This window comes from Microtus oregoni, unplaced genomic scaffold, assembly GCF_018167655.1.
Source record: "Microtus oregoni isolate MIOR12 unplaced genomic scaffold, Mior012 000001F_ref0000356, whole genome shotgun sequence".
Classification (NCBI taxonomy): domain Eukaryota; kingdom Metazoa; phylum Chordata; class Mammalia; order Rodentia; family Cricetidae; genus Microtus; species Microtus oregoni.
In genome coordinates this window covers 42,241,918-42,386,096 of record NW_024543060.1, presented here as the reverse complement: position 1 = coordinate 42,386,096, position 144,179 = coordinate 42,241,918, and the positions used below count along the sequence as shown (strand labels likewise).

The window sequence follows — 144,179 nt, the reverse complement described above, 5'->3', positions numbered from 1 at the left end:
TCAAGCAAATGGACCTAAGAAACAAGCAGGGGTAGCCATACTAATCTCTAACAAAGTTGACTTCAAACTTAAATCAATCAGAAGAGATGGAGAGGGGCATTTTATACTCATAACAGGAACAGTTCAACAGGATGAAGTCTCAATTCTGAACATCTATGCCCCTAATTTAAAAGCACCCACGTACAGAAAAGAAACATTGCTAAAACTCAAGGCAGCCATCAAACCGCACACACTAATAGTAGGAGACTTCAACACTCCTCTCTCACCAATGGACAGGTCAATCAGACAGAAACCTAACAGAGAAATAAGAGAATTAATGGAGGTAATGAATCAAATGGACTTAACAGACATCTATAGAACATTCCACCCAAATAGGAAAGAATATACCTTCTTCTCTGCAGCTCATGGAACCTTCTCAAAAATCGACCACATAGTCGGTAACAAAGCAAACATCCACAGTTACAAAAAAATATTAGTAACCACCTGTGTCTTATCATATCACCATGGATTAAAGTTAGAATTCAACAACAATGCTACCCCCAAAAAGCCTACAAACTCATGGAAACTGAACAGTCAACTACTGAACCATACCTTGATTAAGGAAGAAATTAAGAAAGAAATTAAAGTCTTCCTGGAATCCAATGAAAATAAAGAAACAACATACTTAAACTTATGGGACACTATGAAAGCATTCCTAAGAGGAAAGTTCATAGCACTAAGTGCCCACTTAAAGAAAACAGAGAAAGCTCACATTGGAGACTTAACAGCCCAACTGAAAGCTCTAGAAAAAAAAGAAGCAGACTCACCTAGGAGGAGTAGAAGACTGGAAATAATCAAACTGAGGGCGGAAATCAACAAAATAGAAACACAGAAAACAATCCAAAGAATCAATGAAACAAAAAGCTGGTTTCTGGAGAAAATCAACAAGAATGACAAACCCCTATCCAAACTAATCAAACGGCAGAGAGAGAATTTGCAAATTAATAAGATCAGAAATGAAAAGGGGGACATAACCACAGACACAGAGGAAATTCAGAGAATCATTAGATCTTACTACAAAAGCCTATATGCCACAAAACTGGAAAATGTAAAGGAAATGGACACTTTTTTAGATAAATACCATATACCAAAGTTACACCAGGACCAGGTGAACAATCTAAACAGACATGTTAGTGGCGAAGAATTAGAAGAGGTTATCAAAAACCTCCCTACCAAAAAAAGCCCAGGACCAGATGGTTTCAATGCGGAATTCTACCAGAACTTCCAAGAAGACCTAATACATATACTCCTTAATGTATTTCACAATATAGAAACAGAAGAGTCATTGCCAAATTCCTTTTATGAATCTACAGTTACTCTGATACCAAAACTGCACAAAGACTCAACCAAGAAAGAAAATTATAGACCAATCTCACTCATGAACATCGATGCAAAAATCCTCAACAAAATACTGGCAAACCAAATCCAAGAACACATTAGGAAAATTATCCATTATGATCAAGTAGGCTTCATCCCAGGGATGCAGGGCTGGTTCAACATACGAAAAACTATCAATGTAATCCAGCATATAAATAAACTGAAAGAAAAAAACCATATGATCATTTCATTAGATGTTGAAAAAGCATTTGACAAAATTCAACACCCCTTTATGATAAAAGTATTGGAGAGATTAGAGATACAAGGGTCATACCTAAATATAATAAAAGCTATATACAGCAAGCCGACAGCTAACATTAAATTACATGGAGAGAAACTTAAAGCCATCCCACTAAACTCAGGAACACGACAAGGCTGTCCACTCTCGCCATACCTCTTCAATATAGTACTTGAAGTTCTAGCAATAGCAATAAGACAACATAAGGGGATCAAAGGGATTCGAATTGGAAAGGAAGAAGTTAAACTTTCGTTATTTGCAGATGATATGATAGTGTACATAAGTGACCCCAAAAACTCCACCAAAGAACTTTTACAGCTGATAAACACCTTTAGTAATGTGGCAGGATACAAGATAAACTCCAAAAAATCAGTCGCCCTCTTATACACAAAGGATATGGAAGCAGAAAGGGAAATCAGAGAAGCTTCACCTTTCACAATAGCCACAAGCAGCATAAAATATCTTTTGGTAACTCTAACCAAGGAAGTGAAAGATCTATTTGACAAGAACTTTAAGGCATTGAAGAAAGAAATTGAGGAGTATACCAGAAAATGGAAGGACCTTCCTTGCTCTTGGATTGGGAGGATCAACATAGTAAAAATGGCAATTCTACCAAAGGCAATTTATAGATTCAATGCAATCCCCATCAGGGTCCCATCAAAATTCTTCACAGATCTTGAGAGGACAATAATCAACTTTATATGGAAAAACAAAAAACCCAGGATAGCCAAAACAATCCTATACAATAAAGGATCTTCTGGAGGCGTTACCATCCCTGACTTCAAACTCTATTACAGAGCTACAGTGATGAAAACAGTGTGGTACTGGCATAAAAACAGAGAAGTTGACCAATGGAATCGTATAGAAGACCCGAATTTTAACCCACAAACCTATGAACACCTCATTTTTGATAAAGGAGCCAAAAGTATACAATGGAAGAAAGAAAGCATTTTTAACAAATGGTGCTGGCATAACTGGATGTCAACCTGTAGAAGAATGAAAATAGACCCATATCTATCCCCATGCACAAAACTCAAGTCCAAATGGATTAAAGACCTCACTATCAGTCAGAACACAGTGAACCTGATAGAAGAGAAAGTGGGAAGTACCCTACAGGAGATGGGCACAGGAGATCGCTTCCTATGTGTAACCCCAACAGCACAGACATTAAGGGCAACATTGAATAAATGGGACCTACTAAAACTGAGAAGCTTCTGTAAAGCAAAGGACACTGTCACCAAGACAAATAGGCAACCTACTGACTGGGAGAAGATCTTCACCAACCCCGCAACAGACAAAGGTCTGATCTCCAAAATATATAGAGAACTCAGGAAACTAGACTTTAAAATGCTAATTAACCCAATTAAAAAATGGGGCACTGAACTGAACAGAGAATTCTCAGCAGAGGAAGTTCAAATGGCCAAAAGACACTTAATGTCATGCTCAACCTCCTTAGCAATCAGGGAAATGCAAATCAAAACAACTTTGAGATATCATCTTACACCTGTCAGAATGGCTAAAATAAAAAACTCCAATGATAGCCTTTGCTGGAGAGGCTGTGGAGGAAGGGGAATACTCATCCATTGCTGGTGGGAATGCAATCTTGTGCAACCACTTTGGAAATCGGTGTTTCGGTTTCTCAGGAAATTCGGGATCAACTTACCCCTGGACCCAGCAATACCACTCCTGGGAATATACCCAAGAGATGCCCTATCACATGACAAGAGCATTTGTTCAACTATGTTCATAGCAGTATTATTTGTAATAGCCAGAACCTGGAAACAACCTAGATGCCCTTCAATGGAAGAATGGATGAAGAAAGTGTGGAATATCTACACATTAGAGTACTATGCTGTGTTAAAAAACAATGACTTCTCAAATTTTGCATGCAAATGGATGGAAATAGAAAACACTATCCTGAGTGAAGTATCCCAGACCCAAAAAGATGAACATGGGATGTACTCACTCATAATTGGTTTCTAGCCATAAACAAGGGTCACGGAGTCTACACTTGGTGATCCCAAAGAAGCTAAGTAAGAAGGTGAACCAAAGGAAAAGCATATAGTTGTCCTCTTGGCTATGGGAAGTAGACAAAATTGCCGGGGAGAAAATTGAGATCTTGGGGGCGGGGTGGGATGGGGGTAAGGGGAGCTGGGGAGAGGGGGGGGAAAGGGGGAGAATGTGGGGAGCTTGGGGAAGGGGGAGGATTGGGATGAAGGAAGGTTGGATGGGGGAGCACGGAAGCATGGTTCTTAGTTAAGGGAGCCACCTTAGGGTTGGCAAGAGACTTGAACCTAGAGTGGCTCCCTGATACCGAAGCCGAGGTTCCCAGTTAGTTCCTTGGGCAGCTGAGGACGGGGAACCTGAAATGACCCTATCCTAGAGCAATACTGACGAATATCTTGCATATCATCATAGAACCTTCATCTGGTGATGGATGGAGACAAGAGACAGAGACCCACACTGGAGCACTGGACTGAGCTCCCAAGGTCCCGATGGGGAGCAGAGGGAGGGAGAACATGAGCAAAGAAGTCGGGACCACGAGGGGAGCACCCACCCACTGAGACATTGGAGCTGATCTATTGGGAGCTCACCAAGGCCAGCTGAACTGTGACTGAAAAAGCATGGGATAAAACTGGACTCTCTGAGCATGGCGAACAATGAGGGCTGATGAGAAGCCAAGGACAATGGCATGGGGTTTTGAACCTACGTAATGTGCTGGCTTTGTGGGAGCCTAGCCAGTTTGGATGTTCACCTTCCTAGAAATGCACGGAGGGGGGAGGACCTAGGATTTACCAGAGGGCAGGAAAATCTGACTGCTGTTTGGGCTGGAGAGGGAGGGGGAGAGGAGTGGGGGGAGGGGGAGAAGGGTGGGAGGAGGGGGAGGGAAATGGGAGGCTGGGAGGAGGAGGAAATTTGTTTTTTTTTTCTTTTCTCAATAAAAAAAAGTTAAAAAAAATAATTAAAATAGAACTTTATATAAAAAAAAGCACCTCATGTTTTGCTTTAAGAATGAAAATTGAAGTTCTTTGTTCACGCTACTGTTAAGTCTGGAGTTCCCTGGTTTCTCTTGTAGATTTTTCCTTATCCTGCCTTCATCTTATTGTGAGGAACAATGAGGAAAGGGAAGGCCTGTGGGACTCTCTGACAGAATCTTTAAATCCCTGTACCCTGATGTCTCTCATTAGGGATCACAAGGGAGGGAGCCTGTAGACGCTGGTCCCTCTAAACTCCCCACACTAGGACCTTGATCAGTTCTTTCAGATAAATGCTGGTGCTCAATTTCCTTTCTCCTTGTTATGCAGCCATGGACTCCAATCCATGGAACGATGTCACCCACATTTACTGTGGCTCACAAGTAATCTAATCTACATATATCTCTCAGAAGCTAGCACTGGTCTCTTAGATGACTCCAGACCCTTTCAAATTGACAGTTTTAACAAGCGCAAGATTGATCTCAGCCAATAAATTAATTTTTAGAAGGACAGAGTCAGCATGCCAGCATTTTGCAACTCTGATAAATTAGTGGGTCCAAATATTTATTCCCAATTACTGTTCCTAGCGCAACAAATTTTGAACATCTGACAGAATAGTATCACCTTTAAACTACTTGTTCCATATATACCTGCTAGTTGGGATACTTAAAGGTCTTCAAAATCAGGAAACGACGCAGCGAAGGAACATACTTGCTCAAACCCATCATTCTTCTCAGGACAGTGCTCTGATGTAGTTGGCACTGTGGGTGCAAGCCCGTGGACCTCTGCACAGGGAACTTCCTCCTGGAAGCGGAAGTGCCTCTCTGTGTAGCCTCGAGGACACTGGGCAGCACTATCCACAGCATGACTTCTGACCTGCTCTAAGTGGCATCAGATGCTTAGAACGCCAGATTCCTGAAGAGGCCATGTCCTTGGGTTGCTGCCGCGATGGAGGTAACAGTGGTGTCACTCCAGCCCACGAGGAGTGGGAGGGCACAGCCACCATGCTGCCCTTGCTTGAGTGGCTTGGCCCCAGAGGCTGGGAACCAGGGACTGGGAGGAGCTCTTGTGATGATTTTGTTTGGAAGGATCCTGCTCAGTATGTAGTGTCTGCAGCACCCTCTGGGACTCACCTGGAAACCCAGGGTGAGGAGAGCAGTCTCCTGCCAGGTTCCCTGTAGTGTGGAAAGGTAATGAATTGGAAAACACGAGCATGGGAGGAGGATTTTTTTCTTTAAAAGGAGTATCCTTTCCTCAGGATTTCCACTATAACTTATAATCACCCACTGATTTTCTGTTCATTTTTTAAATTTCCTGATGTGCAGGTAGTTTACTTCACGCTCCTTGTTAGCACTAGCTGAGAGATCCTGCCACATTTGAGACATTTAGCCTGGTCTTGTCTGGTGAAGCTCTTTTCTCATTCTGTAGGCTGTTGTTTGTCCTATTGACATGTCCTTAGCCGTTAGCTAATCTTGATTCCGGATACATTTGTGAAAGTTTTTATCAACAATAAGAGTTCCCTGGTAACTATTTTAAGATAACTTATGTATACTATCATATCTTCTTCAAAGAACGATACTTAGATTCTTCCTTTCTACTTTGTGTACCCCTGACCTCCTTCAGTGTTCCTATTGCTCTAGCTAGACCTTCAAGTATTATTTTGAATGCATATGGAGGGAACGGATAACCCAGTCCTGTTCCCGATTTCAGTGGAATTGCTTTGGATTTCTCTCCATTTAATCTGATGTTGGAGACTTATATTTGATGTTGAAGTTTATAGACTTGCTGTAAATCACCATTATTATGTTTAGGTATATCCGTTGGATCCCTACTCTCTTCAATACTTTTATCATGAATGAATGGGTGTTGAATTTTCGCCAAAGGCCTTTACTGCATCTAATAAGATAATCCCGTGATTTTTTTCCCAGTGTTTTTTTGTTGTTGTTGTTGTTGTTGTTGTTGTTGATTACATATACTGCTTTTTGTCTATTGAACCATCCATGTATCTCTGGGATGCAGTCTGCTTTATCATGGTGGATGATGTTTTTGATGTGTTCTTGGATTCAGTTTACAAGTATTTTAATGACTATTTTGGCATCGATGGTCGTGAGAGAAATTGGTCTGTAAATCTCTCTCTTTTGTTGAGTCTTTATGTGGTTTGGGTATCAGAGAAACTGTGTCCTCATAAAATGAATCTGGAAGTGTCCCTTCTGTTTCTATTTTGTGGAATAATTTGAGGGATATTGGCGTTAACTCCTCTTTAAAAGTTTCATAGAATTCTATGCTAATACCATCTGACTCTGGGCTTTTTTTTGGTCAGAAGTTTTCTAGTGACTGCTTCTATATCACTAGGGGTTATAGGGCATTTAAATAATGTATCTGATCTTGATTTAACTTTGGTAAGTGATATCTATCAAGACAATTGTCCATTTCTTTTAGAGTTTCCAATTTGGTGGCAAAGCGACCCTGCCCTGGCTGGCCGTGTGCAGGTGCACTAAGACCACCACAGTTGCAGCTTTTGAGAGTCAGCACCCAGTCGGTGATGGGCTATGCAGTGACTCAGCTGCCTTCAAGGGGTCCCTGCTCCTGTAACCCTTCACCCGTGCTCTTGGAACTGATCTTGGTAAACTCATTGGATTATCAAGTTGGTCTATGGCGTGTCTTGGTTTGAATGGGCTTTTGAAACCCAGTGACTTGGTTTGAATGGGCTTACTCCCAGTGACACACTTTGTCCAACAAGACCACACATCTTAATCCTTCCCCAAAGAGTTCCAACAACTAGGAGCTACGAGCATTGAACATCTCTGTGACACACTGTACACACGCCAAGGCAGAAGGAGAGCAGCTGGCAGCCCTGGCCAGTTCTAGAGAAAGCCTGTGTGCAGGAGGCTCAGGCTGGAGGGGTCCAGGAAGTGACCTCACTTTCCTCACAATGGTCCAGATGTAACCTGGCATTGGGGTTGCCAGGTAACCAGAGACTGGTAGATGCCTCACAGTTGAGGCTGAGTCACTTGTCCTGAGACACTCAATGAGTGAGGATGTTTTCCTGCTCTAGGAAATCTCATGGCTTAGGCCGCAGAAAAGATGGTCACTTTGGCCACCTTTGGGGACGTTTGGTGTGTCTTCTCACACACGTCTGGTCATCTTCGACCAGGAAAAGCCCGGTAAGACAGGCCAGCCTGGAGCAGGAGTCCTTTCTGGTCCCCCTAATCCACTGCAATCCCTACCTGGGGTGTGATCTGTGAGAACACTGGGGAACATTCTTTATGCCCACTTTTCTCCTCAGTGTGTGGTGATGGGTTGTTGCTGCCTGTCAAAGTTTCCATATTTAGAACTCCTTTCTTGATCCTTCCTCAGGGTCAAGAGGACCTGGACCGCCTATTTAAACCGCTGAAATTTGACTATAAACATCCAGACTTTATAAAGAAAGTCGTGTCCTACCTCCCAAAAGCTCTGAAGAAGAGGAAGTATGATTTTATCAGTGCTTTCCTTGCTGTGTATCCCGTTTTCGCCTCCACCCGGGAGGTGCTAGAACTGATAACGGACGTAATTCTGTGAGTGACTACATCTGAGTTCTGACCCCCTCACCTCCTGGTTTGGTTTTAGGAGGACACTGCTCTTCTCCAGGGCTGTGTGCTCTCCAGGAAAAGTACAACTGTGTTCTGGTAGAGTTATTCCCCTGCCTGCCGCTTCTGACTAACATGGCATAGATTGAGAGCAAGGAGAGGAATCGAGTTTGTGATATTTACCCAAGTAGTGTCAAACACTACTCCTTCTTACGCCTTGAGCAAAGGCTTTTTGTCCCATTTGCAAAGAAGGCTCTAAGAGATAAGGTTATATGGGTAAAATGGAGCCAGAAAGGATCCCTGCAGGGGCCCAAGGAAACCCTATAAACCCAGGAACCCTGAAAAGGGGCAGCTTGGGTTCCAGCCGTTGAGTTCATGACCCTAAAGGTCTGTGACCAGAGGCTCATTCCCAGGCCCTCAGCATGGAAGTCAGAAGAGTACAAAGAGCCCCCTGCACTCCAACCCACTCCCTAGCTTCTATTCCTACACGGGATTTAAGAGCTCCCTCCAGATCTCTGGGTGGGTTGGGGACATATGACGTTAGCAGTGACACCCTCATAAAATGCCACAGGTATGAACCTTTCCAGGTTGTCTCTCTGAAGAATTATTACAGAAAGAGGTGAGTGGGCTTTGGGTGAAAAGGGAGGTAAGGGCCCAGCTGCAGAGTGGGAGGTCAGGGGTGGCTCGGCTTGGGGACTAAGCCATTAGTGGTCACCTTCCTCTCAGAATCCCCATAAAAAATGGTACCAGAGACTTCATGTGTAGGTGGAGAAACCGAGATCTCCAGTGATAGCCTTGGTTCTGAGGAGCAGAAGGAAGGACGGAGCTCAAGGGCCCGAGGGGAATCCATCCCCACCACAGTGCAGTCCAGTTAGCCCTTTTGTCCTCCCAGGCACAGCAAGTGTCTGGGGCCCTCTCCACAGAGTCCTCACTCCTAGAACCAGAAGCACGTGGGCTGAGGAGCCTTTTCCTCATCTGAGGGACCGCTCCTGTGCTGGTGAAGGGAGGCTAGCCGGGCTTCTGACTCTATTTCCTGCTAACCCGCTCTTTCCTACAGAGACATTCTACTCTTTCTGATCCATTAGATACACAAAATGCCACAGGATTTTCGAGTGGCTCCGGATCAGGAGACCCTGAAGATCCTTGTGGACTTCCTGTGTTGGAACTTGCCTCTTAAGTTCTACCAAGTAGAGATCCTGAAGCTCTTGTCACAGCTGGAGGCTCAGGAGTCCAAGCGAATGCTTGTGGACGATGAGGAGGCCAGAAGTAGGTACCTTGGAAGGTTGGAGGAAGTTTCAGTGCTGGGTTCCACCAGGGTATTCTGCAGAAGTCTTGACCTGGATGTAGAGTTGAACACTGTTGTGGAATATTAGTTTAAGATGTGTTACATTCGTTTATGCTGTAGAATTTGTTTAATGATGCCAAGATGTGGTTTTTATCTTTTATGTTGCATCTGTTTAACTCTATAAAGCCTTGTTACCTTGCCTGCCTAAAACACCTGATGGATCTAATAAGAAGCTCAATGGTAAGCAGAGAGAAATTGGTGGGGCTGGTGGGAAGAGAGAAGAGATTAGAGAAGAAAACTAGGGAGGAGAGCAAGAGCGAGAAAATGAAAAGGAGAAGGAGAGGAGGAGGCCAGGAGCCAACCACATAGCCACACAATCACACAACCACACAGCTACACAGTCACACAGCTACACAGTCACACAACAACACAGCTACACAGTCACACAACAACACAGCTACACAGTCACACAGTCACACAACCACACAGTCACACAGTCACACAGCCACACAGCTACACAGTCACACAACCACACAGTCACACAGCCACACAACCGCACAACCACACAGTCACACAGTCACACAACCACACAGTCACACAGTCACACAGCCACACAGTCACACAGTCACACAGCCACACAGCCACACAGCTACACAGCTACACAGCTACACAGTCACACAGCCACACAGTCACACAGTCACACAGCCACACAACCACACAGCTACACAACCACATAGTCACACAACCACACAGCTACACAATCACACAGCCATAGATCCATCCACGAAGTATTAAAAAAAGAAGGATATATTGAATAAATAAAGGTAAAATGCCCAGAGGGAAAACGTTTAGACAGGATAATTTAAGTTAGGAAAGCCGAATGGACACAAGCTACACTAAGGCCGTCCATTCATGAGAAGTACTACATCTCCGTGTATTTATTTGGGAGCTTAGTCGTGGGCTGCCAAAGAGTAAATAAAAACAAAGTCCAAAAGCATCTATCTACAGGACAGCAGTCAGATATACGGCTTCTTGTAGGGAGAGGGGATTGGGGATTCTCTGGCATGATCAGGCCTTGTGTGATCCGCAAGGCCACCTCTGGGAAGGTCACCCCATCCTGGAAGCTTCTAGGCCGACTCCACTAATGGTCCATCTCTTTCTGTCCTTAGATTGCAGGTTCTGCAGGGCAGAAAAATTATTAGCCCCGATGCCACATGCCACAGAGATCCAAGAGAAGCTGCGTCCTACACCACCTACACCACCTTCTGTGGCAGGGCCACGGGGAGACCTGACACCCAAAGAGGACACTGAGATCGCGGATTCGGCAGTAGGGGGACCAACTCTGCCCGAGGATGGACCAGAGCAGCTTAAACACACACGAGCTGATTCAGTAGATGTCATCATCCATATCGTAGCGGCAGGGCACACACCTGCAGCTGTGCCTGTTGTCCCACTGCCTGATGTTGATGTGTATTTAGAGAAGCAAATTACCTACGGAGTTCCACCTGCACACAGAAGCTCTGCTCCTCTATATAGGGAAAATGTCCACGACAATTTCGTTTAACTCTTTGTTAATTTTGGATAACTTTTCATTGTTATATTGTTGTTTAATGTTTATTATTATTAAAAATTTTCTTCCTCGTTTTAAAAAAAATAAAAAAATAAAATACCAAATAATAATAATGATAATAATAATAATAATAATAATAATAATGGACTTAATATTTTCATAAGTAAACAAAAAGAATTTGTAGTTATTTTGATATTTCTATAGAAAGAATGATAATGACTGGAGCTCATAAAGGTAAACAGATTTATTTTTGCTCTCCAAGGAATATATGTCCATACATACTCCATGTATTTATGGATTGGAGATTTTATATATTTGAAACTTTTTTTCCCATTGTTAAGAAAGAAAGTGGAGAAAATGGAGGGGATTTTAACTTGGGAGTGGTAACTAAGTTTAATCAGAGGGATGGGGGAAGAAGAGATAAATAATGTTAAAAATGTAAAAGTGAGATTGAAACATTATTCTATAACCTTATGAATGCACATACAGTGCACACACACACACAAGGACATGTACATATAGTCTAAATGCCACATAGAATGATAACGTTCCACCAAAGAGCAATCAATTAGTAAATAACAAAATCCCAATGCTAGATTTGGAGCTGTTTGTTAGAGTCCAAGAGTCTCCCATAATTATATGGATTATTGCTATTGCCCCTTGTTGCCTCCCAGAACATGAAGATTAGATTCTCAAGTTGAGTACATCACATACTTCAGACATGTGACTTGAAGGAGTCAAGCTGGGCGTGGCCTGGAAGCTCCATTTGTATCTATATCTGGAAGTCCCCAGTATCTGAAGCCTTTATGCAAGCTGCTAAGGGGCAGAAGCAAATGTTACAGTTACCAGTGCAAAGCCTAGAATGAACAAAACAGACTTTATCACAGCCATACAGTTGAGCTGTTATAAAGAAATATTTTCATCTAAAGTGTAACTCTAGTTATCTAATTGAACTTAAGACCTGCTCAGTAAGCAGAAACCCCTGTACTTGATACTAAAGAACTAGCCATCAACCCTTGGCTGGAGAAGTTACAGATCTCAGAAAAGAGATTACTGAAATTGTCTTAAACCAGTAAAAATTTTAATTGTATTTGCAGTACTTACACTTATACCCACTGATAAATTTAACACATAAAATTGCTTTTGATGCAGTTGTTAACAATTACAGAGATCCTCATCTGGAAAAATACAGAAAACAAGTGTCTGTGGGGTGCCTAGCCTTGATTAACACATCTGCAACAAAACACAACTTTTCTATATTCATCTCAGGGAACATCACAGAAGAGGAACCAAAAAGATTTTAAGAACCATGAACCAAGATTCTTGATACTAGTAACATTTTCTAGACTTGACAGGGAAACTTCAATGACATTTCAACAACAAAATTGTTCATATACAGTTTCATAATGATCCTAATCAGTAGATATGGCAAAATGGATAGAGGAAATTTCACAAGGTCTCAGCCCTAAATAAAGAGGTGAGATAAATATAGAGAGGTTACATTGTAGATGTGTTAATAATGGCTAGGCACCCCACAGACACTTATTCTCTATATTTTGTAAGATAAGGATCTCTATTATTGTTTACTAATGTATCAAAATAGATAGAGCTACAGGATGTGAAAAGCAAACAACTCATTTTTTTTTTCTACAGGGATGAGCCCCACAATACATTGTCTGATCCCAAGGGCTCAGCCTTACACACACGTGCATAATAACAATATATGGACTCATTTTATGGTGTGTAGTGTGCTCACGCGTGTGCGCGCGCGCGTGTGTGTGTGTGTGTGTGTGAACAATCCAAACTGAAAGAAGAATTTGAGAAGGAGTAGATGAAAGCATGGGAGGAGCTGTAGCAAGCAGAAGAATGAAATGATTCATTGTACTTGTGTAGAGCAGTATCATACAATTTTTATTTATTTAATATTTTTATTGAAAAAGTATTCTCTTATACCTTACATACTGCCAAAGTGAAGACTCCTTCCACATTCCCCCAACTCATGCACCTCCTCTCTACCACAGTTCTACTCCTCCTCTCTTTCCTCTCTAGAAAAGAAGAATTGACAGTGAAACAGGACAAAAAAAAAAGATACAAGAAGACAAGACAAAAGGGGTCAACCGAGCTTCACTGGAATCTTCTTACATTGGATTAAGGAATTAGACAAAGCTTCTAGGATAGCCTGTAATCTTCAGAGTACCTAAGTGTAAGTTAATCAACTCTTTATATAATTCTACTTATTGCATCTGACCTGAAATTCTTTAAACACACTCAGATGTCAATAAGTAAAAACAATTAAACTGAAATATCCTCTTCATGTCTTGAAATTTAACTAACACTGAACCATTGTCCTAAATGATGGCACCACATATAAACTTTTGGGAGAAATTATGTCTGCCTTAGTCCTGAACTCTTATAAAATTAACTTTCATTCGCACAATTAAAATCTCAAGGGATTTTCCTTCTAATGATCAAATATAAAGAATGGTATCCAATAAAATATTATTTGTCATGACTACTATGTTATTTCATTTGTTCTCTCCTAGTAAAAACATAATATCCACTTCTGTGGCCAAATATCATACATAACTCATACTTCAATTCTACCATTATATACAGATAAAAATAAGCAGGTTAAGTTACTGTGATAATCTTCCTTAGTTAATAAGATATTTGTACAAAAAATAATTCACAGCAAAATCAGAAGTATCTGCTACTCCATTGATAGGTTCATTCATTCACATATGTTTGCATGCATACATACTTTATTTTACAAGTAAATCATTCACTACATGCCAAGAACGTGATCCAAAAAATATTTAAATATTATGACTTGCATCAAAACTCTGAAACATTAACAATAATGTGCTGGATAGATTTTTAATTAATTTCCAGGCCTCTTAGATTATATTAATTTATAAACATTTCATTAATTTATATTAAGAATACAGAGTAATGAGCTTCATCTCCCTACATTCATATAATGTATTCTTGGTAATAATCATTCCCTACATTAACATAGAAGAAATATTTTGATTGATATAAATTTTATCAGGTAAGGAATGGAAGTGAAATGCAAAACTGTTGTTTCTACTTTGCTTATATATGTTTGTTTCTATTTTCATGAAACTGATTAGATAGTTATTGCAAATTGTTCAAATAAGTACATTTTCCTGATGATAAAAAATGTGACTTTCAAGACAGTGAACTCTTTAAGGGTTAGAGCCTGGTGGGAAGTACATATATCATCAAGGGTGCTGTCATGGAAGAAAAGGAATTGAAGCAATTTTATGGGATTCTTACTGTTTTAGAGAGCACATTGTTACAAAAGAACAAGTTGGACACTTCCCAAGCTGGCTCTGGCTGTCTGATGTTAGAGGATCTGGATCTGTGCCTTGTGTGTGTTCTCCACCAGGAGGTCCTAAACTTAGTTGAGAACTGTGTCCTTGAGCCTTCAGATATGTGTGCTAAATACAGCTCTTCCTTGTGAATAACTAACTATGTGTATATTTCATAAGAGTAGCAAAAAGTATGCACTACTATTTTTTTCTTCTGGCATTAAAAAAAGAATGTGGCTTTCATCATACACTAAGTATAACTCATAGATGTTATTGACTCAAATTGTGAAATTAGGTTGCACTGGTTCCAAATCTGAAGACTTATGTAATGACCCTTTGGGTCAGTTTTATAGCCATTTTGTCTCCTGCAAATTTTGTTTCAAGAATAAAGGAAGGAAGAAAGGAATGAAGGAAGAAAGGAAGGAAGGAAGGAAAAGAGAGAGGAAAGGGGAATTGAGAGAGAGAGGAAAAAAGAAAGGAAGAAGGGAGGAAAGAAAGAGAAAAAAGGAACAAAGAAGGATGGGAGGAAAGGCAGAAGCAAGACCAATTTTTCGATTGTTGATTCTATTTCCTGGGCAACTGCAAATCAGTTAACTGTAAAAAATATCAGAGTCTATATTTCAGTGTGTTCCCTACCTATTTCAAATTTTTTTTCAGATATAACATTGAGATTTTTAATACTTTTGGAATATATTTGTGTAAAGTTGAGAGAAAAGGATTAAATTCATTCTTCTAGAAATAGACAACGAGTTTCTCCAGAATCATCTCTTTAAGATGTTGTCTTTTCTCCTCTCTGTATTTTCTGCATCTAATCTAAAGCAGGTATCTGTAGATGCATGAACTTACATTTTGGTCTGCCATTTGCCAATATGCTGGTGGGTTTTTGTGTGCCAACAACATGTGTTTTTACTACTATGTCTCTGCTGTATAAATAAATGAACAATGGTAATGCTGTCAATGGAGTTTTCAAATGCTGAGAAAAGGTTATCCTGGATATTTCTTATACATATGAAATTTAAGATATTTTCAATTTCTGTAAAGTATTATTTTGAAACTTCTAATGTCACTTCTGATGCCAGGAAAAAGATATATACTGTTGATCAGCTCAGTTTCTCTTTTATCTATTTTGTTCATATTTAATCAGTTAGAAGATTGGTTTTCTTGCAAGCAGAATGAAACATACTCTAAATAACTATCTCCAGTAGAATATTTTTTAAAACAGCATGAATGATCTCTCTTGGGGAAAAAACAGGCTTGGATTCCAAAATGGATCATGAGATCAACAAGATTAACTGCCATAACTTCTTTTATTTTTTTTTTATTTACTCTTTTAATTCTTTTAGTTTTGTTATTTCAAGAAATTGCTTTACCTATTATAATAAAATGTTTTCAGCTCAAGTTAGATATTATAAAAAAATAATTTTTTGTACACAAAAATCATCTGTCAATTTTCTGTAAAGCATACTTTTCAGGATTGGCATCACTAATTGAAAAAAATTAAATTTGTTAAATTTACTCAAACATTTTCTATTATTTATTAATATTTTCTGTATTTTCAAATGAATATTGCATAGTATTTTTTAGTCTGTAGAGTTTGATACTTTGTTTTAATAACATAATTACCTATAACAATTTCTCACCAATTTTTATAGAAATATTGAAAATATTGTTTTGTTTATAGTCCACTTTTTTTAAATCTAGAGTGTTATAAATTTACTTCTTAGATCTTCATATATAACATTGTCAATTCCACTTACTTTAAATAATTTATTTGTGAAGCCACCTTTGGCTTTCAATAATTATTCATTTGCATACATTATTTTTCTTCTAACATGATTATTATTATCATCACTTTTTTCCCATAATGTTTGCATATTTTCCTATTTACCAAGAGGAAAAAGAAAAGTACGCGTCTTTAATTCTAGAACTTGGGAAACTAAGGCAGAAGGATGACTGAGATTAGTAAGGCCAGATTGGGCAAAATAGTGAGTTCTACCCTAGTGTGGACAACAGAGTGAAAGCATATCTTAAGGCCAAAGAAAAACAGAGAGAAAGAGAGGGGGGGCAAGGAAGGGAGAGAGAGAGAGAGGAGAAGGAGAGAGGAGAGAAACAGCATATGAATGATGGAGTCTGGATTCTCCTGTCCTATGGTCAAATAACATCACATCCACTAGAGAACTAAATGACTCCTCACAATTTCTGAAGAATTTCCAAATTTGTATGAACTTGAACCTTGGTGAAAGTTTTGCATGTGAGTTTGTTAAAATTGTAAAGTAAATGTAGAAGAGATATTCGTTCACAATTTCTCATTTTTTATAACAAGAAACTCTTTAGTTGCTTTATGATATTACATTCGCATTAAACACAGTAGTTTTAAATAAGTGCAGCTGAATATAAATTTTATTATTTTGAAATTACCCTAGCTGTACAAATATGAATATTTCACTTTATGAATTTTATAAAACTAATGTGAAATAAACAGCAGCATTCAATTTCACTTGTGTTTATACATGGCTTTAATTTTATACTTTTATTAATGCTTTATAAGCTTTATTTTATTAGCTCTTAAAAATATGTATAGGTCTCATGAGAGTTATACTCATTTAATTTGAAATTTTGGTTAACAATGAAAGTAATTTACCTAATGGTCTATATTCAATGCACAGTTGTTTTAGAAAGATAAGTAAACACTATTAATGAATTATGACATTATTATAATTTTGAAATACTAATAGTTTTACTTTTAAATATATATGGAATATTTGTGATTCTTAAGGCTGGATAATTTAGTATAGTAGATGAAGTAATATTAAAATCATTATAAAATTACAATATTGAAATATTACTATTTGTAATTTTTGGTTAATAAAATGTATAGATCCAGATTGATTTGCAGTTTTATTTCTTCCAAAAAGTCACATCATTTATGAGAAATTCTCTGTATACTACATTTAACAAGGGTTGATTATAAATGATTAACAGTCATAGTCAATCTCATTCTAAAGAAAAAGGGGGAATATGATATAGAAATGATGAAAAAATAAATTATTGCATCTAGTTTAATCCAAAAAAGAAACCCTGTTAATCTCAAACTACTCTATATTGGTATAAACTTTGGTCAATTTTGTCATACTACATCTTTATTGATATTGTTAAAGGCTTTATATTTATGTAGCTTATCTAAAATGTATTATATAGCTAAGACATACAAATTAAAATTTATCTATAATAATTGAACTCACTGTCTTTTTAGTTACATGTTATAGATATGCAGAAATATATTCCAGATGGATAGGTAATCTTCATACACATCAAGTGCCTACAGAATATGGCATTTAAAATATTTTAAGAATTTAGGCTTTTCTTGACAGTGAGAGACATCTGCTCCTGGAAGCACCGATTATTTCATGACAATGATAAGCAACTGAAGAAGCTCTTTATGGAGTTTACTTTCAACATGGCAAGGCGAACCATTTGGGCAAGAAACTGCTCTTGATTAGCCTGCTTGCCTGTATGCTGTATAAACTGGACATGCCCCCACAAAAGTGACTGCTGAACTTGTCAAAACAAGGTGGGACAGTACTTCAGGGTTCCTGCTTCATGGAAGACTCTGACAGATATTCTACAGGACACATGGGAAAATGACTGATAAACTTCCAAATAGGTGGGGCAGTTTCAAATTTCCTTCTTCACTATGAAACATGCATGGCACTCTAGATCTGAAGATGGATACCCAAAATTACAAAAGAACTTTGGGTTCAGGAAGCCAGATACCTCTATCAATTCTAGTGGTTTTGAAGTTTCTTACAATGCACATCCTGTATACTTAGGTAATAGTTAATTCTTCTGGAATCTTTGATGAAGTTTAAGATTAGATAGTTATAGTTTTCCTTAGTTATGATAAAAATAAATTAGATATAAAACTTTAGACACACAAACATAGGATGTATAATAGAGGATTTTCTAATTTTCCCAAATATAAATAGACTAAATATTATAGCTATAATTCTTGATTGATACTTGTTTTGTTATTTGTGATTTTGCTATGTTAAAGTTTAAAGTTTCCTTTTCAATTAGACAGAAAAGAAGAGTTGATATGCAAAGATCCTCTGTATATTGTGAATATATTTTATTACCATTGGTTAATAAAGAACCTGGTTTGGTCTATGGCAGGACAGACTATAGCTTGATATGAAATCCAAACAGAGGGCCAGGGAAAAATAAGGAAGAGTCATGGATATGCCATTAGTCAACAAAGAAGTAAGATGTGAGTTAACAAGCCACAGGCTTTATAATGAAGTATAAAATAATAGAAATGGGTCTGTTTTAGTTATAAGAGCTAGTTAATAATAAGCCTGAGTTAATAGATCAAACAGTTTGTAATTAAGATAAATTTCTGTGTGGTTACTTTGGACCATGCAGTAGGAATACAAAAGCACAGGCTTCAGTTACAGGTCCCAGAAATAACCAAGAAGGTATTTTCATTTGATAATTGCTGAGGTTGGTAAAATCAGTTTCTCCAAAGTAGGGATATTGGATTTATCAACTATACTTAGGTAGAGGTACCATGTTCAGGAGCAGTTGGCTAGCACAAAATTGATTCCTTTGTATTTTTAAGATTTTACTTTGTTTTAGTTAGATAATTTTTAACTTTTTGGTGTCTTTTTTTATTACTGAAGCACTTTTGCTTTTCTATAAATATACAATGGCATGTTACTGAGGCCTAATATTCCCAATGAAGAGTAAGAAGTAAAAGTCCATCATTTATTAAGGAATTGGATGCAAACACCTGACAAAAGAATAAATACATTTCCATATATCGATGAAAATGTTTTCCAATAAGAGTTAGTAACAACCCAGAATAGTCTGAAGGGAAAATAACAGAATAAAAGCTAGTTCCTATGGCTCAGATTTTCCTACCCTATTAGACTGCTAAAATCTTATAATGCTTTGTCAGCCTTATAAGATCCTGGAATAGCCAGAAGTCAGTGAAAAAGTAACTTTAGCAGATTGCTACATGATGATCACTGATATATCAGGTTGATGTTTACTCCTCCTCATCCTGTTCTGCCCAGCCACAAAGTGATCAAGCTACATGGACCAAAGACCAGATCGACATAAGTACAGGTTATTAAACATTTACCAAGAGAACAGTCAGCTCAAATAGAAGGTTAACAATCAACAAGTTCTACAATCGAGGGCTGGCATCAGGTACAACCTTAAAGGGCAAATACTTTTTTAAAAATTTTTTTAATTAATTAATTAATTTATTAAAACTTTCCACCTCCTCCCCTCCACCCATTTCCATCCCACTTCCCTCCCTCCCTCTTCCCCTCTTCTCCCTCCCTCTCACCCTCCCTCTCCAGTCCTAGGAGCAGTCAGGGTTTCCTGCCCTGTGAGAAGTTCAAGGTCCTCCCCCCTCCATCCAGGTCTAGGTAGGTGAGCATCCAAACAGACTAGTCTCCCAGAAGGCCAGTCCATGCAGTAGAATCAAAACTCAGTGCCATCCGGGCGGTGGTGGCGCACACCTTTAATCCCAGCACTCGGGAGGCAGAGACAAGTAGATCTCTGTGAGTTTGAGGCCAGCCTGGTCTATAAGAGCTGGTTCCAGGACAAAAACGAAAAGCTACGGAGAAACCCTGTCTCGAAAAATTCCCCCCCTCCAAAAAAAAAAAAAAAAAAAAAAAAAAAAAAAAAACCTCAGTGCCAATGTCCTTGGCTACTCAGTCAGCCCTCCTTGTCAGCCACCACGTTCAGAGAGTCCAATTCGGTCACATGCTCTGGGTATGTTATAAAACTCTTGGTTGTATAACGCAGAAAGAATATTGTATATATAATAAATAAATAAATAAATAAATAATTAAAAAACAAATAATTAAAAAACAAAACTCTTGGTTGTTTGCTTCTCTGCCTCACACCTTAGTTCCCTTCTCTTTAACTTAAGTAATTTTTTTTTTTACTGGTACAAAAGCCCTTCTTTAATAGAATAATAGCACCATGGAGGGTTAAATACCCAGCAGTCAATGGCCAACAGGTGAAAATCCCATCCTCTGATCCTCTAGGCAAGGCACAGCTTTTAGTAACTTCAATTAGAAGGCATTCGCAAGGAAGAGCAGCTGAAGGCCAGGACTCCAATTGGTCCCAACACTTAACTAGCAGAAAATATGTTTAAAGTATACTTTTGATAAAGAACTGTTTCTAAAATATACAGAAAGCTAATAGCCAGCATTCCAAATTAATATCACCTATGGAAATATTGGCAGGTATTTCAATAGAGAAATGATGCAGGATTACTAATCATGTGACAACTCATTCACTATCATTAAACATGATCACCTGTATAATTCACAAATAAACTGCTAAGTGATTATCATAAATCCTTAAGAAAGTTAACATTTTAAAATATATGTTAGTAGTAGTAGTATTTGGTAGCAATCACTAATAGGAACAAATTTCCTGTTGAATTTGAATTAGATGATAACCTGGATATTAATCATACAAGGAACTAATAACAAGAAGTCTAAAAGCTATTGGCATATGCAAAACTCAGGGATTTTGCATACATACCTACATGCATACACACACATGTAAGTATGTGTGTATGCATGTAGGCATGTATGTAAATTTTTTGAAAAAGTTTCTCTGAATAACTTTGGTGCCTGTCCTGAAACTAGCTTTTGTTGACTAGACTTACCTTAAACTTAAAGAGATCCAACTGACTCTGCCTCCCAAGTTCTGGGATCAAAGGCCTGCACCACCACCACCTGGCTATTCCTCTTAAGATAGTAAACAATGCTGGGTGTGGTACCACATGTGTTTAATCCTAGGGCTTGGGGGCCAAGGCAGACTGATCTTTATGAATTCTAGGCCAGCATGGTTCTAGAACAGAGTTAGTTCCAGGACAACCAGAAACCCTTGTCTCGAAAAAGCAAATAGAGAATAAACAGTGTCATAATAAATCAAAAAGTGATGTTTTGAATGAATAATTAAAAAGCTGAAGAGCCCATATAAGTTCAAATATTAGTAAACAAAATGAGTGTTACTGCTAAACTAAATTTACTCTCTTGGTCACAGTGAGTAAATACTAATATATCTATGATAAATGATTAGAAACTCAAGTCCAAATGGATTAAAGACCTCAATATAAATCTAACCACACTGAACCTGATAGAAGAAAAAGTGGGAAGTAGTCTGCAACACATGGGCACAGATGACCACTTCCTAAGTATAATCCCAGTAGCACAGACAATAGGAGCAACAATGAATAAATGGGACCTCCTGAAACTGAGAAGCTTCTGTAATGCAAAGGACACTGTCATTAAGACAAAAAGGCAACCTACTGAATGGAAGATCTTCACCAACCCCACATCAGACAAAGGTCTTATCTCCAAAATATATAAAGAACTCAAGAAACTAGACATTAAAACTCTAATTAACCCAATTAAAAAATGGGGTACTGAACTGAACAGAGAATTCTCAACAGAAGAAGTTCAAATGGCCAAAAGACACTTAAGGTCATGCTCAACCTCCTTATCGATCAGGGAAATGCAAATCAAAACAACTTTGAGATTCCATCTTACACCTGTCAGAATGGCTAAAATCAAAAACACCAATGATAGCCTATGCTGGAGAGGTTGTGGAGTAAGGGGAACTCTCACCCATTGTTGGTGGGAGTGCAAACTTGTGCAACCACTTTGGAAATCAGTGTGGCTGTTTCTCAGGAAACTGGGAGTCAACCTACCTCAGGATCCAGCAATTCCACTCTTGGGAATATACCCAAGACATGCCCAATCATACTACAAAAGCATATGTTCAACTATGTTCATAGCAGCACTATTTGTAATAGACAGATCCTGGAAACAACCTAGGTGCCCCTCAATAGAAAAATGTATAAAGAAGTGTGGCACATATGTACTTTAGAGTTCTACTCAGCAGTAAAAAACAATGATATCTTGAACTTTGCATGCAAATGGATGGAAATAGACAAATACTTTTTCAAAGAATATTCCAGTTTCATGAGGATGGCAAGAGGAGTGTACACTTGCCAAAGCAAACTGATACGTCATAATCAGCTTCTACAGCAGATGTCTGACACCTGCTACCCAATCCAATTGAAAGCATTTGCAGTGAATGACAGAGGGCCAGACTTTTAATCCTGTTGGTTGCTGACCCACAGCTGCTGGAAGGTAGGCAGTGAGTCTAGGGAGGAGTCACTAATCCAGATTCAGTACTTGTGCTTACAGGGAAGCAAAGATCTTAAACTTCATTGTGTTGGGTATTGGCGTAAATAAATCCAATGCAGATATTAAAGAATATTTACAACTTTAATGATAAACTTACAGAACCTAGGTTCCCGCGTAGCCCAGGAGGTAGGAAAGAAAAATGGAGGAGCCTCCCGCGCGCCCATTTATTGGTATGCATTCGCCCGAGGCAAACCCGCCTCCTCAAGGGGCTGGCTTAACCCTACATCTCCCCGTTTTGTCTAAATAAGACAGAACTAAACCAAATATAACTATAAACAATAATAACAAATGATAAATATAACAAACAATATTGAGAACAAAAGTTTTGCTAGACATTCTATCTCGAGGAGTCTAAATAATGTAGAGAGTAACTACAATTAAATAATCTTCAACTCCATCAAAGATCTGAGAAGGAAATAAATATTACTTAACAAATGAGAGATATCCAAAATGTGCAACAAATGACAGAGACAACTGACTACCTGGGCAATCACCCAAAGTCTCATTTGCAATGTTGAGTCAACCAACTTTGGCTAAGGCCTAACATAACTGACATAGCATTATCAAATGCAAGGAACTTTCTTAGAATTATCCTACCCTGTCTTCACAAGATAAGACAATCCTGTTTCATATCTTAGTCAGTAGTTGAGGTATGGGCTTTTCTTAACCCAGAGGCCAGTTCTGCCAAGAAGACAAGCTCCCAGTGGAGTGTCTTTGGTGCTCAATGTTCTCTCGGGAGTAGAGTGGTGTTGCCAGGAGTAATTGTGTCTCGTTAGTACAGAATTCTAGGTTAGATTAAAGGCCATTTTCTACATCTCTTCAAAGAGGCTGAAGATTATACTATCTATACTAAAAATAATCTCTATGTAACTAAAAGACCTGATTAACCTAAAAATAAATATGACAAACATATAATTCTCAATACCTATCTAATTTGAAAACTAAGAGAATAAACAATTGTGCAATATATGAAGACAATGATCTTCACCTGTAAACAATGTCATTACATATCAAAATGTAAACAATGTTATTACATAAATAGTACCAGAGGTAGAAATGTACATTGTGATATGATAGATGTATCCATACAATATAAGCATACTCTTATTCAAAAATAGAGGTAGAGGAAGTGAGCTCAGAGACTCGACAGCTCTGCTCTCTGGAGAGAGATTCCATGCCCTGCTCCCAGGCAGGCACATGTGATGAAGCTCCAACCCAGGATGGATGTAGGCTAGAATCTCCCTGGTAAGCACACCTAGTGGTGCTATGCAGATGATTAGAAATGGGCTAAATTAATATGTGAGAATTAGCCTAGAAGAGGCTAGATAGAAATGGGCCAAGCAGTGTTTAAATGAATACAGTCTGTGTGTTGTTATTTCAGGCATAAGCTAGCAGGCGTTGAAAACTGAATCCACAGAAAGCCTGAGAAAGCTTGGAAAAGAATAGAGTGAAGCATGTTTCTTGTGGCAATTTCTTGGGTCTACTCTGCTTGCTAGAGGCAAGTAAGCACTCTCATCTAAGAGAGGCTTTCCTGACTCAGCTTTAGCTGCAAAACCCTGCAGCTCATTAAGAGGTCCTGCCACGAAACACTTAAATGGTGTTGACGAAAAGCTGAACGCATGCTTTTCGGTTTTCAGCCGTAGCAGGAAAAAAGCTGCGCCGTTTAAAAATGCCAGCTTTCTGGACTGTCCTACCAGGACAAACTCTGACTCTTTTACGCAGGCGGTTCGTGTGGTTTGCAACCACAGGCTGCTGAAGCTTGCTTGCTGGCAGGGACCTTGAAATGCCGTAGAGTTGTGGCAGTAAACATGGCTACAGCCAGTACCTCAGCCATGAGGCTGGAAAGCTAAGGAATGGGCTACATCTAGTAGACAAAGCCACGGCTTTAGTCCTACTGATATTGCTTGGTACATTAAAGACTCATGTGGTCAGAAAAACAGAGATACAGTAAAGAGAGCGTCAAGGACAAAGAAATTTTAAATGATTTACAGTGTTAAAATATATGCAGACTAAAAGTTAAAATCCTTAAAGTAAAAAAAAAAAGAAAGAAGAAAGAGAGTAGTTGGGTGTGGGGGTACACACCTTTAATCCCAACACTTAGGAGGCAGAGGAGATTGACCTCTGTGACTTCAAGGCCTGGTAGCAAACACCTTTAATCCCGAATGCCTGGGAGGCAGAGACAGGTGGATCTCTGAGAGTTTAAAGACAGCCTGGTCTACAGAGTTATTCCAGGTCAAAGATACAGAGAACCTGTCCCAAAAAGCAAAAAGTTAAAAGTAAAAATAAACGAAATAGAGATTAAAATAAAGCACACAAAAATGGAAAATACACAGAGAATTTTGATACTGTATGCTATTATGCTCTCTTTGAATTATTTGAATGCTGAGGAAAGAGCAACAGCTGCTAAAAGATATTTATTTATAAATGCTGCTGAACTAATCCAACATAGATATTGTGAAAATGCCTTGACTTTGAAATTTGGATCTAAGGATATGATACTTTGGAAAAGAGATTATTATTTTGTTTTCACAGAGGATGAGACCCTGTTTATTTCTTCTATTCCAATTTGTTATAATGGACCACGCCCTCCTGAAGGGTTGATGTGAACACCTTCAGAAAATTGCTTCGCTCAACTGCCAACTGAGATGAAACTAACACACAGGTTATACCATGAAAGACCTAATTAACGACGCCCCCATTCAGCAGGAAGCAGTTTGGAGAGAAAAAACTGTGCCCATGTTCCCAAATATGGTTTATAAACGTCCTTTTACATTTAAAGGGGGATATGATATAGATATGAATAATTTGCATTAGTATAGATATTGCTTTATTGATAGAGATTTAAGGTCAATTTTGTTATATGTATATGCATATTTCTGCTATTGATTAAGATATTGTGATTGTGTAGTTCATTTAAAAATGTAATGTATAATTAGAAATATAGATTGTTAATAGATAATCATAATAGTCAAGTTTGTAGTCATATTAGTTAAGATTTTCTAGATGTACATAGATATATTTTAGATAGGCATTCTTCATATTTTTCAAAGATTATAGAATATGGCATTTTAAATGTTTTAATAATTTAGGACTTTTCATGACAATGAGACATCTGCTCCTGGCAGCACCAATCTACTTCAAGAGGAAGATGGGCATCGAAGAGGATCCTTATGGAGTTTGATAGCCATTTGGGCAAGAAACTGCTCTTGCCTGGACTGTTGCATAAACTGGACACAAAGAACCCGCAGAGAGAGGAATGCTGAACTTGCCTAAAGGTGAAATGGTCTTTCGGGGTTCCTGATTCATGAAAGAGTCTGCGAGACATTCTGCAGGACACAACAGATAGTGACTGAACTGACTTTGAATTTTCCTGCTTCATGGAAATGTCTGCTGGATACTATGGGCCTGAAGGCTGAAGATTGATGCCCCAACAGTACAGAGGAACTTTGGGTGACTGTACAGGGAGCAAGATGTCTCTGTCATTTCTAGAGTTTTGTAAGTTTCTTATTTCTTGTTTGCTTAGGTAATATTGTATCTTTCTGGAGTCTTTGATGGAGTTAAAGAATAGTTAGTTATAGTTATAGTTTTCGTTAGTTATGATAAAAGATAAAATAGATATAAATATTGTAACTGTAATTCTTGCTATATGTAATTTTGCTATGTTAAAGTTAAAGCCTTCCTTTTTTTTTGTTTAAACAGAAAAAAAGGGGAAGTGATGTGGGAGTGTCATATATCAATCTGTTGATTTCATTGGTTAAGCAATAAAGAAACTGCTTTGGTCCTAATAGGTTAAAACATAGGTGGGTGGAGTAAACAGGACAGAATGCTGAGAGAAAGAAGCTGAGTGAAGAAGTCGCCATGGTTCTCCCACTCCAGACAGATGCAGGTTAAGATCATTCCTGGTAAGCCAGCTCGTGGGCTACATACATTATTAGAAATGCGCTAATCCAGATGCGAGAGTTAGCTGAGAAGAGGCTAGATATAATGGGCCAAGCGGTGTTTAAAAGAATACAGTTTCCATGTAATTATTTCGGGGCATAAGCTAGAGTTAGCCTATGGGCAGCCAGGTGCCCAGGGATGCAGCCCCGCCGCTCTTATTTCAACAGTTGGGTGCTAGGGCTGTGATCTACTTCTGCATCCAGCCAGCAATGACCACTGCCAGCGAGCCAAAAACCAGTGTTGGCATATGGGTCTATGTGAATATACATATCACACATCTTAATGGAACTGAAAGGGTTCTCATAGATACCACTGGATTCTATGCTCTGAACAGAGGGTTGGAAGAGCCTCTCTGGACAATAAAGTCGTTCATTGTAAATGGTGATTACCTGACCATCAGGCATTTTTTTTCAAAGAGAAAAAGGATGTTTCATTGGATATTTCTTGCTAAAAATCTAGGGCACACAGCACAGCTTCTCTTAATGCCATGCACATTCTCCTCCTTAGCCATAGTTGTAAATTTGCAGCTATGTTCAGCATGAATATTTCTGAAGTAGTTTGGTAGCCAGGTACAGATTCAAGAATACATCATCAGAATCCATGAGAAAACCCTTTTTGAGCCCAGAGGCAGAAAAGGACTGCACTACCTGAATGGCCATGCAAGACTGAGATATTGAAGGTTTCCAACATCTGAATCTTCTTCTCTCTGCTAGCCTTATGATTCTGGGGACCTGTTCAGGAGCATCATGTGCTCCTCAGGGGTCTAGCTCATTGTAGAAGGTGTGGTTCCAGACAAATCTTCATGTCATTTCAGTTTACATCAATGTCATGCTTGATAGGGTATGGTATCCATCATGCTTTGGCCAAGTCATCCACATAGGAGACGTTCTGTTCCTTGCTTACAATGTCACCATGGTATTGGGGGCACACTACTATGGAAGAGAACAAGGCCCTGGGGAGCTTCATTTCCTGCAAAGCCACCTTTGCTCATGCAGGAGCCGTTGCCAATTACAAGTGCAGTGAGAGTGGCTTTGTTTGTTTCTTTGTAGAGAGGAAAAAGCATGAATTGGACGGGTAGAGAGGTGAGTATCTAAGGAGACTTTGGGAAGGGAACATATATGATATGACTGAATTATATGAAAAGCAATTAAAGTCTATTAAAAATGTAAAATATCTCTACCAATGACTTAAATGAGAGGAAGACACTTTGGGAAAAACCAGCAATGACAATAGAGGTGCATTTGACTGGTAGTTCCTAACATAGGCCTCATTCTTTTGAAGTTTAATAACAGTTTGTATTATTAAAAGCTGTAGTACTGATTGTAGATTAATCAAATATTAACATATTTGAGATCTTTGTTCTAGAAATGAATGATGGTCAGTTGTGACACACAGACATCATGGCACTCAAAGTTTGGAGACAGAAAAATCATGAAGACTATCCTGCGTTACATAGAAAGTTTAAAACTAGCCTAGGCTACACAGGTTCTTGTCTCTTCCTACCTCCAAACCAATGGGAACTGGTGAGATGAGTTACAGACAAAAGCACCTGTGCCAGAAACCAGAAGATCTGAGATTGATACCTGAGACCCACAAAAAGTCAAAGGTTAACACATCTAAAACCCAAGCATTCCTAAGGCAGATGAGAGACATGGAGAAGAAACCCACATGAAGTTTGCACATCACTATCTTGGAATGCAGAGGCCAGCAGAAACATGATTTACCCACTTTATAATAAGATAGAAGCATGGAAAGAGTAGGGGGCACAAACCCCATCCTTGATGAAGAAGATGTTGTCACTTGATGGCTGTTGAGAGACAGACGGGAAAGTCACTCTCCTGTGGGGCCTTGACTTGTTATCTTACCCTAATCCCAGTAAAGATCCCACATGTGTATGTAGAAAGGCAAAACTAATTAAATTTAGGAGTATATTATAAAAAAGAAGCATATGATGAGAGGGAGACACTTTGGGAAGAACACTGTATAGTTTTGATAAAAATTGGTAATGAAATGGTAAGATTGAAATACATTGTACAGGTTTATGTTATTATAAGAATATTTTTAAAAAAATATATAATTGCTGATGAATTGAAATACTTTGTAAGTAAACATTTTAAATGAGTGAAATATTTTTGTTCCTTTGACAACTTAGTCTGTAAATCAATAAATGTTTGATGTAACTTGAAATTCTCACAGTCTCAGAAAAATCTCTATTTCCACGGTATGCCATGTCTCTGGCTGATGTTGTCCAGCAGAGGGCAGCACATACAACGTTATAATATTGTCTTAAAAAAAGATGAAACTTTGATATTTCAAATTAGTGCAATTGTTATAAGACTAATAAGCAATTCAAACATATTTAACCCACTAACATGAAATACTTTATATGTTTGATATAAAAGTAATGTTGCCTTTTTGTGTTGCCATCCAAAGATCAAACCAATGATGGACATACAGAGTTTAGACAGTCAAATCTTGCTAAAAGTCTCTGGTTGGAAAATGGCATTTTAAAATACAGATATTAAGTTACTTAAATAGCATTATTTGTCCACAAATGTATATTATCTTGTCGTGTAATAATGAACAATCTTCTAAATCTATTTAAAATTATTTTAGGAAATGTTATATATTTTCACATTTATATATTTTGCCACAGGTATAAATATTTTCCTAAGATGTGTTCAGTTTCTTTTAACCTTATTTATAAGAGAAAACTTTAAAAATGAAACAGGTATAAAAAAGTAAGAAATATTAGACTGTGAAACATTCAAGCCAACATCTGGAGAAATGCACACTGATTTCTAAAGTGACCTGTGATGCCTAGAAAACAGGCTGTAGATTTTCCTCTCGTCTGTCTTCTGATCCTTGGTCTATGCTCTTTTAAGGATGTCAGTGTTTACTGATCTTGTGTTTTCCTTTTTGATGTCTATGATAGCTGGGCATTAGAGGATTTCTTAATTTTTTTAGAGATTGTAATATGTTTTTATTTAGCATGAGTTTTAATAGGTAGTAAAAATAAAATACACGAGTTGGATATAGGGAAAAATGCTGAGAGATCAGAGAAATGAAAAAGCCAAACCACTACTACCTTTCCTACCTAATTTCCTAGCCAAAAAGAGACCAAGTTTCTGTTTCCTCCCACCTTTTCACTTCCTCTCTTTGCCCAGCAATTATCACTTCCTGTCGGCCTGTACAGACCTCCAGGCATCCATGTGTAGCTAGTGGCTAGCTCCACCCTCTGATCTTTAGGCAAGCTTTATTTGTACAAACATGATATCCCCATATTCTTATTTCCATGTATCACATTTTAGCAATCAGGGAGACAAACAAGCAAAAAAGATTAAAGACATTATCCAAAATTTGGATAACTGAATTCTGTATGAAGTAGCTTCTTTTTTTTTTGAATGTCAGTATATGTCCAACTGTGCCATTCTTTTAAATTAACCTCTATCAGGTCCTGTCAGTTATCACACGATGTAATTTCTTTGAGAGATAATTAATATGATTTTAACATTTCCATAGTTATTAGTCCAAATTATGAGGATCTTGGGTCAGGAGAAAAATCTATGTAAATAATTAGGGTTACATCTGCTACTCGAGATGTATGCAGAATTTGTGATGCTGTGCAGGTCAAGTACTGATGACTCACACAATGTAGAAAACAACCTTGACAGGAAACTTCATCTTCTGTAGATTTCTAAACAACTGCACTATCTCCCGTCCTGTGGACTACATTGACTGTGCTGCAAAGGATGTCATTCATTTCTGCCTTATTGTCTTCATCATTAGCTCTCTATAACCGATGCAGACATATTCTAGTCCATGATGTATCTGTGTATTCAAAAGTTGTGTGACTCTTAAGTATAATATTAAAAATAGTTTGAATGACATTCTCTCTCTCTCTCTCTCTCTCTCTCTCTCTCTCTCTCTCACTTGTGTTGTGTTCATTAGTTTCTTTAAAAATAAGGCTTTTCATTGAGGCTCACTGGATAGGCTTGACTGGTTAACCAGAGAGAGTTTCAGAGAGCAGATTGTCTCCACCTCTCCATTACTGGGATTTAGAGCTTGCACCCCTCGTCTGGTATCTACAATATAACCTGCTCCTCACTCTGTAAATTCTTCTATTTATCTTAGGTGGAATTCCATAGCAATCATCACCAAAGAGGATGATCTTTTCTTAAAGTTTTTAACATTGCCTGTTGCTCGGTAAATCATTTACAATGAGACGATAAACTCTGCTTCATGTGTTTCTGGTATATCCAATTTAGTTTTTTACACAAATAATAGCACAACTAGTTATAACTGGAATTCTAGTAAGACAATGGAATTTTATGAACCCAAGAAAGCTAAATCATTTACAACATGGGGAAATCAGTCCTACAAAGAGTATATATTTCTCTATCACAAAAACACACAAAAGCCACAAAACTGATTAATCATGCATGTCTTATTTAGGGTCTTATTGCTGTAATGAGACATCATGACAATGACAACTCTTATAAAGAAATACATTTAATTGGGGCTGGCTGACAGTTTCAGAGGTTTAGCTCATTATCATCATTGTGGAAAACATAGAGGTATGTAAGCAGACAGTGTGCTGGAGAGGTAGCTGAGAGTTTGACATCTGGATCTGCATACAGCAGGAAAAAGGAGAGAGAGAGAGAGAGAGAGAGAGAGAGAGAGAGAGAGAGAGAGAGAGACTGGGTCTTTCTTGAGCTTCTGAAACATTAAAACCCACCCAACCCCCCAGTGATACACTTCCTTCAATAAGACCACACCCACTACCATCAGGCTACGAGTCCTATCCTTTACGATAATATGGAAAGATTAGCATGACTGACCCAGTCAAACTTCAAATGTTACTACTGGTAACTCTTAAGTAGATACCTTAATCTTATTTGTCAGTCTTATTATCAAAGCAACAAAGATCAAAGATGATGTTAAATTAAAAAAATCCCTTTGCTTGCCAAGAAAGAAATAACTTTTATACAGAGATGGCTTTAAATTTTGTTTTCTTTTGGACAAATTCATTAAAGTGAGGAAATGAGCCTCTAGGATAGCAATATTTGGAATTAACTATATTTCTCTATCAGAGAATTTTAGATGAAATTCCACTTTAAGCATAGTAACAGATGGATGTGTTTTATGTTTTGGGCAAAATGTCTTCCTTTTATAATCTAAATAAATTCCTCTGATTATGTGTTGGAAAGAGTATTAACTACCTCTTTCATCATTGCTGATTTTCCTAATGCTTTGTTTTCCTGCTATGTAGATGCCTCCTGAAGGCAGTATTAAGTCAACTGCTATTTACCTAATTATTGTAAAAGTTTAATATTCCTCTTAAAGATATATTTGAGGATACAGGAAAGACACTCAACAATCTAGAAGATGGAAATTGCACTCATAAAATAAAATACTACTTTATCACAATTATGATCACACATTACAACACAAAGTTAACCTCTAATGATAAAGCATTATAGTTTATATTGACTTTTAAATGTATAAAGGGTTTTACAAACCAATTTATGGCTGAGATTAGTTTCGTACGTGCCATTTTAAATTAAATGACAATGTAGAACTAAACTGAAAACATCACTAAAACTAGGAAGACAGTGGGAACTTAGTAAATTAAGTAGAAACCAGTCAAAGATTCTCTGTTTCTCTACAAATGCAGAATTAATTTAAGAAGAACTTAATGATATATAATATGAAATAATGTAGCATATAATTGAGCACAACATAATGATTTATAATGGATGGAATCCTTTTTTAATCTGCCAATATTAATCTTTAAAAAAGGATTCCATTCATTATAAATCATTATGTTGTGCTCATTTAAGCAGCTCTGATAACATACTTACAGAGCCTGGAGAAACGGATGGTGTTGTAGAAGAGCTTGCTGGTCACCAACATTTGCAACTCACTCACGAACACTCAACAACACTGACAGACTGACTGTCACCTACCCTCTTTCTGGACCCTGACAGACTGACTGGATGTAGGCAATAACCTTTGAATTCTCAAAATGTCCTGATAACCCAGTAAGCAGTTAAGTCTCTATGGTGTTTGCCAGTCTCACATCTGTAAGCAGGCTTGCATATGGGACTTTGGAGAATCCCCTATGGCATTGCAAGACCCTGGGAAATGTTCCTCTTCGACCCTGGCAGTTTCATGCTTTCTAAGTCACAGGAATTCTGCTTCTCAGCAGCTATCTCTATATGCCCACCTTTTATAATAATAAAAAAAATTAGGGAGGAATTGTTTCTGGTGGCAGCAACATGTCTTGTCATCACCTGACACAGGTGCCTTTACTGTGGACAGAACAATTCACCAATGAGAAGAAATTCTCTACCCTCTATTTCTTTTTTTCTCCCTTCAAGATTTGCTTGTTTCTGTCTGCTCTCCCTTCCGAAACTGAATAAATGTCTTGTGCATATTTTTATTTTATTGTGGGAGTCAGATATAAAGAGGGTCATATCCTTCCCTGCATTACCTGATGATCTAACACTCAGTAAGGTATGTATGGATCATTTGTCTGTGAGTAAACCTGATTCCACATTGTAGAGTCCAGCTTTTCAGCTGGCGCTTCCCTCTGCCCTGGTGTGTGTGCTTGTCTGGTTACCGCAGAATGCTGTGCCCTTGTGGATATTTCCTACAGCTCTCTCTTCTCTCAGGAACTACATTCCTACCTGTGGCAACCGCAGACCCATAGCCTAAGCTGTACTCTGTCCTCCATTGTGTGACCTTCACTTAGCCACGACTCTTACAACCTGCTCACCCACAGGAACCTGCTCTTCCCTCTTCTGCTGCTCCTTTGTAGTTTTCTGTCACCTGCAGGCAGCCTGAGCACCTGCCCACGTGTTCGCTTTTCTACCTTCTTTCTTTCTTCCTCCATGGGTTCAGATTGTATTATATTCAGTTGGCCTCAATATAAATCATTGGCCAAAACTGACTGACTTGATTTCAAAATCCTCACAAATCATTGACAGCTGTTACTCCTGCAAACAAATGGCCTGCAAATTTCTTATACCTAACCTTGCTTTGCTATGTTTCAAAAGTTTTTTATTTCTAAAGTTCTACTTCCCCACTCTTAAGATTCTTCCATCTTTATGACTTCTTTTTGCACTCTACTCCTTAAGATTGCGCTGTAAACTCTTATCTCAGGATTTGCAAGATGCTCTTCATGAATGGTTAAAGATCGATATAATCTGTAACAAAGTATGTTCTGGGAACATACTTTGAGAAATACGTGTCTGTCTGGGATATTAGAAAGTTTATCTGTGCATTCTTGTGTGTCTATAAATGCTGTTTAAATATGGCATGAGTGTAAATGGAAATTTTTGTCCTGCCCAGTCCTGCAAACACTCAGTGCCAAAGAAACACACAGAGGCTTATATTAATTACAGCTGTTGGTGTTGGCCTGTTAAGGCTTTTTTATTAACTAACCCTTATAACTTAAATAACTTAAATTAACATGTAATTCTTATCTATGAGTAGCCCTGTGGCTGGGTGTCTTTTCTCAATAAGGCATTGCTTCCTCTGTGTCTGAGTAGCAACTGACTCTGTGCCTTTCTTCTTCCCAGAATTCTCCTAGACTGAATGCCCCACCTATACTTTATGCCTGGCTACTGGACAATCAGTGCATTATTAAACTAATATGAGTGACCAGACATTATAGTGTACATGAGCATTATCCCACAGCAAATGTCGATACAAATGGTTCGGATATTTTTGTTGTCTCTACTGCAACCAGCCACCAGTCATCATGTGGCTGCATTCATAGCCAGACCTTTATTTTTTTCTCTTTGTAAAAACGCATTGAAATTGATATTATTTAATCTTCAAATTATAGCTTTTTTATAGTCACAAAAAGCAAATCATTGTAATAAATATTCTAAAATCAAGCAATTATATAATTATAAATATGTTCTATGATTACAAAATCCTATGATAATGCAAAAACAGTAATTATTTATAGTGTTCCTTGGAAGTCTGCACTATAGTCACATCTCAGAAGCAAGTGTTTGTGATGATACAAAGTTTTATTCTTTACATTTAGTGACTTTGCACTTCTTTTAACAACTATTATAATAGAGTTCTGTGGGGCATTGTATTTAGATATTTAAGTATACTCAAAGAGTTATTAAAGAATTAAGTGTTAAGACAGTTTGAATTGTTCTGGAAATACATAAAAAATAAATTTTCTCAAATTCAATTTTACATCAGGAAATGTTTACATGTGTATTCCAAATAACAGCCTATTAAAATATCTTATTTGGAACCAAATTAGTATTTTCATATTTGTATTTGAAAATTATTATATGAATAAATAGCTGACTCATAGGCAGAGATACAAGGAAAGTAAATGATTTATAAAAATTTCGAGCTTTGTGCTGAACACTTAATATTTTTATATTGCATTAGAAATTCTTTTTTAAAAAATCATGTGTTCACATTTTCAGAATTAAGGAAGAATATGAAAAGCATATAAACTATTTTAATGAATATATTCTACACACATAAAGTCACAAGCATACATGGCTTTCATTTATGCTTGCTAACAGCAGAGGGAGATATTGAACTAAAAATTAAGATTCTCCAATGTTTGCACAATGATTTAGATGGTAAAATGTTTGATTTTTAAGTTTGGCTCTTAAAAAATGTTTTATGAGCATTTTATGGACATATACTTCAACATGTTTAATTGCAATGATACTTTTAAAATTCTGCAATTAATGCAATATGATGTTTGGCATTTTATTTAATATCTTCCAAGTCTTTTTGCTTTTTCAATACTGGTTTTCTCTGTGTAGCCCCGACTGACCTGAAACTTATCTTTGTGGGCAATTCAGCCTTTATCTCAAATATCTGCCTGCCTCTACCTCCCAAGTGCTGGGACAAAAGGCTTGCAACATCACACCTGGCTAGTAACCCCCTTTCAAAAATCCTATGACTTGATGTGTGTTTCATTAGAATGCCTTTGTGCAGTAAAGCAAAGCTCATACTACAGCCACACCCAAATATGCTACTTGCCATTTGCTAAATGTGAAACTGTAATTAACTTTCCTATTGAATTTTCATTTTCTTGTCTATTGAATGAGTATAACCATTTCATAATGCTGTTGTGGAGTCTAGAAATAAGGATTTTATCTTCTGTTCAGCAACATAAACTGTAGTGATATCTTCTTTTTACAAATAAAGCTTGCCTGGAGATCAGAGGGTGGAACAAGCTGCTAGCTAACATAGAGGTCTGGAGGTTTGTATAGACAGATAGGAGGAAGTGATATGGCTGGGTGGAGAGAGGAAGTGATGAGATGGGAGGAGGCAGCAACTCCTCTGCTGGGAAGTTGAGAGATAGGATGGTTGTGTAATTTTCTCCTTTTTGTAGGAGGAGGCCCATTTGTTCATTCCAGGTCCCCAGAGCCAAAATAATCACACAGGAACTGTATTATTTAAATCACTGCTTGGCCCATTAGTTCTAGCTTCTTATTGGTTAACTCCTACATCTTAAATTAACCAATTTCTATTAATTTGTGCATCACCACGAGGTTGTGGCCTACCAGCAAATTTTCAGCATGTCTACCTCCAGCCATGAAACCATGTCATCTCCATGACTCCACACTTCTTTCTCCCAGCATTCAGTTCAGTCTTCCCCATCTACCTAAGTTCTGCCCAATCAACAGGCCAAGGCGGTTCTTTATTCATTAATGGCAATCACAGCACACAGTGAGGACTCCCACATCATCTTTTCTTCTCTAGTTTTTCAGCATTTTCCCCAATATCTGACTCCAGGCTTTTATTAGTAAGACCTATTGGAACTTGGGCTACAATCAACCCTTTTGGGATGGTCAGCACATGTGTATTATATTAGTATACCTAAAATTACGTTTTAAAAAGTTCTAAAAAGAGCATTAATAAAAAAAATCAAATATACAGTTAATTACTAGCCACACAAAAACTATAATTTTTTATATAGAAGACTGGTGCTTTCTTTAAATTCCAGTACTCAGGAGGCAGAAGCAAATATGAATGTCTGGAAATTGAGGTAAGACTGGCTGTGTCCTTTAAGAAGATGCAGGTTTGGTCCCAGTATTTATAAGATATCTCATACCTGTTTGTGCCCTTCTTTGTATGAACTCAGACACATTCTGGTTTTCTGGGCACTGCACACACTACACTTCCATACATACAGAAAAAGCACTTATACATTTGATATAAAAATATTAAACCTTAAAAATCTGCATTCACTAAAAAAGCTTGATATTATATATTTATACATCAGGATACCTTGTTTACTAAAAATTATATTTGTAAAAGTTACAATAATGTACATACACTTGGGAGAGCAGGCACTGTACCTCACCTGGGCAGCACAATAGAGTCAATACTGTTGATTCAGTTATGAAAGAGCCAGCCCCAATGTTTTTAGCATTGGAGAGGTGTCCCCATAACTCATATGTCATGTGACAGCATAAGTGGAGGGAGATGTTCAGGTGACAGATGATCTAAGTGTCCCTGTTCCTTATTATCTGCAGCATTCCAGACAGTAGTCCCTATGCCATTCGTGGTAACAGAGTTGAGCTGACCCTGATGTGGGCAATCTGACACTGAGGTATAAAACCTGGAGAACTGGCCCCACCACTTGCTGATTGCTGCAAGAGATGAACTCAGCAGAACAGTGCAGGAGAGCCTTCCTTGGTGGTTAGGACAAAGGAGAGCTGGTGCGCTGACTAACCCTGAAACTACCCAGGGCCTAGGCCCAGAGTTATGTGTTGGCCAAACCCAACATGAATCCCATCTGTGATCTGCTGGATTAAGTGAAAGGACTGATCCTGCAAACCCAAAGCTGTAAGAACTAACTCCCAATTAGCAACTCTCCTCAGCAAGTATACCACAAATCTGACATCTCCAACATCTGGCATCTGGGACTCTGATGTGGGAAGTTGTTCTGTATATGTGTAGCTTTTGTCAGTTAATGAATAAATAAACTGCCCTGTTCTGTGATATGGTAGAATAGAGCTAGGCAGGAAAACTAAACAAAATGCTGGGGGAAAGAAGGTGGACTCGTGAGATGCCATGTAGCTGCCACCAGGGACAGGTAAGCTGGAATTTTGCTGGTAAGCCACAGACATGTAGCAATACACAGATTAATAGAAATGGGTTAAATTAAGATGTAAGAACTAGCCAATAAGAAGATAGAACTAATAGGCTAAGAAGTGATTTAATTAATTCAGCTTCTGTGTGGTTATTTAGAGCCTGGGTAGCCAGGAACCAACAAGCAGTCTACTACTACAGGTCTCAATGGGAACTGAGATTTCAACTTCACAGCTTCACACAATGGTCTCTGACTAGGCCTCTCTCTATTCAGGGATACCCCTGATGCATGACTGGCCTCAGTGGCTTTCTTTAGTCACAGACAAGGATTCTATAATCCCTTTCTTCTATTCTTGACTCTAAAGAGAGAACCACATGGTCAAACCTGATAAATTTTGCTGCTTCTTGGAGCTGGAACTCAGCTTCCTTGTTCAATTACATCTTCACCAGCTTTCTGGTTTTTAACTGTTACTTTTACTGCCTAAGGATGGTTGTCATTGAATTTCGTCTGTGAACCAAGCTGTACACACACTCAGAGATCCAAGAGCCTCTACCTTCTGAACGCTGTTATTAAAGGAATGAATCACCACACCGGCTCTAAGCTTTTCCTTTGATTTCTTTTTTAAAATTTGAACACTTAGCTGGGTGGGCCCTTGCTCTGCAATAACCACTCCCTTTTTTCCATTTTTTTTCGATTTTTTTTATTGAGAAAAGGAGAAAAAAAAAACAAGTTTCCACCTCCTCCCAGCCTCCCATTTCCCTCCCCCTCCTCCCACCCTTCTCCCCCTCCTCCCACCCTTCTCCCCCTCCCCCCACTCCTCTCCCCATCCCTCTCCAGTCCAAAGAACAGTCAGGGTTCCCTGCCCTGTGGTAAGTCCTAGGTCCTCCCCTCTCCATCCATTTCTAGGAAGGTGAACATCCAAACTGGCTAGGCTCCCACAATGCCAGCACATTATGTAGGTTCAAAACCCTGTGCCATTGTCCTTGGCTTCTCATCAGCCCTCATTGTTCGCCATGCTCAGAGAGTCCAGTTTTGTCCCATGCTTTTTCAGTCACAGTCCAGCTGGCCTTGGTGAGCTCCCAATAGATCAGCTCCACTGTCTCAGTGGGTGGGTGCACCCCTCGTGGTCCCGACTTCTTTGCTCATGTTCTCCCTCCTTCTGCTCCTCATTGGGCCGGGGAGAAAATTGAGATCTTGGGGGTGGGGTGGGATGGTGGTAAGGGGAGATGGGGAGAATAAAGGGAGAAGGGGAGAATGGGGGGAACTTGGGGAAAAAGGAGGATTGGGATAAAGGACGGTTGGATAGGGGAGCACGGAAGTACAATTCTTAGTTAAGGGAGCCAACTTAGAGTTGGCAAGAGACTTGAACCTAGAGTGGCTCCCAGGTGCCCAAGCCAAGGTCCCCAGTCAGTTCCTTGGGCAGCTGAGGATAGGGAACCTGAAATGACCCTATCCTATAGCAATACTGACGAATATCTTGCATATCATCAGAGAACTTTCATCTGGTGATGGATGGAGATAGAGACAGAGACCCACACTGGAGCACTGGACTGAGCTCCCAAGGTCCCTTTTTTCCATTTCTTAATCAGTTTATCTCCTTGAATACTGGAGTTAGGCATATTCTTTCCTGGTACCCTCTTTCTTAATCTATTAATTTTATAATTTTATTTATTCAGTTTACTCCTTTTCATTATAAACTGACAAGTAACAATAATAACCACATAACAGAGTCTATACAAGAATTTTTTGAGATTTTTCTCTCCCAATGGAATTAATCCAACACGCACAAGAACAGGGATTACTAAGGACTGACCACCCGTAAAGTACACTAAGGCTGACAACAGAACAAAAACACTACAGAATAATATTTATTTTTAATTGGATGGTTGAAAGATTCCTTTTTTAAGGTACTGGGGATTTGAACCCAGATTTTTAGAATGTTGAACAATCAATCTCCCACAGGTTAGGGTCATTTTTCAATTACAAATAATTTTCTGTTCTGTTTATATTTAAATATACCAAACTAAAATAATGAACAAAGCTGAATATTTATGGCCAATTTTTCTTTAATTCTGGAGTCTGACACACTTGCACAAGGAATTTTACTATGGCCAAAGGCTATTTAGTTCACTTCCTAAAGTTACTATATAGAACAGTCTTTAGATGCCAAGAGTACCAGTGAATGCAAACAGCTTGTACTACTGACATTTGAAGAACAGTATCTAACCATCATAACTTATTCCAGAATAGCCTTTAGTTGGCATCGCTGGGCCAGTCTATTAGTGAAATGTAGTTCAAATTATCAATGTATTTTCTAATAATTTTATAATCAATCACCTTATTTTAATTAAAACTTAATTATCAAAAATTTGGCCAATATATTTACTTGATTATAAACAAGGAAGAAATAAAATACATAGTGATTCATGAGGTACTCCTTTGGTAGCACCCAGCAGGAAGAGCAGTGTCTTCAAAACCTGAATTAAGATTAGTGGCAGATATTCTCATAGCTTCATACTCATTGATTGAAGGTTAGGATAATAAGTGAGTTATAAATGGTCAGAACAGTGAACAAAGACAAGGAAATTACCTCTTAAATGCATACCTTAACCTAATGAGTTAAATGGTCTTTAGGTTCAATGTAAAAGTATATTAACTATCAATCATATGAAAGTATGTATGCACATCAATGTGATTAATTCACAGCTTATATATGATTGAGATGATTTATTCTCAGTTGTTATCAGTGGATACTTAAGTCAATTTTAAGGTAATATTTATTTATATTAAATATTAGAAAAACAATTCAATCTTTTAAACAAGTACAAAAAGTAATTTTCATGTGCATTTATTCATCCTTTAAAATACTTGTAAATAGCAGTGTCTTCTATAATTGAACAAATTCTAATCAGAACAAAATGAGAAAGAAAAATGTAGGCTCTCTAAAGAGTCTTGGTGTTGGAGAGGTAACTGTATCTTCTATTCATTAACTTTCTCACTTTTAATTAGTTGTTTCATAATTTATTCTAACATTGTGTTTTTATGTATGGCAAGAACAATGGTTCTACATATATGATGTGCTCAATAGTGCATACAAGTCTTATAGAATAATAAAAATTCCTTATTACCAATTAAATATACAAGAACAATAAATTTATTGTCATCTATTAATTCAAATTAATTATTACAGCTTGCATTTAACTTTATATGAGGAATGTTTATAATCAATATTTAAAAGATTATGGGTTATGAAATAGCAAATTTCCAGTGGTTCCTAAAATTGCTTCTTGTACTACTTTTTTCACAACCCACTGAATTTTTTAATGTACTTCTAGTACTCAAGAAGAATAATGTTCTATTAGCAATAAAGTTCCCTGCAAGACCCATTTAAACAGAAAAACTTACAGTTGTAGTGTTTTCTGTAGGATATTTTTAAGTTCCACCAGAGGGCAGTAAAAGAGTAAAAATGTTTTGAATCAAGGCGGCTGAAGAATAATCTTAATTTTTAGGAACAATATAAATATTTTGAATATTGCCTTTAGATTACAAATTGTTTTTTTCATGTTCTCTACTCTTTAAATATCAAGGGATATGAGAGTGATTTCTAATGATCTCAAAGGTTACATATTATGGGTACGTGGCTGCACATGAAGATGGGAAGAGCAGGTAAGTGCTGCTTTGAATGGATTTCTTTGTCAAGGTGGGAGTCTGTGCTGCAGATGTATGTTTAAGCCTATGGTATTTGAAATATCAGTGTTCCTTACAGTCCGTTAAGTTGGAGCTACAGAGAAAGTGATGAGCCATATGTAAGATATGTTTCTGATAATTATTATTCATCAAAACTGCAGTTTTCAAATTGTATACTTACTACATCATTTAGGACAAAGACTTTAAACTTTACATTGTTTAGAAATGAAAAAAAACATATTGAATTATTTTCATTGAATTGGTAATTTCAATGAAGATTCTATGTAGATAATCTTTATGTTAGTGATGAGGAAAAATCTGATATGATATGATATAATACAAAGTTTATGAGGTGTTTAGTTTTAAAGATTATTACAAATTAAGTTTCCCTCTCTACTCCTTAAAATCAAAGATTTTTTCATTAAAAATTAAAATTTAATTTAATAATTTGATAATCATTATCTAAATTTCTATTCAAATTATATCATTATTAAATTTTTATTCATTGCATGTCATAATTTAGTCTACAAATACATGAAGACTATAGAAAATATTTCATAATTCTTCTGATGAACCACATTCACAATACTACTATACGGTATTTAAGTATTTTTGATGTATATCTTAAAAAAAGTTCAATTTTTTTTAGGGAAAACATCTGAAATTATAGGTAAGGTGAAGATGCTAAGTCCAAAGACTGTAAAGTTACATTTTATTAAAATTGTCCATATAGGTCTTCACAGCCTAGAGTTTTCATATATGCTCCCAAGTAAATTATAAAATGCATACTGAGAGATGATTGTAGGTCAATTCTAAAAGAATGCTTTTCACTTTTATAGATTAATTTATGAATCAAAAATTAATCATTTGTGCTGAAGCACTTCAAAAAAATCTTATATACTTATACATGACTGTGCTTATAGATGACTACTTGGTATTGAACAACCTATCAGGGTTCTCACTGGAAAAGACAAAAATCGCCCTTGCTCAATGGACATTAAATATCTGAAGTACTTCCTCTAGTGTGGGCCCTCATGAGATTTCCTCCATTCACACATGAACTGATGGCTTTGTTTGGTCACTAACAAATTTTGTATATATACACATATAATTACAAATATGTGTCATTAGTAGTTAAGAAAAGTTCATAAACTTGAGTTGGAGTGGGAAAATATAAGAGAATTTGGAGGGTGGAGAGAAAGGGGTCAAATGATGTAAATATTTTGCTCATATATAAAACTGACAAAAAATTAAATACAATAAGATATATTAAAATATATCTTATTTTATTTTGATGTTTTCAACAAAATTACTCTTCCCTAAAAGTCTCGTCATTCTTAAATAAAATTTCTCAACATTGATTTCTTCTCTCTTTAAGACATAAAAATTCTCCAATGGTAGCAGTAATCATTCAGAAGATGCCTTTTTACCTAGTTTCTCTATAATCCAGGCCAAATATTTCAACCTAAAGAGCAGCCACTTCTATTGCTCCAGAGACTGTACTTTGCCAGGTATTTTGTTTCTTTGTAGCACTTCAATCTTTTGTAGCAATTTCTTGCTATGCAAATTAATTTAAAAGCTAATAATTACATGTTCATATCAACTAACCTTAAATTACTGTTTATATCAAGTAGCATTATTATTTTAGATATTTCTCACTTGGTATCTGCAAATAGAATCTCTCAGTAAATATGCTGACTGAGTGTCCTGAGTAGGGAGCATCTTCTTGAGTATCCGTGCACATCAGCTACAACATTGACTGTGTCATCCTCCCACCATGTGGAGAAAATCCCAAATAATGTGATCCCAAAGAAAAGCAAAACAATTTTTTCATCTATTACTTATATCAATTATTAAGGGTTTTGAGGTTTTAGTGAAAAGAAATAAATAGATGTAAGAGCAGCTGTCTTTTGGAGAAAATATTCAATCATGTTTTATTAATTATAATTATTTATATATCTGTGACTCATCTGTAAACAGAGGAAATGATGGTTAGTTGCTATATACAACAGGAAAAAAAACCCAGCAAATTAGAATCTCCTAATCTCAAGGAGGTAGTGTGTTTCACAGTCGTCTAACATTCCGCTCCCCTTGAGTCAACAACAGTTCCATTTAATTGTTTAAATATAAATTAATTTGATTTTATAACCTTTGCAAGTGATCATAAAATAACTTTTGGAAATATATAAAAATCAATTTATTTTTAATTTTTAATTATTTGTTTTAGAATTACTTGATGTACAAACAAAAACAAATCATGCTGAATTCATTTAGGAATTACTAGTAAGTAGTGCAACCTTTCACAATATATGTAAATGGTACAGAAATTATTTGTTTCACGTGAGTAACAAACTCTATAGCAGTGTGCAAGAGAAAAACTGAAAAGGATATATAGGTCCTATCTCAAAATTTTTCATTGTAAAGAAAATACCTCACACTGGCATTGTTTCAACACACTGGGATTTCTGAACATTGCTCAATTTCTATCTGAAAATATTCAGTAGTTTTTGTTGAATCATCTTTACTTAGAAGAGGGTGTTATGAAATCCCTAAAATAGTTCCTTTGAAACAACTGATTCCCTTGTTCCTAGTTTTGCTTTGTATTACTCTGTTTTAGATTCCTCTGGGTTAAACAGTGGTGTAAGTCATGTCAACAGACTTCAAATTAACAACATGGTGTTTGACTGTTAAGTTCCTCTTAGGATAAACCACTTGTGTTATGCTTAGTTTTACATATTTGCAGTCAGATCATACAATGTGTGAATGAAATCTAAGATTCAATTAAAAATTAATGAGTTTGGATGAAGTTCCAATGCCAAACAACTTTCTTAAACACTCACTTATTTAAAATGGGACAATTTAATTTTTCTCATACATTTCCTCAAATATACCCAGACATGCCAAAGTTATTACACAAGTTGAACACATGTACATGTGACTCTCATTTATGAAGATGCAGGTGGATTGGAAAATATGTTTCTCTCTAGCTAAAAATTATGCTATATTAATTAAAATGTACATTTTATTACAATTAGGACATTAATAATATACTCGCTTTCCAAGCATATTGCCAAAAAGGAGGCTTGTAAAATTTGATGCCCTTCTCTTCTACTGAAATATGAATGAAAATTATAATTTTAATATTTGAAAATGTGATTGAGCATGTATTTTGAAACACAGACATGTGATTATTAAAAGCAATTTTCTTATAAATTTTTATTAGTTCTTTGAGAATTACATATAATTTATTATCATTTTCAACCCACCAATGATTCTACCCAAATCATTCTCAGCTCTTTATTTTTCTACCCACCTAAATCTGGTTCTTTTTAAGACATTAAAACCAATTTGGGCATCCCAAATATCAAATATTTTTGGAATCTTCACTAGAATATAATTAATTTATCAAGAACTACAATCTCAGAGAAAACTATTCCCCTATCTCCAAGCAAGAGTATTGCTTTATTTATATATTTTTATGTTACTTATGTCAAAATTTCAAAATTTGCACCTCAGAAAAACTTTACTCCTTCTTATTCAAAGATATATATTGAAGTAAATAGATTTATACAATGGAAAACAAAACAATAAAAATAAATGTTTAAGTTGATATTAGAATTCTGAGTTATTAGAAAATGTTTCTTATTTATTAAAGGTCATTTAATTTTTTAACAAAATAAAAACATATTAAATCATATACAGAGGTATATATAAAAAGTGATATATATTTATTTATTAATGTTCATAAAATTGTTGCATTAGCAGATCAATAAGATAGTTTAGCAGGTAATGATAATTTTTTGCAACCATATGGACCCCTATTTTATCCAATGAACTCATGAAAAGGAGAAAGGGATAGAGTAATGCCAGGACATCATCCTCTTATTATCATCTATATTCAAACACTAATAATAATAAGGTAATGATTCTCTAGGCTCAGCAGCCATCAACTGCAATACCTCCTCATATAAAGAAGGATAAAATTGTCAAAATAAAGCAATGCAAAAGACATCCATGTACTCTTCAATTTACACTTATTCATATTTTATTTTCTTGGCATTATTATAAATTTATATAAGCTATGAGTGTAGAAAGCAAGGTAATAGATATTTTAAATATTTAGAGTGAATATTTCCTTCATCAGTACTTTCAGATTATATTTATTTAAGGGTCTATATTTAAACATTTGCTCCAATGACAAAACATTTACTGAATATTTACAAGCTTCTTATTTCCCAAAGTATCAGCAAGAGTTTTCTTTCCATCAACAGTATTTAATTGTACCCCATGTTGTATCAAACAAGGTCTAGATGCCTGTCTCTGCCATAGTTCAGATTCCAGAATTAGCTGTCTTACCACAGTCTTCATTTGCACACTTGTGTCTTGGAAAATCAGTGCACAAGGAAAGCGCTTGTAGAATTGAAGTAGAATTAGTTCAGTGATAAAGAAAAAAAAACTATTTTAATTTTTGAGATATTCTGTTTAGAGGCTCATCCCAGTCCAGGCTGGCCTTGAACTCACTATGTAGCTAACAATATCCTAGAATATATGATTGTATTGTCTCTCCTAGCTAGCTCTCTAAGTATATGGTATATCACCATGACTAAAAGCAACTTGAAGTGCAAAGGGTTTATTTCAGCTTAGAGTTCCGCATCCATACCAGTCAGGGCAGAAACTCAAGACAGAAATCTAGTGGCTGGAAGGTGTGCTGCGAGTATGATCTCACTGATTTGCTGCTCATGGCTTGCTCAGGCTGCTGTCTTATACAACCTAGAGACATCCACCCAATGGTGGCAACACCTACAATGGGCTGTGCTTTTCCTCATCAATTACCAAATTAAAAACTGAGCCACAGTCTTTTCTGTTGGCCAATCTGTGAGAGATTTGTCCGCTGAGTTTCCCACTTCATAAATGACACTTGCTCATGGCTAGTTGACATAAACTAACCAGCAGGGTGCCCCACCTCTAACATCTCACATGTCATCCCACATGAAATACTGCAATATCTCTTCTGATGGTGTCATAAAGCACTTTCACCCAAAGCGGCTTAGCTGGAAAAGGTTGCACTTCACTTAAAATTTCATTTTGCAATCTATCACTTCAGGAACATAAAGGCAGGAGCCTTCCAATACATCCACAGTCAAGAGTGGGGAAAAGCAGATTTATCAATGCTGCTGTTGCTGCCTCTTCTCATTTAGCTTCCTTCACTGACACAGTTCAGGACTGTTTATTGAATAATACAATATGGGCAGACCCTTTCTATATCAATCATTCCCCCACAAATTTGCCCCTGGAATTCTTATCTATATTATTCCATGATCAAGAACCTTATGCAACATTGGGGATCCAGGAAGGGTGTCAGAAATGTTGGAAAATACCACCTGAGCTACACAACCCTGGCCTTGTTTTATTTTTTTCTTTCTTTCTTCTTTTCCATGCTTTGTCTCGGCCTATCCCACATATTCTACATATCCCACGGATATGCATTCATATTCCCAAATTTTACTAAATTATCTCCCATCTAAACTTTGTGTTTTGCAATTAAGATGACTTCTGTCTCCTCCATGAGATGTGGAATATGTGCAACTATTCAACATTTTTTTTTTTTGAGACAAGGTTTCTCTGTGCAACAGTCCTGGCTGTTCTGGAACTCCCTATGTAGACCAGGATCGACTCAAACTCACAGAGATCTGCCTGCCTCTACTTCCCAAGTGCTGGGCTAAGGAATGCAGGAACACCACCGGGCTTCAACATAAATTTTAATGCATAACTATAAAGCTGACTCCACACACTTCTAAAGAGACCAACAAAAATAGATTTATTTCTTCTAGTTGTATAATATTCTCCATTTAAATAAAATAATTACACGTTTATCTATTAGAATTGCATACTCTAAATATCAAAGGTATTGCTACACAGAAAATTAAAATGTAACCATATGTGTGTGTGTGTGTGTGTGTGTGCGTGTGTGTGTGTGAAGAGATATTATAGATGCATGTGTGTGTGTGTATATCTCACATTAATTTTGAACATATCCCATCTTGGAATTTATTTGTGTGTGCTTTAAATGAGAAGGGTAAGGAAACTTATTATGCTGATTGCTGATCAATTTTTTTATATCAATTATAGTACCATAAACTGGGAAAGATAGGAAAACATGTTAAAGGAACCATTATTTGTAGCAATTGTTAATATGCTCCTTTCATTGACTTTGGTTTTTCTGTGTCTCTCAAATGGAAGAGCTGATTACTGCAGTGAATGAAGACTAGGAACAGGAAGTTTCCAAGGACCATGGTGCTCTAAGGTTTATGTTTTGCTAAACCTAAGATCAGACTGGAAACAAGTCTTCTTTCAGTTGGATGTTACAGAACAAGCGAAATTTCTTTCAGGGCTGGGAATAAACAAAAGTCCTTTAGGAATGATTGGAAAGCATTTTGACACTGAGTGATACTCTCAACCTAAAGCATCTTAACTCTCTTCATTCCTCTTGTTAATTAAAGAGAAATTCTTGAACTAAAATGATAATATATAGCCAAATAATTCAAGATAGAGTACGCCTGCTACTGAAAAACAGGTCTATGTTCACACGTGGCTGCTGCTGGGTAAATGTGTCAGGGTGTACAGCACACACCTCCATTTGCCATGATGAATTCTGAGCACAGACTTGTCTTTCTCTAGGGGTTCTTCTTCCAGCACTAAAACAATACATCGAGGAAACTCTGTCTTCAGCAGATGGTTGAAGATTCTCAACTCTCTTACTTCTTAAAAAAAATCTTTTTATTTATTATTTGTGTCTTTCACATCATTCATCTTGATTCCATTCATTTCCTGCCCTGTGAATCTGTTCTCTATCCTTGCAGTGCCAGCCTCCTGCCTCCAGATAAAATTTAAGAGAAAAAAGAAAACATATGTAACTTATTTCACTTTGATTTATTAGATATAATTTCATATTTTCTGATATGACATTCCTCTTAAAAACCAATGTCAATAATCTTACTTGTTTAAATACCTTTTAAAAATAATTGCCTTTTAATTATAAACAAAGATCTGAAAAAAGAAAGAGATGCAGCAATAACACATAGTTTAATTTCATTATAAATCATCACCTCTAGAGGAATAAATAATGAAGCCTGAATGATAGACTCACACATAAGGCTTTTGATTTCTTTTTTAAAGAATGAATGAAAAACAAAAATGTTCTTCAGTGAAGCAGTTTTTGTTAGCATTTTAAAATTTAATTTGTGGCCAATTTCAACTCCAAACAAGAGTCTTTAAATGAGAGGAAGTAACAATTCTGCAGGCAGCCTGCTTGTCATTTCAGTGTACATTTGTGTCGTGTGTGTGTGTGTGTGTGTGTGTGTGTGTGTGTGCACGCGCGCGCGCGCAGCACACTGGTGGCAAGGAAACATTCTAACACTGTGTTATTCAGCTTTCTTTTATAACAGAACACATTATTAAGCATTTAAAGCCACATGTGATTATTTGCATCAAAATTCATTTGCTCTGTATTCCTTGCAAAGCAGTACGAGGGCCGCTGGCAGAAATAGGAGGAGTTGAACAGTCCCAAGGTGGAGCTGTCTCCTGTGTTATATGACACTGGCAGATTAAAGCACTTCTGATGGGGAAGGGCTTAAAGGCTGAGTCAAAAGCCAAGAAGTCTCTTTATTTACGCCTACCTCCCAGTCTTTGGCAATCTGACTAATAAGAAACTGAGCTAACTAGAAAGACTCGAAAGAGAAGAAGGAGGGCATTGCAGCAGTCTGGATCTACAGCCCAAGAAAACAAGAGTGAGCACCCCCAGCTCCGCAAAACATCTTGTTTGTTTACTGTGATCAGCAGCTTGTCAATGGTTAACTATATGCAAAGCAAAGTCAGCTTTGCTGCGAAGTATGCCGTGAATATTAATTGGGAGGAAAAGGACTAAGGCTTCAGGATGCTCCAGTCTGCGCTCTGCCTGCAATACTTTCACTGAAAATAAGTGCTCACTGTTTTGTCTTTGGCCAGATGTTTTAACTTTCTGAACCTCCGGGACTTGATGAAAAGTGATATTTGAGGAGTAAGCGCACTGAAGTCGGTGATTTGTTTTTAAATAAAGAAACTGATTGACTCTGGACACCTCTTCCAGCTGTGCATTTTGATAGTGCCAGGAAGTGTCTGCTTTACAGGTAAGAGAAATGCTTCCAGCCTTTTCTTATATCGATGTTTGCATTATCATGAAACCAGTGAATCTCTCTCTCTCTCTCTCTCTCTCTCTCTCTCTCTCTCTCTCTCTCTCTCTCTCTCTCATCTTTTCCTTAAAGGATACTTACTCGGTTTCATTTTTGTTTACTGGCCAAGCTAACACTGTAGCAGATGCCTGTTCTCTTCAGCAACCGGCATTTAGTTCAACAGCTGCGTAGGAACAAGCGGATCATAATATACTATTATTTCCTTTAAAACATGTGGTTTGTGATAATAAACTAAAAAAGTATGTGCTTCCTGCAGAAACATTAAATGTTCTGGTTGACTTTCAAGTCTGGGCCCAATACTAGACGATTCTTTGAACTTCATATAATACTTTGATAAGGTTCTGTCAGGCAAATGTGCATTCCTTGATAATTTGCAAATGCAGTCGTGACTATTGTAAGATTGTGTTAGATATGTGAAATAGAGATTGATTCTTGAAAGCCTTGTGTATTCCTGAAAAGATTACAAATTTTTCCATGCACTTTTTGGATAGCGTAAGTTGCTTATAAGATAAAAATAAACCTTTGCCATCTGGAAAATATTTACTGTGTTCTCAGGATGCTGCAATTGATGAAATAAATCAAACCCCTTGTTAGTAATTTATGAATTGCTTAGACTTTCGTGAGCCAAGGCACAAGCTGAGGGCTCCAACACAAGCTTCTTAGTTCTGAGCAGAGCTCTCAGAATGGCTTTAAATCAGTCTGTCTCCCTGTGGAAATGTAAAACCTCCTAACTTTGTCTTGACACGCAAAGGCTTTCTATCGCTTTGTTCCTTCCGTTGTCATTTGCCTTCCTGAAACTTTGGACTGTATGTTTCCAAGGAAACAATATATTTTCATGGAGCAAGGATTACTTTTAATCTTATTGACAAATTGTGGGATATTTTATTTGATTGTACATTCATTCTAATCAAAGTTAGTATTTATATTTTATCTACAAAACTGAAAGCATTTATTTGTAGCCCTCAATAGTTGTGAGATATGGTGCTTGTTTTTCTATTTCATTTATCTACTTGTAGTTAAATATTTAAGGAAAGGAAAAGTTTCTATGTATTTAGAGTTATATGTGTCTGCCACTGCAGTCATTTTAACATGAGTCTTTCTGAGTATTACTGATTGACATCTACACTTGCAGTTTTGTGGGCATTTAGAAACATGGCTGTATTCCTAAGCTATCATTTTGATACAATTTAGGCATACATTTTTAAAGAGTTCATTTTATTTTAGAGCTCATTGTTTGAAATGCATGCCCTATTGAAAGCTTAATTTTGTGATGGCATTCAATGTCCTGCAGCCTGCTTAGTGTGTCCTTTGCAAGTCATTGGCTAGACTTTTACATGAGGCATGGTTTTATTTTTACAGTATATTGAAATGAATGTTAAAGATTGTTTTCTTTTTATTTAGTTAAGTTTTACTTCATTAATGCTGAAATTAAAAAGGAGCTGGACATATTTCACATCTAGAAATCCAAAATTACATGTGTGACTTTTTCAAAATGTGGGTATTCTTAAGCATATACATTTGATATTCAGAAGCTTGTACAAACTACCCTAGAAAGAATAGTCAAAACTGAGTAATTGTTTTCCTGCTAAGCTTTATTATGTAGTAAAAGACATATCTTTCTTATCTTTTAAAATAAATTATTGATAGTATGAATATATTCTGTAAAAACCAGAACAAGTTAAAACAGAGATACATTTGTACATAAATCATTAAGTTTTGGTTTCCTATAAACACACATGTACATACAAATATACATACACTTACATACCTACTTTGCATCATTTCTTTATCCCCAGAGTTCGACATGATTTTAACTTGTGTGTGTGTGTGTGTGTGTGTGTGTGTGTGTGTATTTGCTATGTTTTTATGGAGCTGAAGGGAATTTGTAGCACGGAAAAATAAGACAATGTATATCCACATATTCAATTTCGGACATCATGGAGTGTCTAGTTAACCAGGAAGCATTTCTCTTATTTATAAAAAGCCAAGTCTTTAGCAACTGTGGTCACATGTGCTGATATATTATTATAAACTTTAACTGACCTAAATCTTGAACAATGTACAAGTTAAAGTTAACTAAACAGCCTTGTCTAAATTAAATATTTAACTAAATACTAAAAGAATACGTACATGCAGCCAGCTAGCAAGCTATTCATAGTTTCAGAGGTATTTTCTTTGTATACAAAAACCTGTCAGACACATTTCCTTGATTTTTTCCCATTAAAATCCCTTGTCATTGCATTTTTTTTTTTTGCAGAGTCAGATCCAAGCATAGGACATCATGCAGCTGTGGCTTCATCTCCTTTACCCAGCTCTCCTTGCCTGTCTATCTTTACAGTCCCAATCACCGATGCCCCCTGTCAGAGGTTCTTGTGACACTCTTTGCAACTGTGAAGAAAAAGATGGCATAATGCTGATAAATTGTGAAGAAAAGGGCATCAATAAATTATCCCAAATAAGTGTGCCACCATCACGACCTTTCCAGTTAAGCTTATTAAATAATGGCTTGACAGTGCTTCACACCAATGCCTTTTCTGGGCTTGCCAAAGCTCTCTCAATACACCTTGGATTTAACAACATTGCAGATATTGAGGCTGGTGCATTTAACGGCCTTGGACTTCTTAAGCAACTTCATATCAATCACAATTCTCTGGAAATTCTTAAAGAGGACACTTTCCATGGTTTGGAAAACCTGGAATTCTTGCAGGCTGATAATAATTTTATTACAATTATTGAACCAAGTGCCTTCAGCAAGCTCAATAGGCTGAAAGTGTTAATTTTAAATGATAATGCTATTGAGAGTCTTCCTCCAAACATATTTCGATTTGTTCCTTTAACCCATCTAGATCTTCGTGGAAATCAGTTGCAAACATTGCCTTATGTTGGTTTTTTGGAACATATTGGACGGATACTGGATCTCCAGTTGGAGGACAATAAGTGGGCCTGTAATTGTGAATTATTGCAGCTAAAGAACTGGTTAGAAAACATGCCTCCACAGTCCATAATTGGTGATGTTGTGTGTAACAGTCCTCCAGTTTTCAAAGGGAGCATACTGAGTCGCCTGAAAAAGGAATCGATGTGTCCTACTCCACCAGTGTATGAAGAACATGAGGATCCATCGGGATCTTTGCTGGCCATAACATCTTCAAGTGACAGCCGCCTATCATCCAAGAATACATCTATTTTAAAACAACCTACCAAAGCACCAGGCTTGATACCTTATCTGACAAAGCCATCTACTCAACTTCCAATACCATACTGTCCTATTCCTTGCAACTGCAAAGTCCTCTCTCCATCGGGACTTCTAATCCACTGTCAAGAGCGCAATATTGAAAGCTTGTCAGATCTACAGCCTCCTCCACAAAATCCTAGAAAGCTGATTCTTGCGGGCAATATTATTCATACCTTAGTGAAGTCTGATCTGATGGAATACTTCACTTTGGAAATGCTTCACTTGGGAAACAATCGTATTGAAGTTCTTGAAGAAGGATCATTTATGAATCTAACAAGACTACAGAAGCTCTATCTCAACGGTAATCATCTAACCAAACTGAATAAAGGCATGTTCCTTGGTCTTCACAGCCTTGAGTATTTGTATCTTGAATATAATGCAGTAAAGGAAATATTGCCAGGGACCTTTAACACAATGCCTAAACTGAAAGTTCTTTATTTAAATAACAACCTCCTTCAAGTTTTACCACCACATATTTTTTTAGGTGTTCCTCTAACTAGAGTCAATCTTAAAACAAACCAATTCACTCATTTACCTGTAAGTAATATCTTAGATGACCTTGATTCATTGGTCCAGATTGACCTTGAGGATAACCCCTGGGACTGTTCCTGTGACCTAGTTGGATTGCAACAATGGTTGCACAAGCTTGGCAAAAACACCATGACAGATGATATCCTCTGCACGTCCCCAGGGCATCTTGACAAAAAGGAACTAAAGGCCCTCAACAGTGAACTTCTGTGCCCTGGTTTAGTGAATAACCCTTCCTTGCCAACTCAGACAAGCTACATCATGGTGACTTCTCCCACAACAGACACAGATACAGCTGGTACCATTTTAAGTTCTCTCACTGATGCTATCCCTCTGTCAGTTCTAATATTAGGACTTTTGATTGTGTTCCTAACTATTGTATTCTGTGCTGCGGGGATTGTGGTCCTTGTCCTCCACCGTAGGAGAAGATATAAAAAGAAAAAAGGAGATGAGCAAGTGAGAGAGAACAGTCCTGTACACTTGCATTACAGCATGTATGGTCATAAAACAACTCACCACACGACAGAAAGACCCTCTGCCTCTCTCTATGAGCAGCATATGGTGAGCCCCATGGTCCATGTCTACAGAAGTCCGTCCTTTGGTCCTAAGCATTTGGAAGAAGTTGAAGAAAGGAATGATAAAGAAGGAACTGATGCAAAACCTCTTCAGAGGAGCCTCTTAGAACGGGAAAATCATTCACCACTTACAGGTTCAAGTATGAAATACAAAACTACAGATCATTCACCCGATTTTTTATCCTTTCAGGATGCAAGTTCATTATATAGGAACATTTTGGAGAAAGAAAGGGAACTTCAGCAACTGGGCATCACTGAGTACCTAAGAAAAAACATTGCGCAGCTCCAGTCAGATGTGGAAGTCAACTATCCTGGAGCCCATGAGGAACTGAAATTAATGGAAACATTGATGTACTCACGGCCGAGGAAGGTGTTGGTGGAGCAGACTAAAAATGAATATTTTGAGCTTAAAGCTAACTTGCATGCTGAACCTGACTATTTAGAAGTCTTGGAGCAGCAAACATAGATGGGTTCTTTGTGGGCTTTTGCAGAAATACTGTGATTCTATTTTAAAGTCCACACCTTGGAAATAAGTGCCTTACATGAGTGTCATCCATCAGAACTCAATACAGTAGGAATCCTGTGGGAGATAAAAAAGAAGAAAGTGAAACTCAGGGATCATTGAGGAAGCCATGGCATGATCTTCAGACAATTTTGCCTGTTCCAAACAAACGAAGTCCTTGCATATAACTGATGTAAGGATTATAGTAGTGTTTCTCCCTATGTTTAAAAGTATTTCATAGAATTCCTCTTAAGCACCTAAAGGGTTGACCATCTAAATAGCTTCAGTTTTCTGGAATACTTTATCCATGGCTGAATAAAATTGGATTTTATCAGTTAAGAATATAACTGTAGATATAAATATATATAGTATGAATGAGATGTATACATAACCAATACATGTCAGAAATACACATTGTAAAACACACTAAATTTTCTCACAATAAATACAAAGGGAACTGTAACTCAAATTTACAAATGGCAATAGCAAATACAAAATGTAAATCTGTAATTATGTGGGCCATTAATGATTCATGGTTTTCAACAAAGGATGAATAAATAAATGCAAGTTGCAAGATTTCTGAATGAAAACACAGACGACAAATAGTTCATGTGGGATAAATAAGCAAACGTGTTAGTTTTCTCTACACATTTTGTGAGGATGTTCTTGGTGTGAAGCTGCTGTGAACTAAGGTATGTCATTTGTGTTAAACGTTCTATTCTTCGGATAATTTTTCAAATGCTACTGAGATTATACTGTATATATGATTAGAACATTTAATGAATTCTCTTCCTTTCATAGTGTTAATCATTTGTACAACTGGATGGCAATGATAGATATATGACTTTTGTGGCAAGTAATTCAAATGTATAAAATGAATATTAAAGATTATTTTATTTTTGTTGACATACACTGATAGATGCCATAGATTAGTAGAAAAGGCACTTCTACAGGTAAGTGTTTTGAGTTGCCTCAGGAAGAGGGATGATGTAGCTTTATTTTACAGGAAGGTATCACTAGATTTCTATGAACTATTTATTCTGTACAGTTTTGTATATTTTTGGTTCACAAAAAAATAATTATTCTTGGGTGCCTTTTAAGAAAGTTAAAATTACTGATCACTACAATAAAACTAATGAAAACTATTTTCAAATGTGTTTCAATCAATTGCTCTTAGCTGTGATTCAATCATGTCATGATTTTCACCTCAAGATACTCTCTGCAAAGAGGAAAAAAACTAATTCTGTTTGCATGTACACATAGGAACTTCGTCAAACACACACAGACACACACACACACACACACACACACACACAGAGAGAGAGAGAGAGAGAGAGGAGAGAGAGACCATTTTTATAAGGAAGTACTTTATTAATGTACTTAACAATAAATCTAAGCAATGTCTGAGTGTTCTACCAGGTGTTTCATCTTTCACTACTCATATTTTTTTCCCTAATGTCAATCCTGGAAGACTTGTTTCCAAAGGTTTGAAGACTAGATCTAAGTCTTGAGCATAATCACATTCAATAGATTTAAATTGTAAATTATTTCTTACATGAATAAAATTCATACTTTAAATCTTCATTTTAAATCAACTTCTCTTCATTAATTTCCTGAAATTGGAAAGATCCATATGCTTTTGTTTTTATAATGTAAAAATTTTTAGTTAAATGCATGTAAATAAAGAATACTTTATATTTATGGAGAAAATTTACTCAGTATAGCAATCAATAATCTCTAGAAGGAGAGATTTATACACTACACATTGAAAAAAAATCAAGTTTTATTTAGATTAGAAAATATGTTATCTTATTTCTCCTACTCAGTTGAGTTTCTGCCAATATTTTTATCCTAATCATATTCATAGATGTATTAGCAAGATCTAAAAAGTTTCCACGCCTTAGGGACCTTTGGAGCGGATCCATGCATGCAAGAATATACATGCATGAAAAAAAAAACAGCATTTAGGAATGCACTTCTCTTTTCAGTGGAGTAACATTTTTACATCTGTGTGTATTCCATTGTTGAAGTTAATAGTCTTAACTTTTTAACCTACAGTCAAGAGGATCCAAATTTTTTTGTGAAATCATTTAAGTATAGGCCTCAAGTTATAGATATCCCAATTATTACAGACAGTAAAAAGAACTGCATATAACTTAAAGGACATGTCAATCACCATAGTTTCCAAAGAGTACAATGTTTTAAGTAATTAAAGATTTCTTTCATAAGTGATTATTAATTTATGATTTATTTTTCTACTAAATATTGATTATTGATATTACCTTCAATGAGTTTTTATGATCTGTGAGTATCTTCCAATTCTTTGATTACTTTACTTTGATTTAGTATTCTTATTCCTAGTAAATAAATAAAAACTGCTGCATTATTTCTTCAAGAAATTGATTTGGTCTTTGGAGCTAATAGAGTCACCCAGAAGTACAATTCTTATTTCAGTACTTTCATCTTTACCATATAAATTGATCACCTAAAAACATTTACTTATATAAGGTTAACTTCTTGTTTCAATCAAATTATTCTATTTTTGTTTTTTATCTCCATATATCTTGAGTCAAGTACAGAAATTGAATTTCTGTAATGTACTGACAGTAGTTTAATATTCCAACATCAATATTTTTAATATTATCATAATTTGTTACATGCAAGTTATATATAAGATTTATATGAAAAGTTACATTAATCAGTAAATAATATGTTATTTCTTGTAAATTTAAGACAGTGTCTTGCACATTTCCATTGAACTCCACCATGGGATGGAAATTTAAAAATCTTTAGAAGAAATAATTATATCAATGATGTTGCTTTTTCGCAATCAACCTTCTGGAGGGAGAAAGCCTCGTTTACTGATGTCACGTTAAACAAACTGAAGTGTCATCTAAGCTGCCTTAAAATTCCTTTATGCCTCAGCCAACTCATTCCAAAGGCTCGGGATTTGAAGCAGGACTGAAAATGTGACATATATAAACCCTTTTTCATTAACACGACACATTAGAGTAATGGGTTATAACACTGCATAAAACAGGACTTTGCTATAAACCTATATATTGATATCTATTTATTGAAGTACATATATGTGATCTCTACTTGGTCAAATATATATGTATGTGTGGCATCTTAATTGATTAAATATATACTCAGTGAGATGTATTAAATTGCTATACAATCTGTATTTGGAACTATATACAGATGGTATTGATAGTCTCAGTAGACTTACAATCTAATTGAACTAGTTTCTTTTGACAAAATCAAAATAATTTTGAAATAATCAAAAACGCCTTGAAAGAGGAGACTAACAATTAACTGGCTTTTTAATCATGTTTTATTTTGCATGCAAAAAATATCTACAGAATTTTCAAAGAGCTCTTCAAGCATTTGATTGTTTATGAAATGAACATGAGATAACAATCTCTCCATGAAAATTGTTTGTGTCTCTACAAATACTATTCAAAATGTGTGAAGGATCTTCTTTCTTTTTCTTGCCCCTTAAATTCTTGTTCAAAATGACAAGATTTTGATGTAAACGGAAAGATCTGGATCTTGCTGGTTCTACCTCAGCCAGAAGCCTTATACCAGGGAGACAAATAAAAAAGTAATCTGATGAGCAAGGAATAAACATATGATTAAAAATACTGAATTCAAAATTCTATTTTTCTTTCTAATTTTTCAAATATTGAAATATTCTACTGAGTTCATATCTGAAAATATGACTCAAACAAAGTACAATCTAATGTTTACCTGGAATCATAATAATTATAATTTCAATTTATGTTGTTCCATAAATTATAATCATTTATGGAAATCACATTTTTAAGCATTATGGATGGTATTATTTATTGAAGGTGTGTGTTTAAGTTAATTGTATACTTTTATGTTTATAACAGAAGAGATTGCCAGGTGTGATCTTCTCTTCTTTGAAAGTGTAATCAAATAGACAAATAGTCTCCTGTTGCTAAATGTCTCTCAGCAGATCAGTGAGTGAAGAAAGAAACAATTCAAAACAACAAATTATAGGCACATGCTGCTGTATTTAGACATAAATTACTTAAAATTGGGCATGTTTAAAATAGAGGACTTTTGTTGCAAATTTTAAAACATGGAAAGTCAGAAGTCTAGACCTCATCACATAATACTTTACTCTTCATTTCCTTTAGTGTTTTGTTTCCTTTTTTCTTTGTTTGTTTTTTGAGGCATGGTTTCTCTGTAGCTTTGGAGCCTGTCCTGGAACTAGCTCCTGTGTACCAGGCTGACCTTGGGTTTACAGAGATCTGCCTGCCTCTTCCTCCTGAGTGCTGGGATTAAATGTGTGCATGAGCAGGGCAGAGCTTCTTTGTTCTTTTGTTTTTCTAACCAAGAGAAACTTTGTTATTGAAAGATTGATAAACTTAAATGATTTTCTTATGTAAAAATCTCTGAGAAACTAAATCTCACTTCATTAAGAAAGAATCAACAAAATGATCATGTTCTTGAATTTATTTGATTGTAATGGACTTCACTATCTTCAAGGAAATCACCATTAGTGCTTACATATGTTGATTATTTTTTATTCTTCTTGGTGTTCTGAGGAATGAAACACACAGAAGTCCTTGTTATCTTATATCAATCATAAGTTTCTATAGCAACATAAAGAAGCCAGTTCTCGTTAAACTGCAGCACATTACTAATCCTTGGGAAATCAGAATAGTAGAAATGCTAAATGGTTCCATTCACTAAAATTTACTTTTTAGATATGAGTAGTTTCTACCCTTCAGACTGTAAAAAAAAAAAAAAACTATGGTTTATGGCACAGCAAACAAAAGATGATAAATCACAGCACAGTCTGTGTGCATCTGGAGCTCTTCAATGATAGCAACTTTTTAATTGTAAAGGAGTAAATAAGCTGACTTCGACCAATGGCTCTTAACTTTCCTAATGCTGTGACTTTTTAATACAGTTCCTCATGTTCTGGAGATCCCTAACCATAAAATTATTTACATTGTTACTTCAGAACTTTAATTTTTCCCTGTTACGAATTGTAATATAAATATTTGATACACAGGATATCTGACAGTTGATGCCAAAGGTGTTATGAAACACAAGTTGAAAATCACTACCTTAGACAGTATAGCTAGAAAGAGAAAGAACTGCAGAGTAAGAGCCATGTTTCACTTCTGTCGTTGACTGATTTTCTTTCTTTGATTCTTGGAGCAGTGGTTCATGCCAGAGAACCTATGGTCTTTATGTGGTATTTATGAGAGTACATAAGAGTCACTGGGAATCACAAAAATGCTAATGTGTTTAGTATACTTTGAAACTTAACACTTTACTAAAAGAAAAAATCAGATATCTAACAAATATTAAGCAAATCTTGCATAGTTCTACATCATTCAAAGTTCTGTATTATCACATTTTAGAAAATGATTTTTTTAAAAATTTACATTTTGATTGAAAATCTCACTACAGCAGACAGGAAACAATTGTGTAGTCTTTTCTGCAAGTTCTAAAATTGTTATAAATCTATATATATATATATATATATATATATATATATATAGTTAAAAAACAATTTTTTTTGATTTTATAAAACAGTGTTTTTCCTGTAGCTTTGGAACCCATCTTGGAACTTGCTTTAGTAGGCCAGGCTGGCCTAGAACTTAGAGATCTGCCTGCCTCTGCCTCCAGAGTGCTGGGATTAAATACATGCATCACCACCACCCAATTCAAAAATTATTTTTAAAAATAATTTTTTAACAGCCAATTACAATGCATGCAAATGTTATGATATTGCTTTGAGTTTAAATGTAAATGTAAATAAAATGTACATTCAATGTAAATGAACAGCATACAATTTAAATATTTTAGTGTACATGAGGATTTTAACTTCTTACTTCAATTTACACTATTTATGCTCTTCATCTCTCCATGATAATTTGTATAAATTAGAGTAAAGACCATGGTCATTGACTTGTATCTGTGGATAAATTACCTGCTAGGCAAGCATGACAATCTGTGTTTGTTCTCTGAAACCAACAAAAGAACAACAAAATAGCTGGAAGTAGCATTGTATTGATAAAGCAGATCCACAAAAGTCAAATCAATTAGCCAGCCTAGTCAAATCAGTGATCTTCAGGCTTAACAAAAGACCATTCCAGGAAATAAAGTTGGAGGGAAATTGAAGAAAATCTTTGAATGTGGATTTTTGGCCTCCATATATGCATGCTCACCCCCACACTGGCCCAGCAAGTACTCTTACACACATACATAAATATCATTATGTCAGTAAGTGTACCATTTAAATGCTAGACTTATGCTTTATAGAATGATTGTTTTTTTTTTCAATTTATGTAGATATTATTTTCAAAAAGGTTTGGGGCTTCATAGCAAACTGATCAAATAATATAGCTTTCTGTTGACTGTTTCTGTCCTGTCAGGTTCCCGCAATCGTTAAGTCCAAAGAAATCAAACAGAGGTCTACATTAACTATAAACTGATTGGCCTAGCATCTGAGGCTTCTTTTTAACTCTTATAACTTATATTAGCGCATAATTCTCATCTGTGTTAGCCATGTGGCTTGGTACCTTTTTCAGCAAGGCAACACCTTGTTTGCTCCGTCTGGCTTCCCCTCTTTGTGACGACTGCAGACTGAAACTTTTCTCTTCCCAGAATCCTCATTGCCCTGCCTCTATTTCCTGCCTGGTCACCCTGCCTATACTTTCTGCCTGGCTACTGGCCAATCCTCACAGCAGCCTTCTGTCATACAAAAATAACCTTTCCCACAGTCACACATAAGAGACAGGTATTGCAACCAATTAGTGTATTACAATTGTTTTCAGCTGATATTCATAGTTTACATAAGTAATGTGTTGTCTATGACCCGGATTTTGATCAATGTTTTCACAAATATGGTTTTATTCACCATAGTTACACTTACTTAAAAATCCTATGGGTTTGCCTATTTGTTATTAGTAACCTTTGACCTTTTACTGTCTGACTAGTTTGTCTTTCTATAGCAGCGTTGAGTTGGAACCATACAGTACAAGGCATTTCAGGATTGGTTTCCTTAATTTATCAGTATTCAGTGATGTTTCTTGTATCTCATAACATGATAGCTTCGTTATATTATTGAAAGATATCCTATTATCTGGGTGAATCATGCTTCGTTATTTATTCCATAGCTAAAGAAAATCTTATTTATTTATTTATTTATTTATTTATTATGTGTACAGCATTCCTTCCATGTGTGCCTGCAAGCCAGAAGGGGGCGCCAGGTCTCATTATAGATGGCTATGAGCCACCATGTGGTTGCTGCGAATTGAACTCAGGACCTCTGGAAGAGTAGTTAGTGCTCTTAACCACTGAGCCATCTCTCCAGCCTCTAAAGAAAATCTTGTTGGTTTTAATTATGAATAAAGCCAGTATAAACATCTGTGTACAGATTCCTTTGTAAATATAAACTTTGACTCACTCGGGTACATTAAAACAAACATACTTATTCCATTAAACATTAAGCCTACACTTTGTCCTCTAAGGAACAGATTCCAAATGCTTATAGTCTATTTTGGATTCCCACTTGCATGGAATGAGAGTCTATTATTTAAGATAACCACAAGATTTGGTGGTGTCAGTGAGGTTTGAGTTATTCCAATAGACCTGTAGAAGAAATTTCTCTTAATTTGCCTATTTCTCAGAGCTTACAACCAGAGAAGCCTTTCTAATACCCATTTGATATACACACATGTACAAGGGTAGGCATATATACAGGCATATAAATCATTTTTCCAAGGCTTGTTTAGTTTTTATGCATGTCTGCTAAATTCAGTGTTCATTTTTATTATTATTGATTTTAAGGGTTATTTGTAGAATTAAAATAAAAATGTTTAATGTATATGTATTTTGCAAGTATCTGTTTAATTCCATAACCCAAATTTCACTTTACTGATATTGACAATCAGAGGGCAGCTATATCTTAGTTTACTAATTTATATCAGGTAGTCATTTTTTTTATTGTTGTTGATCTTCAGAATTCTTCCTTTGATATATTCAAGGTATTCAAATTTTACATCTGTCTATATTTCATTTTGGTTAATTTTTTCAACATGTACTCTCTGTATCCCTATTACATTTTGTATTTATAGATATAAGAAGTTCCCAGCACTATTTATTGAAAGAGAATAAATAGAATTTTTTAATCAAATAAAAAAATTAAATTATTTAATTTATAATAAATTTCATCTGGAGGTATTTGAGTGTTACTAGTATTGTGGTGACTAAAGGAGTGTTACATATATGATAGAAAACTGTCAAATGATAAAGGGTCTTATCATGGGTCTGAATTATTTAAATATACAAACGTAGATATAAAGTGTGGCTATAAATCAATGGGCCTAGCAAGATCCTTGTTATTTGTGGGCAATTTGAACCCCATGTTTTACTCACTAGCCTCATTAATTATACAAATGATTAGTATTAACTATAGGTCTAACCAAACTCAAATATTTAATAATAGGTTATTTTCATTCAATCAGTCTACTACTTATATAAAATCTGTAATTAATTAAATCTTTACCATTTTACCACTGCAAAAAACAAATAAGAGGAAGATAGTTTCCCATAATCACACACATAATCTGTCAAGTTCATATTTTCTTGAGTGGGAAAATTTTTGCCTGTTATTTCATACAACTCACATGATTTTGAAAATGACATTATTACTTGGATGGCACTCATTTAGAAAGCAAACACAGTCCTGAACACATCTGTAACTGCAAGGCTACTTTATCATAGTTACAATACTGTTTAAAAATAGGATGAAATGCTTGTTTTAAATTGTGAAAGGAATTTGTATTTTCAAATTTCTTTGGAATCTTGACTCAATAATATTTTAGAATTTTATTTTGAGACACATCTTCAAAACAATGTTCATTGACCCGTTTTATGCAGTAGACCATGTTTTCCCAAATTGGCCTCAAATCCTGTTGAAGAAATATTCACAGTACTGCTCTGTATAGTTGATTGGCAGCCAATGACTCGAAGGTCATATATCATAAATATACTTGTAATAAGAGCTGCTAGATTGGGCTCCACCTCTATAACCCTCTTCTTCTGTCCAAACGTAAACTTGCCAATGTTTAAAAGTCAATATTTTTCCCTTCATTGTCTGCATCTCACAGAGCCAGTTTGCTAAAATACTTACTGACATCACCAGAAGGTAAATTTTAGAGTTCTACAGAAAATTTTTCTCTATGGTATTAAAAGAAAACAAATATTAATGTGAAGCTTTTATAAGGATCAATTTATATGAACATAATTAGGGATGAAGAAGATGGAGATGAGAGGATAAAGTTAATCTTTTGATTTTTGATTATTTTTATGTTATAAATTTCACTTCTCTTTTCATCCACATTGATGATAAGCCTTTACAGCCACATGTGTGTAGAAACCCAACTTCTCCAGGCCTTTGAGTCACATTTTTTATTGTTCTCCTTGAGCAGATGTTTCTATCACTTAGTGTTATAATCCCTAAACTCAGATTTGAAAAATAAGTAAATGTAAAGTTATCATACATTATTTATGATTGTTGGTATATGCTGAATATATTTTGTACCCCTGACATCTTGATTTGAATGCTTAGACCTCAATGACATGTAATGAAGTGGTGATGGAAGTTGAGGAACAGAGTGCCTACTGGAAGATTAGACCTATCTTGGGAGCCCTACTGACTTGGTGGACTGAACTTTGGATACCTCAGAAATATTTAAAAAGTGGGTAATTATGAAAGAGCCAAGCCTCCAATTTCTTTTGTTTCTGGCTTCCTCTCCTGGCATCTCTCACTTCACTTGGTACCATGTTTCTGCCATCATGATAGAATGCAACATGAGGTCCTGAGGAAAAGCTTAAACAGTGGGACAGTTAAATGGGAGGTAGGCATAAGAGATTCCTGGAAGAATTAAGACAAGCTAGCCATTCACTCATAATGGCAAAGCAAGAGGAACTATCTCAAATAAAGTAGAAAATGATGATCGGTACTGGATTTGCCTTCTGACTTCTCACACCCTCTCACAGCACACACACACACACACACACACACACACAGACACACACACACACACACACATTAAATAATGACAATTATTTTGAAAATATTCAAAAGCAAACTTGTAATGGTTTAAAGTTATCATCTTCCTAATTACTTTCATGGGTAAGCACAGCTCTATTAAACATTAAGGGGACAAAATACAAAAGCGAAAGGGACTTTTATGAGTAGTTAAGATTTTTGTGTTTAAAACTTGATAAGATGAACTAAAATAAAGATTGAGATAATAGGTTGACTCTATCTCATAATGCTTTTATCAAAAAAAAAAAAAATGAAAGGAGAGGTGGTCTTTAATACCACAGGTCACTTAAGATCTTTTTAAAATGAGTTATCTCATGTATAATATTTAAACCTGCCATAAATTAAATTCTTTTTTTTTCATTATAATTCTTGAATTTGTATTTAAAATATTCTTAACTAGGCCGGGCGGTGGTGGTGCACGCCTTTAATCCCAGCACTCGGGAGGCAGAGGCAGGAGGATCTCTGTGAGTTCGAGGCCAGCCTGGTCTACAAGAGCTAGTTCCAGGACAGGAACCAAAAGAAAAATGTTCTTAACTTTTTAGAAAGTGAGAGAAAAAGCTTGATTTTTGTGTTCTTTTAAACTCAGCCGTTTGGCAGATTTGAGCAGAACACTTTACTGTCTTCTTCCTTTTTTTCCTGGATTTTAGACCTTAGTCCCTTTATTATGACTACAGCGGCTGAGAAGGTAGGCTCCGGCAGAGCTTGCAACTTGTGTGGAGAACACGCAGCTAGCCTTTGCCCATTAATCCCTTACACCTCGAAGATGACAACCTGTAGCTAGCCTTACAAATTAGTGCACTGCACCACTAGGATCCTTTAGTTTCTGAAACAAACATTTTATTGTTACCTGAGATTTTCAAAAAGGACCTGAAATAAAGTATGTTTTTGCACAAAACCTTTCCACAAGAGATGGAGTCTGAAAATATTCTTTCTTTATTGTATTTGACATTTTCTTATTGTAAAGATGTCACTTGCACCCTGAAGATATGATAACAAATTGCTTTGACAAAACTGACTAGCCTGTGCAGAAACATTGCTGCAGGCCATGTTTAGCTTCCTTTGAACTCAAAATTAATTGCCCAATCAATAACACGTCACCACATTGTCATTTCACTAAACTTCAAGACAGAAAGACTGATTATCAGGAAGTTGTTTTGAAGCCAGAAGGTCAAGGTCTTTTGTAATTACTTCCCTTTAGAATTCTATTTGTCCAGTGGGGTGGGATTGGGGGAGGTTAAAGAATGTCTGTGTGCTGTCTTTAATGTGGAATCAACAGAAAAGGGTATTATAAATACTGAAAGGGCAGTGAGATATTAGCAAGGCAGCAGGAAATTGCTTCACGAACTATGACCTTGTTCCAAAACCAAGCCTAATCCCATCCTGATACAGCTCAAGATAGGGATTTGGACATTACCTCATCTTAAATCCTTAAGGCATTAGATGTTAAGACTTGTGCCTTTCATAAATATCATCCCGAAACTTCATTTTGGGAATTTAAAAGTTCCTGTAAGAACACCTATATGTGTAATCGTCATTTGTAGATTGTTTCACATTGCCATTAAATTTTCAGTCCCCAGAACCACTCCATTCCTTATTTTAGTGCGTGTATTAACATAGAATGATGCCACTCATATGATAGCTAGAGAGAAATATTTAGTTTAGAATTCAGTTCTTTAAGTTTTTCTAACAACAAACATAGCAACAACCTCTTTAAAATATTCAACCTGAATTGTCTGATAACTGACCCTCATGTAACTAATCAATAATAAATTGATAGGGACCAGAAACCCTTCTCATTCACTAATCATTGGATTTTTAAAGAGTGATATTGCTGATCGTGTATTTCTTATGGACATTTATTTGCCATGTGTCTTTTGAAGTTTTGTTTCTTTCTGAACATGCATGCATACAGACAACGTGGCAGAAAGTAAAGAATTTTTTAAATGATAACTGAACTGATGCAAAAGATTAAATAACTGAAGAATAAAATTTTTGATATTAATTAGCTACTCTTTTAACTAGACTTCTAAAAGTCATTATTTTTATTTTTTCTATTGATTTATTCTTTGTTTTTTTACACTCTTGGAATATTAATTTATTTATTATTTTATCCACATCACTCTTTCTGTGCATCATGATACACTGCTTAAAAACTTCTTTTTAACACATGTGGTTCAAAAACTAATAGTTATGAAGAATTACTATCTTTTATTGGGAATTGACTCTAGTGACACATATATGGTAGCAAAGTGCTCTATTCTTTAGCTATTTACTGATTCATTCATTTATTTATTCATTAATTCTTACCTAATTTTTATTATTTAAAAACTTTTTCTTTGAAATTCGCATACATGTACCCAATGCCTTTTTAAAAATCTAACTATAACTTACCTCTTGCAACTTTAAGTCTATCTTACTCATAATTTGATTTTCTCTTTTTATTATTATTAATATCTCACTGAGTCTACTTAATAATGACCAGGAATGGTCATTGATAGGGGCCCATTCATTGATGCATAAGAAATCTGTCAGTGGCAATATTTCCATAGAAACAGGACTCTTTTTCCATCAGTAACTATCAGCTGCTCAACACTTCTTAGCCTGAAGTGTGACTTGAGAGCACCTCATCACTCATGATGGAATTATTAACATCTTGATGTTTTGATGACCTTGCACAGGTCTTGATAGCTGTCATTGGTTGACATGTGCATCAAGCATGTCTTTCCAAAAGACAGCATTTCACAGCCTCCCCTGCCCATCTTCAGGTACTAAGATCTTATAAGTTTATACCTATTTACGTAATTACTTGATTATATCTCTTGTTCACAGTTCACAAAAGCTCCACAAAGTGAACTTCTTTTTTAACATTTTATTTAAAAAATCAAACATGACAAAAATTACACATTGAAATCTTTAGAATAACAAAGGAAATTTTAAATTTTCAAAAATGAGTATTATGTTATATAAATATATCAAAAATTGTAAAACATAAAATATATAGAAAAATTAAATACAATATCTTAATTATGAGAGATCTGACTTGGAATATAATATTTTATTCATTTGACCATCTGGACTTTCCTTTTTAATAATATTAAAAATTATCAGTAATAAATAATGATATCCTTATTTTAAAATTAAATTAAGTATTTGAATATGGAGATAATTATAGTATTTACATAAGTATGCAATATATCTACATTCCATTAGTTAACCATAAATGCTTAAGTACCAACTTTATGCTAACTACTATGTTAAATGAATATTACTGAGTGCCTGTATTAGGTTTCATATACAATAAGATCCCTCATGAAAATTTAATATGAATTAAGTTTTAAAGAAGTGTATAAGAAATTGCTTTGGGAATACAAAAATTCATACACAATATAATATGAGTAAATATATATACCACACCTCACGAATCGTGTGCCTTACACAATTCACAAATAACATAGTAAGAATAAGAAAGGTGATAGAGAAAAAATTGACAGCAATGAAAAATAGTATTTTTGAAAGTGACTGAATCAATCAACCAATAACATTTAATGTCACTGTTGTGTTAGTGGACACATCTTATTGGTCAGCCATTATTGTAGCTGACAGCATTCATAGCTGAATATAGTATACATAGAGCATTTTAGCACTGAACTTGATAGAAAAGAAAATGGGAAGTAGACTGCAACAGAACAGAAGAGGGCACCAGACCTCATTACAGATGGTTGTGAGCCACCATGTGGTTGCTGGGAATTAAACTCAGGACCTTTGGAAGGGCAGGGAATGCCTTCAACCACTGAGCCATCTCTCCAGCCCCTTCAAAATTTTCTAATAGATACAATATAGAATAAGAATAATGTTGAATAAGTTTTCTAACTTACCAAGAATACTAGTTAATAGTCTTACTGTTTATATTTCTTATAATTTCATATTTTAGAAATTAGATTCTAATTCTATTTTTCTCTAAGAAACAATTTGAATGTGTTTATAGAAAACTCTTATCAAAATTATTGTCATTCACTGAACTTCAGGAAATCCTAAGTAGGTTGTCATAACTTTGTTGGTATGTGGTCTGTGGTGTTTTCTAACAATTAAATGTTATTTGAGTGTGACAACTATGTGGATTATATTTCTCATAGACCTGGAGAAATGAATGGTTTGTATTTGTTTTGTTAACTTTCTCTTTGTAATTTTCTTCAAAGATATTTCTTCAATACAGAAACACTAAAGAATAACAGTATACTTCTCAAAGTTGAGTCTGTTTTGGTATCTATAAATAACATAGCATATGCTCCTGGGTGAGTCGTGTTTGTTAAATGGTCCAGTTCTTTTTTTCTTTTTTGATCCAAAGGTTTGTACTAATGTTTTGATGCCACAAGATGTAAAGCATCTGTTCCTTTTTATCGGTGAATAAAAGAATTTACAGCTTTTCATTAATCATCTGGAAGAAAGGGCCTTTATTATAACACTCAGGCAGCAGGTCTGTGATTACATGAAGCATGTGAAGACAGGAAGCACATTTCCTAGGGAATGAGTCACAAAAACAAGCAAAAGAATGACAAATAACCATGAAGGAAAGCTTGTAACATGACAGCCCAGCGGGCCTGTGAGAGTTGGGCTGTGTAATAGCTTCATCTCACGTGGAAAGGGTATTCTCTTAAGTCAGTGATATATTAAGCTACCACTGTCAATTACAAAATGCTGCAACATGTGTTCTCTTTAATGTGTTCTCAGAATTATCAGCAAAGTTCTTTGAAGAAAGAAAAGAGGCAAAGAAGTTTGCACTTAAATTTAAATCAGATTTCTTAAAAACGACTTATCTTTTACTTAATTATTTTAAAATATTTTAAAAATTGTACGTGTTTGCTAAATTTCAACACATTTAAGATAACAAAATGAAAATATTATGAAATTATACAAAAATAGTGTTAACATTTTCCATTTCTCCTTGGTAAGATTTAATCATGTAGCTGGTCAGTGGGGACACAAGCACTTAATTCCAGCTCTCATGAGGCAGAGGCAGGCTGATCTCTGTGATTTGAGGCCAAATATTAACCAGCTCAATTTATTGATTGAAGAGTGGAGCACAGAAAATCATGGTTTTATTGCATCTTTTTTTTATTTATGTTTGACAGCTTAATTCATGTAATAGTTAATGTTAGTCATTGTTCCCTATGACTCATTGTGATTAATCTTTCCCTGTGCTCTTTTATTACCAAGATATGTTCCTTCTACTTTAAAAAAAAATAAAAAACAACGGGATAGGATAAATATAAGAGCTGGAACATAAGGAATAGTTCTGAAAAATGACATTATCTGGAAGTGATGTGATTTATTGAATTCATGAACTCACTGCATTGAAGCATTGAAGTTGCCTGCATGAGCCTGGACCCCATCAATACCTTATCAGTGACAAGGAACAGATGCTTTCTGTGAGGAAATATTGGCAGTTAATGGTTTCTTGAGGAAGAGGTGTCAATGATTTCAACAATGATCCTTGAGACTTGTGAGGGGTTGAATGAATCCAAGGCAGCCATGCTTTTCTGACATGGAGGAAAAGATGCAGAAATGAACTCATAGTGGTAGTAGCACTGTATAAAAGGCTAGGCATGCTCATTTGTATTAAATAGGAAAATTCTCCAAAGCGAATAGGGAAGTTCAACACTAAGTCCCATCGTTAGCTAAGGAGCTGTTGGCAATAAACAGTTCATGGGAGTGGGAGAATAGGTTATCTTTCAGTGTCTGGTGCTTGGCAGGTTAACCACACACTTGTGGAAGACATCTAAGAGTATATAGACAGTACAAAATCAACTTCATGCATTTAAAATCGAAAAGCAGACACAAAATTGATTAGGAAGGGAAGGTAGTGGGTCTGGGAGGGGTTTCTGGAGTTTAAAAATGAGAAAAACTAACTATAGAAATTATTTCAGGATTAGTAACAAAATGATAAAACTGAAGACTTTAAAGCAAAAAAAAAAAAACAAAAACATTCAACCTTCCAGCCTTATGCTTATTTTCTGAACTATGACAGGCTATTTTTAGGACTTGGTGTCTTGCTGCCTTTCACTGCAGAGAGAAGTATCTTTGATTAAAACTGAAAATATCATTTGTTTATAGATATAAACACAATTACTTAGAAGGACCTTTGAGGAGTATCAATTATAAGTAAGTTCTATCACACTCTATGTTTTCTTAGCAGTTTATGTTTTTATTTTATTTTTTTTGTGGGGAGAGGGTTTCGAGACAGGGTTTCACTGTAATTTTGTAGCCTATCCTGGAACCAGTGAATTTTTAACCACACCAAAATATAAGTAATGTATTTCTTCTTGTCTATTGGGCCTTGAAATCATAGTGTGTAATATTAGCCCACAGATAGTTGTGTCACTATTGGAGTAGTAGAAACCTTTTGTGGGCAGGTTGGTATTATTGTTCATAGGGTCTCATGATGTCCTTTTTTCTAGAGCAGCAAGCAGTGTATCTTCCAACATGAGCAATCTGGGAGGAAGATTCCAGGTCTGGTCTAGTTCAATTTCTCTGTATTTTATGCCCAATATATGTGATGTCTCATGCAATAATGTCTTATTCCTAATTTGGGGTGGCACCTGAGAGGAATTGCAAGAGCTTTATGATTTTAGGGATCCCTGAGGTCTTTATTAACAACAGAAGTTCATAAAGAGTTACCCAAACCTGGCATTGGAATTTTATTTAAAACTGCAGGGCATTAGTATTACCATTATACAGCAATGCAAGTTACCATTGTTCTAACTCTCACATTTGCTACTTGGCTCAAAAAGTAATAGGTGATATAATTGCTTCTTCTTACATACTTCATTTTGGCTATCATCTCCACAGATATTTACTACATCCCTGCTTAAAATTTTTCACTTCATATGAAAACTATTGATTTTGTATCACCTATCCTCTGCTTATCAAGTAAAAACAAAAAAAAACTTTGGAAAGCTTATTTACACAGTGGATAGCAGTGCATTTAGAGATACATGGCCGTTCAAAGTGCTGAGGAAAGCAACAGGGAATATTCTGCCCTCTATATCTATGTGAATTTTATTCCTTACAAAGCTCAGGAAATACTATTGAAGAGAGAGCAGAAAGAATGTAAAATGGAGAGGGGTAACTGATGTGGGATGTCTTCCTGTATATGTGTTTCTTCTAGTGCTTAATAAAAGAGCTACTTCAGCCTATGGCAGGGCAGAATATCACCAAACTGAATGATATATATATATATATATATATATATATATATATATATATATATATATAGAGAGAGAGAGAGAGAGAGAGAGAGAGAGAGAGTAGGCAGAGTCAAAGAGATGCTATGTATCTGCTGATGGAGAAAGACAGCAGAACAGAACATTAGCCACAGCATTGTAGCAATGCACAGATTAATAATAAAATGGTTAATTTAAAATGTAAAAGTTAGTCAATAAGAAACCTGAGCTATCCCAATAATAGTCCAGCTGGCCTTGGTGAGCTCCCAATATGCAAAGCCTCCGATTGCAGAGGATGGTTCCGATCCATTGACCTCTGGGTTATGGGCCCAGCACGCTTCCGCTGCCCACGGTCCCTATGAGGAGCAGAAGGAGGGAGAACATGAGCAAGGAAGTCAGGACCACGAGGGATGCACCCACCCACTGAGACAGTGGGGCTGATCTATTGGGAGCTCACTAAGGCCAGCTGGACTATGACTGAAAAAGCATGGGATAAAACCGGACTCTCTGAACATGGCGGACAATGAGGGCTGATGAGAAGCCAAGGACAATGGCACGGGGTTTTGATCCTACTTCATGTTCTGGCTTTGTGGGAGCCTAGCCAGTTTGGATGTTCACCTTCCTAGACATGGACGGAGGGGGGAGGACCTTGGACTTTCCATAGGCAGGGAACCCTGACTGCTCTTTGGACTGGAGATGGAGGGGGAGAGGAGTGAGGGGAGGAGGAGAAGGGTGGGAGGAGGGGGAGATAAATGGGAGGCTGGGAGGAGGCGGAAACTTTTTTTTTTTTTCCTTTTCTCAATAAAAAAAAAAAAAGAAACCTGAGCTAATGGCCAAGTAATTAATATAGTTTCTGCTGATCTGACATGCCTGTTGTACTCAAGAACTCACAGCAAGTGTGATTACCTGCACAATATCAAGGCAGGCAAAATTCCAGCACTTACGAGTAGATTCCAAGGAATCATCCCTAACTGAGGAAACACAGGCAGTAAACGGTAGAAGAGGGAAGAATACACCTTGTTTCTTAAGTATTGAGGCCCCTTTTCAGTAGTTGCTTATGTTTCAATGGATAGTGCCTTAATATATATGACTTTTCAGTGCTAAAGTACTAATTGTTTTCAGTATCTATCTATCTATCTATCTATCTATCTATCTATCATCATCATCTATCATTCATGTATCTTCCTATCCTCTATCTCTCTGTCATTCTACCTCTCCATTACCTATTTATCATCTATCTTTCTTTTATTGATGACATGAAAATGCAAGGGTTTTTCATGGTATCCAACCTGCTTTGTGGCATTAATCCTGAATCTGATCTTAGCTTTGAGGGAATATGTTGAAAGAGTGAAATTTATTTTCTTTAATTAAAAATATTACTATGTGATAATTTCATACTTGTATTCAATGTAATATGATTATAGCTTCCATTTTCTACCTCTCCCACTTTCTCCCTCCAAGTTCCTTTGGGATGTCCCCACAAGTCCTCATTCCAACTTCATTAGCACCTACTCCCCCCCACGCACTTTTGATAATTTACTTTTAAGACTGTGTGTAAGTTTAACTAGAATTTATTAATTGCCATGTCAATGAATGCAATTATATTAAACTAGAACATACTGAGAAATTAAGGATTAAAACCTCACTTTTTTAACCTGTAGATTTTTCTGTTGTTTAGGAATGGAAATCACCTAACCCACTCAAAATTTTCCAGCCTCCAAAAGTATGTAAGTTATTATTGCCATATTGCTTATTTCTGTGTCCTAACATTAGGTTAGCATTCTTCATGCCAATTTCTATTTTTTTCTTTGGAATTTGTAATTGTAGAAAGCTTCCACATAATTTAATTCAACAAAGCACTTAATTTTAAAGAGCTCCAGACATTAAATCCAATAAAACCCACTTTGGAGCTTCTGAACAGAACACCTGCAGAATGAAAACAGTGAAATCATGGCATATACAACATTTCATCCCATTAGAGGTAGAACAGGTTTGCATGACTTCTCAAATTGCTAGAATATATTTATCTTTCTGTAAATTTCCTTTATCATGAGCTTTCATTATGAGGCAGGTGGAAATGAATAGCAGGCTAGAGAATATCAAACAATGAGTGTATGTTTAAGAGAAGAATAAACAAATCATACAAAAAAAGTTAAACAAACCTTGCCTTTTATAGTGCCATTTTATTATCAAAGTTAACTTAGAATAATTCTTAGTCTATAATTGTGTTTTCAATGTTAGATCTTGAAAGAAAATTTCATATAAATATTTTGAAATGTTTGTATAGCTATGACCTTAATAAATAAATAAATAAATGAAATGTAGAACCACGTGAAGCTTTAATGTCTTTCCTTAGCTATGCTAATATAAGCATGGATAAACTTCACACTGTTTAATTATCACATAACAATGATGGCAATGGGTTTCATAGTATAATTACCAGTTGAGCCAAAGATATAACACAAGTTTTTTTAATGGAGTCTACAGTAAATTTTAAGATTTTTAAAAGCAAGGGCTTTAAATCATTGCATCGCTGAAGAAATGACCTTTTTCTTAAGCAACAGGATATTAGGCCAGGAGCCAAGATGGCCACTAGATGACAATTACTAGAGAAATATAAAAATTATAAGAAATCCGACATTTCATTCTGTATTTTCTTTCTGGCAGGTTCTTGCTATGCAGATAAGGCTGGGCTCAAACTCACAGAGATATACTCACCTCTGTTGTAATTACCCATATTTGTTCACACCCAACTTTTACAACTTTAGCAAGTTTTAAATTGTGATAAAAGAACATCTCAAGACCTGCAAGTTAGGCTTAATAAAAGTATCAAACATGTGATTAAGAAACTTAATCATCCATGGAAAATAATAATAATAATAATAATAATAATAATAATAATAATAATAATAATGTTACTATTAAAAATAACTTGAGACTTTCAAGCAGTATGTACATACTATTTGAAAATATTGAAAAGTGATTTTATATGCAAACCATTCTAATGCCTATAAAAGAAATGACATTAAGATATCCCATTTATTAAAGATAAAATCTTAAACACTCATCTTGAGTCATAGCTCTCCTGAAATTACTGGTATATTAGGAGTGGAGATAGGATACTCATTCATAACAACCCACTCTGCCCTGTCACCTCCTTCACATTTAACTTCTGTAATTTGAGTTCTTCAAACTGTGGAATACACTCTAATTAATAATATTCAGTATGTTCAATCTCGTGAATCTATTGTCATCTGGGACCAATTCTATCAGCTAATTTTAATTTAACTACATTTGCTAAAATAAAATGGCATAAAACAGATTGGTAGATGAATGAATAGTTTTAATTTCTGATTAATTAATAAAACATCTAGGCATAATGAAGCACATCTGTATAATGACTTATAATTCTCTGAAATATGAATCTTAGCACAAATACCATCTATTAGGTATACTATCTCCTCCATCCTCTAAATACATGGCACCAATAATCTGTAACCCATAGCAAGTCTGTGTTGCTAACTGGATTATTGTGGAACAGACAGAATAGAGAAATTATACACAGCTCTATAGGCATTATGGGTGAATATTTCAAGGAGCAGGTGACTCTGGTTTACATATCTTTCTTTTATCCCTGCTCTCTCCAAGACCTTTATCATGAAGGGATGTTGTATTTTGTCAAAGGGTTTTTCAGCATCTAATAAGATGATCCTGTGGTTTTAATTTTCAGTTTGTTTATTTGATGGATTACGTTGATAGATTTTTGTATGTTGAACCATCCCTGCATCTTTGTGATGAAACCAACTTGATCATGGTGGATAATGTTTCTAATGTGTTCTTGGATTCAGTTTGTCAGTATTTTACTGAGTATTTTTGCATCAATGTTCATGAATGAGATTGCTCTGTAATTCTCTTTCTTAATAATGTCTTTATGTGGTTTGGCTATCAGGGTATTGTAGCCTCATAAAAAGAGGCCCACAGAGGTCTCTAGGTCACTCCCTTGTGCCTATTCCTGTGGAGTTCACTGTCTCAGGCCTGCTTTGGCAGAGGATGTTCATTATCATCTAAAACATGGCAGGTGCCCCTTAAGGGATCTGCTCCCTCCAGCCTGCTCTCTCTCTCTCTCTCTCTCTCTCTCTCTCTCTCTCTCTCTCTCGACAGGGTATCCAGGGCTGGTTCATATCTCTTTCTGTAAATATCCCAGGCCTGGGCCAGCTCATGTGGAGGTCACTGGCTTGGGTCCAGCCCGCAGATATCTCTGGCTCCAGCCCACTCCTTCAGTGGTTGCTCCCTTGTATTTGCTCCTGTGGAGCTCACTGCCTCAGACCTGCTCGGGCTGAGGTTACTAGTTCAGATGTATTTCCATAGATGTACCTGGCCTGGGCACTCTCACACAGTTGTCACTGGTCTTGTCCTGGTCCTGCAGAGGACTCTGGCTCAGGTCTACTCCACTGGAGGTCCCAGACTCGCACCTGGACCTGCAGAGGACTCTGGCTCCCCACAGCAGCTTTTATAAAGAAAAATATTTCATTGGGGTTTGCTTACAAATTCAGAGGTTTAGCCCATTGTCATTACATCAGGAAGCATGGTGGAATATACATAGACATTGTGTGTCATTTTATTACTATGCTAAAGATCTGACTTAATTCATGTTTAGAATAAAGTCTTATTATATAGGAAATGCTGATTCTTGAAGTAATAAATTACACCTCTGCCTTTTTCTCAAGAACTATAGAATTATAGATACATGCTATCATTCCCTCTTATTATTTTATCAATAATTGATATATTGATTTACAATTTATAAATAAACTGTGACTTTAAAATCTCTATCTATAATATCAACTATAAAAAAATCTAATTAATGAACAATAATAGGCATATCCAGATGAAAAGGAACCATTTTAAACACTCAATAAATAGTAAGTCATTTTATCTATAGACAGAAAGATTTCATGAGTAATTAGAGTAATAAATGACAATGAAATGAAGGATGATTTTATGGAAAGAACATTCTGAATTGAAAAAACAGCAACAACGAAGTGTTTTATCAAATTTATGCCCATATACAGCATAGAATTTTGCATTACTGATCACTAAAGCGAAGAAAGGCCATGTGCTGAGAAGTGAACAAAAGAGGGAGGTTTAAAGATTCTCTGATGTGGCATCATTAGTTACTAAAATAATCATGAAATGTGAGGAATGACAATGTCAGAAATAGCAGCACATGTTCTCTCATTAAAGGAAAGATAGAATGAGAAAGATCTGAGAATATTTTCAACTTTAGTGCATGATTTTGCAGACAGCTAGGTAGGAGCTACAGGATATAGGACACAGCTATTTATAGGACAGGCTTTGCCTTTTGTTCAAAGTTTAAAAAAAAATGTACGTGATTTGATGTTAGGCTCTTCATGTTCTGGATTTAAGTTTAAAGAGACCACATTGTCAAGTAGAAAATGATCCAAAGGAGATCAAAAAGCAGAAACTAAAAAGAACTCTTAAGAAATATTTGAGTTGCTCAGGAAGAAATACATTAAGTTGTATTCTGAAGGTCGATATGGTAATATGATGTGCTTCATAGGTGTTCATAACATAATCAAATGGATTGCTTGCAAAAGGGAAAGAAGGAATGGGGAAAATCTTCAAGAACTGATTACTAAGAGAGTTAAAAACTAACATGGGAATCAAACTGGAGGTTTCCATGAAGAAAAGCCAACAAATTTCATGTAAAATGGCAAAGAAGCATGAATGAATGTTGAGTCATTAATCATGGTACATTTTGTGAGTGGTTCTTTCTTCACATGCTTATATAAATATAGACATATATTTATATCTGGGTGAAATCACATGGCAGAAAAATTGCTGTCAACTTAATACTAATGCTACAGTCATCTTAATGTAATAAATGCCCAAATGCAGCTCTTCAGGAACCCCAGCAAAATGGCTTCAATAAAATAAAAGTTTAGATAACAATTCGACAATACCAAGTTAAGGCTTATTTTACTTGATAAAAATCTGTAGTGTAGGATCACGTGCTTCCCCACTTTGTGAAGTATGATTCTTCATGAAGAATGTACAATGGTTTCTTCACATAAGCAGAACTTGAATTAGAAGATGCAAAGATGTCTTCTAGATGTCTTCAGACATTCTCGTATTTCTTAAGGTTGTAATTCATGAATCAAAAGAGCAACAAATAGATTGTAACAAATCAGGTATTCAAAAAGAGTGAGAAAACAAAAGTAATTGTAGGCTATGACAATAGTTTCAATAATGTTTTAACATTGCACACACATTTGAAAGACCCTTTATCTTTGAGCATTTTCTTATGAGCAAACACACAGTGAGGAAAGAATTGCAGGTTTTTCTATAGAAAAAAATGAGAATATTCATTATTGCAGAATTTCTGTCAAGACTTATGAAAGCTTTTAATTGAAAATAATTTTGAAGACTTATGTTCTCAGTTTGAAATATATAGACTTTTAGTGTGATTACATGCGATTTGTTAGTCACTTCTAGTTTTAAGAGACTAAATGTTGCCTATTTTATGTTGCTATAGACAGTCACCCTATTGAAATTTTTATTAAGTAATTGATATACAAAGGGAAAAAAAGCAAAATTCTCAACTAACAAAGCTTTGTTTGAATATAGAATATAGTTTTAAGTTTTCAGTTTTATATCATGAAAGTAAAATCCAATATACCTCTGAAATCCTAAGTATGGGCAAATGTATATTCCGTTGATGATTATGGCAACTCATCAAACACATAAATAGCTCTACCTTATGATGCAATCACACCTCTTTTCAACAAATGAATACAAGGATAGGTAAAATCATTCATCTTGTTTTTAGCAAAGAACAGGAAAAATACTGAGCTATGAGATTGCATTCCTTTGTGTACAGATGACATAATATCTTCTAGAATGTTCTAACTCATCTTCTTCCACTTCCTTGTTTAACTACCCTAGCAAATTAATCCATTACCACATAGTATTGGGAAAATGGTCAAACTTAGAATTTTAGTAAAATTAAGTTATAAGATTCACATTGCAGCTCGATTTCATTTGCAGTAATAGGAAAAACGAAATCAGTAACACTAAAAGCAATTATTCAGATAATAAGATGGCATTTCTCTAAGGTTCATGAGAAATAATAATTATTCTTAAATATTTGGAAAATTTGTGTCTAATTAAATCTTATGAGTCCTAGATAAAACTTTGAACATTTGCTTCTAATAAAATTGAAGAATGATCAAAGCCAGTAACACAATGAACATTAAAACATTTAGAGTTACAGAAAATATTCATATCTGGGATGGTTTCTGCAACACTACAATAAAGAAGTAACTTTAAAATTACATGTATTTTTATAGAAAATAAACAAACTGTATAAATGAAATTAAGATAGATTATAGAAAACAAAACTTGATTATCTCTTCCTAAACAATTTGACTGTATCACAATATGATTCCATTATCACACAATGGCTCTCTTGTGCTATGAAGTAGGAGAGGAGTGAGGGTGTAGGATTTACAACACCGAATAACAGAAGCCATCTCATCAGTGTCTCCTATGGCTGCCTGTCTGCTACCACATTCCCCAGGGTGACAGTCACGGACTCACCCTCTGAAACTCTCAGTAAAACTTCAGAAAAATTTATCCATCAACACTTTATTTCATAGAAAATTAATCAATGTATTTTATTTCCATTCAATGCATTTTATAGCATGGAAATCATTTTAAATTTATATATACATATATATATACAACTACATATAGGCATAAGATAACTACAAATATTGTACTATCATTTCTATGAGATGTACAAACATTTATTTGATAAACAGTTTTATCAACATTTTAAAAATAAAAGTTAATGTTCTGGTGAATCAGTAGACTGCTAATCATAGCTATGTTTTCAGTACCTTAATTTTTTTCTGTTGTAATAATATGACTGAAAATCTGTGCATATGAACATATACTCCTTGTAAAGAAAAAGGCTGTAGTAATGTATGTGATTCATCCATCAAAACTGTAACTGTTAAGAAACTTTCTTCTCAGTACTATTTAACTTAATATGAATTCATCGATTGTAAAGCTGTGTACTCAAGAAAGATACAATTATCGAGATACATAAACTTTTAGCGGAAGTTACTGTATTTATTCCAAAGGGTTGCATTTTAATATTTATTATAAAACCCAGTCTTTAATATCTTGATTGTATCTTTTGACTTACATTTATAAAATAATAATCTCTAATATGCCCAAAAGGAAGTTCAGATGAATGCATTAACAAATCATTAGATGATATATCAGCTAAGAATAATAATTATATCGTACTTGCCTATATTCAGGACAGCTCATAGCTGCTTACCATCAAGATAAATTGTTGATGCTGTGAAATTAAAAGCATTATAAAGTCATAAATAATGTTAATGATGAGATAAATTCTTGATAAAATATATCAAGGGTGAGCCAAGACATGTATTTAATTTCTAGTTCCTTGCTTCCACATAATTAAATGAAGTTCATCTCAAATCAATTCCATGAACAGATATTTAGACATATGAAAACATTTGAAGTTTAAACTCCATTACCTGGATGTTCTGATGTGAAAATTAATTCCAGCTCTTGAACTTATTGTTTAACTCATTAATTTAAAAATAAATGAAGTTTCATATCTAGTTTATATTTTATTTTAACTAAGGAAAACTATACCTACCTATGAAAAAATCTTCAAAACCCCAGAAGGATATATTATTACCTAAGTTAACAAGAACTGCTTTGTAAGTAATTTCCAAAACTTTAGAATTGACAGAGACATCTCATTGCCTGGACAGTCACCCAAAGTTCTTCTGTAATGTTGGGGCATCCATCGTCAGCCTACAGGCTCATAGTATCTGGGAGGCTTCCATGAAGCAGAAAGTTTGAAAGACTGTTTTGCCTCTATTGGGAGTTTGTCAGTCACTTTCTTCACTTTCCTACAGAATGTCTAGCAGATTCTTTCATGAAACAGAAAACCTGAAGGACTGTCTTACGTTTAGTCAAGTTGAAAAGTTTGTTTCTATGGGTCTTGTATGTCCTGTTTATATAACATACCATCAAGCAGTCTGGGCAAGAGCTGTTTCTTGCCCAAATGGCTAGCAAACCCCATAAGAAGACACTTTGATGAGCATCTTCCTCTGGAAGTAATTAGTGCTGCCAGGAGTAGACATGTCTCACTGTTGAGAAAATTCTAAGTTCTTAAAACATTTAAATGCTATATTCTGTAGGTCTTTGAAGTGTTGAAGATGATCTAACTGAAATATGTCTCTTTATATCATGAAAACCAAACTAACATAACTATAAGTTTGACTATTATTAATCTGTTAATTTTGATTATACATTACATTTTTAAATAAGATGCACAAGCAGAATAACTTAAACAGCAGAAATACATATGTACAAAATCAACCTTAAATTTGTATCAATAGACCAATATCCATAATAATTTAAGGTATTCATCTACATTATCATAACCCACTTTAAGTGATAACAAACTTTCATAAACAATCACTTTTGGAATTTGGGCATTTTTTTCTCCAAACTACTTCCTGTTATTTGTCTGGTAAGGCAATTTTAGGGTTCATGGAGACCTTTGGGGGGGTCTTTTTTCCATCAAAGCCCATTAGCCTGGAAGGAATCCACAGGTTCTCATCTTCTGTGGAACAAAAGCAGACCCTTCTTTTCAAAGCAAAATTTCCTTAGACTCAAATTTTGAAGTCAAGATACCTTTATGTTGGCTTACCTTAGCAGTCCCCAGAATCAAATGTCTCCATGTGGTCAAAAAATTCCAAGAAAACAGTAATATATGTAGCTTAGACACTCTGTGAATATTCCACTTTATATGATTTATTTTCTTTATTTATTTAATCTAAGATTTTCTGTACTCTTTCATATTACTTTTACTGTCTCTTTAAACACTTTGTTCTATTTTTTAAAAATACTTCTTTTAAAAGTGTCTATACTCTCTTTCCCTCTCTCTCCCAAGCCTACATCATTTCTCTATCAAGTCTGTGATGTAGAAACCATTGGTATGTTTCCAATTCACAGATTTCAGTTTCAAGAATAGAACATAAACAACTAAATCTTTTCTCATTTTTTATTCTTCTAGCTTGCTGTGAAAACTGGAAACTTTCAATCCTTAAATTTTACACAAGAGTTTCTTAAGATGCCCTCTCCTCTTCCTCTCGCAACTCCACTCCCCTCCGATCTCTTTTCCTGTGCCTGACATAGTGAATCAACATTATAGGACAGATCTTTCTTCTAGCTCCCCAACACACACATATGAGAAAGGAAGAAAAGAAAAAGAAAAGGAGAGAGAAAGAATGAAAGACACAGAGAATTATTCTCCAACCTGCTACATAATTATAAATCTATTCAAACTGGCAGCAACGGCAATAAATATCTCAAACACACAAACCTGCACGCACACACACACACACACAGAAAGAAAGAGAGAGAGAGACAGACACACACACACACACAGAAAGAAAGAGAGAGAGAGACAGAGACAGAGAGACAGAGACAGAGAGAGACAGAGAAACAGAGACAAAGAGTTGTATTTCAACTTATTTGGTAATTTTAAATCCAGTTGAGTTTACAACTAATAGATGCTCAAATAGCCACTCAGACAAAAATACAAACACACACACACACACACACACACACACACACACACACACACACACTGAATGCCTGTTTAAGTGTTGTCTAGAAAATGAGAAAGTGTGGATATGATTGTATTTTCTGATAATTCTCTATATTTAGCTCTAGGGAAGGAAAAGACTGCTGTCTTGAATTCTCTACTTTTGAAAAATAGTCAGTGGTTCACTGTGAATTCAACTCAGAATCTGAACATAAATAATATCCACAGGAGGTTGGCATTGTCAAGATATGAAATTTCTTCTGTTCCCTTTCCTTTAGATTCTGTCTTTTCTAAAATCTGCTGATAAACTTAAAATAGTCAAGAACAAAAAGGTCTCTCTTCTAAGTGAAGCCTCACTTACCTGTTGGATAATTTCAGAATAACTTGTACTCTTACTGGATAGTTCTCTTTATTCTAAGTTAAAGCTAAGGAGACAAACATAATGATCTTTATAAGGAACATTATTGCTTCAAAATGCTAGAATATAAACAAAATAATAAAGGATTGTGAAATCTCAACATAGAAAGCACAAAAAAATGTTGAAAATTGTTAAATATTCACATAAGTAGGTCATGCCACACTATGAATAATATAAATTAGCCATATGTCACATATTTTAGCACATTAATCAAAGAAAGACTCAAAATGGTGCAGAGATAGTTTAAAGAGAGTTTAAGAGACTAAAATTGTTAGAAAAAGACAAAATTGTTGATAAAAAGTAATAACAAATAACAATATTCAATATCAAATAAAGAATAAAGTACTATCCCAAGAATTATTTTTTCAACCCGGTTTTTGTTGTTGTTGTTGTTGTTGTTGTTATATGGGATAAAACATACCCCAAATGGTTAAATTGACTTTTAGTTTTCCTTTACACCTATTTTCTTCACATGCATACACAAGCCTTATTATCTCATTAGAAACTACGATAATGACTCTGACAAATATTTTACTTAAATCCTAATTCAATATTGTCTTTGCTTATCTTGGTAATATTTACATTGGCTTCATTGTGAAATAAATCTTATTATCAATTTTATTAAACAGAATCCTATGAAAAGTTTCCTTACAATGAAAATAAGCTCATGTACAAGGAAGACAAATGTGATCTGACTGTGTATTGATTCATTTGTTTATATTTATTTTACTATAGTAATCTTTACCAAATTATGTTTGTGACATCTAATAGCTTATTTTCATGATAGCAAGTGTAGTGTTTTGCTTGATTAGATTATTTTTTTCTTTCAAAATATCAAGTTTTTTTTTCAAAAGCTTTCAAGATTCTGCTCAACTTGCTCTCTGTGCACGAGCACGCACACACACACACACACACACACATAATTTCCTCAGCATATAATCTAAAACAGTCATCCAGAAACTTCTGCAATTTTTATCATCTGATAATTCATTGTCTTTATTCACTGTATTAAATCCAAAAATAACATCCAAACAGATGTAGGAGTCAGCCATGATAAACTAAATATGAACAGATTACCCAAAGGAAGTTCTTTACTTCCAACCATTATCACCTGCCAGAGTAGGATTCAGCCATCGATAAATTTAATAGAGGCCTGAGTCTCAGTAGTTTACCCTGAAGCAATAACTGGTTGCAGGAAGAACCACAAACAGATTACCTGAGCACAACCCAAGAAGATCATCCAAAGGAAATGCCTAATATTCCAACTGCTGTAGATAGGATCACTTGCAAGCACACACTCACCAGAACACCCCTAGACAAATGTCAGCCAATCAGCGGTCCTTAACCTCAGAAAACCCTCACCCCCACCTTTACTACTATAAAAATCCTACTCTAACTGAGCTCAGTGCTCTCCGTTTATTTGAATATATTTTACATGCGGAGAGACCGAGTTTGCAAATTGCATAAAATAAAGGCTCTTTGCTTTTACATACGTGACTTGTTCTCCTTGTTGGCTTTTGGGGGACTTCACGGATTTGGGCATAACAACACACACACACACCCCTAACCTAGATACTTTGCATGGAAACTAATACTTGGTAGGCTACTTTATATTCCTGGACCAAAAAGTTATCATAACTTTATACACATATTTGATGTTATGATTTGGGAGAAACAGGGAAAACATCTTTACACAGATGAAAACCATTAAAAAAAAAGCTTGTTTCAATTTATGAAACCTACAGTAATATTCTTACTAGGTCTCATCTTGCTACAAAAAAAAAAATCAGTGTTTTATGACTTCTTATTACCCTTATACCTAAATGTATCAGGTCTCTTAAGACTCAGGAGGGCAATAATGTAAATTCAAAATTTTCTAGAATGCCATGATTAAATCTTTAATTTATTCATGTTAAGTTCTTGTCTGCTTTATATTTTGGTCAAATAAATTATTGAACCTGGCTAAGTAAAATATCAGTAATTACTCTTAAACATTTAAAACTGAAAGACCGCCAGTATGGGGAGACTCTCAGTCAATTCTCAGGATAACATGATCCCCCCAGGAACTCACGAGAGATCATGCTTACTGCAATTACACGAGGTTTATTGACAGGAACCAGTACTGGGGCAGAGACTCATATCCCACACAGGGGAGCAGTTTGACCGCAAGTAGCTGGGAGAAGGGGTATTTAAGGGAAGAAACCACAACCCAGTAATACGAAGGGGTAGGGAGGGCATCAATGGAAAATTCCAGAAATACCAGTGATCATTGAAAAGTCCTGAAAATTCCAGTGATAATCACAAGGGGGTTAACTCCCTGTTTCTCAAGATTATTCTCAAGATTATAATTTAACTTTATCTTTAGCTACTTTCTGAAACAGAGTTACTGAACCGGCTAACATATGTGTGTGTGTGTGTGTGTGTGTGTGTGTGTGTGTGTGTGTGTTTGAGTTAATAACATCTATGTGACCAAGTACAATATATCATTCTGTACACTTCAATGAGTAAGCAAAATTTTGCTTATCTTTTTAATTTAGGATGTTCAAATTCTCTAGTTTAATTCTAAAGATTTTTTCATCATTTAGCAAATTTCACTGACTATTTCACACTTAGTATCATGATGAAGTAAAATCAAATATAATATGGACTATTCTCTTCTGTTCTTTATTATATATGTTATATATTTATCTTTATATTTTTGCAATTTTGAGATCAAATAAATAAAAAGGAAAATTATTAAATTGTAGTAGCAATGAAAGTTTACCTAATTTAATTTTTATTTTTACTTATTTATTTTGTTGGGGGAGTGGTTGTGACAGCGTTTCTCTGTAGCTTTGGAGCCTCCCCTGGAACATGCTTTCTAGACCAGGCTGGCCTCAAACAAACATAAGTAAACTCTATACCCAAATTCTCTCTGCATGACTTATCTTTCTGTCACCTGCCATGGTCTCCCATGTTCTGGGACCCACTAAGGCCTGGGGTGGTAGGACCTAATGCTTCTAGTGGCCTGCCACTGCCCTGCTTGGGTCATCTGCTGCTTTTTAGAGAATAACATTGGGTTTAAAGGCCTGGGCTACCACTGCCTAGTCAAAGTTGAACTAATTTATAAAATAAATATTTTATTTTATTTTGTGTTGTGAACTGAAAGTTCTGGAATAGAAAAGTCTATTTAATGTTTCTCATTGACTGTTAGTGAAGTAAAGCTACATCAGTAGTAGAAAAAAAAGTACAATCAGAAAAATAAGGTATGTTTACAAAGCTACAGTAACTGTAGTATAAACCTTTGTCATATATTAGCATCCATCTTTCTCAATCTATTTTTGGTGAAATTTAAAGTGTGTTTAATTTAATGGTGTTGAGTTTTCCTTGTTTCAGCTTAATGAACAAAAGATGTTTTATTTCTTGTTAATTTATTTTTCTAAATACATGAATAAATTAACAAGTAAGTTATACATGATACATGGGTTAAAAATCTTAAATAAATATATACATAGAAATCCCCTATACCTTCTGAGTTTTTCACAGATAATCAAAATATGATAGTAATTAATGTCCTCCAATCAAGCAAACACCATTTAGATATAAAAGGTTCAATTTAACAAGCTCAATTTAATGAAAACAAGATAAAATTAAAAAAAATGCTCTTTTAACAATTTTAAATATCCTGTCCCATCAAATATATATGTTTTAGGCACTTACGTAATTAGAGGATTATCTATAGATATATAGATTATCTATTCTCATTTGGATATGAAAGAGGAGAGACAAAATGGCAACATGGCAGCCACAGATCCTTCATATTTCATAAGAAATATATTGTTTTACAGTTTTCAACAATAAACAAAAATAGTCATCATAAAATATTGTTGTTGATCCAATGTAGGAAAGAATTGTTAGAGACTGAAAGAAACATCCCCATATTAACAGATATCAGAATATCAAATTACTTCTGTATTAGAGCACTCAGGACCGCCAGATCCAGGTAATCAAGGAGCACAGTTTAAAGGATAACATGCACACAGTAAATGTAATTAAATATCCAAGAGAATACTAACTCTGGAAGTGTTTAAATAAAGGGGCAAATTGAAACCTAGCTAACAGAGGCATTTGAAATTTACTGTGTGCCCGAGGCACTGTTTTAAGGACTTGTTTGTTTTTTTTTTTTTTTTTTTTTTTTATCATTTAATGGTTTACCATTAGCAAAGGTCATTCCTGTCACTAACAGAGTGGTTAGTCTAGACCTGAGCTATTTCAGTCAACTTTCCTTGACTTTTGCTTGAACCAGGACTGAAAACTTTCTCTCTCTAAAGCTTAGAAAACTTAAAGCACTGGAGTTCTTTCCTCAGGTTTCCCATCTGCCCGTAGATGAACTCCCAGATTCCCAGATGCTTCTTAGTGTTCCCCACACCTGCATGTGTTACCAGGTTCCAGGGGGGTGCTACTATAGCAACATATTTAGAGAGTGAAGGCCTTGATTTAAGGAGAGAGAGAGAGAAAGAGAGAGAGAGAGAGAGAGAGAGAGAGAACAGAAATATTTGTGGAAAAGGAGCCCCTTCCTCATGTTTTCACTCTGTCACATGGAACCATCTTATTACAGAAAACAACTGTATTATACTTTCTTGGAAGCAGATAACTCTGATTAAATACCAAAGAAAAGCAAAACCAGAGTAAATCTACCTTTATTTAAATGTTTAAAAACTGTTAAATGCAAATCAAGAAAAAACTAAGAACTGACCTTTCAAAATATTCTATCAATCGCAAATTTTTGAGGAATTAGTCTACAAATGCAATAAATAATGATTAAGCGCTAAGCAATTGCTTGAACGTTCAAATAACTGGCCTGTGGGGATGGCTCAGAGAGCGAATTCTTGCTGCTTAAGCTTCAGGACTCAAATCTGATTGCCCAGAACTCACAAGAAAACAGAGGTCAGGCTGACAAATTAGCAATGCCAGCTCTGGGGAGGCATAGACAATAGGATCCCTGGGGCTTGCTACCCAGCAAGTTTAACTAAATTGCTGAAACTATCAATAGGTTAGAGACATTATCTCAAAAGTAGAGAGTGTCTAAAACACCAGAAGACAATGCCTGCCCTTTCTTTCTTTCTCTCTCTCTCTCTCTCTCTCTCTCTCTCTCTCTCTGTCTCTCTCTCTCTCTCTCTCTCTCTCTCTCTCTCTCCTCTTTCTCTCTCTCTCTCTCTCTCTCTCTCTCTCTCTCTCTCTCTCTCTCTCTCTCCCACCCTCCTCTCAGGTGCACATATGCCTGCTTCTCAGATTTCTAAATGCGTCAGATGACCATGGCAGGGTAAACTACTGAGACTCAGGCCTCCATTAAACCTATAGATGGCTGAGTCTTACTCTGGCAAGTGATAATGGTTGGCAGTAAGTAACTTCCTTTTGGTGGTCTGTTTGTATTTAGCTTATCACAACTGGCTCCAACAGTTGTGTGCAGTTTTAAACTTAGACTGTTGTCTGTAGTACTTTAACTCACACTATCATTTAATAAAATCAGTAAAAGATAATTTAAAGTATTTTTTAATAAAGAAAGCAGAAATTGCTTATATTTAAAACATAATCTTATATAAGATAACAGCGCTTGCATGTTTGGAAATATGTGATAACAAATCTAGTTTTTAAAGCATGTATTTAAATAAGATGAAATAAGTTGATACTAGGCAAACATATACAAAATAAATTTCTATCAATCTCAAAAGCACCATTGAACATAGAAAGAATCTTTCTTTCTTTCTTTCTTTATTTCAAATTTAATTCACGTTTCAGCATTACTTCCAAACAAAAAAAGTAAAAATGTACATTTCACCCAGCAAGCTATTTTCTATGGAAAACAGAATTTTGTCATTTTTCTTCTTAGTTTCTTTGGCTGAATTAAAGTGTGGTCCCCTGCTGAATCTGTTTAGTGTTTAGCATGCACATAGCTACATGGAACAGTAATAATTAAAGAACTGGGGCACAGATTCTATAGGTAGTAAGGGAAGGAGTAGTTGAAGTAAAAGGACAAGCAGGGGTTAGATTAGTAAAGGAGAAATGATAAAATTGTACTTTAATTAAGATCTTTATAAATGAGTTTTCAGAAATCTACCCGAACTTAGTTTTCCATGAGTTACCAATGACCTAGAAATTGTAGTTTTACTGATAAACTATGGATTGATGATACAGAATGCAGTAGTTTTTATTATATGATTGTGTCTATATTTCCCAGCTACTGTAATTTAGAGAGTTGATATGTATCAGGGTCATTCTTCCAAATGTGTAAGCATCAGTAAAGGGAAAAGACATAGAAGGTTACATTTAGAAAAGTTTTCTGCACAATCTAAAATGCTTTTTCATCCTAGTATTGATATTTTTTGTCTGGTATTAATTATTCTCCAAATGTGAGTGATTTTAATTATTCTGAAAATGAATCTAATTTGTTATGTCAAAAGAAGAAAATTTTGTAGAGCACAAGCTTTGCCTTAAAGGACACTGCTGGCTGAAGCCTAACAAATTCTATAAATGGCTTAGTGCATTCAGGCTGCTATGGCAACCAGTCACAGGTGAAACAAAGTATAAAGGCGATACAACTATCCTGCAGACTCTGGAGCCAGCCCAAGATTCAGGAGCAGATAGTTCAGGAGCTGGGAAAATGTATGTTTTCTGTGTATAGACATCTGTCTCCTCTCCCTAACAGGGATGATAGGAGTTGGCTGTGCTCCCTCTTACAGGTGGATTAACTCCACGCAGGCAGGTGCTCCCCTTTGTGCTGTAATTACCTCACAAAGCCATTCCCAGTCTCATCACATTGATTCCAAAGATTTCAACACAATAATTTTAAGTAATTCACTTGGGACATCACATCTAATTATACAAAAATGAGATAAATGCCATTTTGTTAATCGACCTTCCTGAGGAAATATGGTCAAGGTTTCCCAAACTCAAACCATGTATTTGCAAAGCACTATGTCAGCTATTTTCAGGGCATTTAGAGTCCATTTCAAAATGACGTGGTAAACACAAAATGAAGGCTAAAACGTGGAGCCTTGCTATCTGATTTCTAGTGGAGAACAGTTTTTTATATCTGATTTGTGTCAAATGTAGCTTTTATATTAAATGTCTTTCAGAGTTTGGGTCAAGTAAATATCATAGATTTAGCTTGTGCCATCTTGGAGAGATTGAATTCTATTTTTATCTCATGAAAGCAATGGGCACATCAGAGATATTTTCTTATGAGAGAGACAGAGAGAGAATATTAAAACAGAAGAAAAATATTTCTTTTAAATTGTCAATTGTATGTTATCTTCCGAGCTCTGCCAGCCTGGATAGGCAAAAACAATGCTGTTGAGATTAGAAAGGAGTTTTTCTGAGAAACTGCCACACTGCTTTCCAAAGTGGTTGCACAAGTTTGCATTCCCACCAGCAATGGATGAGTGTACCCCTTTCTCCACAACCTCTCCAGCAAAGGCTATCATTGGTGTTTTTTATTTTAGCCATTCTGACAGGTGTAAGATGGTATCTTAAAGTTGTCTTGATTTGCATTTCCCTGATCGCTAAGGAAGTTGAGCATGACCTTAAGTGTCTTTTGGCCATTTGAACTTCTTCTATTGAGAATTCTCTGTTCAGCTCATTGCCCCATTTTATAATTGGGTTGATTAGCCTTTTACACTGAACATAGCAGACAATGAGGACTGCTGAGAAGTCAAGAAGAATGGTACTGGGTTTTGATCCTACTGCACATGCTGGCTTTGTGGGAGCCTAGGCTGTTTGGATGTTCACCTTACTAGACCTGGATGGAGGTGGGAGGTCCTTGGACTTCCCACAGGGCAGGGAACCCGGTCTGCTCTTGGGGCTGATGAGAGAGGGGAACTTGATTGGGGGAGGGGGAGGGATAGGGGAGGTGGTGGCAGGGAAGAGACAGAAATCTTTAATAAATAAATAAATAATTAAAAAAAAGAAAGAAATTTTTCTCCTCCATGAGCCCTGACTTTGAAGCTGAAGCTTTACAAGCCTGTTAGAGTAGAATGCATTTATTTTTTGACAAGTCAACACTTTCTAACACCCATGTATGTATATTCTTTAGGCTGCATCCAAATTATTGATGAGTTTACTAACCTCTTCTAGCAAAGCTTTTCTGTGGTGAGGCTTTCCATTTGCAGATATGCAAGTTCTCTTTCTTTAAAGTACAGCTTTTTTAATTGATCCTAATAATTGATCAATAGGCATTGCTTTAAAAGATAGTAGAAAAAAAGAAAGAAAATTTCTTCACTTAATCAATGTGGATTGCACAGCAAAGCCTCGCTTCTAAATACGAAACAAAGCAGGTTAACAAGTTCTTTTCTTGGAAAAAGTTGTAGAAAGAATTATTTGAAAATAATATTACATGCATTTAAAAGGGGTGATGAAAATGTTAATGACAGACTCAGCAAGGCGACTCATTTCAGCGAGTGATAAGCATTAACATTTTATTAAACATACGGTTTTAATAAAGAAAACCACATGTTAGACCAAAGCTCTAGGTACAGTATTGATAATAGTTTAGCATGTAGCCCATTGACTACAGCCATATGACAAATTCAGTTACAGCAGAAGGATGTCTGACAGGTTTTTGAATAAACAGCATGCCAAAGGATTTTAGGAAGATTGAATCTTCCTAATCCTCATGTTGTTGAGAAACCAATAAGGAGGAAAAAGCAATCATTGTCTTAATATAGCAGATGTGTTTTCTGTACTGCAGAGTTCAGAAAACAGAGTTCAGAAGCATTGCATTGTGGACCTGGGAAGAACTTTGGGGTCTTGCGGAAAACTCAGAAGTAGAAAATTAAATGATTTTTAAAATAGCCATAAAAATAAATAGAATTATAGGAGGCAGTTTCCATGAAACTGACTTTTTTCCTAGAGTCAATTTTATTCCTTTGTCTCTGAATAAAAAGTCAGTTAGAAAGCGATAGATGTTCTTAGTATTTCCACAACCAACGTCACAAGCTTTAACAACCCTTAAGATAAACAAGTTTCTTGCATAGAAAATGTTTCTGAAGTAATATCAAAATCTAAAATTTCAGTGTACTTTTTCATTAATGTTAATAAACATAAACACTTCTTTGTATATTTTAATTTTGAGAATAGCATAAGATTATCAGGAAAAAGTATTCAGTGAGGTCCAATGTAATTGCTTCACTGTTCAAGGACTTTTGTAACTAAAGCAAAGGGAAAATGCTCACCTGTTAACAAGACGTCCTCTGAATGGAAGATCTCAATGGACCACACACATGCATCATGTGACTTGTTCCTCATTCAGGGTATCAAGGTTCTGTGCCGTCAAAACTTGGTTGTATTCTTTCAGAACAATGAGACAAAATAATACTGTCATTTATAGTACAAATTAGTATTTATAAACCATCGGAGGGAGGATATTACTCTTGCATAACATGAGGGATTATATGAAATGAAAATAATTCTGAAAACTGATCTCTACAATCTAACTTTGGTTTATAAGCCAACGCAAGATGCACACATCAATTCAAAGCTCACTAGATAAATACATTGTAATTTATATTGTCTTTTTTTAATTCATAGATTGTGAAGAAAAAATTTTATATTAAAATTACGTTGAGATTTTTTTTTTCTTTCATTTAACAAGTAGAAAGTTCCAGTGGTATCCAAGGGGCTGAAGATTTTAATGCATCTTTTGATTTGCATTAACATTTCTCAGGGAAAAATTAAACATTTTGTAATTACCTTTGTGTTCTCCATGGTGTCTCTCGTGGTTTGAATGAGAATGGCCCCATATGCTCATATATTTGTTTGGTTCCAGTTGACAGGTTTTGGAATTTGAAGGAGTTGTGTCATTTGGAAATGGGTTTGGGCTTTAAAAAAATATTTACTATTCCCAGTTACTGTTCTTTCTGTCTTATGCCTGTTGATCAGATGTAAGAGCTTAGAAAATTTTGAAGCTCCAATCCTGTCTGCTGCTGCATGCCCCTCCCTCCCTGTGGAGATTTTGGACTCTTACCATTCCTGAACTATAAACTCTAAAACAGGTTTTCTTTTATAAGATAAGTTGCTTTGGTTATGGTGTCTCTTACCAGCAAGAGAAAAGTACTAAAATAGCATCAATTTTTCATTTGCAAATATGTTACAAATTAGGATATCTGTTGCTGGAGTGATGGTTTAGAGCTGAATAGCACTGACAGCTCTTCCAATAGACCTGTATTCAATTCCCAACACCATATGGTAGCTCACATTGATCCCCGCCCAGAGGATTCTCTTTTAATCTATACACCACTGCGTTTGTGTGTTATGCAAGCATACTGTAGGCAAAACATGCACTACATGAAAAAGTAAACAAACTTAGAAAGAATCTGAATTGACTGTGATTAATAGTTGCTGTTCTGTTTCAAAAATTATGAGTTCCCAATTTAAAAGTTTTTAAATTATTGAAATTATTAGAATAAAAGTGTGTGTATGTAGTTCTCTATGCCAATTAAAATAGGTGATTAATAAGAAAGTCATTTTGTTACCTGGTAAAAAATTCATTAAATAGATCTAATTCCAAAATTAAAAATATTATCATCAGTATTGTCTGTCAACAATTTATACATGCTGAGCCATCTCGCTGTTGATTTGCCTGTTTTGGCAGCTGGGTGTCTCATATGGAGTCTCCACTTGTGTGTGTGTGTGTGTGTGTGTGTGTGTGTGTGTGTGTGTGTGTTGTCTTATAGCAGTGAACTCTGCTTTCTAAATAGAACTAAATTTCATTAGTATATGCTCATGACAAGCTGTTACCAGGTAGTCCAAATACCCAGTTTCTAACTTTATCTGTATTTATCAAACTTTCTTTTATTTTTGTGGTGAGGGGTGGGGGATCAAACATTGCTTTGTACATAGTAGGCAGGCAATCTATCACCAAACTAGACACCCAGAACAGCTACTACTTCTAGATAACACTGCAATACATATTTTACAGGGCAAGAAACATTTTTATAATTCAGCTATAAAATGCTCATTTGTTTTTTTTGCTGAAAAATAAATTACATTTAAATCATAATCTACTCTTCAAAATCTATTTAGAGAAATTATTATATATGATCTTCAATAAACATAGGCCATAATGATATTTGTAGTTCTTCTGGTGTTTAATCAAATCCAAAAAACAAAAATTGAACGTAGATACACTGTTTTTTGACTTAAACTACAAGTTGTTTTATAATTTTTGACTTGTATCTAATCTGAGAGCTCTAGAACAGTGAGTATCCCTGTCTCAAAACAAATAAAAATCAACAAACAAGGTGAAATATTCCTGAGTAATGGCTTCTGTATTTGACATTAAACCTTTATACACAAACACAGACACACACACACATACACACACACACACACACACACACACATACACACACACAGAGGGAGACAGAAAGAGAGAGAGAATGGTAAAGAAAAGGTAGTAACTATGAAGAAGGGAATAGCAGCACATAGTATGCACATTGTTATGATCTTTCCTCTAAGTGACTTGAACCTGTTTATCAAATCAATGTGATGTTTATTTTATTAATGACATTTATGACCACACTTCTAAAAGTTCTTAGACTATTATGTTTATTTCAATTTCAGATATATCGTCAGAATAGATGTTAATAAGAGAAAATATATTTGAAAATCATTGCCACTAAAGTGTTGAACATAAAAAGTTCTGGTTTTTAGAAACCATTTCATTGATTTTTTATTTATTTATATGTTTGTTTGGCTAATAGTGTTTGATTCTATCCTAGGTCTCCGGGCCTTTAGCTTCTGGTTTCTAACAATATTCAGCTATATTCATATATCGGTTCCTAGTCCAATCTTCATAGAGAAGTTTCCTTCAGCAACTAATGAGAGCAAATAAAGAGACACACTATTCGACATTAGGCAGAGCTATGGGAACTGGGAGAATAATTGTGGGAGTCAGAGGGTCGGAGGATACTGGGAGAAAGAACATGGCCCCCGAAACCAACTAAGCAGGGCTCATAGGGGCTCATAGAGACTGAAGCAGCAATTTTAGAAACTACATGTGTCCTGCTAGGTCCTCTGCATAGACATTGTGGTTGTTTAGATTCAGAATTGTATGGGACTCCTAACATAGGGAGTGGGGGTGTCTCTGATTCTTTTGCCTACTCGTGGGGCCTATATTCTTCTACTGGGTTGCCTTGTCCAGCCTTGATATGAGAGTTTGTGTCTTGTTACGCTATGTTTGGTTCATATCCCTGGGAAACCTGCTCCTTTCTGAAGCTGAAAGAGGAACTGTGCTTCTTAGGGAGAGGGGAAAAAGGCAGGAATTTGAGAAGTAGAGAGAGAGGGGCAGTTGCAGTCAGGATATATTGTATAAGAGAAGAATACATTTAAAAAGGGGGAAAAATGGAAAAAGAAAAAAAAAGTCTCACTTTTAAAAACTAATTTCAAAATGATGTATATTCCCTGGTCAGTAGCTGAAGTTCTTCCTTTTATTCATTCCTTCCCCTCGTGGATATTTAGAGTAAACAAATCTGATACCTGCCAGTACCCTGTCACTGCTTCCTTAACCTTTGGACTGAAAGCCTTTGTTTAAAGAGCTCTCAAGTGGAAAATTTCTACCTGCTCTTTAGCAGAGCGTGCCAGAGTTGCCATGACATCCCTGAAGCTATCATAATCAAGTGTGACAATATAAAACACAAAAGAGAAGAAAAAAAAGAAAAGAAAAAAGTAATTTTCATAATTACTGCTGTTCATTAAATATTTGTTAATTACTTAAAAATCTGTAACAATCATGTCATAATATTGAAGTATGATTTTAACTTGTTTTATATGCTTATGAGCAAGAAGTCCTTCTACAGTTGCTCCATGATTCAGCCTCGATCATCTATGATTCAATGACATAAACATGACATGATACTGGCAAATCACTGTGGTCTATGATGCCATAGGACTCTATAGATACATAAAGAAGAAAGTATATCTATATTTTCGAAAGCAGGTAATTGGCTTCATGTTGAAAATATGCTTCTGGTAAGAGAATTAAAATTAGGAAGGGACGACAGTGAGAAAACCGGGTGACTGCAAAGCAGACAGCCCTTGACCTTTGAAAACGCTGCCTGGACAATGACAGTGGTGGAACAAATGCTGCTGAATCGGTTCCAAAAGGCACAAGCTCATTGCATGGGGTTAGGCAATTTCTTCTTGAGAAATACTCCTTGTGAACAAATGCTTCTATTTCAGATCATATATAAGTATTTTGAGGTTATTGCCCTTGATGTCTTAATCAGATTGAAAGCATCACAACTAATTCAGGAAAAAAAAAACAGGCTGCATAACACATTGTTGATGCTAAATGTAAATATGTAATGACTGAGGTAGCACCCATAGCAATAATAAAAGTATCCACCCAGTGGGCTACACTTGAGTCAAACAATTAACTGTTAGCGCAGGAAGGGAATCTTGGTCCTCTAGTTTATACGTACATAAACTCCTGAGCAATTAAAGTTCCTAGATGCTACAACATTAGGTAATAAGAAAGAACTTTACAGAAATAAGTATGGGAATGTCTACAAGCTTTATGAATAGTAAAATCTGCTACAGAATATTCAAAATTGAAGGTTGTGAAACTCAGGTATTTAGGGGTAATTTGTTTAGTTTGTGTCAGTCAGATATTTTTCTCCTATTAATTTATTATAGCAGAAATTTGTTTATGTAGCATGGATACACAAATATGAAAATTTCCTACAATCAATTAATTAGAGTGATACAATTATTGTTCTCCTACACTGATTCTATAACTTGAATTTATACCCATGATTGTAAAATTGACTGAAGTGTCATAAATAGTCCATTTAAAGTTTCTTATAGTTGTAGTATGGCAAAAGGAAAGACATTTACTGGGTTGTTCCTCATGAATCTGTGTCAAATGAGAATTGTCAGCCACAGTTATAAACTCCTGCCTCACACAGATAGGGTAACTAAGGTCACAGAAATTCCTTGTGTGTATGTCTAGATTACCCGACTAGGCTAGAGAAGAGAGCCACTTAAAACAAAGCCCAGGTATGAGGAGAATCTACAATGAACTGTTTGGTCTCATGCTAGGGCTAGTATTTAATGAATGAATAAAGGCCTTAGGAAAACTTAAAGTAACAAGGACCATTGCTTGTCCATTAACCATTTTGCTATTCTACATTAAGTCTTATTGTATATTATAATAGTCACAAAATTGGTTGGATTTTCCCGAAAACTAGAAAGCATCACAATTAAGTAAATGGGTAAGAATGATGTAAGCTTAGGAATTCATTCTCTTTTGTGTTACTGAAGATATTATCTACCTATCACTAACTTCTGATGGTAATCTTATCTCTCCAGATGCAATTGGACAGCAACCATTCTTTGGTTTGCAAAATACTTACATAATCAATACTTTAACAGAGATATGAAGGGTACCATTGCAAATTTATTTGACACACCTGAGCAAACTGAATGTGCGAGCATCCTAAAATCCACAATGTTGTCTTAGGTCTTTGTTCGATAGGGCCATTCAAGAGATAGTTTCCTCTTTATTTAGGTAAATGCTATAGGAGTACATTTTCAATGGTGTGTCAGAAGGGTTTGTAGGATTGACCTGTAAACACTGGATGCAATGGTTATATATACTTACATGTTTCGACTTGATATTCATTCCCCAAACCATTTTAGTTCTGATTTTTAGAACCACATTAATAACAATCTCAGAACGGATAAAGAAAATGTAGTACATTTACACAACGACATTTTACTCAGAGGAAAAAAATGACATCTTAAAATTTGCATGCAAATGATGGAACCAGTAAAAAACATCCTGAGTAAGGTAACCCACACCCAGAAAGGCTAACATAGTATGTACTTACTCATAAATTGTTATTAGACATAAAACAAAGGTTAACCAGCCTATAGTTCAAGACTCCAGAGAAAGTAGGTAACAAGGAGAACCCTAAGAAAAACATGCATGTATCCCCCTGGGAAGGGGAAATAGACAAAAACCTCTTGAGAAAATTGGGAGCACTGGGATGGGAGGAGAAGGGATAGAGAAAGAGGAGGAGGAGGGGAGAAAGGAAGTGGGGAGAAGAAAATGAGGGAACGAGATTATAAAGATGGGGTAAGGACAGAGAAGGAGAACAAGAAAAGAGATATCTTGATTGAAGGAGCCATTATGGAAATAGTGAGAAACCTGGCACTAGGGAAATTTTCAGGATTCCACAAAAATGACTTTGGCTAAGCAATAGTGGAGAAGGTACCTAAACTGGCCTTCCCCTGTAATCAGACTGATGAATACCTTAACTAATTCAATACAGAGTTATAGTGAATGATGTGACTTCTAAAAAGATTGTTCAGGGAAAGACTGAATTTTAATTTCTTAAGGAGCTAATAAGCATAGTTTAATGCTGGTGGCCATGTCAGAGAAACAGCAGTTGCCAATTGAAGTTTGGGAGGTCGGCCAACCAGGAAGCAATTCAGTGATGGATGAATCTCAGATAGGCAATCTTCTGAGGGCTTCTGCTCCAGAATGTCTCTTGCTACAGCTGTCTCTTGCTAAATGTTTGTTGTTGTCATTTTTCTCTGGTATCTGGCAAGGTATGAATGGGTGAAGAAGGATCTCTAATGCCTTACATGTCGTGTCATTGTCTCACAGAAATAGACAATTCTACTGGACACTTTTCCCTGTGGATTATTATGAAGATAATTTTTCTCTTAAACTTTACTGTTTAATTGAAGCAATGATTTTATATAATAAGAGTGTTAGGAAAATTTTCACGATTGTAGGTTTTTGAAAAATATAATGAGGGATTATAATAGAGATTAGTTTAATTGGAAAACTAATCTAGGCAAAAGCAAGATATGGTGTTGCTTAGCCTCTGATAAAGCAAGGGTTGCAGAGGATAGAAAATAAGAAAAAAGAAGAAGAATTTATGAGTTTCATTTGAGGAGTCATGTGACTTAGGTGAGATTGTGATTTAAGTTAATGATTCAGAGAAGCAATTGAGTCCCAGAATCCTAGCTAGCATATTTAATCTTAATGTTGGGATATGTGTTCGCAGGTTCCGGTGTAAGCAAATACATACAATATGTGTCTTCCTGGGTCTGGATTATCTCACTTGAGACGATTTCTTTTTCTTTTGTTATTGATATTTGTTGAGCTCTATATTTTTCTCTGCAACCTTTCCTGCCTCTACCCTCCCCTTCATCCCTCTCCCAAGGTTCCCACATTCCAATGTACTTAGGAGATCTTTTCTTTTTCTATTTCCCATATAAATTACATCTATGTATGTTTTTTAAATCTCATTAATTTACCTGTGAATTTACCTAGTTATTATGAGTAGAACAGCAATGAACATGGTTGAACAAATGTCTTTGTGGTAAGTTGAAGCCTCCTTTGGCTATATACCTAGAAGGTATAAGTATAGCTGTGTCCTAAGGTAGATTGATTCTTATTTTCTTGATAGATGATTAGGCACATCGATTTCCATCTTGGCTGTGCAAATTCACAATTTTACCAGCAATAGAAGAGTGCTCCAATCATTCCATCTCCATGCCAGCATTAATTGTCCTTTGTTTCATTGACCTTGGTTATTCAGAGTGCTGTAAGATGAAATCTCAAATGGTTGGGAAATTTTTAGTTTATGACACGCCAATTAGTAGCAACCAGTACTGTTTATGTGAACTGGTATAATAGTCTGTTCATCATAAGTCCTCAAATTAATAACACTTAATTTTAATATATACATATTCTCCAATTTTTATCTGACATATAACAATTTCTTTCAATGGTTGGAAGAAGCACAACTCACTATGGTTCACCCTAGTAATTAGAAATTCTTAACATTTTGTGTCTATGGCATTCAATATGCCAAGCAATTACAGTCACATTTAAACACCCATGAACCCCTCAAAAGAGATGGGAGAAATATATCTGGGCTTCACTTAACAGATAAAAGTAAACAAGGGCAAAATTCTAAAATATCAGGATATCAGACCATCTGGGTCTGGGAATTTCAATGAACTAGACACAGAACAAGTCACCTCAGTAATGATGGTGAGAAAATCCCTAGGAGAATACTTAAGAAGGGATTTAAATTACAGGTTAGTTCTACATAATAATAGTCAATGATTCTCTGCTTTTGTCATAGAAAATAGGTTAGTTCCCAGATTAGCCAAGGATGTAACAGAGAGCTTCACAGGACAGATGGGATTCCTGAAAAAAAAAAAAAAAGAAAGAAAGAAAAGAGAAAGAAGAACAAACCTCCTCCACAGTTTCGGGGACATTTTGGTGAAACCTTTAATAATCTGAATAGAGGCTCAGAGACACAATGAGCTGTTTAACTAAGAGAAACTCGAACCATTTCTGTTGTCCAGAAGCAACCAACTTCCAAGTGATCTTTTACAATAAAAGTGCCACAGCGCCTGGAGCTCAGAGCTCTCTAAGTTTGCAGACGAAAACTTCTCAGTAGGGACATTCACACATTTCTTAATTCAAACCACAGATTAGTCTATATTCTAGACATTTACTTATCCCTTATTATGTAATTTTTATAAAAACACAGGACAAAATTTGCTGAATTTTGTAATGACACTTTACAACACAAAATTTAAATAGAACAGTTAAAAATCATTTAATTATAATATCATTGTACATATACCTTTTAATATAAAAACTATAGGGAAAGATTCTATGCTATGAATTTTTGGTTCATTATTCAATAAATATCTCTTCAGCATTCATCATTTGCCAGGCATATAATACAGAGGTTTTTAAATATAAAATAATAATTTACTCAATTTGTGGCACATAGAGAAAGTATTTCATGTTTAATAATTTGAAAATATTTCCTGTCCTCTTACATTTTTATGGTCCATATGTTTTACATCTGTAGAAGGCTATTAAATAAGGGTCAGTAAATATTTCAGAAATGATGAATGGATGTATCATAAGTTTATATGATTTATAAAACCTGAAAGAATGTTTTAAACTTGAAACTCATTTGACATTTCTATAATTTTCTCTTAAACCTTTTAGTTTATTGTCTTGTCCCTTCATCTTAGCCAAAAGACTGAGAAGTGATGTGAGCCTTATGTTCATTGAATAGTCTCTATGGGATGTGTAAAGCTTCCTATTTAATAATCACTTTGCCACAATGAAGATAGAGCGTAGAACATGGAGATATTTAGAATAAATGCTCTTATTAGGAATAGGATTTAAGGAGCCATATTTGAGAAATTTACAAGTAGAAGTGTATACGAAAGAAATGTTTTGTTGTTATTCTTTCTCTCTTTTTTTTGAATTTTGTCATAAATGCTTAGCTTATTTCAACATCAGTCAACTTGAAACTTGAAGATGCAATCATTTTGTGTGTTCGATCAAAATAATTCTCCCTTCTTGCGAACAACCCTGATTATCCCATTAAGGGTTGCCTGTTCACTCTCTCTGATAAAAATTATTCACCCTGGTCATAGTGTGTTTTATAGGAACTGTCATTCATTGCTGGTAGAAACTAGTCTAATCACTATGGATAACAGTATGAAATTTCCTCAAATTATCAGTCATGGAAATTCCTGATTTTTTAGATTGCCACTCATGGAAAGTCAAATCATCTTCCTACAGAGATACCTGTAAATACCTGCTAATTGTAGCACTCTTCACAGTAGTTCGAATACAGCTAAAGTACCAATCAAGAGGTAAACAAATGAAAGAAATTTGGTATATTTTGTCTCAGTTAGGATTTCTATTAACATGATCAAAGAGAATGACCCAAAGCAACTTGGGAGGAAAGGGTATAGTCCATCTAATACCTCTAGGTAGCAGTTCATCATTGAAGAAGGTAGGGCAGGAGCTCCAGCAGAAACCACGGAAGAATGCTTCTTACTGACTTGTTTCTATGGCTTACTCAGCCTGATTTGCGATGAATCCAAGGAGCACTGGTCCGAGGGTGCCACTACCAGAATGTGCTGTGCCCAATTAAAAATGCTCTGCCAGCTTGATTCTATCTGAATCTCATGGAGATACTATCTCAAGTTGCATTTAAGGAAACTCTACTGCCCACTTTGCCTTCCTCTAATGATTTGATTATAGAATAAAACCTTCTTTTTCCTCTTGCTGATGAAATATGCAGGTTATTGAGATTTAGCCACATCAGGGCCTTCAGTACAAATGTGAAATACAGCAAAGCCTTATGGAAGTGAGATGGAGTTTCAGGTGTATACACCCAAATGCCGGACAGTGAAAGAAGACGGTGCCAGTTTCTCCAGTGAAATGCCACTTTGTCACTTCTTTTTCTTTGAAGAGAGGTGCTTATAAGCCACCTTGCATCTTCAGCCAATAGGGACCTGGGGCAACAGGACCTGAAATCTTGTTGTATCAGGACAGACATTGAGACACTGGAATGCATTCCTGTAAATGTCAGGCTAGCTGGCACCAGTCTTCAGCTCTCCCAACACTGAGGAAGGTTGCTTTGCAGTCATATCAGTGTGCATGCATTTTCTTTCTCCAGTTAAAGCATGAGTGAAACTTCCGACATCATAAAGGGAAAATAATAGTTAGTTTCAGCGTTATACATAATAGTACAAAAGGAGTGCCTTCTTTTGTGTGTGTCTACATACATATTTATTTGAAATTTCCTTCTTGTAGGTGAGGTGAAAAGATAGATACATTGGTGTATGGAGGCTCCTTATTCCTTTCCCTGTTGCTCAGAATCCTGAAATAATCACACAAAAACTGTATTAATTAAATCATTTCTTGGCCAATTATTTAAGCATATTGCTAGCTAGCTCTTATCGTTAGAATCAACCCATCATTATTATTTTGTATTTTACCACGAGGCTGTGGCCCACCAGCAATGTTTTAGCATGTCTGTCTCTCATCCGGGCTCCATGTCTTTTTCTCTGACTCTGCCCTTCCTTCTCCCAGCATCCAGTTTATTTTTCCCCAGCTAGCTGTATTCTACCCTATCAGTCTAAGGCAGATTTTTTATTAACCAATGGTATTCACAGCATACAGATGGGAATCCGACATTAATACATCATCATCATCTGCACTAGTAGGGTGAGATATATTTCATCCAACTTTAGTTCTTTATCTTGTTTGAATAAGGATCTTAAGAAATGCATAAGAAAATGACATAGTTCCATGTTTTTTCTGACTTTATTATCTCATTTAATATAAAATGTACAATTATGAAAGAGATAATACTTTTTTTATTTTAATGAAGTATTGATTCTATTGCTGAATTTATACTACTGTAACAAATATAAAATGCCACCAACAATTTAATCCTGATATAGTCAGCCTATTTCTTAAAATATTGTTTCAAAATTAGTATCACTTTGTAAAAGCACATTTGCTGTAGGAACATTTGTAGAGATTATATTATAAATGAATATAATAGATATAGAATTGTGCTAATGTTTTGGGAATTACATTACAAGATAATATTGTAACATTGCATTATGCTAAGCATTTTCTCATTTAGCTCTATCAAACATTTTGCTGGCAGCAACAGTTTAGATTTATTACTTAGTTACAACTAGAGTTGCTTCAACACTGTATTTTTTTGCAAACTAACAAAAGTAAAACATTGTTTCTAACAATTTTTAATATTTAGCAAAGCAAGTCTCACAGCAATATTTTTAGATATCAGAAATATTCACTGAATAACTAACTCATTCTTATTACCTTTTGTAAACCTCTTATATCTTTAGCCCCTTTTTCAACAATTTCAGTAGCTGATTCTTAGAAGGAAGCATCACAATTACACATGCTAAGATTATAGTGACATCAATCAGATATTTACAGATACAGCTCACAGAAACAGAATAAACAAGAATCATAGCTTTTGTGTGTTTTAGGATTATTATCAAAACCCCATCAAAATTGTAACACAGACTTGTTTGAACTATGAGTCTGTACGAATACTAATTATCTGCTACAAGATTTCTCCTCCAGTCCTTTGGGAGGAATTAAATACACTGAGAAGGAACAGGATAAACACTGACAGATGAAAACATGTGAAAGAAAAGACTCCACTAATGTTGCCAGTTAATCTTCGCCATTTGACATTTTTCTGTTTGATAGTAACCAGTCCCTGTGGACACATTCCAGAGACTTAATCTCTTATAAAATATTTACCTGTTTTGACTTGCATTTTTAGGTGGCGAATCCACTGTCAGTAACATTCCTCTTGTGTTTCTAAGTTCTGTTTTTAACCTTCACCATACTTGTATTTGCTAGAATTTATCATAAACTATGGAATATTAGGGGAATTTTTCTTACAATTTTTTTCTGATTTGAAAGATAAAGACCATGAGAAATTCTTCAGAAAAATATAGTCAGTGGTCATGACTTCATCAATAACAAAGTTTGGGCAAAACATAATGTTTTCACGTTTACACTACAATAAACAGAACTTGATCTAGACTAGGGCAGGAAGCAGTTTTCTGTCTTTGTTCATTCTCTTTCCTGGGCTATTAATGATCTGACTTAATTTTCTAGTAACAGTTATATTTATCAAAAAAAGCACATTTGATCCTGTCCTCCCTACAGACGCAGAGAAGTGACTTAACGAATCATTTATGCCATCCATCAATATGGCTCCACTGTGCTTCTTCAGCTTCCACTATAGGGGCTGAACCAAATACTTTTTGATTGATTCCATTTGTTATCATTGCTACAAGCCAAGGACACTGTGTAAGTCAGGGAGAATTAGACCTGAGGGGATGTTTTTGGTAGAGTCAAGCATGGGTCATCCATTTAATTTACTTTACCATCAGTAAAACATCCATTGGTAAATTGTGTAGAATTTTTTTTTGTTCCCTCTAGATATCTTAAATTGAATTTTGTAAAGGGTATGTCTCATGGACAATCTAGATAGCTATAATGCAGACACATAATGTTCCAATTATTGAGACATAATATTTCAAAATATAAATAGAAGTATTTAAATGACCCAGCCTTGTTGTACATGAATAACATTTATGTGGTATATGAGATTAATTTTTTAGTTATACTGGCAAAGAAGCTAGAGCAGTCTTTGTCTATCATGAAGATGTACTTGAGCTGGTGTCTATGCCTCAATGCACTTTCTCATGTTTTTCCATAAGTGTTTTAAGGTGCAGAGAAATCATTATACTGATTCATTCTACAATGGACAAGAAGAAAATGTGTCTCTTAAAGTGTTACCTTGAGTCAAATTACTAAAACTTTATTTTGTCAGTGCTTTAAAAACATAGGAATATTTTCATTTACAATAAAGTCTCTTGAAAATTATTAACGATATTTAGTTAGAGATTGTTGAAAAACACATTACTTATCTTGCTACTTTATAAAACTTACAAAGAAGATGTTATGTCATAAAAAATTATTGAAATAACTGCAAAGTATTATCCTCCCTACAACTGAGAGATCTGGTGACAGACTGAAATTAAAACAAATTACAGAACAATGTTCCATTATACAACTATTCTAAGTAAAATATCTGTTTCTAAAACACTATGTCAAGTGTGCATTACTTGAACTGAGATACTTCTGTCTTCTATAAATCATCACTTGGAGCAATTTAAAAAACTATAAAATATTAGAAAAAATTAAGTTCATTCATAAAGTAAAATCATAAACATGTATATGTAAATATATAAGCATATATCTGTGTATAATACACAGCTGTTTTATTCTCAAAAAAAGAGGACTGTCAGTACACATATTTCTCTTTAGCTTACAAATACAGTGGATTCCCTAGAAGCAGTGGCCTCTCCAGTCAAAGAATCAGGTAGGTGATCTTCACTATCTCTAGTTTCTTCCGAATGCAATCCCTAGTAGCGTATGCTACATCTCGTGTGACTTCTCCTCCTCCTCCTCTCTCATTTTCAGTGGTCTACAAAGATCTGGCGACACATCCCTCATGTCTTCCTCCTGTGGCCCTCCCAGCCCACTCAAGCCCTTCCAGCCCACCCTCACTTTTAAGTGTCTGCTCCTAATTCTTAGACACACATTTTACTGGGGACCACCAGTGGCCAAACCTGGCAGGTTTCAAAAAGATTCCCTACAGGCAACGATGCCACAGAGTCTCCTGAGAAACTTGGAGGGTAACATAATCCCCAAATCAGAACACTCAGCCAACAAAAACAAGAGTAATCATCAGCACCCAGAATTATAATTTTCTCCAACCCTGATACATAGATACCAGCATGCTGCCTCTGGGACCATGACTGCGTCTGTGGTTCATGCTGCAACTGAGGTCCTTGCTGATGTCCGTGGTCTGTACTGTCACCAGAAACCATGTGGTAGCCCATGATATGTTCTGCTGCTGACTGTAAAGGGCGGCGTAGCTCTATTGCAGTGCTATAGATGACTGCAGACACATGTTGAAAATGAGAGATACAGAAGGTTTCTGTGACAATCTCACTTCCCCTCTCTTTCGCTAAAAATTGAAACAATCTTGACATGAAGTCACTCATAGATTGATGCCTAGCCCAACTGTGGTCAGAGAGGCTTCACCTAGCAACTGATGAAACAGGTGCAAAGATCACAGCCAAACATGAGGTGGAGCTCAGTGAATCCTGAGAAAGAGGGCAAGAAAGGCTTGTAGGACCCAGGGGTTTCAAGGGCACCACAAAAACGAAAACAAACAAACAAAAAACAAGCAAACAAAAACACTACCACCACCAAAAACTAAAACAAAAAAGAACCCCCCCCCAAAAAAAAAAAAACAAAAACACAGAATCAACTAACATGGCCTCATAGGGACTCACAGAGTTTGAATCAACAAATAGGGGCCCTTCCTGGAAATGACTTAGTCCCTCTGCATATATGTTATTGTTATGTATCTTGATCTTCAAGTTAGACTTATAACACTGAGAGCAGGAGCTGCCTCTGTTTGTGTTGCTTGTTTTGGGGACCCATTTCTCCTTCTGGATTACCTTATCCACCCTGGATAGAAGAGAAGGTGCCTAGTCTCACTACAACTTGATATACCATGGCGGCTGATATTTATGTGAGCGCTGTTAGTATCTGCAGAAAAAATAGTGGAGCAGGAGTGGATTGGGAAAGGGGTGGGAGTGAGAGGTGGGGAGAGAATTGGGGAGGGGAGGGACTCACAACAGGACAGGGAGGGGAAACTTTGATTGGGGTGTAAAATAAATAAATTTCCCGAAGTGTAGTTTTTCACAGTTCATATCTTTTTGGTGAGGGTGGGGATATGAAAAATTCTTTTTTTTTTTTTTTTTTGAGTAACAGCTCTAGTTGTCCTGGAACTAGCTCTGTAGGTCAGAGCTCGAACTCGTAGAGATCCACTTGTCTCTGCCTCCTTAGTGTTGGGATTAAAGACATGAGCCTCCTAAATCCAGTTCTTCTGAGGGCTGGTCACTGGGAATTTGACCATTCGCCAATGAGTATATGGGTGTGTGTGTCGGGGGAGTCATATGTATGTATGTATTTATTTATTTTTCTTGGGAAGGTTACAAGTATTAGGTGTATCTGGGCGGAATGGGAGGTCAATGTGATTGGGTGCATTATTTGAAACTCTGAAATAATCAATACAAACGTTGTGTTGGGAAAAAAAAATGGCCAAGGTTAATAAAACAAGTGACATGAAAATGTGGAGTATGTGGTACTTTGATTCATTGCTTACAGGACTGCAAGTCTGTATGGCCACTATGGAGATAGTGGTGGTTCTTTAGGAAGATATGAATCTACCTAAAGATCCAGCTATACTTCTTCTGGGAATGTCCCTTATAGGATTTGTCCCTACCAAAGAGGCACTTTCTCAACCATTTTCATTGTCAGAAATTGGAAACAATCCAACAATCCATCAAAAGATAAAAGAGCAAAGAAAATGTAGTATATTAATGCAATGGACTCAGTTCTTAAAATATAATCATGGAGATTTTCAGTAAATGGAAAAAGCTAAAAAAAAAAAAATAACCTGAGTGAGGTCACCCAGACCCAGAAAAGCAAATATGGTTTATATTTCCTAATTTGAGACTATTAGCTGTTAAGTCATTGATAAGCAAGCTATCGTATGCATAAACCCAAGTTTTAGCTATAGAGTGACTATAGAGGAGGGATGGATCTCCCGTGTAAGAGGTCTTAGACTAGATAATTATAGATGGATGGGTTGTGTGTGGGGTGGACTGAAAAGGGAAGATCAAATGTGAAGGGAAATGAAGAGGAAATAATGAAAGGAATACAGGGAGAGATTGCTACAACGAAGGGGGCATTTGAGGGGCCGTGGATATGTAATACAGCACAAGCTCTCTAGAAATATACATATATGAATGTAATCAAGTAAAATTGACAAATAATGGAGAGACCGATCACCACCTTGACTTCTTCCTCACTAAATAATGCTTGCAGTACGGGGATTGGTTTACATTTTATTGGGTTGTTGGCAAAAAGGGTCCTATGTATATCCGCAAAACAAACCCTGCTATTACTGAGGCTATTGGTTGCTCTACACAAGCTGACAATAAGGCCCTATTGCTGAAAAAAATACCTACACTACTGGGTGAACATGGAAAAGCAATGTTGGTCCCATCTAGAGCCTTCATTTCTAAGGACTAGTATTCACAGTACCAGCATAGTCTACCAAAAAATAAAAGTAAACATTAACCCAGCTACAAATCCTTAATCTACAGTGATGACCTACTTACAAGATACCATGGTGCAATAGAGACACACAGCTTGTGGTAGTAACCAGCTCATATCTGATTTGTTTTCAGATATGATATAGAACTCATAGCCAACACTGCTCTGATAACCAAGAACCTGAGATCAGATAGCCCAGGGACTTAGCAGAAATCCAAATGCTACTACTTTGCTAAAGAAACTTAGCAATTAAGCCACTCTTAATGACATTCTGCTATACTCATCCATCAGAATCTTGCTCAACCTTTCTCAGAGACTCTTCCTCCTGCAGCAGGTGGTAACAAATATAGAAAACTACAGGCAGGAAATGATAGGAGAATGAAGGACTTTAACACACTCAGTGGGATATCTCCATTAAATCTCCCCACACTCAGGCCTCAAGAAATCCTCCGGAAGAGGAGGAAGAAAGAATGTAAAAGTCAAAATGGATTGAAGACCCTAGCGAAACAGGACTTTCTAAACATGTCAGGACTGATGTACATAAGAACTTAAAGAGACTCTGGCAGCATGTGTAGAGCCCACATGGGCCTGCACAGACTGAGTCCTACAGCTGAGAAGAGAAATGGACACATTCCTCCATCTTAAACATAAAAACTACCTCCACTTGAGAGCCACTTGAAATAAGAAATTAGTTTTCTCTAAGGGAGTCTCACTGGGGAGACAAAATACTTGTTAAGGATAGGCCCCTTGGCCAGAGGTAGTTTGCCAACACAAAATGACTTCAACAGTACTTTGATCTTTCTCAGTGATCATTTGATCTTTGTGTCAGATTTTTTTTAACCTCACAGATCACATAAATCACAGATTACATAAATATATTGGCTTTCAGTTTCAAGGTTTAATGGAATTTGTGTGTGTGTGTGCGTGTGATTTTGTGTGCCTCTGAGTTTCTATGTTAGTAGTACTTTTTCTTTGGCTCCATTTCTTCTGTTGTTTTATTCAAAAGAATAAATATTATTCCTAGTTCTTTTTGTTTTATCTTACTTTATTTTTATTCTTCATCTTTAGATGCATGTTTGTTTTCAAAAGAGAGACAAAGAGCAGGGAGTGTTTGGATACCAAGAGACGGAAGATTGGGAGGAACTGGGAAGAGTTTAGGAAGGTGAATCCATAATCAAAATACATTGTATAAAAAAAAACTATTTTCAAAAAAACTATTTTCAGTAAAAGAAAAAATAAAGAAAATAATTATGATATAATCAAATTTATAAATATGGTCATCACTTTAATATATATAAATATAGTTATGATTTTAATTCATTTCCTCCAAAGTCAGGTGGTCAAATTTAGTTATTCAGAGAATTCTATTAAGAAGTGAACTATTTAAGAGGTACTTATGTACCCATGCTTGCCTCTCTTGAGGAGAAAGTTAATTCTAAGATTTCATTTGCAATCCCTTTGCCTCACATGATGTGAGAACTTAGCAATAGGTCATAATTTTATAAGCAGAGAGGGAGCCTTTATCAAGTGTTAAACTTGACTGCACATTTGTTTGAACTTTTCAAGCTGAGGCTACAGGACATTATCCTTGGTAAGTCACGTTGTCATAGCAGCATAAATAGCACAACAATAACAACAGAAATTACCTTGCCTGCATCCATCATTATCTTTCTTTCTTTTACCATGTCAAGCAACCATTCAACACTGGGTTTCTCAAAGTTGTTATCTCAAAGTTGTTTTGATTTGCATTTCCCTGATTGCTAAGGAAGTTGAGCACGACCTTAAGTGTCTTTTGGCCATTTGAACTTCTTCTGTTGAGAATTCTCTGTTCAGTTCAGTGCCCCATTTTTTTTTAATTTGGTTAATTAGCATTTTAAAGTCTAGTTTCTTGAGTTCTCTATATATTTTGGAGATCAGACCTTTGTCTGTTGCGGGGTTGACCCTATCCTAGAGCAATACTGACGAATATATTGCATATCATCATTGAACCTTCATCTGGTAATGGATGGAGATAGAGACAGAGACCCACACTGGAGCACTGGACTGAGCTCCCAAGGTCCCAATGAGGAGCAGAAGGAGGGAGAACATGAGCAAAGAAGTCGGGACCACGAGGGGTGCACCCACCCACTGAGACAGTGGAGCTGATCTACTGGGAGCTCACCAAGGCCAGCTGGACTGTGACTGAAAAAGCATAGGATAAAACTGGACTCTCTGAACATGGCGAACAATGAGGGCTGATGAGATGCCAAGGACAATGGCACAGGGTTTTGATCCTACTTAATGTGCTGGCTTTGTGGGAGCCTAGCCAGTTTGGATGTTCACCTTCCTAGATATGGACAAAGGGGGAGGACCTAGGACTTACCACAGGGCAGGGAACCCTGACTGCTCTTTGGACTGGAGAGGGAGGGGGAAAGGAGTGGGGGGAGGGGGAGATGGTTGGGAGGAGGGGGAGAAGGGTGGGAGGAGGGGGAGAAGGGTGGGAGGAGGGGGAGGGAGGGAAATGGGAGGCTGGGAGGAGGTGGAAACTTGTTTTTTTTTTTTTCTCCTTTTCGAAAAAAAAAAAAAAAAAAAACAACACTCGGTTTCTATGTCGTTTTTACTGCCCACAAACAATGTCAAGAACATGCAGTAATGTGACTTTACCTCATGAAATGAACAGCTCATTTTACATCAGGCTATTTATTTCTAAGGTAGGAAGATATAATAAAAATATTCTTATTCTCTTTTAATACACACAGTAAGTAGGAGATCTTAGAAACACAAGCCGAATGCAAGTCACAGTTCTATGGTTTTGTGAATGTTCAGGTATGCTAATTTTATTTGTTATTTATATTAATAGTTCCATTTTTGTCCAATGAGAATATTTTATAACATATTAAAATATGTATAATTACAATAATCGTTGTAAATTTGTAGAATTAAAAATGTAGATATTGAAGAAAGTTATTTCAGTGCACTAAGAGTCTTACTTTCCTGTGCTTGGCAAATTGTTGCTGACCCCAGAAAATTAGGCCTTAGCTCTGCATTAGAATTTGATCTAAAATATATATTTGACTCTCATACGACAGAATCCCTCTCTATATAGAAAATTACTCTTTAATTCAGTTTTCAGGAAAAAATCTATGTTTAGCTCAGATAGCATGCAGCTAAACAAACACAATTTCCTGAAATCCAGAAATTAACCAAGATAAGACCGCTAGCAGAAATTTCATTTTCTGCATGTGATAAGAAGATGAGACCAATATTTGCCTGATACCGCATGAAGAAATTGTAGCATCTTTTAGGGAACTAAATGACAAGATGTATTTTATTCTGACAGCATGGACAAGCAGAACTGGATTCAAAGTCAGTGACTTCTAATAACTGTCAACGGTTGTGCAATAAAATAAATTGCTCCATTTTGCATTCTCAAGAATGGTCATAAATTCTTTTTGAGTGACACCTTACATTTTTCCTCAAGTTAAAGTTTTTAGAATTGTGGTATTAAACAGAACTTTTATGTTTTTATACTTTTTGAATAAATTTATTATAATAAATTCTAAAATATATCATGACACCCCACATTAAATGTACCATTCATGGTGAATTTGCTATGGGTTATGATAGTGTTCTTTTATATTTGAGAGAGGTGGGATCCTTTCTTTAAAGGGGAACCAATGCTATCTGATAACAGTTTCTGAGAAGTTAAGCTGTGTTACTTTGTGCTACGTGCAGAGTAATCACCAAATACTCATAGCAATTAAAGAATTGAGAATTTAATTTTATGCAGTTTTATCATTTTAATATTATGAAAACCAAGAAAGTACTATTATGGAATTCAATCTATAGTTTCTACAAGCTTTTATTATTTATCATATTATATGTGTATGTGCCTGTGTGTTTGCATGTACAACATATTGTCATACATAGGAACACATGGATATTAGAAACACATTTGACACCCTGAAACTTTAGTTAGCACTGTACAGGTGCTGGGAAATGAGTCCAAGTCTTCTAGAGGAGAAACAAGCCTTTTTAACAGCTCACCAATAATAGATGCCCCATATTGGGCATCTTCATTTGGGGAGGTTGTGGAACTTTCAGCAAGTGGGGCATCTTAGGAGGAAATAGGTCTCTGGAAGATTGGACTTGAAGATGCCAGAATAACTTTACGTCAAACCCCAAGTTTTCTGTTTCTTGCTCCACAGAAATTGATCAAACTATGTAGCAACAGAGTAACAACATTTTCAATGCAATAGCACCCATATTTTTGTTTGTTGTTTTGTTTTTCAAGACTGTGTTCCTCTGTGTAGTTTTAAAGCCTATCCTAGAACTTGCTCTGTAGACCAGGTTGGTCTCAAACTCACAGAGATCTGCCTCTTCATCCTGAGCGCTGGGATATAGGTGTGTGCCCCCACTGCCCCACTACTCCCATATCTTATAGCTTGATCCTTTAACACTATGAGACATAGAGATATACTTTGTATATGTTTGGTTGAAGAACGAAAAAGAAACTTATATACTCTTATATGATATGATAAATATGTACTAAACTAAACAATTATATTGATGATTTGAAATCACATCTTTCTTGAAAAAAATGCAGCTGAAAGATAAAATGCCCACCCAATAGCTATGTTTAACACCCACAATCCACTCTCATTTTATTCATGGTTTACTAACACAACATAAAATAAGAAAACTATGGTAACTTTCTTAATTTTAGACAGGGTTGGACATATGAACTTACTCTAGGACCTCCAGTAATTAGTGAAAATGAGAACTAGCTTTGAAATATTCAGTTCCTTTCTCAGAACTGACAATGACAATAACAAAGAATTTCATAAAATTTTACCTCACTTAGCAACGATCTTGGAAAGAAATGAGATTCATATTATTACTGTTGTTAAAGCCAAAATTCTAACATGTATTTTAAAAGATTTTGTTTTAAGTTTTGAATTTAATTATATGGAGTGTTACAAAGATAAACTTTACATTTATTAATGCTTTCAGTAAATATATATTGAAAGTTCAGACTCATGTTAAATTTAGTGTGACACCTTTAGGTATGGCTTTTATGGAACTACTTGGAGCTCTGGAAATTATAATTAGAAGTTTATGGATTTCCATTGTACATTCAACTTTATTGACACAAATTCATTAGAAAAAATGTTTAGTCATTTCATGTGACTAAGAACATTTTCTCTGTGAAGCAAAGGTAATAGTTAAATAGATGTTTTTGCTAAGTCTAATACAAGATAAACTTAGGTTTTATTTCAGTAATTTTGAAAGATGTAGAAAAAGAGGCTCTCTAAAAAGGAATTATGAATTCCATAACTTATTAATTTTTAAATGTAGATGTCAGTATTCTCTAGAATTTTAAAATGGAGGACTTGGCTAAGTGTTAACGGATAAAACCAATTTGAATTTTTATTAAAATTATCCTACGTAAATGCTGTTATTTTCATTAAAAAATTATTCAGCATGATATCCAGTGATGGTAGTGCATGCCTTCAATCCCAGCATTCAGGAGGCAGAGGCATCCAGATCTCTGTGAGTTTGAGTCCAGTCTGGTCAACAAGAGCTAATTTCAGGATAGGCTCTAAAGCTACAGCAAAACCCTGGTCTCAAAAAACAAAAAAGCAAAACAAAACAAAACAAAACAAAAATTCTACATTGACTTGGATAATGTTCCTAAACAAGTTATTAGTTGTGTATATAATATTACTTATATTGCATTATAAAACACTGTTACTTGGAATACATCAACACTTGAGTACAAAAATTAACACATACACTGTTGTTTCCTCATGAAACATTGCCTTTATTAAATAGGAAGGGTGCACTGGGTTAAACTGCTCTCTGTCTTAACAAAGGAATAGTGAAATAACCACATATTATGCAACCTTCAACCACTGATGACACAAAAGGGTGTGATCAATCTTTTGTAATAAAGATAAATCTACCAATTATGTATATGAAATTTTTCTCTACAGTGTAATTTTATTTACTGGTAATTTAAAGTCACTTTTATAGATAATATTTCAGTGCTATTTGACTCTAAGAACCAAACAAATTTATAAAATAATATATTTGTTTACTTTTCTACAGACTCAATAGTTTTATATTGCCAAAAATATTAGATCTGTCATCACCTGCTTTCCAGTTAGTTATAAAACATGAAAGGAGATCTCCGTGATTTGGAAACTTCCCACAGTAGTTGACCTCTAAATAAAATTATTATTCACTGTTTTATTGTAAAATATATTTTCCAGTTAAAAATATGACAAACTATAAAATATCACTGAAATACACATGTTAAGTAAATATAAATGGCATCATAGCATACTCTCAACCTTCAACCAATCTTTAGGGAAAACCAGAATGAATGTCAGTCAAAAGAAACAGGCCTTTTTTTTTTTTCTAATGCTTCCTCTCTTACCAGCTACAAGTGAGTGTTTTTTCATTCATTTCTGTTATAGCAGCTATGTGGATATTAATTACTTTTCCATTCTATCATATATTTACCTTGTTTGTTTTGAAATTTTATCCATTTTATGTATTAATTGTATATTTTTCACTCTTTCTCTCTCTCTTTCACACACAAACACACATACACACTCCCTTTCTCCTTTCTTTCTCTGGCAACAATTTTGATATTTCTAACTAGCTAGTACATCTTGAATTGTCACGTTTCTATGGATTGCAACGAGACTGTCGCTTACCAGAAAGGTTACGGGTCTTTCAATTTTGGTAGCTACCTGGTGTCTCTTTGACTTTCCCTACTCTTTCCCTATATCTCTGTTCAGATTTCTTGCTTTACTTTACTCTGCTAAGCCATTGGCCAAAACAGCTTTATTCTTTGTCCAATAAAGCAACAGTTACACAGAAGGACATCCCACATTAGTCTCAAGGTAAAGTTATCATTTCTCATTAAAGAAATTTTTTTCATTGAAGTATTTCTAGATTTTTTTTAGTTTTCTGTTTAATTACTAATAAATTAGAATTTTTATTCATAAAAATAATATTTTTAAAAAGTGGAAAAATATATAAAATATATTCAATACTGAAATTTTAAAATTTAATATGACTCTACACGGCTTTTATTCTAAGTGATTATTTCAACTGCATAGAAATTTATTAATATGTACAGATATGTGTCTGTTTAATTTGGATGTGTGATGTTTTTATTTATTAGTACATTTTTAATAATAATATATATTCATTTCAAAATAAAAGTAAAATTGAAATAATTATTAATTAAATTTATTCTTTGACCTAATACATGTGTAAAAAACATAATTGCTTTCACTTCCCATCTCTGTCATAAGACACTTCTCAAAAATGTCTTCCAATGTTCAGTTCTTTTCTGTTATGTCTTGTGATCCACTGATTTTAAACAAGACCATCTGTGTGGTCATTATTGATACTCTCCACTGGAGCTAAATGTACGCACCAATTTTACACGAGTATTGAAGATGACTGTTAGAAAACCACAAGTTCGTTTTGGAAAGACAGGGCCCCACTAGCTATGTCTCCATTCATAACTTGATTGTTGACATGAATAACTGCAATTTCTGTGAGTCAAAGATTGTATTCTCTATGTCATGACAAGAAAGGGACACTTTCTATTTTAGCTCTTCAATTCTTTCAGCCTCCTCTTCCATGATCTTCCCTGCACTTTGCAGGAGGGTAATATAAAAGTCCTGCATCCACAATCTGAGGCGATGCTTCACGGTCTAGAAAATGCTTAACTTGATTACATTTATTTTTAAGATAAGGAAATCAAACCAGTCAGCTACACTGTCATTTTCCTTAGAATACATTGCATCTTCCTATAACCACACCTGAATAGTTATTTTTTTTACATTTTTCTCAAAATTAAAGGCAAAATAATGATATTAATTCTTTGTAGTTCAGATATAGCCAACATATTATTTTATATGTGTTTATAAAATTTAGTTTAAACATTTAGTTTAAACAAACATATTCTGGGGTAGTGCGTAGGAGGTCTTTTTGTATATGTGTTGCTTTTAATGGTTAATAAAGAAACTGCCTTGGCCTGTTGATAAGGCAGAACGTAGGTAGGCAAGGAAAACAAAAGAAAATGCTGAGAAGAAGACAGAATCAGGGAGATGACATGGAGCTGCCGGAAACAGATGCTGAGAATCTTACCCGGAAAGCCACTGCCACGTGGTGATACACAGATTAATGGAGACAGGTTAAATTAATAAAAGAGTTAGCTAGTAAGAAACCCTAGCTGATGGGCCAAACAGTGATTTAATGAATACAGTTTCTATATGATTGTTTTGGGTGTAAGCTAGCCAGGAGCCTGGGAAGAACAAGTGGCCCACTCCCTCCTACAATATTCTTCAAATATTGTTCTACTTTATCATTTCTTTGTAAACATACATAATGTTAATATCAGACATTATTCACAGTATGCGTTATACTAAAAGATATAAACATCTGTTGGAAACGATACTAAGGACGTGTGTATATGATTCTATTATTGAGAAGTACAACAAAGCAAAGAACAATAGCTTAGGAAAGAAAGAGTGTAAAGTAGGTCAGTCTTATGCTGACGTGTGCAGATTCTCCGCATGACTCTCCTTAGCCTGTGGAGTTAAGTGGTAATACCTACTTGTTCAGAGGAGGAAATCAAAGCCAGGCTAATTATGTGTGGTATATACAAAAATAAACTGAGAAAAAAATGTTATGTGTTCACAAATTAGTTGCTTGAGAAGCCCACACAAGCAATGAGCCCAGAGAATGTATCAGGATGCAGGTCTGTAAGAGCTTAGGAGAGTTAGGAGAAGGATATTGCCTCTGTTCAGGATCCTCGTTGTAATATTGCTACTGAAGTATGTACTTTTCCAATATCCACGTGTTGAAATCTCATCTGAAGGAAATTGTAGACAGTGAAATCTTGAGGATCTTCTATTATTAGGGTGAAGCCATTTGTGATGCTATAGGTTTACTACTATTTCTCATGCTGTGTGAGGAGACAGAGATAAGTCAAACTGTTCTTGTCATGTTAAAAGCTTGCAGGAACATTAAAAAATAGTAAAAAAAAAATCTGTTGCTTAGAAATCACCTGGTTCATGGTATCTCATTATATCAACTCAGGACAACTATAACATCTACTGCTGAAGGAAAGGCAGGTCCAGGAAAGCTTCACAGAGCACCTGATGTGGTAGACACACACCCACCTGACTCTCCAGGATATGGAGGAGTAGCCCCGAGAACATCTGCTCCCATTGTCTGGAGGATTGCATAGGTTCTTTTCCTATTAGATCTCAGCAGGGAGCTCCGTGGATCAAGACTCATTTCACTGCACTCTGGTAAGATAGGGTACATGGAGTCATTTCAATTTCTCTAAATATGTTAAAGTTTGTTATGTGCATTAGATTTTAGGGGGGGCTTTCAGGAGCTGCAGAGCAAAATATGTATTGTATGGTTTTCGATTTAACATTCTGTGGTTAATTATTAATTCCAGTTGATGTATGATGTCATGAGAAAAATCTCTATTAAAATGAAGGTTGAATGCACTGACATAAGTCTTATTATCTTTTTATAGACTCTTCTCTAGTCTTCAGCATAAATTAATGGACCAAGATTTGAGTTGTTTACTTATGCCAGTTTTTCATAAAATGTTCTTCTCAATGTAGATTTAAATGTATAATAGCAGTAACCAAGGTACTATGGATTTTTAAAGTTCTATTTTATGTTTCTGTTATTTTCCTTTATGCTTTTTATCATTACTTCCTTTCTAAGAACCTATTATAGTACATGGGACTCCTGTCAGAGGGAATGGGCTCTGTCTCTGACTTTGCTGCCAGCTCTTGGGACCCTTTCCTCCTGCTGGATTCCTAGTCTGGGTTCCTCCTACGGTGGTGCCTAGGCCTGGTGCAATGTGTTATCCATGACTGGCTGAAAGACATGGAAGGCCTGCACTTTTCTGAAGATAAGGAAGAGGAAGCAGGATGGGGAAAGTGGCTGGAAGCAGAGGACGGAGAGAAACTATAATTAGGCTGGGAACAAATAATTAATTGATTAATTAAAAAGAATATATAATTAAATGAATATTTAAATGCTTATTTTGTATATAGAACATGTTCAATTATAGGTAATTTCATTGTGCTTTAAAGTAACAAATATTTAAATTATAAATAAACCTTATTTTCTCTACAATTTGAAATGAATTAAAATTAATATGTAAGTGAACATGTTCAGCATATTAAAATTTCTTCTTTTACTCTTGTTTTCAATTCCATTAAAAGAAAATTTCTTTACCTTGTTTTTCTTATATTCTATCTTTCTGCATTGTTCAACATCTAATAATTTGGATGTCTCAAAATGAGGCTTAAATTAGATATATAGGAACAAGAAAGAATATTGATAATTTTTTACACATTTTAAGTCTATTCTGATCTTCAGGACAAAATAGGCAACTTTCATTTACAGATCTCCAGCTACTCAAATGGCCACCATTTAACTGCAAGGAGGGAGAAGTTAAACATGTATCTTGTGGAGTTTAGAGTATGACACCATTGAGGGAACTATCCAGAAAGTTAGATATTATACTGCAACATTTATTTGATATCTGAAAATTAAATATAAATTGCTTTAAAATACTTCAGTATGGAATTGGACTTATGGAAGGGAATGGATTTGTTTGCTTAAATTGGTAACATATTCTCAAAACTCACTTGTCCATGAGTGTTTCTTTAATATGGAAAACAAAAGGTCAGAGACATTAGAAAAAATCAATGACTAGCCTTCCAATGGAGCTGAAGAAAATCAAATCAGAAATATAGCCAAAGAAAAGTCTATTTTAAAAGAAAACTGCTGTGTTATTTTCTTGTGTAGTAAGTTTGATTAACCATTTCTGTGTGTCTAATTGTTTTCTTTCTGTGATCTCTTTGGTTTGTTTCTCCTTTAAACTGGATTTGGCAGCCTCACCTTGGAAGCAGAGTAGGGAGTAAAGCAATCTTTTTAATTTTTTTGTAACACCATAAAAAGCTAAAATCAGTGTTTGAATTATATGTCCCCTAAATACTTAATCGTCTCAGTCCACAATGTCACATTAATGAGATGATTTTTATAAATTCGCTTAATTTCCCTAGGACTGTAATGTAAATATTGTCAAACCAAATAGGACTATTATGTTTGAACATGTGAGAAAGGTATCAGACATCACCAGTCTTGATTACGGCAGTACTCTGTCATTAGGGGAGTCTGCAACATTTGTTATTGCTTAATTTTATTGAGTTTTCAAAAACAACTTTCTTCCTCCCATATTTATGTAATGTGCTTAGAATATTGTTTCCTCCTATGACAGATGTTTAAAGAAACATCATTTTCATTTTTATTCCTATCACTACAATAAAGCAAAATATTTGTGTGCATTCTATTCCTTGCTCTATCCTTTAGCTTTTCATTAAAAGATTCTTTAAGTGATATATTTCAGTTTCCCACCCTGCCCTTTGTTTATTTGACTGCTTCTTAGGCTGTCAACACTGCATCATGCATCTCTTTCCCAGCTTGCTTGCAACAGGGGGAGATTAATTAGTTGTTTGAAACCACCACACCCTTCTTACTAATTTTTACTGTCTCCGTCCTTTTTGGTTGTGATAAAACATATATGGGATAAAATAATCAGAAACAATAGCATTTTGCTGCACCCGAGTTCACTGTTCTGGAAATCCTAATATGGAAGTGTCAGTAGATATGGTGCCTTATGTGAGCTCTTTACTTATATCTGTCGATGTATAAAGAAGAGGACAGATCTGACCTTCAGTGCTCTCTTATATTTACATATATCTCACTTGTGATGGTAGTACTTATGTGATAGATTGCATTTCAACACTACGCCTATGATGGCATTACCTCAGAGTTTAATATTTAATTATAGAATTTGCATGGACACATGCAAGGTAGAAAATTTGTCTGATGCAATTCCCAAATGTGTGTTCAGCTCACATGCTTCATAGATGGGTCAATTTCAATAGCCCTCAATTCTTAACTCCTTCTAAGATCAACCAGAATCCATGTTTCATCAAATATCATCTAACTGAGACATTCGTGTGACTAAAAGAACAATTCAGCTATAGAAATTACTTTATAGCTGCATACCTTTGAAACTAAAAAAACTAGTCTTCAAAATACAACTGTGAGAAGCATCTAGGATGGAAATTATCACTCCAAATGGGGGAAAGGAACAGGGGAAGAAAATGAATAACAGCAAGCAAGCAAGTCCAAAATACCTAAAGGGCAGCATTAAATTTGAGGGCTTAAAAACAATCTTTCATTCTCTGCTGTAGTTATGTTGGAATGGAGCCCAGTATACTCAGCAGCTCATACATTAGGTTTCATGAACTTGCCTCAATGCTGAATACCTGTGATTATCGCAGGGTATAATTAAACCCTGGTGATTCTATTGATCTGAAGTCTCAGGACTGGACTCTCCTAGTAGCTATGTTGGGTTTTGCAACAGTGAGGACCCTCTGTCACGGTTGCATAGTCAAGCATCTACTAAATGACACTCCAATAAGGCATCTCTGTGGTGGCCATCCCCACTCTGAGTGAAGGTGAGTTTCCATTAGTTAATTTCCCAACTTACATGTCAAACTTTTAAAAATGACCTCACAGAGATGAACTGAAATAACTTTGGATTTCCTTTCATTCCCTGATAATTTTTACGTCTTGTTATGCATCAAATATCATGAACTATATATCCTAGAAAAAATAAAGACTATAAGGGTATCGAAGCATATGAAAATGTAAAAAAGGATAATTTTATTCTAATGGTGGAGGCTTGATCTTGCACCAATCTGTGGAGTATTCAGAAAAAAAATATTTTTACTATCTATCATTAGATTATAGAGTACTAAATTTAAGGGAAACACTTTTCATGAACATTTTTTAAATATACAGTTGTATTTTCTTATTGTAATTCACACAGTCACTAGTACTAGAGAATTTTTCAAGTTCTATCAATATGTTTACATTTTACTTAATATTCCCATTGACTTATTTTTATATTATTTTAGTCATATTATTTCACATTTGAGCTTTGGAGATTTTAAATTGTGCAATTTGACATGTTTTTTTTTATTTGTTTGTTTGATTGTTTGTATTTTTGACACTGTCTTCCAGAGAGAGATGGATCCATATAATGGCAAGAAGGGGAACTGAGATGTTTGACTTGGAGAAAAGTGTGTTAGAAGATACATCTCTGGACAAGGTAGGGAAATGGAAGCATGAGTTATAGGGATGTACTGACTATTCTAGGTTGCATATATCTAGGACTGGGAAGTAGATCCATAGAATTCCCAGACATGACAATGTTCAACATTTAAATGCAGAAAACATTGTGTTTCTAAATGCTCTTATTTATTTTTTTTTAATTTTTATTATTTTGTCTTTGTGTCTTTCTCATCATGCATCCTGATACCATTTATTTTTTTTGTGACCTATGCCCTTGCAGCAAAACCATCATCCCAAACCCAAAAGCCATGAAATTAAAGAAGAAGAAGAAGAAGAAGAAGAAGAAGAAGAAGAAGAAGAAGAAGAAGAAGAAGAAACGGGAAACGGGGCTGGGGAATCTCATCATGGAAGCTTTAGTCTGACATAGTGAGTCATGCAGTAAACTTTTTTAACCATACATTTTTATTTTTAGTTGCTCATAACAGTCAATGGTCTGGATAGACACCTTGGGTATCTGGTATACTATCCATGTGGGGCCCTCACTTGGGACTGCTCTTGGATATCCTATTGTTGCCTTGTGTGGTGGAAATGTTGCAGCTTTGGATCTACAGTACAGGTCCTAAAGAATGTGGATGTGATGTGCTCCAGCACATCAGAGATGGTGTGGACATTGAGGTGGGCCAACACATAACCCTGGTTCTGGGCCGGTGGTTGGTCAGCTGGCTGACTTTCCCTTGTCCTAACCACCAGGGTGAGTTCTCCTGCTTTACCCTGACAAGTTCACTCCTTGCATTAATGAGCCGGGGGGGGGGGTTCTCTTGCTCTCAAGTGCCCAGGGACAGGGGATCACCCATACCTATACTTTCACTGCCAGCTCTCCCACTTGCCTCAGAAGTTGATGGGGGATGGGGCATGTCTCTAGTTGGAGGTAGGAGGGGCAAAGGGGAGACAAAAGGCTTTTGTAAAATGATGCAATTGGTGGTCAAATTGCAGAATGACTATAGAACAAACTATGTGGACTTAATAGTAGTTTATTCTCTTTTTTTTTAATTTTTTTTAAATTTATTTATTTATTAAGGATTTCTGCCTCGTCCCCACAACCGCTTCCCATTTCCCTCCCCCTCCCCCGATCAAGTCCCCCTCCCTCATCTGCTCGAAGAGCAATCAGGGTTCCCTGACCTGTGGGAAGCCCAAGGACTGCCCACCTCTATCCAGGTCTCCTAAGGTGAGCATCCAAACTGCCTAGGCTCCCACAAAGCCAGTACGTGCAGTAGGATCAAAAACCCACTGCAATTGTTCTTGAATTCTCAGTATTCCTCATTGTCCGCTATGTTCAGCTAGTCCGGATTTATCCCATGCTTTTTCAGACCTAGGCCAGCTGGCCTTGGTGAGATCCCAATAGAACATCCCCATTGTCTTAGTGTGTGGGTGCACCCCTCGTGGTCCTGAGTTCCTTGCTTGTGCTCCGTCTCCTTCTGCTCCTGATTTGGACCTTGAGATTTCAGTCCGGTGCTCCCGTGTGGGTCTCTGTCTCTGTCTCCTTTCATCGCCTGATGAAGGTTAATATTCCTGAGGATGCCTATGTGTTTGCCTTTGGATTCACCTTCTTATTTAGCTTCTCTTTTATAACACGTAATCAAAGGAAAAGTATATTTTAAAGAAAGCTGGATTTCTCATAAACTTCTTCCTAAATATATCATTTGTAACTTTTATTTAATTCTGTTCAGTTAAGGTCATTTTACACCTGATATACTTCCATGAGCAAAAGAGATGCCTTTCTTTGAAAATGAAATATTGTTTATTTTCCAAAGTAATAAGAATTATATTCCCTACTATATTGGATGTCTGTCATTTACACTGCTCACAAGAATTTAGATTTCAAAGTAATCCTTAACTTTCGATAAGAAATTGACTTTTACTAAAAGTATGTCTCATCACATCTTTTTTGCCATTTCTATTTTAATTTATTTGCTTATAAATTAGTCCAGATTAAATTTTTATTTTGTCATTTGACCACACATATGGATCACAAATAAACAAAACGTATTGTATTAGGATCTTTTCGACTACAAAAATCAAAACACACAAAAGTTTTGTCAGGTCACAAGGACTTAGGGAAACAGAAAGACAAAATAGGACATGTCTCCTAACACAGGTAATACTTTAAAGAAGTCACAGGTGGCATTTGAACCCAAAGCAGCTCTCTCTCAGGGCACAAACGCATCTAGCATCTACAGGTATCTAACCCAGTGACCTGTCTTCTTGATGCCTAACAGAGCACAACACACTGTTCCCAATACAGTTACCTTCTCAGTTGCCATGGAGACTCAGAAGTCCTTTGTCCCTGCTTCTCTGATTCTACTTCTCATGCAGTTCCTCGCTTTGTGCCTCTCTCCCTTCTTGATTGCAACTATTCATTTTGCTGCAGGCCAGCATCTCTTGCTTTTATATCTCATTGCCTTGGCATATCATTCTCTGATCATCCCCAGATCCCTGTTGTCAGGATGCTAAAGTGTAGTGCAGTAGAGCTATTTATTCTCCATAGCTTTCATGAAGCAGCTTTTCTGGAAATACTTATTTGTATTTGTTTCTGGTTGGGTCAGATTTGGTTTGTGGTTTAATTGTGTACACGATTACTGAAAACTTGCATGCCCTTTAGTGTTTAGGCTCTGTTTGGGAAAATTTATGATTAAAATAAATATTTTAGTTCCAATAACTATACTGAACTAAAAAAACAGGAAAAAAAACATGTTTGCTTTAAATTACTTTTTACTTAAAAAGTAAATTTATTTTACTTTTAATCATCTTAAATGTATTATTTTATAATATAGCATATACTAAAGTATTATATTTGAATAATTTTATTTATCTGAATAAAACCTTTTACCCTGTAAGTTAATTAGCAAACAAAAATGAGAAACAAGGGAACAACCTGTTGAGAGAAAGATCAGCAGCAGGGACAGGGACAAGAGCATGCAAAGAGGGCTAAATATGGCCAGAGTTCATTGAACATGTGTGTGAATTTGTCATGATGAAATATATTATTGTAGGTAAATATATGAATGATAATAATTTATAGAATACATATTTAGATATATTTCATTTTACATATGTGTATATGGACATGTGCATGACTGCAGGAGTGCTCATAAATAGGTCACTAAGTGCCTTGGATTCTATATACCTGAAGTTACAGAAATTTTATGCAGCCAAGAATGGGTGCTTGGAACCAATTTCAAACCTTCTACAAGAAGAGCTATGGCTCTGAAGAGCTGAGCCATATCTCCAGCCAATAAGGAATTCATACATACAGGTAGAATTCATGGAATGAACAGGTTGTACTTAGAGACGTATGTATGTGATTTTTCTTTTTGTATGTGTGTGTAATAACAATTAGTGAAAATGTCATGACTTTGAAAGAGTACAAGTAGTTAAGGAAATTGGAGAATTTGGAGGGATGAAATGGAAGAAAGATTTGATATAACCATACAATAATCTCAAAAAATTAAATTAATAATTAAAAATAGTATTTTTTTCCATTTTTTTATTGAGAAAAGGAGAAAAAAAAAACAAGTTTCCACCTCCTCCCAGCCTCCCATTTCCCTCCCCCTCCTCCCACCCTTCTTCCCCTCCTCCCACCTTTCTATCCCTCCCCCCATTCCTCTCCCTCTCCCACTCCAGTCCAAAGAACAATCAGGGTTCCCTGCCCTGTGGTAAGTCCTAGGTCCTCCCTTCTCCGTTAATTTCTAGGAAGGTGAACATCCAAACTGGCTAGGCTCCCACAAAGCCAGCACATTACGTAGGTTCAAAACCCGGTGCCATTGTCCTTGGCTTCTCATCAGGGCTCATTGTTCGCCATGTTCAGAGAGTCCAGTTTTATCCCATGCTTTTTCAGTCACAGTCCAGCTGGCCTTGGTGAGCTCCCAGTAGATCAGCTCCACTGTCTCAATGGGTGGGTGCACCCCTTCGTGGTCCCGACTTCTTTGCTCATGTTCTCCCTCCTTCTGCTCCTCATTGGGACCTTGGGAGCTCAGTCCAGTGCTCCAGTGTGGGTCTCTGTCTCTATCTCCATCCATCACCAGATGAAGGTTCTATGATGATATGCAAGATATTCGTCAGTATTGCTATAGGCTAGGGTCATTTCAGGTTCCCTATCCTCAGCTGCCCAAGGAACTAACTGGGGACCTCGGCTTGGGCTCCTGGGAGCCACTCTAGGTTCAAGTCTCTTGCCAACCCTAAGGTGGCTCCCTTAACTAAGAATTGTGCTTCCGTGCTCCCCTATCCAACCTTCCTTTATCCCAATCCTCCTTTTTCCCCAAGATCCCCCCATTCTCCCCTTCTCCCTTTTCTCTCCCCATCTCCACTTACCCCCATCCCACCCCACCCCCAAGATCTCAATTTTCTCCCCGGCAATTTTGTCTACTTCCCATAGCCAAGAGGACAACTATATGCTTTTCCTTTGGTTCACCTTCTTACTTAGCTTCTTTGGGATCACCAATTGTAGACTCCGTGACCCTTGTTTATGGCTAGAAACCAATTATGAGTGAGTACATCCCATATTCATCTTTTTGGGTCTGGGTTACCTCACTCAGGAAAGTGTTTTCTATTTCCATCCATTTGCATGCAAAATTCGCGAAGTCATTGTTTTTTACCGCAGCATAGTACTCTAATGTATATATATTCCACACTTTCTTCATTCATTCTTCCATTGAAGGGCATCTAGGTTGTTTCGAGGTTCTGGCTATTACAAATAATACTGCTATGAACATAGTTGAACAAATGGTCTTGTCATATGATCGGGCATCTCTTGGGTATATTCCCAGGAGTGGTATTTCTGGGTCCAGGGGTAGGTTGATCCCGAATTTCCTGAGAAACCGAAACACCGATTTCCAAAGTGGTTGCACAAGATTGCATTCCCACCAGCAATGGATGAGGGTACCCCTTCCTCCACAGCGTCTCCAGCAAAGGATATCATTGGAGTTTTTTATTTTAGCCATTCTGACAGGTGTAAGATGATATCTCAAAGTTGTTTTGATTTGCATTTCATCGATCGCTAAGGAGGTTGAGCATGACCTTAAGTGTCTCTTGGCCATTTGAACTTCCTCTGCTGAGAATTCTCTGTTCAGTTCAGTGCCCCATTTTTTAATTGGGTTAATTAGCATTTTAAAGTCTAGTTTCCTGAGTTCTCTATATATTTTGGAGATCAGACCTTTGTCTGTTGCGGGGTTGGTGAAGATCTTCTCCCAGTCAGTAGGTTGCCTTTTTGTCTTGGTGACAGTGTCCTTTGCTTTACAGAAGCTTCTCAGTTTTAGTAGGTCCCATTTATTCAATGTTGCCCTTAATGTCTGTGCTGTTGGGGTTACACATGGGAAGCGATCTCCTGTGCCCATCTGCTGTAGGGTACTTCCCACTTTCTCTTCTATCAGGTTCAATGTGTTCTGACTGATAGTAAGGTCTTTAATCCATTTGGACTTGAGTTTTGTGTATGGTGATAGATATGTGTCTATTTTCATTCTTCTACAGGTTGACATCCAGTTATGCCAGCACCATTTGTTGAAGATGCTTTCTTTCTTCCATTGTGTACTTTTGGCTCCTTTATCAAAAATGAGGTGTTCATAGGTTTGTGGGTTAAAATCCGGGTCTTCTATACGATTCCATTGGTCGACTTCTCTGTTTTTATGCCAGTACCAAAAAATAGTATTTTAAAAGTATATTATTCTGCTGTAGTAAGCTAGGTTTTACTATTTTTGAAGAGAGATAAGTCGGGCAGTCGTGGTGCATGCCTTAAATCCCAGCACTTGGGAGGCAGAGGCAGGCGGATCTCTGTGAGTTCGAGGCCAGCCTGGTATACAAGCGCTAGTTCCAGGACAGGAACGAAAAAGCTACGGAGAAACCCTGTCTTGAAATATTAAGAAAAAAAAAAGAAAATATTTTTAACTAAAAAAATAAACAAAAAATAAATAAATTTTCCATTATCTAAAAAAAATGAATTAAAGTAGATTCAACAATCTAAAAAAAAAGAGATATTCATGCATGAAGAATGCTAAGAAAATTTACTATATTTTTCTATATGTAATATTTAGTTAAATAAGGGAAGATGACAAAACAAACACATGTAAGAAAATTTAAATTTAGGCAAAGTAATGTTCTGAATTATAAATAACCCTGAGTCTTGCTGTGAATATTTAATTTTATAAATACATTTATTTCCACATTCACACAATTATTAATCATTTGCAGAAGTTGACATTCTGCAACTACATTGTGCTTTACTATAGAGTGACAGTCATACTTCACGAATGCATTATATAGTTAGGTTTCTATCAGTTGTAGACTTCATGACTGCAGGTCTCTGCCCTGTTCTTATAAGAGGGTCCGCAATCTGTGGTGTCCTTCATTAAAAATGACTCAGGAGTTACAGGCAATTTACTTAGTATCGTATCCTCACGGTTCCTTGAAAATGTCCCCGGCACATTTAACAACGTGTATCACCAGAAGGTCGTGGCTTACCAGCAAAGTTTTAGCACGCCTATCTCTAGCAGCAGATCCCAGCATCTCTGACTCCACCCTTTTTTCTGCCAACATTGAGTCCTTTCCTCCCCGCCTACCTAAGTTCTTCCCTATCAAAAGGCTAAGGCAGTCTTGTAATTCACTAATGGTAATCAGAGCACACAGAGGGGACTCCCACATCATTAATCATTAGATTTTTGTCCCAGATGTGTTTCCTTTAAATTGATTGCTCCAAAGAATTTGTCACACATACACACACACACACACACACACACACACACACACACATATATTCTATAAGTTTTGTGGCTCTAAAACACCTTCGCTAGTACAGGCAAAATATTGAACACAATGGGTTAGAAAATAAATAAACAAAATACAGTTTGGAGAAGGCCAAAGAGAATACTGTCCAGGAGAAACTGTGGAGGAGTTGGAGAAGTGAAATATAATCTTAATACATTGTGTGAATTCATAAATTTCTTAAAGCATAAATAAAAGCATATTAAAATAACAATGAATAACTTATATTTAAAAAATGTACCGATATATTATTGTTCATAGCAGTCTTTGAAGTGGAAAACCACAGTTGGAAAGCCATCACTGATGTCAGTTACTAAATCCTGCCAGGATATTCACAGTGCGTTATAGTACCCACCTCATTATTTGTTTCTAGATTTCTGGAGACTCAATTTGGAAAGACAAGTATGGAAGCATGCTGATTTGAATAACAGATCTTTATTAAAACATATGTGTTTGAGGAAATATTTTTCTTGCACTTGCTTCTTTTCCAAAAGGAAGTATATTCTTAAGCTAAAGAATATAACGACTACATAAACAATATAGTTGAATATCTGCTAAATCAAAACTTCCACCAAAAAACTGAAAACAGAAAATTAAATGCTATTTCTCATGGTAATGAGCAGTTTGTTCAAATAGTGTTTAACATGTCCTCTCACGTAGAAAATGGTCATATTTTCATTAGCTCCTTTAGTCTAAAGTTTTTATGCACTTTATTTGAATATATGAGAACCAAAGTTCTCATCTCATCTCTCTCTCTCTCTCTCCCTTGCTCTCTCTTACTTTCTTTCTTTCATTGTGTGAATGTAAGTGTGTGTTCTGTGGTTTCACATAGAGTAGAACTATTAAATAGCAGAAGATACTATATTATAGACCTGGTGTTCTCTTGAAATGCTTTTTATGAATGAAGAAGTTATTCATATAAAAAATTATGGATCGCTTTAAAAATCCCGTGCTCAGTCTCTCCCTAGCAACAACAAAAACCAGCAATATTACCAAGTGCTCTTACAGCTAAAAATCAATCAAAATTCCTGTGGTTGACAACACTGCTTGGAGGTCTCTCTGATCTTGTGATTGTATACCTTGAGAACATTTCTTTAATAGTTCTTCTGAAACTAACAGATGTCCCAGAAACCATCTTTGAAGATTCATCCTTTAAAAGACAAAGAAACTCCATTGCTAAATGTTTTTCATTGTAGTTATCCATTCAAGGATATGCCATATAAAACTCTTAGGTCCTGTAACATCCAGCCTCACTCATTTACTTTTATGGTCAAATAAAGTCTACATACTTATACAGACATGCTCTTCTTTCCAATTTTCTACCGTACATTCTTACTTTTCTCCCTGAATTTCTCTCTGAAATAATGTGGCCTTTTGATAACATTTGTGGTATTCTCTGATTTGTGGAACAAAGGCCAATATTATATGTTTATAGCTGACTAGCTTTTACTAGGGTGGACTGAGTAAAGATTTAGGTAGCTGTCTTAGAATTCTAGTTTGTGGTGTTACTGTTGTTTTTCTATATGTGAAATGGACTCAGCCATGTATGCTTCACAAACAAGTAAATTTTTGGAAGTCATAAAATATAGCAAATAATAAATTTCAACAATTCAAGATTTTTTATTTTGAATTATTTATGTCTACAAGAGAACAGAAATAGGCCTCCAAAACATCAGTTACTTATACAAATTATATGATACTCTCTAAGAATTCCATATATTAAGAGAAATCCCCATTTTCAAAAATGTACACATAGACTATTAGATGACCAGAATGTACACATATTGCTAATGTTTGAACACATGAATCAATTCATATGAACTTGTTTCTGTATGATTCTTTTAAACTCTATTTTCATTAACATCATATAGTGACCCAGAAATAACCATGGTGGAATTTGTTATACTATCAAAAATGGCAAGCATAACAAATCAGGGATTTGTGTCCAGTCTCATTCACCCTTTAAGGGTCTTTTGGTTAAATTATTTTCTGCACTGTCACTAAATTAGCTTTAGATGATACAGATTAGAGATATATACAAAAAAGACACTAAATTTCTCTTTCAGCCATCATTTCTCCAAATAATGTATGATAATATAAGGACCACTCTATGACATAAAACCCATATCTCACACTGATAAGGTGATGAAGAATTTAAGCGTAGAAAGAAAGAAATTTGAGCAAAACCAAAACTGCTGTTAAAAAAAAATAAAAAAAACTATCAGTAAAATAACTTCTAATTATATTATGCTATACTCACAGGTCAGTGCATTACTCAGTCATTATCAGAGAAGCTTTCTCCTGCAACAGAGAAGTGATGAAGAGACCTACAGCCAGGCATTATGCAAAGAAAGTCCTTGGTACATACATCTTTAATGATGGAATTCTAATGATGTAATTTCTCCATTTAATTCCTGTAACCAGAGCTCAGGGAACCCAGGAATAGAAGGCAGAAAGCATGTAAGAGTGAAAGGAAATGGAGCACATCAGGAGTCAAGGTAACTAGACTTTCTATGTCATCAGAACACTGAGGAATAATGCTTAAAAGAAATCCCAAACTAGCTCAGAATTGAGAAAATAGATGGTTATATACTTAGGGGTAAATTCACAAATCAGTATCCTCTGCTGGAATGGAGACCAGAAACTGAATTCCGCAATCATAACAGACTGGAAAAGGCCAGACTCATACTCCACATCAACATACATAGCACAAGAGGCCACACCCCAATGGGAGGGAAACCATTAGCTGTAAAACTTCCTACAGCACCTACCCATTTTGTTTAAATAAGACAGTTCTAAGCCTAATAAAAAATTATATAAAATATGAACAAATATATATATATATATATTAATCATCCTATCTTAACTAGTTTAAGTCTTGTATAATAAATAACTTGGCCAAGTCATGAGAGGAAAGTAACTAGAACTATTTAGTCTTCAACTCAATCGAAGATCTAGAAGGGAAATAATATTACTTGAGTAAGCAAGAAGTGCAATCAAGAAACTTCCAAAATGTGCAACAAATGACAAAGACAACTGGCTACCTGGGCAATCACTCAAAGTCTCACAAGGGAGAAGCTTGTACATGTATGAGATCTCATAGCCCTCTTTCACAGTGACACACTTCCTCCAACAAGACCACACCCACTCCATTAAGGCTGTACCTTCTAATAATGTCATTCCCTTTGTGGACCATTTTCTTTCAAGCTATCACAATATTTCAGGACTAATTTCAGGTCTTACATTTTTCGACATTTATTGCTATTTAATATTTCCAAGAATGCACTGAAATAATGGAATAAAGGAAAATAATGGAAAAGAGAATGGGTCAAAGTGAGATGGGACGAGGAGAGTAAAGTAGAGGAAGAGTTCATAAAGCTATTTTGAGGATGAGTTAAGATGTTCAACAATCTGGGTGCAGAAACAAAGTTCTTTCTATTGGTCACTTTCCATCTCTTTGAAACACACTATGTAGACAATTTCAACCAGGAGGTTGATGAATGTCTGAAATTCTCTTTCAGCTATATAATCCCATTAAAAATAAAGTGTATGATCTAGCTGACTTGTATAATCTCTAGACAGTGTGACAGGATGTTATATACAAAATTAATACTTAAAAACTGTGAGATCAGATGCCAAAAATATCCCAAATTTTTTAAAGCAATTTTTAAGACTTATAATTAGCCACATGCAGAGTAAGAGTAACAGACTAGATAGACACACTGAAAGTTGGAAAGTTGCTAGAAAGTTCAAAGCTTCCTCTTTCAGTCTGACAAATCCAAGTAATTTCACATTCATACCTTACGCAAAGGAGCTAAAAAATGGATGGTATAGACACAGTCAAAATTCAAAATAACAATGCTCTTCAGCTCTTTAAGTTTTTATTCATTCTTATACTGTAAAACATGTCACCTCTGTCACATTCAGGTGCTGTGACATTTATTGTGATGGACAAACTCTATAACACATTGCCTAAGCCCAAATTTATAAATGACTATCTCTCTCCCAAGAGCCAAAAATAACTGTCACAAACAACTCCTATGTTGACAGTTATCTGTTGCGGTTGCAACTGGAGAAAAAGAAAACACCTCATTCAAAACCATGCTTCCTTTAGGGTGATTTACATTCAACTGTAACAAGTTTTATTGGCACCTATAAGCAGTTTTCTTATATAAAGACAACAATAATAGAAGTAAGAGTAATAGGTGAGGGACATACAGTAATCAGTTTTGAGGTTTTATGTATTTGACCACATAGGGAGCCTAAAATACCACTCTTAAGAAACTAATACTCACTTTATTGGACTCATGAAAATGACAGCTAGTGTCAAGGTTATCATTAATTGCTTAATCATGCTTATATATTCATTTGTTCACACAGACACTCACACACACACACACACACACACACACACACCAAACAAATAAATCCCCAAACAAACAACAAACTAGTGTGATCTATTTTCTGTGCAACTTGTTTGGGGACCCTTATGAATTGGCATGTATTAGTACAATCAGTACAATAAATATGCAAAACAAATTTAAATACCCCTAATATAGGTAAGGAAAGCAAATCCAGTAGTTCTGTCTTATAGCATAGGCAGGAAAGCCTGTATTCAAATTCAACTTTTCTATGCTGCAAAGGCTGTGTTTATAGCTAATAGAACAACCTGTGAAACTCTTTTCTATAATGTAATGTGGGGGGTCTCTGAAGATCTGGTTCAAAATGACTAAGTAGTCAGCATTGGTTCAAACTTCTAGAGTCTGATACTACAGAGCTTATTTTTTGCATATGTGAGTACAGTGTGATTTGGGAAAAAAAGTTTCCTGACATACCATAAGCTCTTGTGTAAAAGGAGGCTTAATTATATAACTCTTCTCAAAAGTACGTCACTACTTCCATGAGAAGCTACATCTCTTACTAAATATAGTTTACATGTGTTACCTTAAGGGCCTCAGTGAAGGATCTGATGAGGTCTTGGTCATACAGATACTGTAGAAGTAACCTATACTACTAGCGTTCTCTGTTTGTGCTTTTGTGAACCCGGGAGACCCCCTAGCCATATAGATAGGGCAGATATTATCAGGCTACTGGTCCTGCTTGAGGGAGTTTTGGGGAGCTAGGTATGACCAGGTCTTACAGATAACACAGAGATAACTTAAGCTATTAGCCACCGCCTTTCTCAGCCTTCTGGGTAACAAACAAGTTTTATATTTCTTCTGTTGAAGAGATAATTCTTACTACTTAACATTCCTGGTATGCATAGTACTTATTTGTAAATTCAAGAATTTTGTGCTCCCAGTAGTGCAATATATTATTATCATATATTAACTAATACTATATATTAACACTGACTGAAAATGTAACTGATTTTATCAAGCATCTAAATAGTTACTATTTTAGGTTTAATCAGAATTTTAATACTTCAGAAATAATCCTCTTCATTTTAAAATATAATGTGTTTATTTAATATAAATGTATAATATCATTACTTATCAGTGGACTATTTAATAAATGTAAAACCATCATCATGTGCCATGTTAAATTACTTTAATCTATCACTTTATATTGTTATACTTGTAAAGTACATATAGTCAAAATTGTATTTCCTATATAGTAAAGGAATTTCATAATATTTCAAAAATAACATGGTGAGAAAAATGGGGCACAAATTTTAAGTTGCTGTGTGAAAAAACTATTTGAAATAATACATGTACACACATACACATGTGTTTTGTATTCTAATTCGTTATGCAAAGTCTTTGAGATAATTTGAAGCAGAGGTGTGTTCACTGTGACAGTAAAATATAAGTAGGAGCAGCAAGTAAGAGAAAAGGAAAAGTTACTGCATCCGGAAGTTCATATTTGTCTTTGGTCTTAGTGGAAAGAAACTTATATGAAGTCTTACCATTTATAGGGTTCATTTGATAATGAGGGAAAGCATAAAGCAGGGCTCTGCAGAATACAACGCCATTTTTAAAAACTGCAAAGTAAAAATACCACAGAGACTGTATAAAATGACATACAATAAAGTCATATATAACATCTTCAAAAACAGCTTCATGATAAATAGTGCATACTAAATTACTGCATATAAAAGCTGTTTAAAGACGGGTGGTGGTGGGGCATGCCTTTAATCCCTGAGCTCAGGAGGCAGAAGCAGGCGGATCTCTGTGAGTTTGAGGCCAGCATGGTCTACAAGAGCTAGTTCCAGAATAGATTCCAAAGCTACAGAGAAATCCAGTCTAGAAACCTCCTCTCCCCCACAGCTCCCCCCCAAAAATACTGTTTAAAAAGAGTGGTGGGAAAGTACACCTTCTGAGAAATCAAATGAATATGGCTAGACTTAATTTAATCATGCAATATAAATGCTGTAAACCTCCTAGGCAATCTTTACTATTACAATCCTCATTTAGGTTTGGTTTGGGACAGGGTAACCGGCAATTCCAGTCAATGCCTGTGGTGTTGGCACATCGTGATGCTGATACTGGAACACACATGCTATGGAAACTCAAAGACAAAAGCAGTGTTGGCTTTGGATGACTACCAGTATTCTCAGATGAATAGAAAATTACTTCCCTCTTCCCAGACCTTTAGTTTAAAAAAAAAAGGAAAAAAAATGATATGTCATGGAGCACTTTTCACTGTGCTTAAACAGGAAAACATGTATAATCCTTTTAACTCTGTAAATTGCAGCAGGAAAGAAATAGTTTTGTCCCCAAGGTTTCAGAAAGGGACATTCAATTATTCAATAGTCGCATTGTTTACTCTATGATCCACTGTGATCAGAGTTTAGAAGCTTGGGGCTCAGAGGAAAAGGAGAAATAGTCAGAGCAGCACTCCGTAGGATTATGCTCGGAGACAGAGACTGGTGAGATAACAGAGAAAAGCAGGTGAATTCAATGTCTCTGTAAGACTAAATTATTTTCATGATTCACCTATCCAACAGTGTGATATTCATGTGTGTATTTGTTCTCTGCGTGGAAGTGAAATATAAACTTAGAAAACAGAGTTTGTTCTCCTGTTCCTTTTTGTTACTATAACAGCAAAGACCCACTGAGGAAAAATTATTTCTTTTTGGTACAGAAAATGGAGTCTGTTCTGGTGGAGCCCTGATATTACTGGTGGGCAGGTTGATATATTGGCGAAGGGATGATCGTTCAGGAAGGTGGGTACAGCTTAAGGCATGATAAATGGGATGGGTGTAATAATTATCACTTTAATAAGGCAATATTGCTTTCCTTTCAAGAATTTCTACCCTCTTTGTAGTCACTGTGGAGCAGACGTGAAGCTCTGTTGGGTTGTTTTTCCTTTCAGAATCATGACTCAATCTCAACTAAGAATGGCTGAATTTTTCTTTTTCTTCTTTTTCTCTTTCAAATTTTAGCCAGAACCTGCATATGCTTTTTTCTGGTTTTGACCCTCTATTTATACATTGTTGCTTACAAGCAACATGATTTTCTATCTTCTTCTCCTTTCCCTTCTCCTCTAAGCTTTATAAAGTGTATGCAATAGTTTAATAAAATTGTTTTAGAATTTCCTCTTTTTTTTTTTTTTTTTTTTGAGACAATCTCACTCTGTAGTCCTGGGCTGGAACTCACTATCTATAACAGATCCATATTATATCTCCATGAACTCGAGATCTGCCTTCAGCTGCCTCCTTTGTACTGCAGCTAAATTGTGCATCATGCCTGCCCCTGAAGCTTTCTTTTTTGAGACAATTCTTAAAATCTATTATAGCGTCTAAGAACCCCATGATTGAGCTCAATTTCCCAGTTAATATGCAGTGACTCTAAAGGAAATCACCAAAATTTCTAGAACAAAATAAACTGAAAGGTAGTTTGTTTTTATGACTTGTTCAGTAAGCATTTATTTAATGGATAAAATAAGGCCCTATTTTTTGTGGTTACTAAGATAAAATTCAAAATTTAAACTCAAGACAAATGCTGTACCACTGGAGTTACACACTAGTTATTTATCTATTTCTGACCTTCTAAAGGTTGCTAGACATTGTTTGCAAAAAAAGAAACCTGAAGTGATGTTGCAGTCCTTTATGGATAGCAATACATATTTTGAGGCTACCAAAATGAGTAAGAATTTAAGACAGAATAGTAACTGCATTAAGGAAGAGAATTCCTTAATCTTACATATATTAGGATTAAAGTGGTTTCTAATTAAATCTATTTAGTGGTATGATATTTATAATATTCACTTAGACTTATAAAGAGAGAATTCAGGGAATTACACACTCACCTGAGACTCCATTTTTCACAATGAAAAATTCACTCATGATCACACTTTAACACATTAATGGAGTTGAAGTGAGGAGGACAAATGCTAAACGGTTTCCTAACACCATTGCTACACACCATACACCATTGCTATACAGTTTTTGTAAATGCTACCAAATCCCAGAGAACCTAGACAACAATGAGGACACTAAGAGAGAATTACATAGATCTAATCTACATGGGAGGTAGAAAAAGACAAGATCTCTTGAGTAAATTGGGAGCCTGGGGACCTTGGGGCAGGGTCAAAGGGGGAAGGGAAAAGGCAGGGAGGGGAGAAGAGAAAAAAAGTAGAGCTCAATAAAAATAAATAAAAAACTCATTCAAGAAATATTAATTTCATTTTTCTCATAATGCATCTTCTAGTTCTCAAATAATATATGATCTTTATTATCAAATACTGTGATATCATGAATCATGTGATTAGAATAAATATTATTAAAAGTGTATCTCAAGGAACTCTTGAGAATATGTGTTGGTCAGGGGTTACAGAATACAGAAATAAAGAACAAGAGAGTTTCAAGGATAGGAAAAAATATCTAACAGGAAGAAAATATCTATGTTCTTTTTTATATGAGGAAAGAAACCACCTTCCAATTCTTTTTCTCAAAGTTAACATTTAGAAGATTTACCCAAATTTTTATATCTGATTTTATTATTGACATTTCTTTTATTTACTACAAAATATAATTCAAAGAAATGGCCAGTAACTTTAAATAATCCAATTAAATTTAAATTATCTAAAAACAAATCTCTATTTCTCAAATAATAAAATGAATTCAATTCATCCTAAACATGTTTCATTAATCTACATTACACGATCATTTTAACTAAGCACTGTAGGAGCTTTGTGTCTGCTACTCTAGTGATAAAGGGCATGGTCAATGTGATGAAGCATCTCATGTTCAGTGAGCTATCTGGCTACTGTTCACGAATACTGCTTGTATTGTTCCTGGGCTGCTCTATTTTCAGCCAAACGAGCCTGTGCAATTCTCCATATGCATGGCATTTTTCAATAAAATTATTTCTAGACAAAACACGGAATTGTCACTTTAATGTCTTCTCTCCACATATTGATGATAGGAAAGTCTGAGAAATGAAGACCTTTATAGGGAACAATGAACAATAAATATGAAATTTCCATCTTTCCGCAGACATAAATCCCTGGGTTTTCCTAATCAAGTCAGCTTCAGGTTGCTTCAAAGTCCTGAGGACTGAGGAACAGTTTTCACATAATTTGATGCTGCGTAACATCAGCTTTCCCCGGTGGCAAACATAATCTGTGCCATACAATAAACTACCTAGATAATACATTCAGTTGTGTGCTTCAGCTGTTAAGATTAAAGATTTTACTGCAGATAATCCAATTCAATCTTACTTAGAAAAATAACTTCTTTAATCAGAAAACAAATAATTTGTGTTAGAAATGCCTTCACCACCACTATACAGACTTGTTCCTTTTCTATTTTAGTATTTCCATTTTCAAAAGTGAAAAAGTCGACTTTTGAGAGAGCATTTACAACAGTAAACTTTTAAATTCACATTTCTTTGAGATTATTTTAAAATCTGGAAGGTTAATCAGAGTTTAAACACAAATTTGAAATTGTGCTAAGATCACATTTCTAGTTTTGGAAACAGTTTCTTTGTTTTGATTCTCCCATGATTAGTTTTAGAAAACAAGTAACGGGAAACATAAACTTCTTAGATTCTCTGTATTGAATTATGGTTGGACAGTAAAACACAAAACATGGACAAATGCTCATAATCTCAGAATTAACTGAAGCAGAATATGATACTACCGATTGTTGTCATGACTGAACAAAATGTGGTGTGCTGTTTTAGCAACACAGTACTTGGCAGCTAGTCTACTGAGTCTTTTAGTCTTTTAGCTCTTTCTCTCTCTCTTTCTCTTTCTCTGTTTGTCTCTTGTATTCTCTGGCTTTTCTCCATGCCCTCGAGCAGTGAAATAAAGTTAACTACCAACTTTGTAATCACACGAAAGGCAACTTCAAGTCTGAGGGCACTCCCAGGGCGAGCAGAAATCATCTTTGTCATGTAATGTAAGCCAGGTGTTGAAGTATTGCACATCTTTCTTATCTCAGAAAGCTCTCCTATCAGAGCATGGCGACACAGAAAAATCCAAACACAGCTGGACTAAACATGGATTGCTGCAATGCTATTTAAAGAATATATAAACTCTCCTTCCAAACTGGGGTCAGTAAAATGAGAAAGAATTCAATGTAAGAAAGAACAGGCTCATTCTGGAGGGGCTAAAAAAGAACATATGATGTTACACAAGAAAAACACATGATGATAATGCAAAGAACAAGGAACAAGAAGAGGAGTAAGAGGGAAAAAGGGAAAGTAGAAAAAGAAGTAAGAAGAAAATATTCTTAGTTATTGCTACAGTGACATATATCTTTGGCGTTAAACTTCAATCAGGGGTCCCATGCAATCTATGAAAGTGCTTTACACCCTCAAATGGAAGATCATATCATCATTGTTGTTTATAGAACCATAATAATTGTACTTGTTGAGTTGATTATTAAAAAGCAGGCTGATGGTGTTTTTCTTTGTTTTGTTTTTAAGGCAAATTAACTTATACAGCTTGAAGTATAACTGGGATTAGACTACTCAAAGCTCCTTTGACATGGCTGAAGTAATACACACATAATACAATTTAGAATATCTAATTAATATTTGTCACGGGGTGGTTTTTCTTTTTAAGTCATTAGAAATTTTGACAATTTCATAGAACATAACTATCTTAGTCACTATGCCATTTCTGTGAAGAGACATCATGTTCCAGGTAACTCTAATGGAAGAAACCATTTATTTGGGGAGCTTAATTACAGTTTCAGAAGTTTATCATCTTGGTGAAGATCAGGGTAGCATGTATGCAGTACTGGAGCGGTAGAGAAGAGCTCTATCATGATCCTTACGCAGAGAGAAAGAGAGGGGGAGCTAGAGAAAGACAAGAGAGAGAGACAGAGACAGAGAGAGACAGAGAGAGACAGAGAGAGTGAAGCAGAGACACTCAGAGAGAAGGAGACTGGATCTGGCCTAGGATTTGAAACCTTCAAGTGTCTCCCAACCCCTTGAGTTATACACTTTCTCAGCAAGCTACGTACTAATCCTTCTGAAGTAGTACCATTCCCTGATGACCAGTTATCAGAAGTATGAGTCTATAAAGGCTATTCTTATTCAAATCATCAGAGTAAGCAAAAACATTATTTTATAATTATTTAGAATTTTAAAACTTCTTATTTTCATGATTGTGAAAGCTAAGTTTATCTTGTAAATAATTCTCTATAAATATGGTCATCTTCAATATGGAGTAACTACTCTAAATGTCCTACATAATAACGTTAATATATGATGGGTATGTCATTTAATAGTTTTGATTATTTGGAGAATATATTCTGTGATTTGGAATCGGCCTATTTTGCAATCTATATTTTCATTATTGTTCTGAAAGGAAGCAGGATATTAATTCAGTTTCTTCTTTAAATTAACTATCTATACTTTTAATTTGCTTTGGCTGTAGAAAAATTGTATTTTGCTTTCAGTGAGTAGTGGCACTGGAAATGAACTCAGTATTTTCAGCAAGCAACTATGTTTTATCATTGAGTTATACTTCTAATAAAGACATAAAAATTAACTATTTAAGTAAATGCTTTATTAATTCTGAGTTATTAAGTGATTAATCAGTGAATCTTTACTTTCAAAAGCAAAACAAACCAATTTCTACTTCTTATATATTTATATAAGTTTTTGCAAGAAAATTACTTTTTCCTAATAATAGAATTGTATCTACGATAAAGCAATACACTAAAAATGGCCTCAAATTTCAATTGCTTGACTGTGAACTGTATCTATTATAAAACAATAAACTATAAATGACATCAAATTTCCTTTGTTCAACTCTGGTTCAAGATTTTAAAATTATTAATGCCAGGTGCAATCAAGTGGCCCAAAGCAAAAAGCTCTCATGATCTTGAAATCTATTTTAGTTGTATAAGTTTAGTCTGTTTTATTTTATTCACATACAGTTTCCAAGCATTAAACCATCAGTTTCTGGAAAAAAGAAAAGCTTATAAAGAGTATTTAAATGGAAATCTCATTCATAAACACATGTTCTACAGAGGCACAGGGTATCCAGAAGTCAAGGAAACCATATGCCTTCTTTTTACTATCACATAAGAAGATTTTTAACGGTTCTTTGTAAATATTAAAGCTTATTTAATTTAAAGCCAGATTTTTGGATTAGGTATAATGGTTTAGATCACACACAACTCCCTTAAGTACTTCTTATATATAATAATAATGTGAATTCATATTTTTTGTAAATAAATATAAAATGCAAAGGGCTATCTGCATACAGATGCAAATAAACAGACCAAAGAGACAAAGGGTTGATGATATTTTCTCTCTTTGTATATGACCATGAATAGGAAGAAAGGTACTATTTTCATTATTTATTTTCCCCCATGGAATAAATAAAAACTCAGTGTGATTTGAATAAGCAGATTATCTTCTGACAAATTTCTCAAATCAACTTGAATTTAAAACAAATCCTAAATACACATCCAAAAGCACGTATCAATAGGTAGAAATTGAAAGTACTTGCCTGGTGTGGGATTCCTCTCTGTATGCTGTGATTACCACTGATTAATAAAGACACTGCTTTGTCCCTATAGCAGGGCAGAATAGAGGTAGGCGGGGAAAACTAAACTGAATGCTGGGAGGAAGAAGGCAAAGTCTAGAGATGCCATGTAGCCCTGCCAGAGACATATGCTGGGGACAGAACTTTACCTGGTAAGCCACAGGTACGTGGTGATACACAGATTAATGGAGACGGGCTACTTCAAGATGTAATAGCTAGCCAATAAGAAATTAGAGCTAACAGGCCAAGCAGTGATTTAATTAAAACAGTTTCTGTGTGTTTATTTCGGGCCTGAGCAGCCAGGAATGAACAAGCGGCCTCATACAACACTTGCCAATAGGCAGAAATTAAACACACTATATCAAACTCAGAACCTACTGGGTCCTCCAATATCCCAGGCTTAACACTTACTCCTCTAATATTTCCATCAGTATAAGGTTCCATGGGCTTAAGCATAACTAAGAAATGTGAACTGATGATATGTCATTTTAGAATAGGTTTAACAGGCAAGGTATCTTCTGCATTCTGTTTGTTTCTTCTGTTATCTGAACAAAAAGATCAGAATTTCTGTTATCTGAACAAAAAGATGCCAGGTTCCCCAGGGAAAGTATATTAGCATGCACATTACAGTAAAAAGTTTCACAGTGAATAAATATCTGGGAAAGAGCAGAAGGGAATTGGAGATTTGAGGTTGTATATGGACTTGACTCAGTTGATTATCACTTACTGTCCATCTGGTAGAACTTTTCATGCCATTTCAAATACTGATTAGTTAATAATCATTTTATGCGTAGGTTTTCACTTTCTGTATTCTAATTTTCTTGCACCTCCCAACTTCACCAGCACAATAGAAACGCTATTTTTTTAAATAAAACCCAACAATGTATTTTAACATGTGGTATACAGCAGCAGTTACTTGAACTCCCTACTCCTTCCTTTAAGTCATTTCTTACCTCAACAAGCAACCTATTTGATATATTTTTTTTGTGTATTCTTTCCAAATTTCTTCTCATCTCTCTTGATTCTCTCTGTTTTTCTGTATTTATATTAATACCCTCCAATGATATCTTCCAGATGTTTTTTTTATACTGTAGTGTAGCCACTCTGTGACATTAACCCAGATATCATTCCTCACACATAGCAAAACTGACAAGATTTTGCTTAATCCTTTTAGTGAATCAGTAGCCAATTTAGCTTTTTTATTATTTCTTTGTTAGATAGTAGTGTAAATTAATACAAGGCTATGGCCATCTTTTATCAGTTAGCTATATTCTCAAACTGATTATTTCTTAATTTTTGATTACCATGTGTTGGTTGTATACATTAATGGATTCCATGATGGTTCAGCACACAAAGTTCTCTTGTGCCCTTGCCAGACTCTTAGTGTTTGTCTTTTCAGTGTTCTGTTGCTGTGAAGAGACACCCAGCCAAAACAACTTTTATGAAAGAAATAATTTCATTGTTTAGCGTTTTAGAGGTTCAGTTTATTATCATCATAGTGGAATGCGTGGTGGCACATACTCAGTAACTGTAATGTAGAAGTAGCTGAGAGCTACATCTTGATCTGCTGCTAGAGAGGTTTGATGAGGACTCTCAACCTGGCATGGTCTTTTGAAAACGCAAAACACACCCCCTAATGGCATATTTCCTCCAACAAAGTCATATTTACTAGTCCTGTCAAATAGTGTCTACCCGGTGACTTAGCATTCAATATGTGATACTCAGGGGGCCATTCTAATTTAAGCCACCACATTGTTTGTCTCTGTTTCTTATTTATGTGTTTGTGCAACCACTGTCCTTATTACTAAACCTGCTCACATCTTGCACTGCACCATTTTCCTTGCACATTCTCCATATGTAAAATACGGGCTCAGGGGTTTCATTTCTTTCACTTCCATAAACTATATTTAAATACAGATTTTTTATGGTTTTATAACTATATTATTTGTAAATTCCATTCCAGAGTGTTTATTATTCGTCTTTCTATCTCCCTCACATATTTGTCACTTTGTATGAGACAGTGATTTTTATATATTTAACCTATTGTAGTTTAGGTTGTGAGGAATCTACCACAGAAGGCTTCTCAGAAACAGGTTGCAATAAAGCAAAAAAAAAAAACAAAAACAAAAACAAACAAACAAACAAAAAACCCAAAAAAACAAAAAACGTTGTTAGCCAACTAGCAGCTACAAAGGATGTTCACAACCACAGTGCAGTCCTGAACCTTTCTTAGGTTGAGTTTGCAAGCAGAAAATCCACAACTTTGGTTGACACACCTCAGCCAGCAACAACAGTTAGTGAGAAGTATAGAACGAGAGAAGCCAAAGAGCAAGGGTGGTATATTAAGAGACATTCCCAGAACTCTAGTCTTTGATGGATTAGATCTTTGTTCTTATTTTAGCAGGTGGTGGCTGCCTACATGCTGAATTCCATGACCTGAATAACACTTCCATCATGGCTTCACTTGTGTCAAGTTCTGGGGAGTCTTACATATGGTTAGAGTTCCAAGAATGTGAACAGATAGGCATAAAACCTAGGAAGTCTAAAACATTCAAATACAGAGACTATTTAGTACAATTAATAGGACAGGATCAAGGCAGGAAAGAAGAAAACAACACTCTAACACCTCATTAAGGATGATTTTCTCCAAGTTGATTACTTCCTGCTGTCATTTCTCCATAGGTGTCTTGAAAATTTTAGGATGATTAATTTCATTTTGAACAGGTGAGCTTAAGCTTCTAGTCAGGTGCAATGCCTAATGAACAAGAGGTTTTATCCTTGATTATTAA

The 144,179-nt window shown here is 35.6% G+C and overlaps 1 protein-coding gene across 2 annotated transcripts; it reads left to right on the top strand.

Annotated features, from left to right (window-relative positions):
* The first annotated feature begins 48,967 nt into the window (after positions 1-48,967).
* Positions 48,968-121,608, top strand: Slitrk6 (SLIT and NTRK like family member 6). Of its 2 annotated transcripts, XR_005976119.1 has the most exons (4): positions 48,968-49,517; positions 51,838-55,109; positions 117,544-117,758; positions 121,576-121,608. XR_005976119.1 is itself a non-coding variant. In XM_041671577.1 (2 exons), the coding sequence occupies exon 2, from the start codon at positions 51,862-51,864 to the stop codon at positions 54,379-54,381; it is 2,520 nt and encodes an 839-aa protein (XP_041527511.1). In that variant the 5' UTR covers positions 48,968-49,517; positions 51,838-51,861; the 3' UTR covers positions 54,382-55,556. The 2 variants fall into 2 exon arrangements, 1 of the variants encoding a protein (XP_041527511.1); XM_041671577.1 differs by lacking the exons at positions 117,544-117,758; positions 121,576-121,608 and having other exon boundaries at positions 51,838-55,556.
* Positions 121,609-144,179: the final 22,571 nt, after the last annotated feature.

What these genes read in the sequence shown, in the direction of transcription:
- Slitrk6 (XM_041671577.1), top strand. Translation starts at nt 51,862, where the DNA reads ATGCAGCTGTGGCTTCATCTCCTTTACCCAGCTCTCCTTGCCTGTCTA.